Source organism: Punica granatum, chromosome 8 (genome assembly GCF_007655135.1).
Source record: "Punica granatum isolate Tunisia-2019 chromosome 8, ASM765513v2, whole genome shotgun sequence".
NCBI lineage: Eukaryota > Viridiplantae > Streptophyta > Magnoliopsida > Myrtales > Lythraceae > Punica > Punica granatum.
The window spans coordinates 23,427,252-23,547,168 of NC_045134.1; the positions used below are offsets into that span (position 1 = coordinate 23,427,252).

General features: G+C 37.6%; 10 protein-coding genes, 1 long non-coding RNA gene and 2 pseudogenes across 14 annotated transcripts; 10 read left to right on the top strand and 3 right to left on the bottom strand.

Annotated features, from left to right (window-relative positions):
- The first annotated feature begins 12,929 nt into the window (after positions 1-12,929).
- Positions 12,930-18,674, top strand: LOC116188262 (3-ketoacyl-CoA thiolase 2, peroxisomal-like). The gene is made up of 14 exons (XM_031517506.1): positions 12,930-13,236; positions 13,978-14,054; positions 14,146-14,230; positions 14,347-14,473; positions 14,671-14,769; positions 14,854-14,921; positions 15,006-15,113; positions 16,551-16,628; positions 16,753-16,885; positions 17,001-17,097; positions 17,295-17,418; positions 17,524-17,632; positions 18,076-18,159; positions 18,292-18,674. The coding sequence occupies exons 1-14, from the start codon at positions 13,135-13,137 to the stop codon at positions 18,330-18,332; spliced, it is 1,332 nt and encodes a 443-aa protein (XP_031373366.1). The 5' UTR covers positions 12,930-13,134; the 3' UTR covers positions 18,333-18,674.
- A 3,791-nt stretch (positions 18,675-22,465) lies between these two features.
- Positions 22,466-27,222, top strand: LOC116188261 (3-ketoacyl-CoA thiolase 2, peroxisomal-like). Of its 2 annotated transcripts, none has more exons than XM_031517504.1 (14): positions 22,466-22,809; positions 23,646-23,722; positions 23,814-23,898; positions 24,015-24,141; positions 24,340-24,438; positions 24,523-24,590; positions 24,675-24,782; positions 25,139-25,216; positions 25,333-25,465; positions 25,580-25,676; positions 25,871-25,994; positions 26,100-26,208; positions 26,652-26,735; positions 26,867-27,222. In XM_031517504.1, exons 1-14 carry the CDS (start codon positions 22,708-22,710, stop codon positions 26,974-26,976), a joined length of 1,401 nt encoding a protein of 466 aa, XP_031373364.1. In that variant the 5' UTR covers positions 22,466-22,707; the 3' UTR covers positions 26,977-27,222. The 2 variants fall into 2 exon arrangements, with proteins under 2 accessions (XP_031373364.1, XP_031373365.1); XM_031517505.1 differs by lacking the exon at positions 22,466-22,809 and adding an exon at positions 23,137-23,273.
- Positions 27,223-32,063: 4,841 nt separating this feature from the next.
- On the top strand, positions 32,064-36,000 carry LOC116188865 (annotated as a pseudogene).
- Positions 36,001-40,768: 4,768 nt separating this feature from the next.
- Positions 40,769-42,228, top strand: LOC116188265. Its single transcript, XR_004152226.1, has 2 exons — positions 40,769-41,063; positions 41,910-42,228. It is a non-coding gene; the product is annotated as an uncharacterized LOC116188265 (long non-coding RNA).
- Position 42,229: 1 nt separating this feature from the next.
- Positions 42,230-46,486, top strand: LOC116188264 (annotated as a pseudogene).
- Positions 46,487-46,777: 291 nt separating this feature from the next.
- Positions 46,778-49,849, bottom strand: LOC116188263 (sm-like protein LSM5). The gene is made up of 4 exons (XM_031517508.1): positions 49,691-49,849; positions 49,490-49,613; positions 47,857-47,929; positions 46,778-47,173 (listed from the first exon to the last, which is right to left on the bottom strand). Exons 1-4 carry the CDS (start codon positions 49,722-49,724, stop codon positions 47,141-47,143), a joined length of 264 nt encoding a protein of 87 aa, XP_031373368.1. The 5' UTR covers positions 49,725-49,849; the 3' UTR covers positions 46,778-47,140.
- A 7,601-nt stretch (positions 49,850-57,450) lies between these two features.
- Positions 57,451-59,730, top strand: LOC116188274 (F-box/kelch-repeat protein At3g24760). Its single transcript, XM_031517518.1, has 2 exons — positions 57,451-58,257; positions 58,882-59,730. Exons 1-2 carry the CDS (start codon positions 57,504-57,506, stop codon positions 59,424-59,426), a joined length of 1,299 nt encoding a protein of 432 aa, XP_031373378.1. The 5' UTR covers positions 57,451-57,503; the 3' UTR covers positions 59,427-59,730.
- Positions 59,731-68,919: 9,189 nt separating this feature from the next.
- Positions 68,920-72,207, top strand: LOC116188378 (protein SULFUR DEFICIENCY-INDUCED 1). The gene is made up of 4 exons (XM_031517687.1): positions 68,920-69,184; positions 70,660-70,872; positions 70,984-71,139; positions 71,579-72,207. Exons 1-4 carry the CDS (start codon positions 69,083-69,085, stop codon positions 71,990-71,992), a joined length of 885 nt encoding a protein of 294 aa, XP_031373547.1. The 5' UTR covers positions 68,920-69,082; the 3' UTR covers positions 71,993-72,207.
- Positions 72,208-72,427: 220 nt separating this feature from the next.
- LOC116188379 (vesicle-associated membrane protein 722) lies at positions 72,428-75,210 on the bottom strand. Its single transcript, XM_031517689.1, has 5 exons — positions 74,842-75,210; positions 73,665-73,806; positions 73,452-73,572; positions 73,224-73,286; positions 72,428-72,855 (listed from the first exon to the last, which is right to left on the bottom strand). Exons 1-5 carry the CDS (start codon positions 75,029-75,031, stop codon positions 72,706-72,708), a joined length of 666 nt encoding a protein of 221 aa, XP_031373549.1. The 5' UTR covers positions 75,032-75,210; the 3' UTR covers positions 72,428-72,705.
- Positions 75,211-76,477: 1,267 nt separating this feature from the next.
- On the top strand, positions 76,478-79,099 carry LOC116188064 (uncharacterized protein At4g13200, chloroplastic). Of its 2 annotated transcripts, XM_031517182.1 has the most exons (4): positions 76,478-76,747; positions 77,707-77,861; positions 78,235-78,445; positions 78,805-79,099. In XM_031517182.1, exons 1-4 carry the CDS (start codon positions 76,543-76,545, stop codon positions 78,828-78,830), a joined length of 597 nt encoding a protein of 198 aa, XP_031373042.1. In that variant the 5' UTR covers positions 76,478-76,542; the 3' UTR covers positions 78,831-79,099. The 2 variants fall into 2 exon arrangements, with proteins under 2 accessions (XP_031373042.1, XP_031373041.1); XM_031517181.1 differs by lacking the exon at positions 78,805-79,099 and having other exon boundaries at positions 78,235-78,731.
- Positions 79,039-83,106, bottom strand: LOC116188063 (guanine nucleotide-binding protein-like NSN1). Its single transcript, XM_031517180.1, has 10 exons — positions 82,954-83,106; positions 82,790-82,838; positions 82,426-82,667; positions 81,914-82,022; positions 81,651-81,824; positions 81,075-81,292; positions 80,730-80,994; positions 80,179-80,358; positions 79,818-80,029; positions 79,039-79,581 (listed from the first exon to the last, which is right to left on the bottom strand). Exons 2-10 carry the CDS (start codon positions 82,806-82,808, stop codon positions 79,234-79,236), a joined length of 1,767 nt encoding a protein of 588 aa, XP_031373040.1. The 5' UTR covers positions 82,809-82,838; positions 82,954-83,106; the 3' UTR covers positions 79,039-79,233.
- A 1,260-nt stretch (positions 83,107-84,366) lies between these two features.
- Positions 84,367-89,601, top strand: LOC116188660. Of its 2 annotated transcripts, none has more exons than XM_031518148.1 (8): positions 84,367-84,767; positions 85,307-85,627; positions 85,768-85,996; positions 86,786-86,929; positions 87,059-87,183; positions 87,578-87,782; positions 88,792-89,045; positions 89,166-89,601. In XM_031518148.1, exons 1-8 carry the CDS (start codon positions 84,670-84,672, stop codon positions 89,332-89,334), a joined length of 1,545 nt encoding a protein of 514 aa, XP_031374008.1. In that variant the 5' UTR covers positions 84,367-84,669; the 3' UTR covers positions 89,335-89,601. The 2 variants fall into 2 exon arrangements, with proteins under 2 accessions (XP_031374008.1, XP_031374009.1); XM_031518149.1 differs by having other exon boundaries at positions 85,768-85,987.
- A 17,916-nt stretch (positions 89,602-107,517) lies between these two features.
- LOC116215939 (CLAVATA3/ESR (CLE)-related protein TDIF-like) lies at positions 107,518-108,438 on the top strand. Its single transcript, XM_031551766.1, has one exon. The coding sequence runs from the start codon at positions 107,744-107,746 to the stop codon at positions 108,113-108,115; it is 372 nt and encodes a 123-aa protein (XP_031407626.1). The 5' UTR covers positions 107,518-107,743; the 3' UTR covers positions 108,116-108,438.
- The last annotated feature ends 11,479 nt before the right edge of the window (positions 108,439-119,917 follow it).

The following is a 119,917-nucleotide window of genomic DNA, read 5'->3' on the forward strand; positions in this document are numbered from 1 at the left end:
TATCCATCATTACACTCAATCTCCCTTGTCTCGAAGCATGAATGGGAGCCCAAAAGCAAAAAAGAACAAGACATAATAGATTTTGCAAGCAAATGCTTCAATTGTTTGCATCCATTGTTTGTGATCGGTTCCACTGAAATATCGATCGTGTGGCTCCGTAGAGCCGTGTTGTTACAGTTCGTGCATAGAAAATATTTTGTCTGAATCGGATATAAGTAAGGCCTGATAACGGCAAGTGTAATCAATAATTGATTGATGCACAACATATGAGATCCGCAACCATCAGAAAAAGGTATGAGGTCCGGTATCGTTCAAAAGTCAAAAATCATGAATTCAAATGTATTAAAAAGAAGCTTGAATGGCTTGTGCAAGTGGTTATTAATTGTGTTATTCCTTACGAGATCTCGTACAATATGAGAATTCATATACATCGAACTTGAAAATGCCCGTACAAGTTACAACAAGCTAGGACGACCAATAGCTTGCTCTATAAAGCACGCGACTCGTCCTATTTGGACGGTCCACTGACACGTCTAGCTAAGGTTGAATCGATGGTGAATGCAAGAGATGGCATCGCGACACCCTAGCGAAATTCGGAAAAGCCCCCGGTCGATGCAATCGGTTCAGTGTCAAAATAAAAAACTCTATAACTGTATCTCGAATATTTATCGTATTAATTTCCGTACTAATGGACAGCAATTTTCAGGTATACGGTGCTTGCGACCGACTTTTCGTAATGTGATTGAACTCTCAAAAGAATAATATAAATTATATCAATTCCAATCAAATAATAATTTGGAGGAATTTAGGAAATTGTTTAGGTGTGACTGCGACCATACCCTGTAGAAAATAAGTCGGGGGGCTACCCGCCAATCAAGGGGGAGGAGAGAATATTCATCGGTTGCTTAATTTCATATTTTCCTATTTTATTGACGACCAAAAAAGAAGGAAGAAAAAACAAAGAAAAGAAAATAATAATTCTTCCTATTATATAAATACTAATCTCCAGCTTAATTTACGGCATTCCCTTTGTGCCTATTTTTGCCTGCCTTCACACATCTGCCTTTGACTTTTAGGCAAACATTTCTTTTTCTTGTTTTGCCCCCTATGAGCATAGACCCTCGAAAATCTTAAACGACTATTCCTCTCGATGATACAGAATTCTCATACTTATTCGTATGACACACTGTCCATTTGCTAATTTATCCTATTATATGTTTACTGTATTTTTATCGGTGGATTTTCACATAATTTAATAAGATAAGATGAATGAGAATTCTTAAGAAAATCCAAGTAAATGAATTAAGATAAGTGAATACTTAGAATCGAGAGATAGCTGGGGGGACGCACATGTGCCTATACCATTGACTCATATCTATAAAGAAAATTAATTAGCGAAAGACGTTTTTTTTCTTTTTCTTTTCAGAAGACATGGAAAAAGAAAATCGTTCTTTTAGTCGTGGTACACGAGCCCCTTAAAGCACCTATCAAATTATTTCTTCACGTAAGTGTAATCTTCTCCCATACGCAGAAGTAGCAAAAATTTTATCGGAATAGCTCTAGGCTAGTAAATTGATTTTTTTTTCCCGGTTACACTAGGAAAGTAAATTTTAGTCAAAATTCACGTTCGAGTCAGGATATCTTAGCGTCACATAGTCCGTAATCTAGTGCTCTCACGAGGAAGATCACATGCACAAGCCTAAGACGAATCCAAAAGTAATGTTGGAAATGTAATTTGTGTCAAGACGATTTTATAACTCAATCGAATGATTTGAGGATAGAAATTTCATTTTATTTCCCACTGGAAATTTTTTAAAAAGAAAATCATTTTTCACGTTTGATCTGAGTGCATGCCTTGGCAAAATGGTCCACTATGGAGTAATTAGTGATTCATGTTAATGAGATGCCACTTCCAACATAGTTCCACTAAATTCAGAGAAGTATATTGGCCCCGATAAACTCAGTTGATGGCGTACTTTGTGACCGTTAAATTTGGCCAAATGGATTTCTAACATTCCAAGAATTTGTCCTGTCCACGAACCATTCCTCGCCCCTCTCAAAGCGTTGGATCAACATAAGGTCCGATACCGTGGGTTGATTCAATCGTCCTCAAGAGGTTCATGGCCTAGTAAAATATAGGAGCTAGAAAAGGAAATGAATGATTACGGAAAGTTTGATTAAAATTGAGTTCATAACTCTGGATTTAAGAATGAGGTAGATACCTAAGCCTGCTTTCTCAGTTCTTTTCTTCTTTTTCCTCTTTCCGGTGAGGTTATAAATCATCATCAGCCAATTAATTTAGACTAATTTTTGTTCGAGTGTCGGCTAATCCTGGTCACAAAATGTTTCTAGTCAATTTTAAAACTCGACACTGCTGGTGAAGCTCATCAACCGATTTATTTATCTAGTCAATCTAATTAGTAAAACTATGGTTCGAGATGGATTAGTAGTGCAAGTAATATATCGAACGTGGGACAGACAGATGATCACCCCTGTAAAGTCAAAGACTTGTTCTTTTCCTCCAACTCAAATCCAAAAAGATTTGAGACAATGACTTTTGCGGGCTGCACCACATTCACCCTCACCATTTGACAAAAATCGAGAAAGATTTTCCTAGTTTGGTTCAATCACCCCCAACCACACTGATTAATCCATCTCTTTCAAAGGCAACAAGCCAACGTCAACGAACACATCATCTATCTATGACTTAATTCTTAGCTTCTATCTTCATCATCATTTCCCAAGTATACTTAGTTTCTTAATTAGTCCTCCTCAAGAAATAAATTTTTTGGCTGATTAACCTAATGTGGGGTTGGCTCGATAGTCGAATGGCGCGACCCACTTGGTAAAAACTCAAATTAAATTCTCAGTGAGGTCATACGTAATAGTATTCTCTCTCTTGAACCATCTATACAGACTGCTCGTCGGACTTAATTTACCTGTCCCGTGGATTGATAGGATGTCCACCAGGATCGTGAGGGTCAATGAGTAAAATTCAAATAGCCATTGCTATAAAAGGAAAAACAAATGACGACTGATTGATCTTATAATTAATTTTCAAACCCAACCACCCCAAACTTAGTGGAAGTCTTGGTCTTGGCCTGCCCAACTTTCCACGCGCATTGTGGCCTCTTTGTGTCGGTTTCATTAGCTCTTCATTATTAAGATTTGTCAACTGGGTCAATCATGATTAAGTGCAACAAATATAGTTTCATTTCTTCATGGCAGACAAGGGTTTCGTTAGTGCAAGACCTAACCTATGTCTGCTCCAGTCGCCGGACCCTTGATACGAGGCTAACATCGAGGATGGTGTACATAGACGTTCCATCTCGGGTCGACATGTTACCAAAATTGGCCAGATATCGTGCAGTAGATGAGTTAAAAGGGCTGAAGCCCAGCAGCACGTGCGCATACGCAGTTGTTCTTTATACTTATGTGTGAATGTTATCATAGTTTAGACTAATATGTACGCCTGTTTGGTTTCAAGATAGTATTTTAGAATCACAATTCTAACTTTAACTCTACCCACTACAAAACAAAATAACTCAAGTCAAAGAGTAGGCCCCATTTATACCACTTTTTTCCACAACAAAACAACATAACACATACAAAGTCAAAGGTGGGCCCCATTTATACCACTTAAAATCAAAATCAAAATCTGATTTTAAAATCCTACTATGAAACCAAACGCAACCTAACCATCTCAAACGCGTTTCACGCATGCGAGATTACTTTCAAGTTATTGTGCAAAATTATTATTATTTTTGACTGAATGTGCAAAATTAGTAGTTATTCTATCGACGTTTTGGTTGAAATATAGAAGTAAAATTTAATATTATTTATTTATTTTTATTTAAATTAGTGATATTTTTAAGAGAGCAAATACTTTTTTTCTTTTTTTTTGTGCAATTAAAGTATAGGAAATGCGTCTTGCAATTTCAATGTGAGAAACTCCATTATGTAATAGTATAAAATAAAATATAAACTGTCTAAACGACATTCATGGTCCCATTGACCAGTTGGACTACTGATGCTTTATATGGCCATTATTGATCTAGTTCGACATCGATTGTACAACCGATATCATCACACGCAACTCATCACATTTGCACATCGAGACATATCGCATTATGTAAATTAACAAGAATGGCAAACTTCGTTAATTCTTTTTTGGGCCTTTGATTAATTTATTCAATCGACGAAATGGAGACATGGAGAAGTAGGGCAAAAAGCTTGCGTTTGGCAGATTTTGTTGGGTCAGTTCAGGGAAAGCTCTGTTATCATCATATATCAAAGGATATGTGCATATGGGGAGTGGAGTGGCGGGAAATGGATAGGCCTTAAATTGGAGTGTCCTCTTCCCTCTTGTCAAAAAACAATATAACGTAATGACGCACGCTCTCGCTTGTTGACCTAGAGGTTACAGATTCGATACAATAGGACTACCGTGCCCCCGTCGTGCTCATATTTAATGAAACTGCCCACTTGCTTGTACACAATCATCCCATGTTCTCTCTTGGTCTTCATTTCACGCTTCCAGTCTATTACGTACACCAATGCTACAGCTGTGATGTATGTATGGATTGATCAGGGGACTAATCACCGCTGGATGCGAAAACAACGTATACATAACCAAAGATCGATCGATCAATGAATAAACCCAATTGACGCATAACCAGAAAGGGGAATAGTTTGTATCCTGTCGCCCATAGATCATTCACATGTTAGTTCATCGAGCAGTGCAAATCTGTGTCTTTATACCATCCCACGATATAGGGCATACGTTACCCTTTAACTGATACCATTGAATTTGTTCACGAATCCTATGAGCTAATATCGACGTGCACTATGGTACCAAGGGAATATTATACTCATCCAAAGTCAAATAAGTATGACATAAATTGGTGTATGTATTTTCTAGTTAGTGTTGATGATATATATAATTATTATGATAAATGTCAATATTATAGGATGGGACTTATGGCCCGCACATACATATCATCTCATCTCTGCTGCCATGGACATGGGCATGCATGGGGATGGGAGCATGTGACCAGGAATCTGATGCCAATCTCACTGATGACATGAAGCCCAATCATTCCCACATGGGCTTGCTTTCAGCACAACTCGTCGGGTTTCAATTTATATATACATATTATTATAAAAAGAAAAATCTATACAAATTTTTAAGATATTTTTTTCGATTATAATAGAAGTCCATATGAAATATGAGATCGGGAAAGGATAAAATTTTAGGTTATGAAAGTCCCACAAAAAAGTAATGAACCGGATTTCTCTTGATTCCAAATTGATTGTATTATTGCACTAAATTTCCCTATAATTTTTTTAAAAAAAATGATTTCTCTTTTGTAATATATATATATATATATATATATATAGCAATCATTCAATCTCGAGAAGATCAATGGTCTGGATTATGATTATTTAGTTTAATTAAAGTTAATCCTACCGAGGATTCTAGATAAGATGCTGATTATCGCTGATCATATTTTACTACGTGCGCGAACCTCATTGGCCGATGAAAGAAAAAGAGGACCAATTAACTAATGGATAATGGTGACTTTGTCAGAACAGCGCATGAATAACAACAACACAGGTCTTATGATCATTGTTTTTCCTTCCTCCATGTTCCAATGCGACAATATTCTCCTCTCCTAAAGTTTAGGCACTTCATGGCTGGCCCTTAATTATTCGAATCAAGATACATACAATGAACCCACTCTAAGACAAACCACAGATTCGCATATATCTATTTATCTCCATTAAGTTCATGCTCCTTTAGTCCTTATTTAAATAGCAGGTTATGGAATATTATTATGTAAACTTGTATAGTAATTCTTCATAATTCACCCATTCATAATCTTTTCTAACCTGCAATCCAAATAAAACGGTAAAAAATATAACACTACAGAGTTAACACATGGTTTAATATCTGGTACATAACATACCCTCTCATGCATGAGTTAGAATAGTGAATTGATTTTGTAGGTCCAACTTTAAACATACATGACGTATCCGGAATTAGGACTTAGTGAGACGAGGTTATTGAGGGGGCGAATAAAAAGATACTTTGTCGAGTTAGAGGAAGTAGATGAAAAAAAAAATCAAAATTCAGAGGATAGTATGTAAATTCGCTTAGGATGTCAATATTTTAGGGACGGTCCCCCTTAGTTCCCCTTACTCCATCCCTGCTTGAGACCAAATAATATTCAAAGCTAGAAATGCACGAACCAACTGCTCTAAGGGGGCATTTGGTTCGCTGTCGGATTGTTACATCATAAGGAATGTTAAATGACTGGGAAAATAAGTTTAGGAACATCAGATCGCTTGGAATGTTACATTATCATGTTTGGTGAGTACATTGTATTTTTCGGAAAATTTCGCTTGGAATGTTAAATTATCATGTTTGGTGAGTACATTGTATTTTTTGGAAAATTTCGTTAATGCGGGTGTTCGGTACGAAAATGAATTGATTGGAAAGATATGTAAATTTACAATATTGTGCTTGATATGTAATATTTTTAGATGACTATAATAGTTAATCTCGCCCACTCCTCGTCAAGCCTTTGCTTGTGGGGTAGGCGTCCGTACTTATGCGCGTCGCGCGTCGACGCCTCCGCGCCTGCATGCCTTCGCGCGTCTACACCTCTATGCCTACGCGCCTCCGCACATCCATGCCTCTGCACCTACACGTGTCTACGCCTACGCTTCATTCTTAGGAGGGCTGGATGAGCCCTCCGCGGTCGGGAGGCCTGTTCGGTCTTCCTCATGAGGTAGGCTCGTTGAGGCCCCCCCGGCGGGGAAGGAATGGGGGAGATCAGCGTGCCGTTCCTTTTCATGTGGCAAGCAGAGGTCATGCCGAGTCCTCATGTGGTTGGAGCGTACAATAGGTGCAGAGTCGTGGTCCTTGTCGAGTGCTTCAGGTTCGGGTTGATGCGACTTGATCCAAGCCGACTACGCTATACCCTACCAGTTTTCTTTTTCGTAATTTGTTTTTGTTCCCCTCCCCTTTGTATAACAATTAATCCATGCAAATATGCATATAGATGCTACTTGTATGTAGGTGATAGCATATATCTCCGGTTGTGATTTTCAGTTTCAATTTGTATGAATCGATGGCCGTTTTCTCAGTAGGAGCGAAGAAGAAAACGTAAATTGAAGACATTGAGGATTCCGAATCTTAGCTTGCAATGAGAAAAGCGAGCGAAGATCATGTTGTAAAATTAAATTGGAGTCAGAGGGGCCTTGCCTATTCTATGATGTTTTCCTTATGAGATCAAGAATGTCTTACACGTAATGGGTATATCATGTGACAATGTCACAAGTCAATACAACCACAATTCATCTTGATTTTTAGTAATGTCACAAAAAAAAAGATTATTGTTGCCAAAACTGAATTTTTTTGTGTCTGGTGATACAATGCCACATGATATGCTCGTTACACGCGTTACCTTCTATGATTAAGAAAGCCTACTTGGGAAAGTTGTCTGAGGCAATTATTTAACTGGGCCGATTTGGGCCCAGTTCAATGTCTTATTGGGCTTGAGGGGCGGGCCTCTTAGATATGAGGCCCAATCTGAGCGATCTTTTTCAGTGACTCGTTGGGCTTGTCGGGCTCGCCAAGTTAACATTTCATCCAGCTTCGGGCCAGTTAAATAATCGCCATCTTTTTATGTCTCACTTTTCATGCGCAAATGGGCCTTTCATCCCTTTACTATAATTCTCGTGCTAAACGTTTCGTGTGTTTTCCAAACGACACAATCAGCGACAAACATTCATGGCGGGACACGCACGTAATTCTCATGCAGTTTGTCTCTGTCTATTGGTGCACACTGGCTTTCTCACTCCCAGAATTCATTTATTCCTTTGCGTTACGGCTCATCCAATCTATATATATATCTATATCTACATATAATACTAAAAGCCGGATGATCCGTCAAGAAGCACCACCTAGGACGAGAGAACATTCTCCTTACGTAACCTTTTCGCGTGACCGCTAATAATAATGCGATAAGTGGCACAATATATTGTGATGCCATATTGCTTCTCTAAACCGAAGTATCTTGCATCATGAAGACGAAAAGAATAATTCATAATGATCAATTAAATTTCCACGTCGAGTCTTCCAAGATGCAGAATCATTCTCCACAGTTTGCTTTTTTTCAAGATGAAATGAAAATCGAATTCATGTAATAGTAGAAAGGTTTCCCATTACTTAGCCGAAAAAATATCTAGCCATGAAATGGGATTAAGTGGAAGAGAATTAACCGAGTGGTAGCGTTGTGGAAACACATGTTTCTTCCCTGTTGTATTCACCGATTTTCACAATAATAGCTTGCTCCGCAACAAGATTAACCGCATTTACATGTTTTGGGTCTATTTACTTACTTTTGAGGGACAATGAAGGAATATTTTAGTCCTACCCACCTTGATCTTGTTGCCATGCTTCTTCGAAGTGGAGCCCCTTGCTTCTCATAATGTTTTTGCTTGAGACGCACATGTTTCACCGATGACTCTAATTAAGGGGTGGTGGCCGCAGTTGGAGCCCCCACAGTCGGAATTCGAGGCTCTCTCGATTCCGATGATGGGGTCCTCGATTGCGACATTACTATTAATCTTGCATAATTTAGGATGTATCTCAACATTCTTTTATCATTATTTAGAATACTTTTCCCATATTCTTAATGGTTTCTTGAAGTATTTTCCCTCCTTTTCATAGATAAATTTAGAGGAGAATAAACACGTACCGTGCATGGTAATATAAAAAACTATTAAAGAAGATTATATCATAATAATATTTTTTGACAAAAAATAACTATTGATTTAACGTTATAAAAAAATATTGTAACGATATGTAATACATCACTAAAATATGTAAAAATTGGGTAATACGTTTATAGAAAGAAAAATGGCTCAAGAAGGGGTAAGTTCAATTTTTTTTTCCTTAGCGAAATATGTGTTCTAGGCTAATGTGGGTGTTAAGAGAGGGAGTTTCTTATTTTTTTAGAAACTATATAAATTAAACTGATTATATATGCGGTTTCTTGAGAATTTTTTTGGTAGATGAGGTTTCTTAAGAGTTAATAAGGTTTTTAAAATATAATGAAGTTTTTTTTTGGTAATTCATTTAATGCTTTTGTTATAATAATAGATGTTTGAAAGTAATTTTGAGTACCATATATTTTTTGATGTGCACCCTGATTATATAATAAGTCACGATACATCATAATGATTTTATTCTTATTAAAAACATCAAATAAATTCTTTTCATATATTTCAATATCCTAACAAATATCGATTGAGAAAATTGCTTTATAAAATAGAACATAGCTTTACAACTATTAAAGATAAAATTTAAACAAAGAATAAACATAAATGAGCTTCCACATCATATATATTTCAATATCCTAATAAATATCGATTGAGAAAATTGTTTTATAAAGTAAAACATAGCTTTACAACTATTAAAAATAAAATTTAAACAAAGCATAAACATATATGAGCTTCCACATCGTATAACATATATTAATCAATATACCATATAAGAAATCTAAAATTTTTTTAGCAATTAAGACTATTACTATATGTCAAGATTATGTGTTACATTGAATATTATATAAATTACAATCACAGAATTATTGGTTAAATAAGTTTTTACCCGTGGCAATGTGCGGGCACATTGTGCTTATTTGATAATAATCTTAAACACAGAGACACCATCTGAAATAATCTCAAACTCACACATGTCAAGCAATTGCCCGTCAATGTCCGTCTTAAACTAAAACTACAAGGCTCGAGACTGGATTCGAACTTCGGAAGTTATTCGAGCTTTGTGCCTGTGGACAGAGCGCCCGTACTAGCAAGTATCCTTGATAAGATTGCCCTTGGTGAGAGTCTCCCTTGGGTCCGTCAAGCCACATGGCAATTTGAGAGATCTGTAGGACTCTCCCGCTGGCGAATCTCTCGAAGGAAAGACTCACTCAGCTGTTGCAGCTTGGCAAAAGCTGACTTTGACTCTTTTTTTTTTATAATTAATGATATATGGCATTTGGGCACCCAAAGGCTAGATTTTTATTATTTTTATAAATTTATATTTATAAAAAAAATACTATATAAATATCTATTTTCCTACTACAATTTCACTCCAAATTATCCTCTCTAACTTCAATTTCATCCTAAATTTCCTCCTGCTCGTTCTTGTTCTTCGATCAAAAAATTGTTGAATCCAAATCAATTTCATCCTTTCGAATTTTATAGTAATTATTCGTAATTTAATTATTTAATTAATATTACGATTTATTAATTAATAATTAATATTATTACTTATTAAATATTATTAATTAATTTTAATTATTTTGAGTTACATTCATTAAATGAATATAAATATATATGTGGGCCTCCATCAGAGATTTAAAATCAGATGCTGTGAATGGAGTGGTAAGTCTCTCATTTTGTTGAGTTGGTCTCTGTCTGACATAGCACTAATGTGACAGTATGAGGCTCAGATCAGAGATTCAAATGAAAAACCTAGGGTGGAGTTAGTCGAAGCCCTCGTATCATTTTTTTTTAGCTCACATCACTAACAATCAACGACCACCACCATTGGGTTGTCTGATCAACCACCCACCCACTACTTGTTTTTTCCTCTTCTTTTTTTATTTCTTTTAGCTTTTTATCCATTAAAAAAGGAATTCATTCTTTGCATTTTAGTCAATTTTTTTCAGCGTGCATCTTGGTATCAAGAAGTCTAATAGCTCCCGATTAATTCAGCCGAGCCGAATTGACCCATTAAAGGGTAAATATCTCCCAATGTAGATTTTCTCCAAACATTCCAAGTACTCGAAAATAAATTATATTTCCCTAATGGAAAAATAGCCTAAAAATTCAATTACTTTCCTTAAATTTCATAATCTGCCAACTTCTCAAATTTTGGCATGAAAAATCAAAACGATTATTTCCATTTCCCTCATTTACCAACCCGTTAACTTTGGGCGTAACGGCGCTGACATGACCGTTGACTCCGCCTATGTGGCAGATAGAAGTCCACATGAAAAATGGGATATCCTATTAACTTAAAAAATCAAATAGTTTGAAATTTTTTATCAGTCTACCAAAATATCAAAAATTCTCTCTCCTATCTTTGTTTCTCTCTCCTCTCTTTCTTCTCTCTCATCTCTCTCTCATCTCTCTCTCATCTCTTTTTCTATCTCATCTCTGTCTCATCTGTCTCATCTCTCTCTCATCACTCTCTCTCGACTCTCTCATCTCTTTCATCTCTCTCCTCTCCCTTTCTTTCAACTCTCACATCTCTCTCTTTACTCTCTCACAACTCTCTCTCATCTCTCTCTCTTCTCCCTCTCTCTCAACTCTTTCTCTCTCCTTTCTCTCATCTCTCTCGACTCTCTTTCCTTTCTCTCGACTTTATCCCATCTCTTTCCTTTCTCATGATTCTCTCTCTTCTCTCTCACTCTCTATTCTCTCTCTCGACTCTCTCTTCTCTCAATCTCTCCCCTTTTTCTCTCCTCTCTCCTCTCTCGACTCTTTCTCATCTCTCTCCCAACTCTCTCTCCTCTCTCTCTTATCTCTCTCGCCTCTCTCTCATATCTCTCCCCTCTCTCTCCCCTCTCTCATTTCTCTCCACTGTCTCTCGACTCTCTCCTCTCTCTCCTTTCTCTCATCTCTCTCGACTCTGTCTTGTCCCTTCTCTCATCTCTGAGAGAAAGGAGAGAAAGGAAAGAGTCGAGAGAGAAAGAGATGAGAGAGATATGAGATAAAGGAGATAGAAATGTGAGAGAAGAGAGAAAGGAGAAAGATGGGACAGAGTCAGGGGAGAGGGGAGAGAGTCGAGAGATAGAAGAGAGAGTTGAGAGGGATGAGATAGAGATGACAGAGTGTCGAGAGATAGGAGAGAGATAAGAGAGAGGACAAAGAGTGATGAGAGAGAGTTGAGAGAGATGATAGAGAGGAGACAGAAGGAGGAGAGAGTGTCGAGAGAGAGGAGAGAGGGTTGGGAGAGAGATGAGAGAGAGAGGAGAGTTGTCGAGAGAGAGAGAAAGAGAGGAGAGGAGATGCGAGAGCGCAAAAGCAGGAGAAAGTGGGGAGAGAGAGATGAGAGAGAGGAGAGAGAAGGGAGAATTTTTTATGTTGTGGTAGATTAGAGAAAAATTTCAAACGATTTAATTTTTAGGTTAAAAGAATATCATTTTTCATGTGGACTTCCATCTGCAACATAAACGGAGTTCACGGCCACGTCAATGTTGTTAAGCCTAAAGTTAATGGATACGTAGATGGGAAAAAGAAATGTTTTGATTTTTCGGGTTAAAATTTAAAATGTTGATAGATTGAAAAATTTAAGGAAATCTTGGCTTGTTTTTGCCCTTTCCTAAAAGCATCTAACCGATTTAGATGGTGAATGTTATAGAGGAGTGGATTATCCCGCGATCTAAACATGCTATTGAGGGACGCAAAAGATTCTCAAATAAACGTGGGGGTTTATTTTTGCGAATCTTTCAATAAACCAATCGATATGGACAAAGAGTGTGTTTGTTTTTTAAAAAATTTTCAACTCAATTTCACTCCACTCCACTTATCTTTAATTTAACATCACAATCATTACATTTTTCATTTTTAAAATTTTTTAACCATTCAATTCAATTTTTAATATTAAATTCTTTCAACTATTAATTATTTTTTAACAATTTAATAACATAATTATTACTTAATTATTACTTTCTCTCAATTATTTATTAATTGTTCACATTTTTTCTCATAATTCAATAATACAATTATTACAAACCAATTAAAACCAAACGGCGAGTCCCTTTTTTCTCACTCAGTCCCTTTCTCATTGACTCCTCCTCTTCTTTCTTCGCAGTTGAAGTTGACCTCTCTTCAACGCCATAGCTACTGAGAATATCACAAGAACTTGCCCACTTCCGCCTTTCCTCCGCACACACGTACACACATACATACATACATACATATATATATATATATATTATATCAGCCATTCAATTGGGTTTTTCCCCTGCTAACCAATTCGACCAATTGCATTGTGTGTTGGTCTCTGTCTCTGGGGGGGGGGGGGGGGGGAATTGGAAGAGAGTTTGGGACATGGAGAAAGCTCTCAACAGACAGAGAATCCTGCTTCAGCATCTCCAACCCACTTCCCATTCTGGGTCCTCTTCTCAGACCCAGGAGTCTGCTAACTTGTCTGTAAGCTCAAAATCTCACCTTTATGATCATATTGGCTGTTGTTCTTATGTGGTTTGTTGGGATCATGCGTGGTGTGATATTGATGGCTTCCCCTTTAAGGGAAGTCTCCTGCCTGAGAATCTTTGACCCAGGTTGCTCATAATTAGTGAAGTTGTGCTTATGCTGACTTACATGATAGAGAATTGCATGTATTGGTGGGTAATGGAGAGTATTGAATGGTGGGTAGCCCAGCACGCTAGAGTTAGGAAGCAGTATAGAATTGGGTAGAAGTTCATTAGAGAGTAGATAGCAGCTCGTCCAGTTGTAATCAATGCATGCCTACCAAAAAATTTTGTAATTTATGCATTTTACTACTGTATTGTATTATGGTATCAGAGCAGAGCACCTTTATGGCCATGATCTTGTTGTTCTTGATCTTTCCTAGGCGTTTGAACATTCCTCACTTCAGTTCCTGACTCTAGTATTACCGTCCCTTAGTGGGTATTATGCAAATGTAGGGAGAAATCAGATATACAGAGGTTTCAAAAATTTATCATATATAGGACAAACTGCTTTCAGATTGCTGTTTCGGCTTTAGCTTTAGTACTGCAAATTGTCTGTCCTGTACTTTGTACTTCTAGATGGATTGTGAGTAATGAATCGGTTGGTCAATGGTCATAACAGTAAAACTCTCTTTTTATCCTGGTCTTAATGAACAACACATGGTTTTTCTGAATACTTTTTCAGTATTTTTCGTGTTAGGCTTCAATATGTGCTGCAGGAGATAATGCAGCTTATCATAGAACTGCGGCTTTTGGGGATGACATTGTTATTGTGGCGTAAGTCCCTTGCTCTGTAGACCAAAAAATAGCAGTTTATTCTTAATGGTTTCCTCCTCTATGAATTCATTAATTTGAACTTGTCCAACAGAGCATATCGAACTGCAATTTGTAAGGCCAGGCGTGGGGGGTTCAAGGATACTCATCCCGATGATCTACTCGCTCCGGTCCTTAAGGTTGGAGTCTCCTGTTAGATTTTTGTGGAGGCCCATATCATCTTCTCTGGTTTCTCCTTGTGTATCAATTTTCTACGGGCGGCTTTCTCTTTCTGTTTGGTTTTTGTGATTCACAGGCAGTGTTAGAGAAAACAAATACGAACCCAGTGGAGGTGGGGGATATAGTTGTTGGTACAGTTTTGGCCCGGGGCTCACTGAGAGCGACCGAGTGTAGGATGGCTGCATTTTATGCTGGCATTCCTGGTATAATTTTCTCCCCTCAGATGCTACCTTTTACGATATTTTCTAGAGTATGCTTTGGGAAATTAACAGATATAATCGAAATTCCAAACTAGAACCATCTATCCTAGAAGCATAGACTAGTGGAAAGTTTTCTTCTTTGAACATCTGATTAGACAGCAAAAGGACATAGGTTAATGTTTGATTTGGTCATGAACCAGAGACGGTGCCTATTAGGACTGTCAACAGGCAATGCTCATCCGGCCTTCAAGCAGTTGTTGATGTTGCCGCCTCCATAAAAGCCGGATTTTATGACATTGGTAAATGGATTCTAGATATATATTATTGGCTTCTTGTGAAAAGCATCAACCCTTAACTTAATGATTCAACTGTCTGATAATCAGGAATTGCTGCTGGGCTGGAATCAATGACTGTAGATGCAATTGGCAGGGTTCCAAATTTTAATCCGAGAGTACGTTCATTTTCACTGGTACAATTAAAGTTGGATATTGACTTAGGAAATGATTTAGATTGCTGAACGTGATTTCAATTACAGGTGAAAATGTTTGCTCAAGCCCGGGATTGTCTTCTTCCTATGGGGATCATTTCTGAAAATGTGGCTCAGCGCTATGGTGTTACTCGCCAAGAGCAAGACCACGCTGCTGTGAGTTTTGAAAAGAATCCACTAATGTTTTTCTTTTTTTTCCCCCTAACTTATCGAAAAAAAGGGGTTAATCATGCCAAAAATCTTGAACTTTGACCGTTTTTCCAAATCTAACATCAACTCTCAATTTTCTCAAATCTAAGTAGCAATTTGCCACATTAGACCAAATATAGTATCCGTCTCAGATTCCGTCACGTTTTTTGACATGGCAAGTAACGGCAGCCGATGTGGCCTGACTATTTTTAAGCTCTAATCAAACAACGACACATCCTTAGCGCACATAGTTTTTTCTTCTTTCTTACTCTCTCTCGCACGCACAGCACATCTCCTTCTCCATCACCATCACCATCGCCATCGCCATCTCCTCCTATCACCATCTCCATCACCACACCAGCAACTTCATCATCTCCTTCTCCCTCTCCTCATCTCTGCTTTCATCCCTCTCCTCCTCCTCCTCTGCTCTTCACTCCATAGCCACCTTCACTCCCCGTCCCTCTTGGCTCCTTGGCATCAACAATCCACCACACATCTCAGCCTTCCCCTTTTTCTTCCTCTTCATCTGCCATTCATTATCCAGCTCCCTCATTATCATCCTCGTCTCCTCGCACCACTGTCTTAGCCACCTCCTTCCTCCATCACCATCTCCGTCACACTGCTTCCTACCTCACCTCAGGGGTTGACGGCCAACGGGGGGAGCCCCCAGCTGGGTTGGCCCCCTCCCCTCTCCCTCTGTTTTTCGATTCAAAAACAGAGGGAGAGGAGAGGCGAACGGCCTAGCTATGGGTTCCCCCGCCCCTCAGTCCCTCAACTGCACTGCTGACGTCATTTCCTTCTCCTTCCTCCTTCCACGACTTGATTCCTCGACTCGGCCCCCAAGAATATGGGGTCAAATTTGAAAAATGAGAAATATTAGGGTCTTCTTAAATAATCAAGTGGGATCGTTGGTCTAGGTGTCATTGTTTGATTGGAGCTTAAAAATAGTCAGGCCACATCGGCTATCATTACTTGCCACGTCCCAAAACGAGACGGAATCCGAGACGGATGCTATACTTGGTCTAACGTGGCAAGTTGCTGCTTAGATTTGAGAAAATTGAGAGTTGACGTTCGATTTGGGAAAACAGTCGAAGTTCATGATTTTTTGCGCGATTAACTCAAAAAAAAAAGGTTTTCATCTTCTCATATAGAACAAATGGATGGAAGTTCTTTCTGGTCTCAAAGTGAGAAATCTCACTACCACAATGGGCACAAAAACACAATGGATAAGAAAACAAGGAAAATTGGATTTTACAGTATGGTTTATGATTCCATGTTTCTGATGAAGTGTAATTGGGCACGTTTATTCCAGCTCCTGTAGAAGAAGAAAATGCAAAATTAGGATATTTTCTTAGTTTTCCACAGCAACATCGACCGCTCATGTTTATATCTTTTTGTCAATAGGTCGAGTCTCATAGACGAGCTGCTGCTGCAACTGCTTCTGGCAAATTCAAGGACGAGATAATTCCAGTCACAACCAAGGTACCATTGTGCATATATCTATATCTCTCTCCCGCTATATATATATATATATATACAAATAACAATCATTTTTCTGAGGTTGCTTTGATTATAAAATGATGTAACTGCTTGATTTTATTAGTAGCTCATGGACCCAAAATCTGGAGACGAGAAGCCTGTGACGATTTGTGTGGATGATGGTATCCGAGCAAACACGAACATGGCAGACCTAGCAAAGCTGAAGCCTGCATTTAAAAAGGATGGAGCCACAACTGCTGGTATATTATTTGCAAGCCACTTGAAATTTTGAAACTTCGGCTTTATCAGAATCGTTTCTTTGAATGTTGAAATCCTGCCATGATGTGATGCATTCCGATTCATTTGTTATGTCAGGGAATGCTAGTCAAGTGAGTGATGGAGCCGCTGCTGTGCTGCTCATGAAGAGAAGTATGGCTTTACAGAAGGGACTCCCGATTCTCGGTGTTTTCAGGTACCTCTTCTTTTACAAGAAAAATATTTCCTTGTTGCAAAATTATGTGCCAGAAAGGCGGATTTTTTAACACTTCAGGAATAGCTTGTGATGTTTATTAGACTAAAGAAAGAGTTAGGAGGAATGAAATTCAAAATCCATAGTGTGGAACTTTTTTTTCCGTTTGCGTTGAACGCTGTCTTGTGGATGTCCTCTAGGAGTTTTGCTGCAGTTGGTGTGGACCCTGCTGTCAATGGGATCGGTCCGGCAGTGGCTATTCCAGCTGCAGTGAAGTCAGCAGGGCTGGAGCTTGATGATATCAATCTCTTTGAAATCAATGAGGTAACCATCCTTTTCTCTTTCCTTTTTCTTTTTCCCTGCCAACATCAGCTTACAAGTGCCCTGTTTTGTTAGTACTTTTCACTCTCTCCTATTTTCTTGTCTCAGGCATTTGCATCTCAGTATGTTTACTGCTGTAAGAAGCTGGAGCTTGACTCTGAGAAGGTCAATGTCAACGGAGGCGCGATAGCTCTCGGGCATCCTTTGGGCACTACAGGTACTCGACTACTGTATATTGATTAAGTGTTCAAAAGTTAATGCAAGTTAGTCGAGAAAAATGAATGAATGGAGAAAGGAATGAAGAGAGTACATAGGGAGGGATTATAAGGGAGTCTAAAGCATTGATTAAGCTGGAAATTGCTTATTTGATTTAATTACTCTCGAGCTACTATTCAAAAAGTAGTTTCCTATTATCATTTTCCACGGTCATTTTTCCTGATGGCCAACTTCTAAGAAATTGATCCATTGAAATCTAAACAAACACGATTGAAAGTCTTATGGCCAGTGGTACGATGGATATGATGAGCGAGTTGAAGGGGTCGGATTCTTTTTCCCGTTCCTGTCATACCAGTTTAATGGTGTCCTGTGAGATCTCATGCTTGAGATGAAGCACTGACGACTTACTCAAACTTACATTTCATAATTCTATTTGTTGCTCAGGTGCTCGGTGTGTTGCAACTCTACTGAACGAGATGAAGCGTCAAGGAAGAGACTGCCGGTTCGGGGTTATTTCCATGTGCATAGGTCTCTCTCTATCTCTCTCTCTATATATTACATTATTTCAATTCCATCAATAGTCTATCTCATTCCAATTGGATCTGTCCTTTTCATTTCCCACGACGATAGAACCCCCCTTATTATGTTGGGACTCTGCAGGTACGGGAATGGGTGCAGCAGCTGTTTTTGGTATAGAATGAAAATCATCACAAGTTTAAAACTAGAGTAACGCGGTCAGGTTAGGAGCTTAGGATGATGTCACATGCTTAGTCTGGCCAGTGGCATCTGACTGGGAGGAAATAGCATGATTCTTAAGATGACATGCCATTTCCAATCGATTTAAGGACCATTTAAGATTTTCCATGACATAAAAGATAGGTTCTTGTCGGTCCAAATTTGTGATGTGATCCATGTCCATGAACACCAGCAAGTTTCCACACAGGCAGTGTATTGCATTAAATGACAGGCAACAGACTCAATACTGGAATTGCATGGGCAGCATGTATATCATCGCTCGTCAATATTCGTGATCAGAACACTAAGACCTCAAGTCCCAAGGGTTCATCCTCAAACAAGCAATTTCCTATTCCATACTTCGATTATAACGTAATCCAAATGGTACATCACGATCAACTCATCTTCAATTCTACGAACGATTTGAAGAAAAGGCACAAAGAAGAAACAGAAAAGGACGGAAGGAGCCACCAAAGGCTTCCCCTTGCCACCCCCCCGGGGCCCTTAGTTAGTTGATGCTTCAACTGTAAGGTATGCAGAACCCTGAGACCTGCAAGGCACCAAGCACAGGCCTCGAGGAATGCTACCGATAAGCCTTAAATCTGGCCATAAGGGATTCCTGGGGCATCTGGTGGCAGTCAAACCCTCAACCTCAGAGTAGACTCTGGAAAGGGAGGTGAGGTGAGTACTTGATTATTGCACCAAACATTTTGGGCAAATTTTAGCTCTTATAATTCTTACTTCATATCTTATCTTGGGCATAGTGTGCTCAAAAGCCAGGGCTTGAAAGTATAGCAACATATGCAACCACAGGACTTGCAGTGCAGTATAGTGAAATTGTACAATCAACACAATTTTTGAAGCAATTGGATTGAGAAAAGGCTCGCCTGGTTGGAAATACAAGGGCATCCAACATACCAACCAAAGCCTCGACAGACATTGGCCTTGTGCCACAAGTTTTGAGGATGATAAAGTTTCAAAACTAGGCGATTATTTTCAGATCAACATATACGCGGGATGCCCATAAACAGCACCAATAAAATGGCACAGGATGTACACTTCATATTTAAAGAGCGCGACAGTCTATTCAGCACATTCTCAACCACCCTTTTCTTATACTGAATGTTAAAAAGCTACATTTTGCAGCCTCTCCCTCTTCATTTATCTCTCGAATGGTGATCATCTATTTCTACTAACGAAATTAAAGGGCAGTCATTTTCCATGGGAACCCTTCAGTTTTTCCAAAGAAAAATCCCTCAGCTTCTTGTTAAAAATCATGACTAAAATGAAGAAGTTTCAAGAATGAATACAAACACACACAACTGATTATATTTAATTCTGCCCACTGAAATTCGATAAATCTCACCCAATCCACTCACAGACCTAAGATTTCACTCTGCCGACTCCAGACTCCCATTCCAATACGATATATCAAATGCAACATTAAACCCTAAAATCCTAAAACCCAATCCGTGCCTGACCTATCAAAGCTCAACCTTGATCGCTACTCCATATCCAACTTCAGAGACTTATGTTTTTCGTCCCCAAGATGTTGCAGATGCTAAGGCAGCTGGCGATTGAGCAGTCCGAACTAATTCCTCATTGGATTCTAACACTCCGTTTGGTTTCACAATTAAAATCACAAAAATTTTAACTCTTAACTTTAACTCAACACACTACACAATTATTTGTCCTTTTCCACAATCAAAATCAAAGTTACTTTAACTCTGAAATCAAACGCACCATAATTCTCTTCCAACTTCTTTGTAGGATTCTTTCCGGTTGAACCGAATAGAATTCGCCCTTGTGGGACCCGACCCAACTTGATACCTGAGATATTATGTCATGACCATGGTTATCTGGAGATATCTAGGTATATTTGTGGGATCCGATATCGTATCTATAACCACTGAATATAAATAGACAATTCCAGTGAACGTACGATTGATTTGACCGACAAAAAGAGAGTTATTGCTATCAAACCTCAACCTTGAACGCTACTCCATATCCAACTTTAGAGACTTATGTTTGTCGTCCCCAAGATGTTGCAGATGCTAAGGCAGCTAGCGATTGAGCAGCACGAACTAATTCCTCATTGGATTCTAATTCTCTTCCAACTTCTTTGTAGGATTTTTTCGGGTTGAACCGAATAGGATCCGCCCTTGTGAGATCCGATCCGACCCGACTTGATACTTGAGATATTATCTCATGACCATGGTTATCTGGAGATATCTAAGGATATTTGTGGGATTCAGTATCGTATTTATAACCACTGAATATAAATAGACAATTCTAGTGAACGTACGATTGAAAACTTTACCTTTTAATTGAATAGAAAAAAAATATGCGATTAGGAAAGTTTTATCTTTTAATGAGTCAATTTGACCAGAAATTGAACTAGTCAGGATCATTAAACTTCACGATGCTAAATGGTACTCACCGAGAAAAAAAATTCTTTTGAAATACTTTTATTCATACGAACGAAATTGAACTAGCTTAATGAATGATGATATGTTTATGGCACTAATAAATCCCATAATTCCATATATCAATATCTTGGGATCAAGTCACTCCCATTGTCACTCGACCTTCCTTCGCCATTGGAAATGTAGGGTGGTGCTTAATCTAACACAATAACCTGCAATCCCAACAAGCATTTTCTTTTAATAAATTGTCTTCCACACATGGCCGAACTTAAGATATTAGGATTTGAAACCCACAAAAATATCCGATAAATTAAGATCAAACCGACCTCCGAGCAGATGTTAATAGCCAACGGACAACACCAATCTTGTTGAAATATTTTCTTAACGTTCCTAAATATAAAATAATGATATTAAAATTTGAAAAAAAGCAGTCATATTTCCATTGTCCTTTCCCACCATAACACGTCTCACTTTTAACCACCACCCAGCTTTTTTCAACTACCCAAAAAATCTCCATACTCACTCACTCACTCTCTCCTCTCTAACTCCATCTCACTCACTCACTCTCCTCTCTCTCTCTCTCTCTCTCTTCAACTCCCTCAACTCTCTCTCCTCTCTCCTCTCTCTCATCTCTCTCTCTCATCTCTTTCTCTCTCTCTCGACTCTTTCTCATCTCTTTCCCAACTCTCACTCCTCTCTCTCTCATATCTTTTCCCTCTTTCTCAACTCTCTCTCCTCGCTTTCCTCTCTCATCTCTCTTGACTCTCTCTCATGTCTCTCTCCTTTCTCTCATCTGTCTCGACTCTATCTCTATCCACTCTCTCATCTCTGAGAGAAAGGAGAAGGAGAGAGAGAGGAGAGAGATAAGATAGAGAAAAAGAGATGAAAGAGCGAGAGAAATGAGATAAATATGAGAGAGAAGAGAGATGAGATAGAGTCGAGAGAAAGGGGAGAGAGTCAAGAGAGAGGGGAGAGTGTCTAGAGAGAGGAGAGAGAAAGGAAAGAGAAATGAGAGAGAGGACAAAGGGTGATGAGAGAGGGAGATGAAAAAGAGTCGAGAGAGATGAGAGAGAGGAGACGGAGAAAGGAGAGAGTGTCGAGAGAGAGGAGAGAGAGTCGAGAGCGGAGAGAGGAAAGAGGTGAGAGAAAGGAGAGAGAAAGAGAGGAGAGAATTTTTTTATTTTATGTTAAATTGAAGAAAAATTTCAAACTATTTTAATTTTTTAATTAAAAGGATATCTCCGTTCGATGTGAATTTTCGTCCGTCACATAGGCTAAATTATCAGGCTAAATTATCGGCCACGTCAACGCCGTTAAGCCTAGAGTTAATGGGTTGATATTTGGGGGAAACAGAAGGAAATATTTTGATTTTTCATGTTAAAATTTAAAATGTGAATAGATTAGGGAATTTAAGGAAATTAATTGGAATATATTTTTTTTTGGCTATTTTCCCTTTCCTAAAATCATTCTAACCGATTTGGATGGTGATCCAAACATGCTATTGAGGGACGCAAAAGATTCTCTAATAATTAAGGAAAGACGGTGCTGGTCCTTGGGAAAAACGTGGGAAAGACGGTGCTGGTCCTTAGGAAAAACGTGGGGGTTTTATTTCTGCGAAACTTTCAAGAGACCAATCGATGTCGATAATATAATTTGTCCCCTCCCACCATTTTCCCACCCACTCACTTTCTCATTGACGCCTCCTCTTCTTTATTCGTAGTTGAAGTTGACCACTCTTCAACGCCATAACTACTGAGAATATTACAAGAACTTGCCCCCTTCCCCCTTTCACACACATATATTATATATATCAGCCATTCAATTGGGTTTTCCCCTGCTAACCAATTCGATCAATTGCATCTATATTGTGTGTTGGTCTCTGTCTCTGGGTGGGAATTGGAAGAGAGATTGAGACATGGAGAAAGCTCTCAACAGACAGAGAATCCTGCTTCAGCATCTCCAACCCACTTCCCATTCTGGGTCCTCTTCTCAGACCCAGGAGTCTGCTAACTTGACTGTAAGCTCAAAATCTCATCTTTATGATCAGATTGGCTGTTTTTCTTATGTGGTTTGTTGGGATCATGCGTGCTGTGATATTGATGGCTTCCCCCTTAAGGGAAGTCTCCTGCCTGTGAAGCTTTGACCCAGTTTGCTCATAATTAGTGAAGTCGTTCTTTTCTTATTGATGATGCTGACTTACATGGTAGAGAATTGCATGTATTGGTGCGTAATGGAGAGTATTGAATGGTGGGTGGGTAGCCCAGCATGCTAGAGTTAGGAAGCAGTATAGAGGTAGGTAGAAGTTCATTAGAGAGTAGATAGCAGCTCGTGCAGTTGTAATCTATCCATGCCTACCAAAAAAATTTGTAATTTATGCATTTTACTACTGTATAGCATTATATTTATATATATATATAGATAATGGATATACCTCAGGAGGACAAGTGAAGATCATCTTTCTGAATTCCTATTCACGTTATGGTATCTGAGCAGAGCACCTTTTTGGCCATGATCTTGTTCTTCTTGATCTTTCCTAGTCGTTTGAACATTTCTTACTTCAGTTCCTGACTCTAGTATTACCGTCCTTTAGTGGGTATTATGCAAATATAGGGAGAAATCAGATATACAGAGGTTTCAAAAATTTATCATATATAGGACAAACTGCTTTCAGATTGCTGTTTTGGCTTTAACTTTAGTACTGCAAATTGTTTGTCCTGTACTTTGTACTTCTAGATGGGTTGTGAGTAATGAATCGGTTGGTCAATGGTCATAACATTAAAACTCTCTTTTTATCCTGGTCTTAATGAACAACACATGTTTTTCTGAATACTTTTTCGGTATTTTTCATGTTAGGCTTCAATATGTGCTGCTGGAGATAATGCAGCTTATCATAGAACTGCGGCTTTTGGGGATGACATTGTTATTGTGGGGTAAGTCCCTTGCTCTGCAGATCAAAAAATAGCAGTTTATTCTTAATGGTTTCCTCCTCTATGAAGTCATTAATTTGAACTTGTCCAACAGAGCATATCGAACTGCAATTTGCAAGGCCAGACGTGGGGGGTTCAAGGATACTCATCCCGATGATCTGCTCGCTCCGGTCCTTAAGGTTGGAGTCTCCTGTTAGAGTTTTTTGGAAGCTCATATCAATTTCTCTGGTTTCTCCTTGTGTATCAATTTTCTACGGGTAGCTTTCTCATTCTGTTTGGTTCTTGTGATTCACAGGCAGTGTTAGAGAAAACAAATACGAACCCAGCGGAGGTGGGGGATATAGTTGTTGGTACGGTTTTGGCCCCGGGCTCACTGAGAGCGACCGAGTGTAGGATGGCTGCATTTTATGCGGGCATTCCTGGTATAATTTTCCCCCCCTTGGACGCTACCTTTTATGATATTTTCTAGAGTATACTTTGGGAAATTAACAGATATAATCGAAATTCCAAACTAGAACCATCTATCCTAGAAGCATAGACTAGTGGAAAGTTTTCTTCATTGAACATCTGATTAGACAGCAAAAGGACATAGGCTAATGTTTGATTTGGTCATGAACCAGAGACGGTGCCCATTAGGACTGTCAACAGGCAATGCTCATCCGGCCTTCAAGCAGTTGCTGATGTTGCCGCCTCCATAAAAGCCGGATTTTATGACATTGGTAAATGGGTTCTAGATATATATTATTGGCTTCTTGTGACAAGCATCGACCCTTGACTAAATGACTCAACTGTACTATAATCAGGAATTGGTGCTGGACTGGAATCAATGACTGTAGATGCAATTGGCAGGGTTCCAAATGTTAATCCGAGAGTACGTTCATTTTCACTGGTATGATTAAAGTCGGATATGGACTTAGGAAATGATTTCGTTTGCTGAACGTGATTTCAATTACAGGTGGAAATGTTTGCTCAAGCCCAGGATTGTCTTCTTGCTATGGGGATCACTTCTGAAAATGTGGCTCAGCGCTATGGTGTTACTCGCCAAGAGCAAGACCACGCCGCTGTGAGTTTTGAAAAGAATCCACTAATAATACCCCCCCCCCCCCCCCCCCCCCCCCCCCCGGCCCAACTTATTGAAAAAAATTGTTTTTCATCTTCTCATATAGAACAAATGGATGGAAGTTCTTTCTGGTCTCAAAGTGAGAAATCTCACTACCACAATGGGCACACAAACACAATGGATAAGAAAATAAGGGAAATTGGATTTTACAGTATGGTTTATGGTTCCATATTTCTGATGAAGTGCAATTGGGCATGTTTATTCCGGCTCCTGTAGAAGAAGAAAATGCAAAATTAGGATATTTTCTTAGTTTTCCACAGCAACATCGACCGCTCATGTTTATATCTTTTTTTCAATAGGTCGAGTCTCATAGACGAGCTGCTGCTGCAACTGCTTCTGGCAAATTCAAGGACGAGATAATTCCAGTCACAACCAAGGTACCATTGTGTATATATCTATATCTCTCTCCCGCTATATATAGACACAAATAACAATCATTTTTCTGAGGTTGCTTTGATTATAAAATGATGTAACTGCTTGATTTTACATGTAGCTCGTGGACCCGAAATCTGGAGACGAGAAGCCTGTGACGATTTGTGTGGATGATGGTATCCGAGCAAACACGAACATGGCAGACCTAGCAAAGCTGAAGCCTGCATTTAAAAAGGATGGAGCCACAACTGCTGGTATATTATTTGCAAGCCACTTGAAATTTTGAAACTTTGGCTTTATCAGAATCGTTTCTTTGAATGTTGAAATTCTGCCATGAGGTGATACTACCGATTCATTTGTTATGTCAGGGAATGCTAGTCAAGTGAGTGATGGAGCTGCTGCTGTGCTGCTCATGAAGCGAAGTATGGCTTTACAAAAGGGACTTCCGATTCTCGGTGTTTTCAGGTACCTCTTCTTTTACAAAATATTACCTTGTTGCAAAATTATGTGTCGGAAAGGAGGAGTTTTGTAACACTTAACGAACAGCTTGTGATGTTTATTAGACTAAAGAAAGAGTTAGGAGGAATGAAATTCAAAATCCATAGTGTGGAACTTTTCTTTCCATTTGCTCTGAACGCCGTCCTCTGGATGTCCTCTAGGAGTTTCGCTGCAGTTGGTGTGGACCCCGCTGTCATGGGGATCGGTCCGGCAGTGGCTATTCCAGCTGCAGTGAAGTCAGCAGGGCTGGAGCTTGATGATATCAATCTCTTTGAAATCAATGAGGTAACCATCCTTTTCTCTTTCCCTTTTCTTTTTCCCTACCAACATCAGCTTACAAGTGCCCTGTTTTGTCTCTACTTTTCACTCTCTCCTATTTTCTTGTCTCAGGCATTTGCATCTCAGTATGTTTACTGCTGTAAGAAGCTGGAGCTTGACCCTGAGAAGGTCAATGTCAACGGAGGCGCGATAGCTCTCGGGCATCCTTTGGGCGCTACAGGTACTCGACTACTGTATATTGATTAAGTGCTCAAAAGTTAATGCAAGTTAGTCGAGAAAAATGAATGAATGGAGAAAGGAATGAAGAGAGTACATAGGGAGGGATTATAAGGGAGTCTAAAGCATTGATTAAGCTGGAAATTGCTTATTTGATTTAATTACTCTCGAGCTACTATTCAAAAAGTAGTTTCCTATTATCATTTTCCATGGTCATTTTTCCTGATGGCCAACTTCTAAGAAATTGATCCATTGAAATCTAAACAAACACGGTTGAAAGTCTTATGGCCAGTGGTACGATGGATATGATGAGTGAGTTGAAGGGATCAGATTCTTTTTCCCGTTCCTGTCATACCAGTTTAATGTTGTCCTGTGAGATCTCATGCTGGAGATAAAGCACTGACGACTTACTCAAACTTACATTTCATAATTCTATTTGTTGCTCAGGTGCTCGGTGTGTTGGAACTCTACTGAACGAGATGAAGCGTCGAGGAAGAGACTGCCGGTTCGGGGTTATTTCCATGTGCATAGGTCTCTCTCTATCTCTCTCTCTATATATTACATTATTTCAATTCCATCGATAGTCTATCTCATTCCAATTGGATCTGTCCTTTTCATTTCCCACGACATAGAACCCCCCTTATTCTGTTGGGACTCTGCAGGTACGGGAATGGGTGCAGCAGCTGTTTTTGAGAGAGGGGACTCTGTCGATGAGATACAAAATGCCCAAACCATTGGGCACAACAATCTCCTTTCCAAGGATGCTCGTTAGACACAGATTCCCAAGTTGCACGATGTTGTGGTGTCCAACCTAGGATTGTGGGGGCATATCGAATAGAGGAATAGGCAAACAGTTTATGCTGTAAAGTGAATAAACAGCCAGGGAGGCCTGCTCCCGAGGGTGATCTTCATTTCATCAGGACTTCAATTTTTCCAGCAACCGTGTAATGGCTTACCCATGTTGTTTAGTGTTGTTATATATGGAGTATTCTATCTATATACGCTTTATGCTAGCCAATTTGGTATAGAATGAAAATCATCACAAGTTTAAAACTAGAGTAATGTCACAAGCTTAGTCTGGCCAGTGGCATCTGACTGGGAGGAAATAGCATGATTCTTAAGATGACATGCCATTTCCAATCGATTTAAGGACCATTTAAGATTTTCCATGACATAAAAGATAGGTTCTTGTCGGTCCAAATTTGTGATATGATCCATGTCCATGAACACCAGCAAGTTTCCACACAGGCAGTGTATTGCATTAAATGACAGGCAACAGACTCAATACTGGAATTGCATGGGCAGCATGTATATGGTCGCTCGTCAATATTCGTGATCAGAACACTAAGACCTCAAGTCCCAAGGGTTCATCCTCAAACAAGCAATTTCCTATTCCATACTTCGATTATAACCTAATCCAAATGGTACATCACAATCAACTCATCTTCGATTCTACGAACGATTTGAAGAAAAGGCACAAAGAAGAAACAGAAAAGGACGGAAGGAGCCACCAAAGGCTTCCCCTTGCCACCCCCCCGGGGCCCTTAGTTAGTTGATGCTTCAACTGTAAGGTATGCAGAACCCTGAGACCTGCAAGGCACCAAGCACAGGCCTCGAGGAATGCTACCGATAAGCCTTAAATCTGGCCATAAGGGATTCCTGGGGCATCTGGTGGCAGTCAAACCCTCAACCTCAGAGTAGACTCTGGAAAGGGAGGTGAGGTGAGTACTTGATTATTGCACCAAACATTTTGGGCAAATTTTAGCTCTTATAATTCTTACTTCATATCTTATCTTGGGCATAGTGTGCTCAAAAGCCAGGGCTTGAAAGTATAGCAACATATGCAACCACAGGACTTGCAGTGCAGTATAGTGAAATTGTACAATCAACACAATTTTTGAAGCAATTGGATTGAGAAAAGGCTCGCCTGGTTGGAAATACAAGGGCATCCAACATACCAACCAAAGCCTCGACAGACATTGGCCTTGTGCCACAAGTTTTGAGGATGATAAAGTTTCAAAACTAGGCGATTATTTTCAGATCAACATATACGCGGGATGCCCATAAACAGCACCAATAAAATGGCACAGGATGTACACTTCATATTTAAAGAGCGCGACAGTCTATTCAGCACATTCTCAACCACCCTTTTCTTATACTGAATGTTAAAAAGCTACATTTTGCAGCCTCTCCCTCTTCATTTATCTCTCGAATGGTGATCATCTATTTCTACTAACGAAATTAAAGGGCAGTCATTTTCCATGGGAACCCTTCAGTTTTTCCAAAGAAAAATCCCTCAGCTTCTTGTTAAAAATCATGACTAAAATGAAGAAGTTTCAAGAATGAATACAAACACACACAACTGATTATATTTAATTCTGCCCACTGAAATTCGATAAATCTCACCCAATCCACTCACAGACCTAAGATTTCACTCTGCCGACTCCAGACTCCCATTCCAATACGATATATCAAATGCAACATTAAACCCTAAAATCCTAAAACCCAATCCGTGCCTGACCTATCAAAGCTCAACCTTGATCGCTACTCCATATCCAACTTCAGAGACTTATGTTTTTCGTCCCCAAGATGTTGCAGATGCTAAGGCAGCTGGCGATTGAGCAGTCCGAACTAATTCCTCATTGGATTCTAACACTCCGTTTGGTTTCACAATTAAAATCACAAAAATTTTAACTCTTAACTTTAACTCAACACACTACACAATTATTTGTCCTTTTCCACAATCAAAATCAAAGTTACTTTAACTCTGAAATCAAACGCACCATAATTCTCTTCCAACTTCTTTGTAGGATTCTTTCGGTTGAACCGAATAGAATTCGCCCTTGTGGGACCCGACCCAACTTGATACCTGAGATATTATGTCATGACCATGGTTATCTGGAGATATCTAGGTATATTGTGGGATCCGATATCGTATCTATAACCACTGAATATAAATAGACAATTCCAGTGAACGTACGATTGATTTGACCGACAAAAAGAGAGTTATTGCTATCAAACCTCAACCTTGAACGCTACTCCATATCCAACTTTAGAGACTTATGTTTGTCGTCCCCAAGATGTTGCAGATGCTAAGGCAGCTAGCGATTGAGCAGCACGAACTAATTCCTCATTGGATTCTAATTCTCTTCCAACTTCTTTGTAGGATTTTTTCGGGTTGAACCGAATAGGATCCGCCCTTGTGAGATCCGATCCGACCCGACTTGATACTTGAGATATATCTCATGACCATGGTTATCTGGAGATATCTAAGGATATTTGTGGGATTCAGTATCGTATTTATAACCACTGAATATAAATAGACAATTCTAGTGAACGTACGATTGAAAACTTTACCTTTTAATTGAATAGAAAAAAAAATGCGATTAGGAAAGTTTTATCTTTTAATGAGTCAATTTGACCAGAAATTGAACTAGTCAGGATCATTAAACTTCACGATGCTAAATGGTACTCACCGAGAAAAAAAATTCTTTTGAAATACTTTTATTCATACGAACGAAATTGAACTAGCTTAATGAATGATGATATGTTTATGGCACTAATAAATCCCATAATTCCATATATCAATATCTTGGGATCAAGTCACTCCCATTGTCACTCGACCTTCCTTCGCCATTGGAAATGTAGGGTGGTGCTTAATCTAACACAATAACCTGCAATCCCAACAAGCATTTTCTTTTAATAAATTGTCTTCCACACATGGCCGAACTTAAGATATTAGGATTTGAAACCCACAAAAATATCCGATAAATTAAGATCAAACCGACCTCCGAGCAGATGTTAATAGCCAACGGACAACACCAATCTTGTTGAAATATTTTCTTAACGTTCCTAAATATAAAATAATGATATTAAAATTTGAAAAAAAGCAGTCATATTTCCATTGTCCTTTCCCACCATAACACGTCTCACTTTTAACCACCACCCAGCTTTTTTCAACTACCCAAAAAATCTCCATACTCACTCACTCACTCTCTCCTCTCTTTCTCTCTCTTCTCTCTTTCAACTCCCTCAACTCTCTCTCCTCTCTCTCATCTCTCTCTCATCTCTTTCTCTCTCTCTCGACTCTTTCTCATCTCTTTCCCAACTCTCACTCCTCTCTCTCTCATATCTTTTCCCTCTTTCTCAACTCTCTCTCCTCGCTTTCCTCTCTCATCTCTCTTGACTCTCTCTCATGTCTCTCTCCTTTCTCTCATCTGTCTCGACTCTATCTCTATCCACTCTCTCATCTCTGAGAGAAAGGAGAAGGAGAGAGAGAGGAGAGAGATAAGATAGAGAAAAGAGATGAAAAAGAGCGAGAGAAATGAGATAAATATGAGAGAGAAGAGAGTGAGATAAGAGTCGAGAGAAAGGAGAGAGTCAAGAGAGAGGGAGAGGAGGTGTCTAGAGAGAGGAGAGAGAAGGAAAGAGAAATGAGAGAGAGGACAAAGCGGTGATGAGAGAGGGAGATGAAAAAGAGGCGAGAGAGATGAGAGAGAGGAGACGGAGAAAGGAGAGAGTGTCGAGAGAGAGGAGAGAGAGAGTCGAGAGGGAAGAGAGGGAAGAGGTTGTGAGCTTGAGAGAAGGAGGAGAAAGAGAGGAGAGAATTTTTTTATTTTATGTTAAATTGAAGAAAAATTTCAAACACTATTTTAATTTTTTAATTAAAAGGATATCTCCGTTCGATGTGAATTTTCGTCCGTCACATAGGTAAATTATCAGGCTAATTATCGGCCACGTCAACGCCGTTAAGCCTAGAGTTAATGGGTTGATATTTGGGGGAAACAGAAGGAAATATTTTGATTTTCATGTTAAAATTTAAAATGTGAATAGATTAGGGAATTTAAGGAAATTATTGGAATTATTTTTTTTGGCTATTTTCCCTTTCCTAAAATCATTCTAACGATTTGGATGGTGATCCAAACATGCTATTGAGGGACGCAAAAGATTCTCTAATAATTAAGGAAAGACGGTGCTGGTCCTTGGGAAAAAACGTGGGAAAGACGGTGCTGGTCCTTAGGAAAAACGTGGGGGTTTTATTTCTGCGAAACTTTCAAGAGACCAATCGATGTCGATAATATAATTGTCCCTTCCCACCATTTTCCCACCCACTCACTTTCTCATTGACGCCTCCTCTTCTTTATTCGTAGTTGAAGTTGACCACTCTTCAACGCATAACTACTGAGAATATTACAAGAAACTTGCCCCCTTCCCCCTTTCACACACATATATTATATATATCAGCCATTCAATGGGTTTCCCCTGCTAACCAATTCGATCAATTGCATCTATATTGTGTGTTGGTCTCTGTCTCTGGGTGGGATTGGAAGAGAGATTGAGACATGGAGAAAGCTCTCAACAGACAGAGAATCCTGCTTCAGCATCTCCAACCCACTTCCAATTCTGGGTCCTCTTCTCAGACCCAGGAGTCTGCAACTTGACTGTAAGCTCAAAATCTCATCTTTATGATCAGATTGGCTGTTTTTCTTATGTGGTTTGTTTGTTGGGATCATGCGTGCGTGATATTGATGGCTTCCCCCTTAAGGGAAAGTCTCCTGCCTGTGAAGCTTTGACCCAGTTTGCTCATAATTAGTGAATAAGTGTCTTCTTGTTCTTTTTTATTGATGATGCTGACTTACATGGTAGAGAATTGCATGTATTGGTGCGTAATGGAGAGTATTGAATGGTGGGGGGGTAGCCCAGCATGCTAGAGTTAGGAAGCAGTATAGAGGTAGGTAGAAGTTCATTAGAGAGTAGATAGCCGCTCGTGCAGTTTGTAATCTATCCATGCCTACCCAAAAATTTGTAATTTATGCATTTACTACTGTATAGCATTATATTTATATATATATATAGATAATGGATATACTCAGGAGGACAAGTGAAGATCATCTTTCTGAATTCCTATTCACGTTATGGTATCTGAGCAGAGCACCTTTTTGGCCATGATCTTGTTCTCTTGATCTTTCCTAGTCGTTTTGAACATTTCTTACTTCAGTTCTGACTCTAGTATTACCGTCCTTTAGGGGATATGCAAATATAGGGAAGAAATCAGATATACAGAGGTTTCAAAAATTTATCATATATAGGACAAACTGGCTTTCAGATTGTGTTTTGGCTTTAACTTTAGTACTGCAAATTGTTGTCCTGTACTTTGTACTTCTAGATGGGTTGTGAGTAATGAATCGGTTGGTCAATGGTCATAACATTAAAACTCTCTTTTTATCCTGGTCTTAATGAAAAAACACATGTTTTTCTGAATACTTTTTCGGTATTTTTTCATGTTAGGCTTCAATATGTGCTGCTGGAGATAATTGCAGCTTATCATAGAACTGCGGCTTTTGGGGATGACATTGTTATTGTGGGGTAAGTCCCTTGCTCTGCAGATCAAAAAATAGCAGTTTATTCTAATGTTTCCTCCTCTATGAAGTCATTAATTTGAACTTGTCCAACAGAGCATATCGAACTGCAATTTGCAAGGCAGACGTGGGGGGTTCAAGGATACTCATCCCGATGATCTGCTCGCTCCGGTCCTTAAGGTTGGAGTCTCCTGTTAGAGTTTTTTGGAAGCTCATATCAATCTCTGGTTTCTCCTTGTGTATCAATTTTCTACGGGTAGCTTTCTCATTCTGTTTGGTTCTTGTGATTCACAGGCAGTGTTAGAGAAAACAAATAAGAACCCAGCGGAGGTGGGGGATATTAGTTGTTGGTACGCGTTTTGGCCCCGGGCTCACTGAGAGCGACCGAGTGTAGGATGGCTGCATTTTATGCGGGCATTCCTGGTATAATTTTCCCCCCTTGGACGCTACCTTTTATGATATTTTCTAGAGTATACTTTGGGAAATTAACAGATATAATCGAAATCCCAAACTAGAACCATCTATCCTAGAAGCATAGACTAGTGGAAAGTTTTCTTCATTGAACATCTGATTAGACAGCAAAAGGACATAGGCTAATGTTTGATTTGGTCATGAACCAGAGACGGTGCCCATTAGGACTGTCAACAGGCAATGCTCATCGGCCTTCAAGCAGTTGCTGATGTTGCCGCCGCCATAAAAGCCGGATTTTATGACATTGGTAAATGGGTTCTAGATATATTATTGGCTTCTTGTGACAAGCATCGACCCTTGACTAAATGACTCAACTGTACTATAATCAGGAATTGGTGCTGGACTGGAATCAATGATGTAGATGCAATTGGCAGGGTTCCAAATGTTAATCCGAGAGTACGTTCATTTTCACTGGTATGATTAAAGTCGGATATGGACTTAGGAATGATTCTTGCTATGGGGATCACTTCTGAAAATGTGGCTCAGCGCTATGGTGTTACTCGCCAAGAGCAAGACCACGCCGCTGTAGTTTTTGAAAAGAATCCACTAATAATACCCCCCCCCCCCCCCCCCCCCCCCCCCCCCGGCCACTTATTGAAAAAAATTGTTTTTCATCTTCTCATATAGAACAAATGGATGGAAGTTCTTTCTGGTCTCAAAGTGAGAAATCTCACTACCACAATGGGCACCAAACACAATGGATAAGAAAATAAGGGAAATTGGATTTTACAGTATGGTTTATGGTTCCATATTTCTGATGAAGTGCAATTGGGCATGTTTATTCCGGCTCCTGTAGAAGAAGAAAATGCAAAATTAGGATTTTTCTTAGTTTTCCACAGCAACATCGACCGCTCATGTTTATATCTTTTTTTCAATAGGTCGAGTCTCATAGACGAGCTGCTGCTGCAACTGCTTCTGGCAAATTCAAGGACGAGATAATTCCAGTCAAACCAAGGTACCATTGTGTATATATCTATATCTCTCTCCCGCTATATATAGACACAAATAACAATCATTTTTCTGAGGTTGCTTTGATTATAAAATGATGTAACTGCTTGATTTTACATGTAGCTCGTGGACCCGAAATCTGGAGACGAGAAGCCTGTGACGATTTGTGTGGATGATGGTATCCGAGCAAACACGAACATGGCAGACCTAGCAAAGCTGAAGCCTGCATTTAAAAAGGATGGAGCCACAACTGCTGGTATATTATTTGCAAGCCACTTGAAATTTGAAACTTTGGCTTTATCAGAATCGTTTCTTTGAATGTTGAAATTCTGCCATGAGGTGATACTACCGATTCATTTGTTATGTCAGGGAATGCTAGTCAAGTGAGTGATGGAGCTGCTGCTGTGCTGCTCATGAAGCGAAGTATGGCTTTAACAAAAGGGACTTCCGATTCTCGGTGTTTTCAGGTACCTCTTCTTTTACAAAATATTACCTTGTTGCAAAATTATGTGTCGGAAAGGAGGAGTTTTTGTAACACTTAACGAACAGCTTGTGATGTTTATTAGACTAAAGAAAGAGTTAGGAGGAATGAAATTCAAAATCCATAGTGTGGAACTTTTCTTTCCATTTGCTCTGAACGCCGTCCTCTGGATGTCCTCTAGGAGTTTCGCTGCAGTTGGTGTGGACCCGCGCTGTCATGGGGATCGGTCCGGCAGTGGCTATTCCAGCTGCAGTGAAGTCAGCAGGGCTGGAGCTTGATGATATCAATCTCTTTGAAATCAATGAGGTAACCATCCTTTTCTCTTTCCCTTTTCTTTTTCCCTACCAACATCAGCTTACAAGTGCCCTGTTTTGTCTCTACTTTTCACTCTCTCCTATTTTCTTGTCTCAGGCATTTGCATCTCAGTATGTTTACTGCTGTAAGAAGCTGGAGCTTGACCCTGAGAAGGTCAATGTCAACGGAGGCGCGATAGCTCTCGGGCATCCTTTGGGCGCTACAGGTACTCGACTACTGTATATTGATTAAGTGCTCAAAAGTTAATGCAAGTTAGTCGAGAAAAATGAATGAATGGAGAAAGGAATGAAGAGAGTACATAGGGAGGGATTAGGGAGTCTAAAGCATTGATTAAGCTGGAAATTGCTTATTTGATTTAATTACTCTCGAGCTACTATTCAAAAAGTAGTTTCCTATTATCATTTTCCATGGTCATTTTTCCTGATGGCCAACTTCTAAGAATTGATCCATTGAAATCTAAACAAACACGGTTGAAAGTCTTATGGCCAGTGGTACGATGGATATGATGAGTGAGTTGAAGGGATCAGATTCTTTTTCCCGTTCCTGTCATACCAGTTTAATGTTGTCCTGTGAGATCTCATGCTGGAGATAAAGCACTGACGACTTACTCAAACTTACATTTCATAATTCTATTTGTTGCTCAGGTGCTCGGTGTGTTGGAACTCTACTGAACGAGATGAAGCGTCGAGGAAGAGACTGCCGGTTCGGGGTTATTTCCATGTGCATAGGTCTCTCTCTATCTCTCTCTCTATATATTACATTATTTCAATTCCATCGATAGTCTATCTCATTCCAATTGGATCTGTCCTTTTCATTTCCCACGACATAGAACCCCCCTTATTCTGTTGGGACTCTGCAGGTACGGGAATGGGTGCAGCAGCTGTTTTTTGAGAGAGGGGACTCTGTCGATGAGATACAAAATGCCCAAACCATTGGGCACAACAATCTCCTTTCCAAGATGCTCGTTAGACACAGATTCCCAAGTTGCACGATGTTGTGGTGTCCAACCTAGGATTGTGGGGGCATATCGAATAGAGGAATAGGCAAACAGTTTATGCTGTAAAGTGAATAAACAGCCAGGGAGGCCTGCTCCCGAGGGTGATCTTCATTTCATCAGGACTTCAATTTTTCCAGCAACCGTGTAATGGCTTACCCATGTTGTTTAGTGTTGTTATATATGGAGTATTCTATCTATATACGCTTTATGCTAGCCAATTTGGTATAGAATGAAAATCATCACAAGTTTAAAACTAGAGTAATGTCACAAGCTTAGTCTGGCCAGTGGCATCTGACTGGGAGGAAATAGCATGATTCTTAAGATGACATGCCATTTCCAATCGATTTAAGGACCATTTAAGATTTTCCATGACATAAAAGATAGGTTTCTTGTCGGTCCAAATTTGTGATATGATCCATGTCCATGAACACCAGCAAGTTTCCACACAGGCAGTGTATTGCATTAAATGACAGGCAACAGACTCAATACTGGAATTGCATGGGCAGCATGTATATGGTCGCTCGTCAATATTCGTGATCAGAACACTAAGACCTCAAGTCCCAAGGGTTCATCCTCAAACAAGCAATTTCCTATTCCATACTTCGATTATAACCTAATCCAAATGGTACATCACAATCAACTCATCTTCGATTCTACGAACGATTTGAAGAAAAGGCACAAAGAAGAAACAGAAAGGACGGAAGGAGCCACCAAAGGCTTCCCCTTGCCACCCCCCCGGGGCCCTTAGTTAGTTGATGCTTCAACTGTAAGGTATGCAGAACCCTGAGACCTGCAAGGCACCAAGCACAGGCCTCGAGGAATGCTACCGATAAGCCTTAAATCTGGCCATAAGGGATTCCTGGGGCATCTGGTGGCAGTCAAACCCTCAACCTCAGAGTAGACTCTGGAAAGGGAGGTGAGGTGAGTACTTGATTATTGCACCAAACATTTTGGGCAAATTTTAGCTCTTATAATTCTTACTTCATATCTTATCTTGGGCATAGTGTGCTCAAAGCCAGGGCTTGAAAGTATAGCAACATATGCAACCACAGGACTTGCAGTGCAGTATAGTGAAATTGTACAATCAACACAATTTTTGAAGCAATTGGATTGAGAAAAGGCTCGCCTGGTTGGAAATACAAGGGCATCCAACATACCAACCAAAGCCTCGACAGACATTGGCCTTGTGCCACAAGTTTTGAGGATGATAAAGTTTCAAAACTAGGCGATTATTTTCAGATCAACATATACGCGGGATGCCCATAAACAGCACCAATAAAATGGCACAGGATGTACACTTCATATTAAAGAGCGCGACAGTCTATTCAGCACATTCTCAACCACCCTTTTCTTATACTGAATGTTAAAAAGCTACATTTTGCAGCCTCTCCCTCTTCATTTATCTCTCGAATGGTGATCATCTATTTCTACTAACGAAATTAAAGGGCAGTCATTTTCCATGGGAACCCTTCAGTTTTTCCAAAGAAAAATCCCTCACTTCTTGTTAAAAATCATGACTAAAATGAAGAATTCAAGAATGAATACAAACACACACAACTGATTATATTTAATTCTGCCCACTGAAATTCGATAAATCTCACCCAATCCACTCACAGACCTAAGATTTCACTCTGCCGACTCCAGACTCCCATTCCAATACGATATATCAAATGCAACATTAAACCCTAAAATCCTAAAACCCAATCCGTGCCTGACCTATCAAAGCTCAACCTTGAACGCTACTCCATATCCAACTTCAGAGACTTATGTTTTTCGTCCCCAAGATGTTGCAGATGCTAAGGCAGCTGGCGATTGAGCAGTCCGAACTAATTCCTCATTGGATTCTAATTCTCTTCCAAATTCTTCAACAACGATTCATCCTAATGAGTCCAATAGCTAAACAGATAATCAACTCAATGCATTTACAATCAATTCTCTTCCAACTTCTTTGTAGGATTTTTTCGGGTTGAACCGAATAGGATTCGCCCTTGTGGGACCCGACCCAACTTGATACCTGAGATATTATGTCATGACCATGGTTATCTGGAGATATCTAGGTATATTTGTGGGATCCGATATCGTATCTATAACCACTGAATATAAATAGACAATTCCAGTGAACGTACGATTGATTTGACCGACAAAAAGAGAGTTATTGCTATCAAACCTCAACCTTGAACGCTACTCCATATCCAACTTCAGAGACTTATGTTTTTCGTCCCCAAGATGTTGCAGATGCTAAGGCAGCTGGCGATTGAGCAGCACGAACTAATTCCTCATTGGATTCTAATTCTCTTCCAACTTCTTTGTAGGATTTTTTCGGGTTGAACCGAATAAGATCCGCCCTTGTGGGACCCGACCCGACTTGATACTTGAGATATTATCTCATGACTATGGTTATCTGGAGATATCTAGGGATATTTGTGGGATCCGGTATCGTATCTATAACCACTGAATATAAATAGACAATTCTAGTGAACGTACGATTGAAAACTTTACCTTTTAATTGAATAGAAAAAATATGCGATTAGGAAAGTTTTATCTTTTAATGAGTCAATTTGACCAGAAAATTGAACTAGTCAGGATCATTAAACTTCATGATGCTAAATGGTACTCACCGAGAAAAAAAATTCTTTTGAAATACTTTTATTCATATGAACAAAATTGAACTAACTTAATGAATGATGATATGTTTATGGCACTAATAAATCCCATAATTCCATATATCAATATCTTGGGATCAAGTCACTCGCATTGTCACTCGACCTTCCTTCGCCATTGGAAATGTAGGGTGGTGCTTAATCTAACACAATAACCTGCGATCCCAACAAGCATTTTCTTTTAATAAATTGTCTTCCACACATGGCCGAACTTAAGATATTAGGATTTGAAAACCACAAAAATATCCGATAAATTAGGACCAAACCGACCTCCGAGCAGATGTTAATAGCCAAAAGACAACACCAATCTTGTTGAAATATTTTCTTAACGTTTCCTAAATATAAAATAATGATATTAAAATTTGAAAAAAAGCAATCATATCTCCATTGTCTTTTCCCACCATAACTCGTCTCACTTTTAACCAGTGTTATCAGAACCGGACCGGATGATGAACCGGAAGGGGTACGGGTTCATGGGTTTATGGGTCCAACCGGGGGTTCGATGGGTCGGACCGCACGTTTATTTAAAATAAAATAAATATTCATATTATTAAAAAAATTATGATAATTAAGATAAAAGTATGATGATTTTAAAGAAATATAACAATAGTATAAGAAGTATCTATATTTAATATTTCTTACTTCAAAATACATATTTATTTAATAAGTACTTAAAAGTAGAGTTAAAAGAACAAAAAAGTGGTGGTGGCTTGGTTGGTAGTATGCTAGTATGATAAGTAGGAGGCCATGAGTTCAAATCCTTACACAACCAACTAATTTTTACATTAAATAGGAAACCCATAAAACCCATAGAACCGGCCGGTTCAATGAAATTTTGCTTAAAATCGACCGGTTCAATGGGTCCGGCGGTTCAAAGTTGCGATTTCGATTTCAGGCGAACTGGACCGGACATGGTGCCGGTTCTCGGTCCGACCGATCGAACCGACCGGTCCGATCCGGTCTGATAACAATGCTTTTAACCACTACCCAGCTTTTTTTAACTACCCCAAAAAATCTCCACACTCACTCACTCAGTCTCTCCTCTCTTTCTCTCTCTTCTCTCTTTCAACTCCCTCAACTCTCTCTTCTCTCTCTCTCTCTCTCGACTCTTTCTCATCTCTTTCCCAATTCTCACTCCTCTCTCTCTTATCTCTCTCTCATATCTTTCCCCTCTTTCTCAACTCTCTCTCCTCGCTTTCCTCTCTCATCTCTCTTGACTCTCTCTCATGTCTCTCTCCTTTCTCTCATCTCTCTCGACTCTATCTCTGAGAGAAAGGAGAGAGAGAGGAGAGAGATAAGATAGAGAAAAAGAGATGAAAGAGTGAGAGAGATGAGATAAATATGAGAGAGAAGAGAGATGGGATAGAGTTGAGAGAGAGGGGAGAGAGTCCAGAGAGAGAGTCAAGAGAGAGGGGAGAGTGTCTAGAGAGAGGAGAAAGATAGGAAAGAGATATGAGAGAGAGGACAAAGGGTGATGAGAGAGGGAAATGAGAGAGATGACAAAGAGTCGAGAGAGATGAGAGAGAGGAGACAGAGAAAGGAGATAGTGTCGAGAGAGGAGAGAGAGTCAAGAGAGAGAGCGGAGAGAGGAAAGAGGTGAGAGAGAGGAGAGAGAAAGATAGAAGAGAATTTTTTATTTTATGCTAAATTGAAGAAAAATTTCAAACTATTTGATTTTTTAATTAAAAGGATATCTCCGTTCGATGTGAACTTTCGTCCGTCACATAGGCTAAATTATCGATCACGTTAGCGTCGTTAAGCCTAGAGTTAATGGGTTGATATTTGGGGGAAACAAAAGGAAACATTTTGATTTTTCATGTCAAAATTTAAAATGTGAATAGATTAGGGAATTTAAGGAAATTAATTGGAATATTTTTTTTTTGGCTATTTTCCCTTTCCTAAAATCATTTTAACCGATTTGGATGGCGATCCAAACATGCTATTGAGGGACGCAAAAGATTCTCTAATGATTTGGAGACATGAAAGGAGAAATTTTCTATCAATAAAATATTATAAAAATTGTTGTTAGAAGGAAAAATATAAAAAATTAAATAATGTAAAATTTCCTATTATAAAAATTTTGGTAATAAAAGGAAGAAAAAGCTCTACACTTTGATGATTAGTAACACCACAGAACATGATTGAGTCTTTGTCAGCTGGAGACGTGAGAGGTCAGGTGTAAGAGTTTGTTATTATTGCTATATTATAGATATAGAAATAATCTATTAATCAATGTGGCAACAAATATATATATATATATATTTATTTATTTATTTTGGGTGAATGAGAACCTTCACTGACTGATCACATTAAGATAAATTTTACTTTTATATAGTATGATCAGGAGACAAGCATACTCGATTTTGAGAAATTTCTCCACACTTTTGGCCTGGAAAAGAACTTGCCCCCTTCCCCCTTTCACACACATATATTATATATATCAGCCATTCAACCAATTCGATCAATTGCATCTATATTGTGTGTTGGTCTCTGTCTCTGGGTGGGAATTGGAAGAGAGACTGAGACATGGTGGAAGCTCTCAACGGACAGAGAATCCTGCTTCAGCATCTCCAACCCACTTCCCATTCTGGGTCCTCTTCTCAGACCCAGGAGTCTGCTAACTTGACTGTAAGCTCAAAATCTCATCTTTATGATCAGATTGGCTGTTTTTCTTATGTGGTTTGTTGGGATCATGCGTGCTGGTGATATTGATGGCTTCCCCCTTAAGGGAGTCTCCTGCCTGTGAAGCTTTTTGACCCAGTTTGCTCATAATTAGTGAAGTCGTTCTCTTCTTATTGATGATGCTGACTTACATGATAGAGAATTGCATGTATTGGTGCGTAATGGAGAGTATTGAATGGTGGGTGGGTAGCCCAGCAGCTAAGAGTTAGGAAGCAGTATAAAGAGGTTGGTAGAAGTTCATTAGAGAGTAATAGCAGCTCGTGCAGTTGTAATCTATCCATGCCTACCAAAAAAATTTGTAATTTATGCATTTTACTACTGTATAGCATTATATATATATTAAGATAATGGATATACCTCAGGAGGACAAGTGAAGATCATCTTTCTGAATTCCTATTCCCGTTATGGTATCTGAGCAGAGCACCTTTTTGGCCATGATCTTGTTCTTCTTGATCTTTCAAGATCGTTCATCAATTCATTTCTGACTTTCTTCTTTCTTATCTTCAGTTCCTGTTCCTGACTCTAGTATTACCGTCCCTTAGTGGGTATTATGCAAATATAGGGAGAAATCAGATATACAGAGGTTTCAAAAATTTATCATATATAGGACAAACTGCTTTCAGATTGCTGTTTTGGCTTTAACTTTAGTACTGCAAATTGTATAACTTTGCACGTCGTACCAAACCCACAAGCTGGTCTCTCCACGAGCCCCTGTGGATTATTTACAATTGACCTCGAGGCTTTTCTTGTCATTCCTCAACTTCTTACTATGAAATGCCAATTGAAAAACAGATGTTAAGACGGAACAAGACATGATGAGATGATGATGACGTCGTGCCTCATTCACCTGACGGCCGGTTTCGTCCTGATCTCAACCTGTTTCCCCTCAACAGTTCGGCCTTTTGTGCTCATTTGGTCCATCAAAGAATGATCATCACTGTCATCTCAATAACCTTTCACCATCTCCTCCATTTAGCTAGCTAAATCACGATATAGTCCCAATTTATCGATTGAGACTAATTCTAATTTAGATATTATTTTATTATGATTGTGAAGTATTTTCAATACGTTTTCAATTCCTACATTACATGTAAAGTCCATCCAATGATCAGTTATTTAACACATCAAGTTCAGAGAGTTTCTGTTCGTTCAGCTGTGACATTTGCTAGACCTGGAATGTTCCATTACTAAAGCAAGCAATCATACGCGATTTTGAGAAAAGAACTTGCCCCCTTCCCCCTTTCACACACATATATTATATATATCAGCCATTCAATCGGGTTTTCCCCTGCTAACCAATTCGATCAATTGCATCTATATTGTGTGTTGGTCTCTGTCTCTGGGTGGGAATTGGAAGAGAGATTGAGACATGGAGGAAGCTCTCAACGGACAGAGAATCCTGCTTCAGCATCTCCAACCCACTTCCCATTCTGGGTCCTCTTCTCAGACCCAGGAGTCTGCTAAATTGTCTGTAAGCTCAAAATCTCACCTTTATGATCATATTGGCTGTTGTTCTTATGTGGTCTGTTGGAATCATGCGTGGTGTGATATTGATGGCTTCCCCTTTAAGGGAAGTCTCCTGCCTGTGAATCTTTGACCCAGGTTGCTCATAATTAGTGAAGTTGTGCTTATGCTGACTTACATGATAGAGAATTGCATGTATTTGGTGGGTAATGGAGAGTATTGAATGGTGGGTAGCCCAGCATGTTTTTCTTACATGTTTTTCTGAATACTTTTTCGGTATTTTTCATGTTAGGCTTCAATATGTGCTGCTGGAGATAATGCAGCTTGTCATAGAACTGCGGCTTTTGGGGATGACATTGTTATTGTGGGGTAAGTCCCTTGCTCTGCGGACCAAAAAATAGCAGTTTATTCTTAATGGTTTCCTCCTCTATGAAGTCATTAATTTGAACTTGTCCAACAGAGCATATCGAACTGCAATTTGCAAGGCCAGGCGTGGGGGGTTCAAGGATACTCATCCCGATGATCTGCTCGCTCCGGTCCTTAAGGTTGGAGTCTCCTGTTAGATTTTTGTGGAGGTTCATATCATTTTCTCTGGTTTCTCCTTGTGTATCAATTTTCTACGGGCGGCTTTCTCTTTCTGTTTGGTTCTTGTGATTCACTGGCAGTGTTAGAGAAAACAAATATGAACCCAGCGGAGGTGGGGGATATAGTTGTTGGTACGGTTTTGGCCCCGGGCTCACTGAGAGCGACCGAGTGTAGGATGGCTGCATTTTATGCCGGCATTCCTGGTATAATTTTCCCCCCTTGGATGCTACCTTTTACGATATTTTCTAGAGTACACTTTGGGAAATTAACAGATATAATCGAAATTCCAAACTAGAACCATCTATCCTAGAAGCATAGACTAGTGGAAAGTTTTCTTCATTGAACATCTGATTAGACAGCAAAAGGACATAGGCTAATGTTTGATTTGGTCATGAACCAGAGACGGTGCCCATTAGGACTGTCAACAGGAAATGCTCATCCGGCCTTCAAGCAGTTGCTGATGTTGCCGCCCTCCATAAAAGCCGGATTTTATGACATTGGTAAATGGGTTCTAGATATATATTATTGGCTTCTTGTGACAAGCATCGACCCTTGACTAAATGACTCAACTGTACTATAATCAGGAATTGGGCTGGACTGGAATCAATGACTGTAGATGCAATTGGCAGGGTTCCAATGTTAATCCGAGAGTACGTTCATTTTCACTGGTATGATTAAAGTCGGATATGGACTTAGGAATGATTTCGTTTGCTGAACGTGATTTCAATTACAGGTGGAAATGTTTGCTCAAGCCCAGGATTGTCTTCTTGCTATGGGGATCACTTCTGAAAATGTGGCTCAGCGCTATGGTGTTACTCGCCAAGAGCAAGACCACGCCGCTGTGAGTTTTGAAAAGAATCCACTAATAATACCCCCCCCCCCCCCCCCCCCCCCCCCCCCCCCCCCCCCCCCCGGCCCAACTTATTGAAAAAAATTGTTTTTCATCTTCTCATATAGAACAAATGGATGGAAGTTCTTTCTGGTCTCAAAGTGAGAAATCTCACTACCACAATGGGCACACAAACACAATGGATAAGAAAATAAGGAAAATTGGATTTTACAGTACGGTTTATGGTTCCATATTTCTGATGAAGTGCAATTGGGCACGTTTATTCCAGCTCCTGTAGAAGAAGAAAATGCAAAATTAGGAAATTTTCTTAGTTTTCCACAGCAACATCAACCGCTCATATTTATATCTTTTTGTCAAAAGGTCGAGTCTCATAGGCGAGCTGCTTCTGCAACTGCGTCTGGCAAATTCAAGGACGAGATAATTCCAGTCACAACCAAGGTACCATTGTGCATATATCTATATCTCTCTCCCGCTATATATATACACAAATAACAATCATTTTTCTGAGGTTGCTTTGATTATAAAATGATGTAACTGCTTGATTTTACATGTAGCTCGTGGACCCGAAATCTGGAGACGAGAAGCCTGTGACGATTTGTGTGGATGATGGTATCCGAGCAAACACGAACATGGCAGACCTAGCAAAGCTGAAGCCTGCATTTAAAAAGGATGGAGCCACAACTGCTGGTATATTATTTGCAAGCCACTTGAAATTTTGAAACTTTGGCTTTATCAGAATCGTTTCTTTGAATGTTGAAATTCTGCCATGAGGTGATACATACCGATTCATTTGTTATGTCAGGGAATGCTAGTCAAGTGAGTGATGGAGCCGCTGCTGTGCTGCTCATGAAGAGAAGTATGGCTTTACAAAAGGGACTTCCGATTCTCGGTGTTTTCAGGTACCTCTTCTTTTACCAGAAAAATATTTCCTTGTTGCCAAATTATGTGTCGGAAAGAGGAGTTTTTAACACTAAAGGAACAGCTTCTGATGTTTATTAGACTAAAGAAAGAGTTAGGAGGAATGAAATTCAAAATCCATGGTGTGGAACTTTTCTTTCCATTTGCTCTGAACACCGTCCTCTGGATGTCCTCTAGGAGTTTCGCTGCAGTTGGTGTGGACCCCGCTGTCATGGGGATCGGTCCTGCAGTGGCTATTCCAGCTGCAGTGAAGTCAGCAGGGCTGGAGCTTGATGATATCAATCTCTTTGAAATCAATGAGGTAACCATCCTTTTCTCTTTCCCTTTTCTTTTTCCCTACCAACATCAGCTTACAAGTGCCCTGTTTTGTCAATACTTTTCACTCTCTCCTATTTTCTTGTCTCAGGCATTTGCATCTCAGTATGTTTACTGCTGTAAGAAGCTGGAGCTTGACCCTGAGAAGGTCAATGTCAACGGAGGCGCGATAGCTCTCGGGCATCCTTTGGGCGCTACAGGTACTCGACTACTGTATATTTGATTAAGTGCTCAAAAGTTAATGCAAGTTAGTCGAGAAAAATGAATGAATGGAGAAAGGAATGAAAAGAGTACATAGGGAGGGATTATAAGAGGGTCTAAAGCATTGATTAAGCTGGAAATTGCTTATTTGATTTAATTACTCTCGAGCTACTATTCAAAAAGTAGTTTCCCATTATCATTTTCCACGGTCATTTTTCCTGATGGCCAACTTCTAAGAACTTGATCCATTGAAATCTAATCAAACACAGTTGAAAGTCTTATGGCCAGTGGTACGATGGATATGATGAGCGAGTTGAAGGGATCGGATTCTTTTTCCCGTTCCTGTCATCCCAGTTTAATGGTGTCCTGTGAGATCTTATGCTTGAGATAAGCACTGACGACTTACTCAAACTTACATTTCATAATTCTATTTGTTGCTCAGGTGCTCGGTGTGTTGCAACTCTACTGAACGAGATGAAGCGTCAAGGAAGAGACTGCCGGTTCGGGGTTATTTCCATGTGCTTAGGTCTCTCTCTCTCTCTCTCTCTCTCTATATATATATATATATATATATATATATTACATCATTTCAATTCCATCGATAGTCTCTCTATCTCATTGCAATTGGATCTGTGCTTTTCATTTCCAACGACGATAGAACTCCCCTTATTATGTTGGGACTCTGCAGGTACGGGAATGGGTGCAGCAGCCGTTTTTGAGAGAGGGGACTGCGTCGATGAGATACAAAATGCCTGAACCATTGGGCACAACAATCTCCTTTCCAAGGATGCTCGTTAGACAGATTCCCGAGTTGCACGATTTTGTGGTGTCCAACCTAGGATTTTGGGGGCATATCGAATAGAGGAATAGACAAACAGTTTATGCTTTAAAGTGAATAAACAGCCTGGGAGACTTGCTCCCGAGCGTTATCTTCATTTCATCGGGACTTCAATTTTCCAGCAACTCTGTAATGGCTTACACATGTTGTTTAGTGTTGTTATAAGTGGAGTATTCTATCTATATATGCTTTGTGCTAGCCAATTTGGTATGGAATGAAAATCATCACGAGTTTAAAACTAGGGTAACGTGGTCAGGTTAGGAACTTAGGATGATGTCACATGCTTAGTCCGACCAGCGGCGTCTGACTCGGAGGAAATGGCATGATTCTTAAGATGACATGTCCAATCGATTTAAGGACCATTTAAGATTTTCCATGACATAAAAGATAGGTTCTTGTCTGTCCAAATTTGCGATATAATCCAAGTCCATGAACACCAGCAAGTTTCTACACAGGTAGCTATACTGCATTAAATGACAGGCAACAGACTACTGGAATTGAATGGGCAGCATGTATATCGTCACTCGTCAATATTCATGATCAGAACACTAACACATCCATATTCGTGATCAGAACACTAACACATCAATATTCATGATCAGAACACTAAGACCTCGAGTCCCAAGGGTCAATCCTCAAACAAGCAACTTCCTATTCCATACTTCCATTATAACCTAATCCAAATGGTACAATAACAATCAACTCATCTTCAATTCTACAAACGATTTGAAGAAAAGGCACAAAGAAGAAACAGGAAAGAGACGGAAGGAGCCACCAGAGGCTTCACTTGCTCCATTTGTCCATCTATTAAACACGGCAAGTGAAGTAGAGCTGCACATCTGCATAGTCCTCTCATTCCGAGTCAGGGGAGCCACCCGGAACTAGCTGCGATTCACAGACAATAAACCAGTTAACTGAAGTATAGAACTTGAATACTGTGGATAAGACGCAGCGCATTATGGATACCGGATCCAACCCCCCTTTAGCAAGTTGATGCTTCAACCATAAGGTATGCAAAACCCTGAGACCTGCAAGCCTCCAAGCACAGGCCTCGAGGAATGCTACCGAAAAGCCTTATCTTGGGCATCGTTTGCTCAAAAGCCAGGGGTCGAAAGTATAGCAACATATGCAACCACAGGACTTTCATATCATTATCAACACCAAAAACGGCTTGCAGTGCAGTATAGTGAAGTCTTGACAGACATGCCTTCTCCCACAAGTTTTGGGGATGATAAAGTTTCAAAACAAGGCGATTATTTTCAGATCAACATATATGTATATGTCGGATGCCCATAAACAGCACCAATAAAATGGCACAGGATGTACACTTCATATTTAAAGAGCAAGACAGTCTATTCAGCACATTCTCAACCACCCTTTTCTTATACTGAATGTTAAAAAGCTACATTTTGCAGCCTCACTCGAGACCAGAAGTTAATAGATACTGAAGGTACAGATTGGCAACTTGCATCAAATGACAAACAATGTCAACAACTGCATCGGAATATAGAAACTCAATGAACTCACAAGAAATACTCTAGAGAGAGAGAGAGAGAGAGAGAACTTACAATGGCTATGTTGTTCCCGTTGAGCAAGATTTGATCCAGCTTGGTAATCCTCCGACCTTCTGCAGTAATTTCACTGCAACATAAATATGATCGAACAGCATCAATTACTATAACAGGTTGCATTCTTTTCAACTAAGGAAAATTAAAAAGAAAAAGTGACAGTGATGACGAATGCCATTAGAATGGACAATTATTCCATGACTTACCTACAAAGGTGTGCAAGTCCATTAATGTTGTTTCAAAGAACCCCAGTATAATAAATCATAGTTACAATGTTTTTCTACTTTAAATTTCAAGTTATACCCTTGTAAGATGAGTTTTTATGCATATGAGTCATTCATTCAGCTATACTACTTGGACAATGATGTCCAAAAGGTCCAGACGTTATATAATAAAATGCTCCCAATCCCAAAAGCTGAAGATGATAGATACCTTCAACCACTTAAATAAAGGATGTGGACATTAATGATTAAACAAAAAAAGAAACCAAATATAACTCACACACAGTGTACACAATTGAAACAATGGATGTATTCTCTCTCAATATGATGATTATAGTGAACTATTTTCCAACTGACTATACATTCAACAAAGACAATCAAAAGCATATACTAAGTGGATTTACAATAATTTATCCCATTGGAATGTGATGTCATGGTACAATATCAATGTAAGCTTAACCCAGAAGAAACCTTTTGTCCCTCCCTTTTAGTAATCTAAGCTAAATGGGTTTTCAATCCCACACAAAATGGAAAATATTGAAGGGCATAACACCATGAGTGAATGAAAGTTGAGAATGCATTTCAGAGACTATACTTTCCTCATTGTTACTTCCCCCACATATTACACACTGAAGCCACTCTAACCAGTCAATGACTAACAAGAATTAATATCCCAAAAGTTGAGACAGGTAAATTTCTGCAATGACACTTCCCTCTTTCCGATATAGGAACCTATATAAAGGGTTATTGGGCAGCACTCAATGGTGATCATCTATTTCTACTAACGAAATTAAAGGGCAATCATTTTCCATGGGAACTCTTCAGTTTTTCCCAAGAAAAATCCCTCAGCTGTTTGTTAAAAATCATGAATAAAATGAAGAAGTTTCAAGAATGAATACAAACACTTACAACTGGTTATATTTAATTCTGCCAACTGAATTTCGATAAATCTCACCCAATCCACTCACGGACCTAAGATTTCACTCTCCCGACTCCAGACTCCCATTACAATACGATATATCAAACGCAACATTAAACCCTAAAATCCTAAAACCCATTCCGTGCCTGAACTGTCAAAGCTCAACCATGAACACTATTCCATATCCAACTTCAGAGACTATGTTTTTCGTCCGCAAGATGTTGCAGATGTTGAGGCAGCAGGCCATTGAGCAGCCCGAACTAATTCCTCATTGAATTCTAATTCTCTTCCAAATTCTTCAACAACGATTCATCCTAATGAGTCCAATAGCTAAACAGATAACCAACTCAATGCATTTACAACCAATCACCGCTGAATCGACATAATTTCATCGATTCAAGCCACACAAAACAGTGTCCATGTCAATGCGGCAGAAAAATCAAACTTTGAATAGATCGAGGAGGGGGAAACGATAGAGAGAAAAAGAGAGTACTATTCAGTGACGTCTTCGAGGACCATGTTCACGTAGACGTCGAAGCCCCTGAGGGTGCCAACGAGCTCCTTGTCGCCCTTCATTATCACCCAAATCTTCGAACCTATGCACCGGTCGATCAACTCTGCACCATCGCCAAGTCAGTCGCGTTTGCTCCCCGAGAAAGCAAAGCAAGAGGGAGGAACAAAAGAGAGAGCGAACCTGAAGGAAGGAGCTGCGAAGGATTGTTGGCCATGGATGGAAGCTTGGAGGACAGAGAGAGAGAGAGTAGCAGTGAAAGACTTGACGAGCTGACGAGCAGTCTTCTTCTTCAAGCGCTCAGCCCGCCGAAAGAAGACGGACAGTCCATTGAGGAAGCCAAGAGGGCAAGACTGTAATTTGTGGGTTCTCTGGGGGCATAATATCTGATACTTGCTAATTGACCAAAAATACCCTTCCCGAGAAACGAAACCGCGGCTGCATGTGGGCCTTACTTGGGCCAGGCTCGGCTTAGCCAGCCCAATCTGGACAGCTGGGCGGGCCCGAATATTTTGTCAAGCCTACCCACCCGACGGAACGGCTACCTCAATTAGGAAAGAGAGATTTCGGACTTTCGCCGCGACACGATAATTCACCAATTGTGTTCCAAATAGAACGCGACAAAAGCACGATTCGATTTGGAACTAGGATGATATGACACAACTATTGAATACGTAACGCATCTTGTAATCAACATCCATTGACTTTGTACTAACCACCGTCGATTAGGCGATACTATTTTGGGGAACTTATCCGGTCTCATCCCGTATTGTCCGGGGCCGAAATAAACACAGTCAATTGCTAAAGTACATATAGTTGACTGCACTAAAACTCTTAATTCAATCGACTATGTTATATTTTATAATCGACGGTGTTTATTTCGGGATGGTACAGGACTGGACCAGATAAATTTCCTACTATTATTTAAGGACTGTGTAGGGATACTGAGCAGACTCGGAACCTGTCGGAATCAACCAATTAGGTAGGGTCTAAATCGAACTAAAAATAAAGTATGATTCGGGTAATAATTCAAATAACTTATGAAAATGGATTCCGATTCGAATTCCACTGTACAGGTACCTAGAAATTGAACCGAAACTTATATCCGGACCTTGTTTCTTCTTCTTTTTTTGTCCCGGTAAAATTTTATTTTATTTATATGTTACAGTAATTTGTACTTCATATTTTATAAACATAATGAAATTATTGTATTTAAAGAAAACTTAAGATCAAGTCCAAATTCTAAACCATGAATCTCTAATCAGCGGCCTCGGTCTCTTCTTCCACTTCTTTTCCTCTTGCCCTTCCGCCTTTTTCCACCCGTCTGAGACTAGTTTTATTGTGGATATCCAATTTTATTTTGTTATTTTGGATGATGGGAAAGATATTTTTTTCGATTTTATTTATTTTAGTTATTGTCTTCGAAATATATATATATATAGAGAGGTTTCTACATTATACCCAAAACCTGTGATATAATACAAATTTCAAGTAGGTTCAATTTCAGGTCTCAACATGATAAGGTTCAATTTCAAAATCTTGAAACTGATTATTTATAGAGTAGGATTTATATACTATGAAAAATACAGGGTACTCGAAGTCGCGCATCCCTTGTATTTTAGGTTTAACAGATTACGATATGTATAATGTGCATATGGAACTTTTGTTCTCCCTTTTTCTTTCGTAAATGGCCTGCTGAATCTTATATTTTTTCATAGATTGAAAGTAACTATACAGTCGCTCATGGTAGATGGAAACCTTTTTAACAATCTGATCGAGGCTCGGCAATCAAACGGCAACCCTGAAAAGATAAGAGAATTATTAGAAACTGCAATCCCTCGCCATAAATGAAGACCGGCTCGACAAGCTCTACTGGCGAGAATCGACGTCGAGCTGCACCCCATGTCCCATGTCATAGTGATCACATGTTGATGTACGTACGAAAATATTCAATTTTCTCAGGTACACATTGATATAAATGGTAGGAGGAGGAACACATACTAACCAATTGGTGGATCCCTCAATTTTTCCAAGCGGATCAGCCAAATTCCACGGTGAAGTTTACTGCCGCAAGCAAATATAAACCGCATTTTCCTCAGACCATTTGACAGCGTTCAACTTGAGAAATTCATGGCGTGTTTGGTTTTAGAGTTGAGTTGAGTTTTGATTTTAATTGGGTATAATAATTATTTTGTTGAATTATGAGAAAAAGTGTTAAAAAATAATGAATAGTTGAGAGAATTTAGTATTAAAAATTGAATTGAATATAATGAATGTGTATGTGAATTTATGTATGGACCTCACCATTTTTACTTTAAAGAGTTAATTTTTATTGTGTAGTGAGTAGAGTTAAAGTTAGAATTAAAATTTTAAAATTCGATTGCGAAATCAAACGAAAACTCATGCATAACCACTTGGAATTAATAAATTATTTGGGATATAATCACAGTGGAAAGGTACACTTGGCAAATTGAACCGTCAATATTCGGCCTTTACTAAGGGTCTACATTGTGTAATTGGACAAGTCGATGCTCAAGAACGGATAAGTATCGGTCATTTTTAATGATGACTCCTCATGGTCTTGATTTTTTTTTTCCAGCCATGCTCTTCATGCTCTCATTGAAAAACATAAACCTATTAGATTTTTAACGAGCTTTTAATTTTTTTGGATGTGCATATTAGTAACCGAAAATTCAATAAGTCCCGACTAATTCAGTTTAAGTTAAATCGGTTCACTAAGTGATAAATCTCTCTCAATTATACATTTTTTCTATTTATAAAACTCAATCATGAGATCTTATTTAAAGGAAATAAGTGTCGAATCGCTTAAACCAATTCATATAAGTAATGGCTTTTAATTTTGAATGTTACCCCTTGTTTGGATTTGTGAGAGCTAACATTTTTATATCAAATAGCATACATATACTTACATACTCATATATATATATATATATATTATAATCAGGTTAGTGGGGCAAAAATAAAATAAAATAAAATAAAAGCAGGGGACCCCACGTGGCCCTCATCTCTCCCCCAAGCTTCTTCCACCACCTTAGTATCTATTTATTTATTTTTCCCATCCTTCTCTGTTCGGTTTTCACGGGAGAGGAACAAAGAAGAAAAAGAAACGGAGCAAGAGAGGAACAGAGAGAAAGAGAGAGAGCTCTGTCCGAGAGAAAACAAGAGAGTGAGATGAGAAAGGGTCGGAAGGGGGAGGTAAGAATCGAATAGTTTGATAGACCAATTTAGGTATCTTTTACTGATTTCATGTTGTTTGAGTTCTTTTCATCAATCCTGTTCTTTCTCTTTAAATTGGATAGCAACGTGTGGGTTTGTGGATTCAAAAATTCGAGTAGAGCAAGGATAGGGAACATTTATGAGTAGAAGGGCAGCTGATAGTGTTTATTTTGATTGTATGGGAACTTAATCGAGCTGGACAGTGGTAATACAAAGCTGAAACATGGGTGTGATTGCAGAGGTGAATTTCTGCAGAAAACAGACAAGTTAAGGGATGTTTCGGGAGTCGATCGAAAGGTGAGTTATTAACCGTTTTCTATGAAACTTCAGAGGGTGATTTCTAGTTGTATAAGCTTCGTCTTGATATGTTGAGCTCATCAACACGTGCTCATTTGGCTGCCTATGCGATAATTTTTTATCCATTCCTTTTAGTGAAATATTTTTCGGTTATCCACCAATTGTATTGGTGAAGAATTTCTGGGTTATCCAAGAATTATTTCTTGATGATTATTGGTGTTGTTTTGTTGGGAGATGGTTACGGTGGATGAATTGCTTTCTCATCCTTTTTGGTGGGAAATTTACTAAATCTGGAACTGAGAAACTTCAGATTATGTTTGTTTTCGAATCCTTTATTGTTAGTCACGCCTAAGACAAGAGTTGAGCTTAAATTCGGTTTAGTTATTGATAGGTCGAGTGCTTAGACATTACTGATCTTGCTTTTTAGAAGTTTAGGTAATTTCATTAAGTAGTTAGCTATTAGGATGAACTGGTGATTTATTTAGTGTTGAGGCCAAAAGGGTGTTGTTCGGTACCTTATTATTAGGAGGAACGAACTATTGGTAAATGAATATGATTACTTACACTATTCTTGTTCTTATAGTCTTATTAATATTCACGTATGGAAATTTAGAGGAACTTGTCTTATTAGTGGAAAAAAGAAGAAGAAGAAGAAGAAGAAGAAGAAAATATGTCAAGTAGAAGACCTATAATTAATTCTTTTCATTGATTTAAGTGCCGTCATCTGAACTAGTCTAGTTTTGATATTTATTTTTAAGTATGATGAGACTATTTTCTTCGGGTATTAGGATATGTGGGCTGATCTAGTTAGTTTGAATTGTATGTCAATATATATATACATTATGATGGATCAATAATCTTGATAAATTACCTAGCGTAAGAATATAGTAGTAAAGAATTTTGTTGCTGCCTTATATGGAGTGTTTGGTGGCTAGTGCTATTGTTGTATTTAAATCTTAGCTTCATTGATCCTCTAAGGCCATTGTAGGATGATTTTGTATGAGAATTAGTGAAGAAAATGATTGTTAGAAATAACTTGTTTTTCAGGCTATACTCGTGATTGATAGGAGTTGAGGACATCGATTGTGCACCCTGAAGGTTAAGTTTGGCGAATCATTTTTGGTGTTAGGGGAGTACTTCATTCCATTGTGAAATGATATATATATATATATATATTATGTGAGTACTCTATTTCCTTGTAAAATGATGTATTATAGTTATATAAATTATTTAGGAAGAATATTATGATAGTTAGAGATTAAGAAATCGGTCTTGTCATGTTGTGTGAAGTGATTTGAGAGATATTGCCCTTTTATGTGTAATTTTGATTTGAGATATGCAGTGTGATCGTGTATACTGATTGTGTGTGAGATATGTGATGATAACATGCTGCCATTGTAATGTGATTGAGATTGTGTTTGGGTATGATAATATATGAGATCAGATGGCATGGTTGCAGTTGATTGTACTTGTGATTGTTGTTTGAATATAGCCATGAGACCGCTGATCCTGCGAGATATAAATTGGACGCCTAGACCGCTGATCCGGCGGGATACAAAAATGGACGCCTACACCGCTGATCCGGCGGGATATAAAAATGGACGTCTAGACCGCTGATCCGGCGGGATACAAAAAGGGACACCTAGACCGCTGATCCGGTGGGATACAAAAATGGACCCTTAGACCGCTGATCCGGCGGGATACAAAAAGGGACGCCTAGACTCCTACTGCCGGAGGATAATGGGCAGCCCCCGCTTATGAGAAAGGAAATGAGGAATTTGTGGATATGAGTGCGGGGTCACGGTACCGTCACAACTCTGTTGCGAGGAAATGCAACCCTATGGCTATATTGATTGGTTTGTATGGTATATTGTTTGGCCGGTATGATTGTTGGAGATGTGTTGATTGTTGAGATTGTTGGAGGTGTGATAATTGTTGAGATTGTCTGAAGTTGTTCTATGAAAACCGTATTGTTGCTAGAGTTGGATCTGTCAATTGATTGTGTTGTGAGTTGCTATGGAATGCTAATGAATGGATATTCAATGTTTATGTGATATTGGGTGTTAGAGAAACGGTTGGGAGGGTTGTGTGAATTGGTTAATAGAACTTAAATTTAGTTATTATATTTGATATAATTATTATTACAGTTTGTGTATATAAATATTTATTTATTATGTGTGGGTGAGCTGATAGTTGCATTGCATGTGATTTTATTATTTATTTGAATATTTGGTTGTTTCCAATTAAATGAATTATTTGCATATATTTTTTGAGATTGTTGGAGGTGTGATAATTGTTGAGATTGTCTGAAGTTGTTCTATGAAAACCGTATTGTTGCTAGAGTTGGATCTGTCAATTGATTGTGTTGTGAGTTGCTATGGAATGCTAATGAATGGATATTCAATGTTTATGTGATATTGGGTGTTAGAGAAACGATTGGCAGGGTTGTGTGAATTGGTTAATAGAACTTAAATTTAGTTATTATATTTGATATAATTATTATTACAGTTTGTGTATATAAATATTTATATATTATGTGTGGGTGAGCCGATAGTTGCATTGCATGTGATTTTATTATTTATTTGAATATTTGGTTGTTTCCAATTAAATGAATTATTTGCATATATTTTTTGAGATTGTTGGAGGTGTGATAATTGTTGAGATTGTCTAAAGTTGTTCTATGAAAACCGTATTGTTGCTAGAGTTGGATCTGTCAATTTATTGTGTTGTGAGTTGCTATGGAATGCTAATGAATTGATATTCAATGTTTATGTGATATTGGGTGTTAGAGAAATGGTTGGAAGGGTTGTGTGAATTGGTTAATAGAACTTAAATTTAGTTATTATATTTGATATAATTATTATTACAGTTTGTGTATATAAATATTTATATATTATGTGTGGGTGAGCTGATAGTTGCATTGCATGTGATTTTATTATTTATTTGAATATTTGGTTGTTTCCAATTAAATATTTATTTGATAATAATTCATTTTTACTCTGAAATATAGTATTTGAGATGCAGCTCACACCCTGCATATATTTTTCCAGATAAGCTTCTAGCTGCGCGGAAGAAACACTTTTTGATATCGGGGATCAGCTCGGAGAACTCGGTAGGGACCTTAGTTATTTGATAGATATCCTTTTTGGTATAGGATGGATTTAAAAATGTTACGACCTGAAATTTTGTTTAGTTGTATTACTGATATGGGTGCGACGAAGAAAATTTCTCTCTTTTGAGATGTATATACATATTAGAGCTTACTAGGTTGGTTTTATATTTTTGGGAATTTTATGGAAAGCCAGTTTTAGGCGAATAGTTTGTGGTAATGGATATCGAGGAAAGATAGGGAAAATTCAGCTGAAATTTTGGGTCGTTACAGGATTGAAGGGAAATTTTGATTGAAAGAGCGTAAATTGTATGGAAATTTTGAATAACTTTATACAAAGTTGGAAAACTCACAAGGAATGAGATTTTGTATAGTAGCACAAGTGGTTATCCGGGAGCACGAGGTCACAATTTCAATTCTCGTCACTGAAATTTTCGTGCTCTTTTATTTTGCTTTACTATTTTTATTCTTATACCCTAAAGTCCTAATATAATCGAAAAAAAAAGAAAAAGAAAAAAAAAGGGAAGTCTCCCTTCCATTCCCAACGTTAGTTGGTGACGGTCGCCTATTGAGCTTTCGGATATTATGATTCACACAGAAAAAAAAATCTTCTATTAATCTTTGTTGATTTAAGTAGCTCAACGCATATTTCTTTTAAGTAAAATTTCGAATTTAAGTGGATAGGAAAAAATTCGCGATTAGAAAAACTTTACCTTTTAATTGAATAGAAAAAAAAAACTCGCGATTAGGAAATTTTTACTTTTTAATGAATCAATTTGATCCAAAATTGGATTAGTCAAGACATTGGACTTCATGATGCTAAGTGGCACTCACCGAAAGAATTTTTTTTTGAAATACTTTTATTCATATGAACGAAATTGAACTAGCCTAATGAATGATGATATGTTTATGACACGAATAAATCCCATAATTCCATATATCAATACCTTGGGGTCAAGTCACTCGCATTGTCACTCGACGTTTCCTTTGCCATGGAAAATGTAGGGTAGTGCTTAGTCTAACACAATAAATCGCGATCCCAACAAGCATTTTCTTTTAATAAATTGTCTTCCACACATGGCCGAACTTAAGATATTAGGATCCGAAACCTACTGAAAACATTACATAAACTAGGATCAAACCGACGTCCGAGCAGATATTAATAGCCAAAAGAGAACACCAATCTTGTTGAAATATTTTCTTAACGTTTCCAAAATACAAAACAATGATGTTAAAAAATTAAAAAAGCGTAAGAAAAAGAAAAAGAAGAAAACAGTCATATCTCCTTCGTCTTTTCCCACCACAACACGTCCCACTTTTAACCACCACCCAGCGTTCTTCAACTACCCATAAATGTCTCATCTCTCTCTCTCTCTGAACTCTGAGCTAACAATCAAACCAACCAACCGCACAGTGGCATCAGAACGACGAGGAACAGCGCTGACAACAATGCCGGAAGCCTCAGGGCCAGCAGCCGGAGGAGGGTCCACCTTCGACACCCTCTCCACGGACCTGACGGAGCTCATCCTCGGCCGCCTCCCCCTCCTCTCCCTCTTCCGCGCCTCCGCCGTATGCAAGCCCTGGCGCTCCCTCATCTCCGCCCAAACCTTCCCCTCCCCCTACACCGCCGGCGGAACAGCCTCCCCTCCCTGGTTCTTCCTCTTCGGCTTCCATAACACCTCCTCCCGCAACCACCAGTCCTTCGCCTTCGACCCCGTCTCCTACTCCTGGTTCTCCCTCCCCACCACCCTCCTCGCCGGCGGCGGCGGCGGTGCCCTCCAGGACCCTTCCTCCTCCTCCTCCTTGATCGCCTCGTCGGGGTTCCTCTTCACCACGACCCCCTGCTTCAGCTTCACCCGCCTTTTCTCCCCAACCTGGCGCGTAACTTCCCCGCTCCACTTCCCCCGCATCAACCCCCTACTCGCCGTCTTCGAAGACACCCCCTCCTCCCCCTCGCCGTCCGCCACGCCTCGCTTTGTCGTCGTCGGCGGGGTCCGCTTCATAGGGAACCTCGTGGACATCGAGGACCGGCTCGCCGTCGAGATCTACGACCCCCGCTCTGATTCCTGGAACCTCTGCCCACCTCTTCCAGCTGAGTTCCGTTCCGGTAATGATTCCCAATATTTTCATCTTCTGCCAGCCATCCCGTAAATGAACGTATAAATCTCGAATTCGCAGGCAGAAACTAGACAAAAGCTTCAATTTTGCTGCTTTAAGTAATAGAAATGGAATGTAAGGGTTCTCATCGGATCTTGATTAGTATGGAAAATTCGGAAGCATGTCGTCGGCTAATTCTCGAATGGATCCTCGATTTGGGATAAGATAGATCAATCGGGAGATGAAAAAGGTCGAACTAGGAGGCAGAATTGGAAGAGAAGCGCCGCGATTAGTAAAAAATCAAAACTGTGTATGTCAGTCTTAAGATGCATTCCGTTTTCTGTCGCTCGTAATGTAATTCTAGTTCGGGAGCAGTACTTTTAAAGGCGGAACTCTGGTTCTGATTAGCGTTCGTCGTGATTGTCATCGAATGTTTGATGATGAGACTTTGCATTTCTCTTGATACGGACATGTTTTGGTTTCATGGTACTACAGAACTTCTGAAGAAGCTCATTTGGCACCTTAGCACGCGCTGTTATTCTTCTGAAGTATTGGTTGGTTCGAAGAAGATTGACAATAGACTTCTGTCATTTGTTCGTTAATTGATTAATCCCGATTCAACTTTCTCCAACAGGCAACTCCTCGCAGTCCCTATCCTCTGCGCTCTTCAAGGACAGGCTCTATGTGTTCGGGATCTACTCCTCCTTCATCTCGGCCTTTGATCTGCGAAGTCGGATGTGGAGCGATGTCCAGACCCTCAGGCCACCAGGAGCGATCTTCTCCTTCCTGATCGCGTGCAGTGCAGGCCTCATGCTTGCTGGAATGTGCCTAGGCCCCGTTGGCCCTTCCTTCAACCTGTGGGAAGTGGACGAGGGGACGATGGAGTTCAGAGAGATCGCGATCATGCCACAGGAGCTGCTGTACGGACTAGTCGATAGCGAGGAAGCTGACGATAAGTTTGCGAGCTTGAAGTGCGTCGGCTCGGGCAACTTTATATATGTGTTCAACGAGGAGTACCACAAGAAATACCCTGCCTGTGTCTGCGAGATCGGGGGTGAGAACAAGAGGTGCACTTGGAGGAGGCTTCCCGATTTGCCCTCACCTGTCAACAAGTTCCACAAGGTGATCAGCTTCTGCTCCTCAGTCTCAATCAGAGATGTTCTTAATGCCGGAGATTAGTCGCTTCTCGGTACCCCAGACTACCCCATGGGCTTTACATTTCTCTTTCACAGTATACATAGATAGCATTTAAATTATTTGCTGTTTCATTTGATATTTTTTGGCAAATGCCACAGCTCAAGTTCTTATGTCTGGAGAAGATTATTCCTTTCTGTAAGTTCCCGATTATCCTCGGAAGAATCTAGAGATTCACGTAGTTCGTGACTGCTGCTAGTTGGTTTAGTGTCTAATGCTGTAACTCTGGGAATTGTACAAAAGATGCTATCTGATATTATATAGTAAACATTTTTTCCCGTTCTATGTTCATCTCCGATCTGCACATGGGCGTTTCATATTCGCTTCTGTGGTACTAATCGGTTGAGATATTACATCCCTTAATTTCTCTGATCGAAGAACTTGAACTAAGTTAATGAAATTTGATAAATAAATTTGGTTTCTGTTTTCAAACCCCATGCTTACTAGGGCTGATCGGTTCCAGGTACCCTGTATTTTTTATAATATCCGGATCCTACCCGGTAAGGGATAGGTTCCAAGATTTTGGAACCGGACCCTACCCTGTTGAATCATGGAACCGGAACCTACCCGGAACCTGTATTATACCACAGGTTCCGGGTACCCTGTTGGAACCTGTAAATGTTTTTTCTCTCGCTAAATAAAATCGAAAATGTCACATACATAATCAGTAATAACGCCAAATAGAATATCAACAAAATTTAAATTAATCCACAACAATGAAATAATAATATGTCTCATCAATCCATCGACAAAATTGAACATCCATAATACGATCTCACATAACAAAATGCCTCTGTTCTGATTCATTAGAGGAGATAGTAACTTTACTCTTTTCTCTTTTGTTTTTTTTAATAAATAACCGGTTCCGGATACCCTGTAGGCAGGAACCGGAACCGGAACCGATTTTCACAGGTTCCTAATTTTAATACCCGGAACCTACCCTATTTTCAATACGAGCTACCCGGACCCTACCCGTTAGGGTAGGTTCCAACCGGTTCCGGGTATACCCGGTACCCGTGCACACCCCTAATGCTTACACATCAGGTTTGCATAACAGGCTTGGTGAAAAGGATCTTCAAGGTATGCCATCGTCGTCCTTTACTAAGCCGTAAAGGGTTAAGCAATCCTCACTTACCCCCCCCCCCGGGTTTATTCTTTCTTGTTTACTCTAATTTCTCGACATTTCGGACCTTTGAGTATGTATTCAATCAGAATGATTCATCGTTGAATTTAATTCATACGACGAAAACATCATCACATGGAAAAAGTCTGTATGTGAACCCAGACAGGGATCATTAGCACGAATATTTGTCATTATTTCTTACCATGTACAGTTCATTTATTTTAGTCATATATAGATAGTTTACGTACTTAGAACTTTGAAAACCGCTATATATTTTAATGAATTTCACCTCACACAATATGTGAGGATTCAGTCATTCTACCAATTCTTTATGGTATCAGAGATCTCAACCGGGTAACTCCCAATTGATCGGCTTGCTTCCGCTTATCCTTTTAACTCTCCTATCTTCTTCTCGGCAGTAATGGCTAGCAATTCTTCTCCTTCAACCCTCACAGTTCTTCCTTCTTCTTCCTCAACTTCCACTGCTCTTCCTTCATCTTTTCCAACTATACATGTTAAGCTTAATGGCAGGAATTATCTTTATTGGAAAGGAGTAATGACTCCTCTGCTTACCACATACGGATTGCTCGACTATGTCGAAGGCAAAGTCACAGCTTCTTCGGCTCCGCTCTCTGGAATACTCGGTGCCCCTCCAATCGAAGTTAATTACGTTGATGGTCGGCACAACCAAAGCGGCCGCAACAAGGGTAAAAGCAAGGGAGGAAAAGGAAACGGGAAAGGAGGCGGCTCGGGTGCTTCTGGGGGTTCGTCTGATCATCAAAATGGGCGGAAAATCCCTAATCAGGGAGCGGGTGGAGAAGAAAGGCAAAACGGGTCGAGTTATGTTAGTTTGGGTCAGACCCACCCGCGTTTTGACCCGCGCATTGGCCCGATCAATCATGGGCCTTATTTCGGTCGGCCCAGTCTGATCAACTCCTCCGCCCGCGGGTCTCTTTCTTCTGGGCCTACCCAGCAGCTCGGCCCAATGCAACATTTTCGTCCCGGTTTATCAATTATATGTCAGATCTGCAACCGAGCTGGTCACACCGCTCCATTCTGTCAGTTCTCTGGGGCTCAGGCTCATCTGGCCTATGGATCCTCTCCGACACTTTCTGACCCAGACTGGTATATGGACTCGGGAGCCACACATCATGTGACTTCAGATTTTTTTAATCTCAGTGTTCGTGATGATAATCAGAGTTCTGATAATCTTTTTGTGGGTGATGGTAAATCTCTTCCAGTTTTAGCTTCCGGTTCTTCTACCATCAAACTCTCTTCACGACCTTTACATTTGAATCACATACTTTATGCTCCTAATATTTCCAAAATCTTATTTCCATATCCAAATTTGTCAAAGATAATATTTGCTTCTTTGAGTTTCACCCATATTGCTTTATTGTGAAGGATCGTCATACTCACCAGGAGCTTATGCGTGGCCCAATTAAGGATGGACTCTATTGTTTCCACTCGAGAGGCAGGCGCATTGACTGTCCTCAAGCTCAAGCTCATCTCTCTGTGTCCTGGTCCAGTGTCCTATGGCATCAACGTCTTGGTCACTCGTCTTTTCCCATTATTAGTCGTGCCTTATGTACTTCATATTCTCTGAATAATGATCATGTCGGTCATATCTGTCCTGCTTGTCAAGAAGGAAAGATAATAAATAATTCTTTTCCACCTACTCTTCATAAAAGCACCTCTTTATTCGAACTTGTTCATACCGACATTTGGGGTCCTGCACCAATCACTTCACATACCAGTCATCATTACGATATTCACTTTCTTGATGACTATAGTAAATATTCATGATTTTATGTTATCAAATCTCGGTCTGATGTACTTAGTGTCTTTCGAGCATTTCGTCTTCAAATCGAGAATCTCTACGGACATCGAATCAAGTATTTTCAATCAGATGGTGCAAAAGAGTTTCTCTCTGCAGATTTTCAATTTGAACTGCAGAACAATGGTATTTTTCACCGTATCTCATGTCCTCATGTTCCTCAACAAAACGGTTTAGCTTAACGCAAACACCGTCATATTGTTGACATGGGTCTCACATTACTTTCTCACTCTTTCATCCACCAAAATTTTGAGATTTTGCTTTCGAAACAGCGGTGTACCTTATAAATAGGTTACCTACAAAATCCCTTGCTTTCAAATCTCCTTATGAGATACTTCATGGTCATCAACCCGATTACTCTTCCTTACGGGTGTTTGGATGTCTCTGTTATCCGTACTTACGTCCTTACACACGTCATAAGCTAGAACCTCAATTTCAACCTTGTGTCTTTCTTGGATATCCTTATCACTATCAGGGTTATCGGTGTCTGAATCCCACCACTGGTCGCATTTTTTTTATCTATTCAAGTTGTTTTCGATGAGTATTATTTCCCTTTCAGGACAGGTGCGCCTATCTCGGTGGATACTGGTCGATCCTCTTCTAGCCCTGCATTCGCTACTGGTATGTCTAGTCCCTCTTCTTCCAGTATAACTTCCTCTTCTATTCCTATTCCATCATCTGTATTTATTCCATTTCATGAGTTTGGTGGATCTGCCACCTTACCTACCGAGTCACCCATTCCTGCTCCCGAGGTTCATGACCAGTCTACGGGTTTTAGAGTTTCGATTGAGGATACTATGGGTATTGATGCTGCACTTGTTACTCAGAACACTCACAGGATGATGACGCGGTCTAAGGATGGTACTCTACCTCCTCCTCGATTTTCTATATCTCGCCACCCTTTGGCTTTCTATGTTTCTGCTGCTCTGCAGGAACCTCAAACATTTGCTCAGGCTCGCAAACACTCCACTTGGTGAGCGGTGATGGAAGAAGAGTATCTGGCATTGCTCCAGAATCACACTTGGGAACTTGTCCCATCATCACCTACGCAAAACGTTGTTGGTTGCAAATGGGTCTACCGCATCAAACAGAAGGCCGATGGAACCATTGATCGCTATAAGGCTCGTCTGGTGGCGAAGGGCTTCAATCAGAGAGAAGGTGTCGATTATTCAGAGACCTTCAGTCCAGTGATCAAGCCGGTTACTATTCGGAATATTCTCTCTCTTGCTGTTTCCTCTCAATGGCCGATTCGACAACTAGATGTGAAGAATACATTTCTTCATGGGTATCTCAACGAGGAGGTTTATATGACTCAACCCCCTGGCTTTATTGATACTTCTCGCCCTGACTATGTCTGTCGTCTTCGCCGATCTCTCTATGGGCTCAAGCAAGCCCCTCGGGCCTGGTTCCAGCGTCTCAATACTTATCTTCAGCGGCTTGGCTTTTCGAATTCTAAGGCTGACCCCTCGCTATTTATTCTCCGAGGATTAGATTATCTTGTTTATCTCCTGGTCTATGTTGATGATATCATCTTGACCGGGACACCAGGTGCACCTTTTCGATTCATTATTACTGCCTTACAACAGGAATTTGCCATGAAGGACCTTGGTCCTCTCCACTTCTTTCTTGGGATGGAAGCTCGCACAGATAGTACTGGACTCTATCTGACACAGTCCAAGTACACTCATGACATTCTAGCTCGAACTTCTATGCTGGAGTGTAAGCCTATTAGCTCCCCGGTCACATCAGGCTCTCGACTTTCTCTTCATGATGGAGATCTTTTTGATGATCCTTCTCTCTATAGGAGTGTGGTGGGTAGTCTGCAATATCTCTTGATGACCAGACCTGACATCGCCTATGCTGTCAATCAGGTATGTCAATTCATGCACCGTCCCACTACCACTCACTGGTTAGCTGTGAAGCGTATCCTGAGATACCTCAAGGGTACAATTACCTATGGACTTCATATTCGTCCAAGTTCTACATCATCTATTCACGGCTTCTCCGATGCTGATTGGGCCGGTAATCCTGATAATCGTCGCTCTGTCAATGGATTCGTTGTTTTTCTTGGCTCCAACCCCGTCTCTTGGAGCTCTAAAAAGCAACAAACAGTTGCTCGATCGAATACCGAGTCCGAATACAAGAGTCTTGCAAATGCCACTGCTGAGATCTTATGGCTTAAGTCTCTCCTTTTGGAACTTGGGGTTTCACAGCGTCACCCTCCGACACTTTGGTGTGACAATATATCTGCGATATATCTTACGGCGAATCCTATTTTTCATGCTCGAACAAAGCACATTGAAATTGACTATCACTTTGTGCGAGAGCGTTTCATGCGCAAACAATTATCAATTCGCTTCATTAACTCAGATGATCAGCTAGCTGATGGATTCACAAAAGGATTACCTTCTTGACGCTTTGCTGACATCCGCTCCAAGCTGCACGTGGAAAACTCACCGTTCGGCTTGCGAGGGAGTAATAGAGAAGATTAGCACGAATATTTGTCATTATTTCTTACCATGTACAGTTCATTTATTTTAGTCATATATAGATAGTTTACATAGTTAGAACTCTGTAAACCGCTATATATTTTAATGAATTTCACCTCACACAATATGTGAGGATTCAGTCATTCTGCCAAGTCTTTAAATCTATTTGCCATGAAAATTATATGAAGTAAATTTCATTGAAGTATGCAAAGCTTTAGACATCATGGCTTCGGTATCATTTGTGAGTAGAAACTCAACTTTGATGGTCTCGATATGGACTATATTTATATGGATTAAAGTAGCATTCGATTGATAAAAGGTTACTTCTCGATAGCATTTGATTGATAAAAGTCAATTGTGGGCGAATCAAACCTTGGAACTTCCGTACCGACTGAGTTTCCCGTCACACAGACAGCCCGAGCCAGAGTCTCATTTATCAGTAGCAGCAACCAGACTAGCATGAATTCAGTGTAATGCTTTCATTGAAGATAATAGAGAAGAACTACATGCTCTTGCCTATTCCTTGAAATGCGGATACTGCAGTGACCAAGATACAGATTCGTGAATTCATTGGAAAATTGTTTTCTTTTTCCGTTTTCTTTGATTCTTTCCTCATATGTGAATGACAAGTTGATTGCTACTCTTGGTCTGCAATGTACTAGATGATGGTAAATACTCAAACCGGGGCCAATCGAGGTGGTGGACGAGGCTGGGCCGATGCTACGGTATTAGGCTGCGTGCACATGACTAATCATATGACGTTGGCATGTTTGGTGGGTCTCGACTCCGTGTGCTGACTTTCTTAGTTTAGCAGTTAAAACACTGGTCTAACGCATGATCAAGGTTTGTTTTATACTCTCTCTGAGTTATATCGTATCTGAGAATTTCCCGAAATTAATCTTGAGACTTGCTTCCAAACCAGAAACAGGGGGCATGAGGGGAAGATCGTTGGAGGCAGATCACCCGAATAGGGGCTTCGAAGACCGGATGCCTGATCGAGGGCCATTGGCAGCTGCAGCAAGCAACAAACAGAGCTTAAGCAGTAACCACTCCCTCTACTTTTGCTGAATGCTAGCTTGTCTTGGAATGACCTGCTCGATTTTTCAAGTCATAGCACTTAAATCATGAGCCGGGGTTCGGTATAAGACCCGGCTCGAGTAACTTTCCCATCCATCGGTCGCAATCTGATTCCAGTTCATTTGCCCCTCTTAAAAAAACACTAATTAATTTATCACCACCTCGGACGATCTCAATATCTATTAACAAGCGTCTCGGGCTGGGGTAGATAGCTCCAATATTAGTAAGTTCCACTCCTTCCTATCAAGCATATGTTACCCAAAAGATGGGCCGAAATTTTTGGTTTTAATGATCTATTCAGAATCATTGTAAAATTATTTGAAGTGATATGCATTCTTCGATTATTAGTAGTAAAGTATTATTATTATTAACATTCTTTCTTGTTTGGGTGTTGTACTTGCACTGAAATTTTATAAGAGACTAGAAAAAGAAATCACTGCGATGCTACAAAATATTCTATGAGAAGATATTTATTTTTTGAATTCACTGATCAGATAAATTTAAAAATTATTTTGACTTTGTTAAATTTTTTATATCTCATTTATAATATAATATTCAATAATATTTCTCAGTGTTCTAAATAAATATGAGAACCTTATCATATTATTAGAGGATAAAATAGTATAATTACATTAAATTAATTAAATATTTTTCTTCTAAAAATAGGCAGAAAGTTAAATAATAAAAAAGTAACATAAAATACGAACTTAACGAAAACATGTGCTTATGGAGCATTTACCTTAATGCTTATCATGCTCGGTTAAAATTGAGAACTTATTTAATTAAATGTTTTTATCTTTTGTCATATCAAATTTGAACCTTTATTTAAGTAACTTCAATTTAATTTATAAAGGCAAATATTTACTTTTTTTGGTGATTTTAATGAAGGCGAATCATTTTCATTTCAGAGTATTGTTTAAATTTTTGTAAATTTATATCCTCTTGATGATTATTTGAGTAAGAATCAAATAAAAGAGTTTGATAAAAAAATTAAACTAAATAATCATGTGCCTAAAATTGATTGGAGAAGAGTTATTTTTTTTATTGTAAAGAAAGGAAGAGAGTGGATATCATAAACATTTTTTCTTGAATCCTATCATTGAGTGACATTTGGCTAAAGGAGACTCTCTTTTAGTTTAATAATATAGATATAAATATAGATTATTGTAACCATAATATTTCAAGTATTTATATATATTTATTTAAAAGTGTATGATCCTCGAAGAGAGGCTGAATGATTACAATTGAATTTAACTGGTTTAAGTGGCTAGGTTCATCCATACACTGAGACGGTGAGTTTGTCCACTCCTTGTTGGCAAATTGGGCCCAGAAAATTAATTTTGCCCAGGAAATAGTCTTTGTGCGTTAATGAAAAATCTTCTCTTTTTTTTTCCATTTAAAACTTAAAACTCTTAATTCTCCAAATTTATGATAGAATCTCTGTAATTGTTAGCTAAATTCCGTTTTTCTTTTTTTTTTTGTGAGTATCCTAGTATCCAAAAGTCTAACGGATTGTAACTAGTCCAGTCGAGTCGGATCGGCCCACTAAATGGTAAAGTTCTTCAGGGTAAGTTTATTTAATATAGTCATATGATCTTATTTATCGCACACGCCACATGGTGTAGGGGTATTTGGTGAACTCGAACATAATCAAGAAGAGTAAATTGTAAAAAAAAACAAGGAGGCATAACCAAATCAGTTGTGATAAATAATGTAAATGTAGAAACTTCGCAAATGTATATAGCTGGTATCATTCACATAAATAACCATGCAGAATCAAATGTGAGGCACATGAAAAATAATTCCACTATTAAACAATTATAAGTTGAAATCCAGAAATTACATTAAACCGCATTTTTCATTATGATCCCCCAGCAAATCTTAATCCCCCAGCAAAACCCTAAAACCCTTAAAATATATATTACATGGATTGTAAAAGCACAATCTGTTAGCTTATCAATCATTTAGTATATATTGAATTAACAGTGACTGATAAGGTACTATATACCGTTTTCTTTTTCTTTTTTTTCCTTTTTTATACGATCATATCTCTTGGACTAAAATCTGATCTAATTCTTTTGGGGGTTAATCCAAATAAGTATCTATATCTATATATTACATAATTTAGACTCCTTTCACCAGAGCTCATGAAAGCTCTTTCGATTGATAAGGAGTTTTCATTTATAACCTTCAGTTCATGGACTATCGACCCTTCGCATCTCATGTACATCGGTATATACCTAGCAATATATTTATTTATAAGATATATTCGATAAGATTATTTATTTCAAATTTTTTTATTGTAAAATCCATAAATATAATAACATCAATATAAAATAGAAACTACAAAAAGGCCACTCAATGCGCGAGACAAATGACTAGTTTATATATAATATTCCGTCTCCATAAAATTACTTTCCACAACCTCGAAATAATACTAAAATGAATCTATTATCGACACGATTAGTTTTTTTTATCAATTGTTTATGTAAAAAGATTATAAAATAGAGACAATTAATGATGGGATACCGAATATTCTCGAAGTAAAATTGAGGGAAGAGATTCAGGTGTGTATATATATATATATATAAACAATATTCAAATGAGAGAGAAATTCTTAAATGATTGTATGATGTGATAAAAAAAATCAATAAGATTTTTATAATCAGTAATAATTATGACAGTTCTCAATGTGATTAACACCCCATTTACAGTTTGATGCATTTTTATTAGTTCTTTCTTAAGCTGTGTGGTGACATAGGATTAGAGAAAATTTTGTTCTAGAGAGAACACTAAGGATTATTGATGACTGTTGGTAGCAGACAAGATATCCATGAATGTACCCCTGAAAGCAGTCCATGTTCATTGATCCCCTCATCTTCCTATACACACATCACCTACTTGCAGATTGATTGATTGATTATAAATAGAGAACTCCTCTCTCTCCCCTATCTCATTTAATTTCTCCCTTAATCCCACACTATCTTACCCCAACAAGACACACATATATTATTATTATTATTATTATGTATATGTGTCTGTATATAAGTATAGTTGTCTGTGAGAAGGACAGAATAAATAGTTAGAGAGAGAGAGAGAGAGAGAGAGTGAGAAGATGGAAGGCCATGGGAGCTCAGGTGGGAGCAAAGACCCATTCCATGTCATTCACAAGGTTCCCTCCGGTGACAGTCCGTATGTTCGAGCCAAGCATGCCCAGGTATCGATTCTTCTTCCTCCTTAATTTTCGCGAATCGCTCCGGTTCTTCGGTCCTTTGATGATTTCCAGCTGACGACACGAAGACACGGAACTTCTGGTAGCTCGGTGTTGCGTAAATTTTTATGATTTCTTTAGAACCATATATACTAATCGACTATCTGTTCAGCTAATCATTCGATGCATACTTATCGGTTTATATACTCATTCAAAAACAAAAAAAAAAATCTTCTTCTCGCTTTTATTTTTCTTCTTTATCCTATTTATATGTGTGATCGATTTAGATTCATGGTATAATCAACATGCCATGTTGAGAATATGATTAACGAATAGTATAGTCTATAATAGACAATTTTTGCAAAAACATTATGGCTCCCCGTGCTGAAGAAGATCTCGACGCTTAATTTTCGCCGTGCCTTCTGAAAAGTATCATACATTAATGCTTTTCAAACTTACTGAAAATTCCGATGCTCGAATTTCCATTTGCCATAAACACTACGTACCTTGAGGCTTGATTGGAAGAAGTTTGTTTTCTCATAGGACTAGGTAGCTAGCTATCCTGTGGTCTGGCCCATGGTGGTCATTGTAGTCATTGGAACAATTTTAAGAATTTGATTTGTAAAATAAAATGATATTTTATTCAGAAAAATGAGAAAAATAAAGCAAAATGAGGTTTATTGGAGAAATTAAACTCTGTAAATTAGTGCAATAATTAACTGCCAAGTTTTTTTTTAAGTTAAAAAGATGCTCTAATATAATAGAATAGAAATTCTAATGACTAAGTAAGGAGGATATATAATTCCATAACGAGAATCAAATGTAAAATCTCTCGATTATCAAGCGAGTATATATGTCATTTTGCAATACTCTCTTAATAAAATTTTTTCGATGATCGAACAACATGTATCTGCTTTTCTTCTCATTTCTTTTTTCGATTATAAGGGAGGCTCGTGGACTAGTGCAATGCTTTTCTTCTCACTTCAATGTCTTCCGAGAAAAACAATAAGAATCGAACACTGAAAAAGGAAACCTAACTAACTGGGTAATGAAAAAGAGAAGTGAGCCCTAATTAATACCTGACTAATATTAGAAACTAATTAAAACCTATACATTTATCTTTGTTGCCACGATTAAAAGCTGTAATAATATTATCCATCGTACTATATGTTATACTATATGTTATCAACACTGACAGTGCATATGTCCGTCCATATATCGACATTGTTTAGGTGCAATTACAATAGAGCACATGGACGCAGTATCTCTAATTAATTTTCCATGATAACTACCGTCAACAACTATACTATATATTCTTGTATATATACATATATAGAGCGTCCATTTATATATATTATGCTAGAGTTGTAACATAAAAACCCACAGGTATATATATATATATATATATATATGGTGAATGGTCATTACTGTTTATATATTATTTATGTACTCAATAAGAATATATGAAATTGTGCATGCAGCTAGTGCAGAAGGATCCGGAGGCAGCGATAATTTGGTTCTGGAAGGCCATAAACGTAGGGGACAGAGTGGACAGCGCTTTGAAGGACATGGCCGTCATGATGAAGCAGGTCGACCGCTCTGAGGAGGCCATCGAGGTGATCAAGTCCTTCCGGGGCCGCTGCTCCAGGCAGTCCCAGGAGTCCCTCGATAATGTCCTCATCGACCTCTACAAGGTAACCTTAGTTAGGCCGACTATTTCCTACGACCGTGTGTTTGAATTGATATTTATCGAGTTCACGGGCGGTTAAGTGATTACACGGGGCTGGTCGGGGTTCGTCCGACAGAAATGCGGGAAAGTGGAGGAGCAGATAGAGCTGTTGAAGAGGAAGCTGAGGCAGATATACCAAGGAGAGATCTTCAATGGAAGACCCACGAAGACCGCTCGCTCCCATGGCAAGAAGTTTCAGGTCTCCGTCAAGCAAGAGACTTCCAGATTACTGGTATGCACCCGATTCTTATTTTCTTTTCAATTTGCACCCTGAAGTTTTGCATTCTCATTAATTCGCTCCCTAAGTAAGGCTCACTTCACTTCATTACACTGTCCCACGATACATTACGATTTTCATCGTATAGTAATTCTTTATTCTTCTCGATAATTTGGATTAGCAGCCGGTTCATTGTCAATCGATTCTTTCGGCTATGTGATCAATTCACCGAGGAAATATCAATATCCCTACTTTGAAGCTAAGCTTTTTGATGAGGAGGACCTGTTCAAGTACTTTAATATTTTAGGTCCCAGTCCTCCATTAGGGTACCAGAGAAGGAACAAATGAACCGACCGACGTGGACGGCAAAGTAAATTGAGTTTTAATCGATCGATCCAGGTTAGGTTAGCCGGTTAAGTCGTAGCGCTTGAGCTGACTGTTGGTACTGTTCTAGGGGAACTTGGGATGGGCCTACATGCAGAAGTTCAACTACATGGCGGCGGAGGCAGTGTACAAGAAGGCCCAGATGATCGACCCGGACGCGAACAAGGCCTGCAATCTCGCGCTCTGTCTGATCAGACAGGCTCGGTTCACTGAGGCCCAGAGAATCCTCGACGAAGTCCTCCAAGGGGGCGTCCCGGGCAGCGATGACCCAAAGCCGAAGAAAAGAGCAGAGGAGTTGCTGATTGACGTAAGGTCGAGGCAGGAGGCATCGCCTCCGCCACCCGAGCTCTCATACCTCCTGAGCCTGGACGAGGACTTTGTAAAGGGGCTAGAGCGGCTGATGGGTGAGTTGGCCCCACCTAGGTCCAGGAGACTACCGGTGTTCGAGGAGATATCTTCATTCAAGGACCAGTTGACATATTAGACGAACAAAATTCTACACAGCCTATTCTCCCTCGTCCACAGTTCAGGCCTCAGTTGATATATAGAAATTTAGTGATTGTACATAGATAGAGTGATAATGCTGGTTGTGTCCGCCATTTAATTGGAAAACCAATTAAACTACCGGTTACATAGATTTAATCAGTGTTCAAAGTGATTAATTCATAGCCGGTTTCCGAGATACAATCTTCAATTCAATTCTGATCTTCGAATTCCCATTTGACTGTAGAAGTCTGCCCTAAATCTGATATGCTCAATTCTTAGGGCAATCCAAACATAAGGCAACAGGACTGCAAATATCGGCAGACAATTTTGGGCAACTAAAAAATGACCGGCTTCGCGATTTGACCAGCCTCAAATATAAGAGGGCTAATTCAAATCTAATGTTGACAAAATTCCATAAGTGCACAAACCAGAATATTGACCAACAAGGATATGCATGAGATTCGACTTTCACAGTTGTTCACGTTCGAAACAGCACGAAATGGCAAAAGCTTAACAGAGGTTTGGGAAATTCACATAGTTCTTCGGAAGAATTAAAGGGAGCACAACCTCAACCTATACAATCGGTATCTTACATAATATACCTAATATCATAAGCAGGCCCCTGTGACAAAATGAGTATCGTTTGCAAGTAAACGGCATCTATAGAGCTTTCTGAATATCAGAGAAATAAGGCAAGCTCTCCTACAGTACCTACTTGCCGCAGTTGAAGCCACCGCACACCGATAGAACGATGATGAGAATCAATGCGATTATGATACCAAGAACTATAAGCTTTATCTTCATGTTCTGAAACCACATCTTTCTCCTGATCTGGGTTCCCTGCTGCCTAAAATCTTGAGCCTGCCAAAAGAAACATTGATGAGATCGCATCGTCACTAAAGGACTGAGGAAATGTTTAACATATAATGAGAAGAGACCAACAGCAATGATTGACATTAGATCGGCTATAAGAAGTGGTGAATTAAAGAAGTTATCAGTGCCATGAACATCTGATCTTATGGGAGAAGCTTCAAATATAATTAAATTCTTATATTCATTTCACAGGTCATGCAAGCAATAGTATTAGTACAACTAGAATAAGTAAAACTAGGAATGAAATACGAATAAGATGACATTGGGACCTCACTGCACGGAAGATTCATTATCAATAAAAGGTAAACTTTCGAGCAAGAACCACCTCTCTGTTGATAAAACATAATATTACCAACCTGAGAGCGAAGATTCTCTGTTTTATCCACCAAAAGCTCAATCTTCTCACCACGGTCAAGAACCTGCACAGATAGAGCACATTAAATCACAATTAGTGTTTCTCTTCATATGCATATCCATAATCTGTTATAAAAGACCATGTACCACAAGTTAATGTGAAAACACTCTGAAAAGGAGACGCAAGCAGAAAATGGTCTCTGAAGTAATATTTTACAAATTTGACTTACCTTCTCAATATTTTCCATCATGACTCCTTTCACTTCAGAAACCTGAGCTTTCACTTTGGAAATCTTGCTGATCTCCTCAGGATGATCAACACAGTATTGCATCTGCTCTTTCAACTTGGGCCTAACAGAAATCCATGAATCTTACTCTCAGCATCAGTGTGTGAAGAAGAATAAAGACGAGCATTTCATGGCTTATTTAGAGAAAAGGATTACCCAAACTCTTTGTTCAAGCTGTTAGCAGCCGCCGTTGCAGCTTTGCCTCCACCATATCTCTTGGTAAAATCCTCTTTCACACGCTCAAGGAAGGCCATTGGAAGCTGCCGACCAACAGACTCAACTGCGACCACACAATATGCTACAAGGAGATCACAGATATTAGTTCAGCTATAGAGAAAGCAGAACAAAGAGAGATAAAGCATCAAAAACATGCATCAAGCATCAAATAGACAAGAAAAGCATTCAGAGAGTCCAATATAGATGAAAGTATATGACAGAAAACCCCGTAGAGAAAAAATTCCACCCTTAAAACCAATTCCTAGATTTCTGGCAGTGACTACCCTCTGCAACACCAACTCAATAAAGAACAAACAGTCAAACATGGGCCCTCAAAGCAACTCAGTTGAATCAGCGATAATGGAAATGCAATTCATGGCAATCGACATTGGTAAACAAGTCAAAATCTAGCCATGGCACGATAAACATGCTGCTAACAGACAGATCCGTCCACGGAATTTCTGAAGTGCTAGGATTAAATCCCCAATGGATTTTATTCCTCTTCAAGCTAGTCAGTCATAAATAGAATCTAGCAATGAGATACATCCATTAAAGTTAAGCTTCACTATTAGTATTTTACTTCTCAAATTTCTATTCCGAGCACATAGTGAAGTCAGGGGTTGCGAGATCATTGCCCCCAAAGGGTTTGGACTTTAGAGCTTAAAGTTCAGCTACCAGGTAGCTGCCTCCTATCCCATTTATCGGTCAAACTCATTTTTAAAAACTCCTAGCAACACAACAAAGAGCAATCTGCTCTCATTCTATCCCCTTTATTATCCTTTCACATAGCAAATCACAGTTATAGTGCAAATCATTTAACGCACTCAATGAAGTGCACCACATCGGAAAATCCAAGACACTGATACTTCAGCTTCTCTTACGCTAGAGAAAATTTCAATCTCAATGATCACAAACAGTTCCAAATCTCACCGTCGAGACCTACTCTACAAGCATAAACAGGCGATCCATCGATCCCAGGGAAGATACATAGTGACAACAGGAGATCAAGCGGATCAGCAGACAGATCAAATCCAGACAAGCAAATGAAACAGAGCATAACAGCAGAGAGGCCGCCAGATTTGACTCAGGAGAGAGAGAAAGAGAGAGAGATGCTCACTGAAGCCGCTGTCGACGAGGTAATTGAAGGTGTGGCCATCGCAGTTGTAGGTGAACTTGTTGTTGGTGGCGGGGAGCTTCTGCAGGCACTGAGCGGCGATGCTGGTGAAGTTGCCGGAGAACTCCGTGTACTCGGCCAATATCACAGTGCCCCGGGCCACGAAGCTGTAGATCAGAGACTGCTGACCCATGCTTAACGAACTACTTCCCCTCACCGGAGCTCTCGACCGGAACCCTAACCGCAGCGGATCTGCAGCAGAGAGGAAATGGGGAGAGAGAGAGAGAGAGAGAGAGGTCGGAGCTCGCTTACAGGGAAAGCTAGAGAGAGAGAGAGAGAGAGAGAGAGGGAGGCGTGTTTTCTTTATGTTTACCAGTTTAGATGATGATGGCTGCGGGTCTCTAATATATCTGCCCCCCGTTTCCGGGTGAAATAACGAGAATGCCACGCTTTGATTTAATTGGAACTTTTGAATTTGCTTTGAGGGGCTTCTGCTTTGACCACGGCTTTTCTTTTTCTTTACTCTGTATTTATTATCACAGAAGACCGAGTTCTCTCTCTCTCTTTTTTTTCCCTCTTCCGGTAAGGACCGAGCTCTTCTTTTTGTTAGCGTACATTGTGGTATTCAAAAATCCAATTAGATTCAACAAGTCAATCGAGTTGGGGATAAAACTCTCACGGCGTATATTTTTTTCATTTATAAAACTCGAACTCGTCATCATACTTAAAGGGAACAAGTGTCGAACTGCGTAAATCATCCCATATTGATTAATCGAGTTTTTTTTTGTTTATTAGAATTCTAGAAAGGAAAATATCAACATTTGAGGAAAAAAGAAAGTTTCTATTTTCTTTATTTTTTTGGTAGGAAGTTTCTATTTTCTTAAAAAGTCAAAAACTATCTTCCAATTCCTTCCAACAGACTCGATGGCAGAGAGGTAATTTTAGAAGAGCATTGCTATTTGTGCCGACTGAGTATGCCAGCTACATATGCCGAAAACAAGAGTGAATGGCATAGACTGTAATAATTTCAAACGTCAATGACAATTTTCTAAGCACTCTCATTCGGCAGAAGTAGGCACAATGCAATTTGGCATAATTATCAATCCATTTTAGAAACTTTACGGGAAGAAGGAAGTTCATTGCACGATAAGAATGAACTAATTGGAAAAAAATTCGACACCTAATTTTCATATAGCCTCATTCTCATCTCATGATTTTCTTTTTAAATTTCACTATCCTTAATATTTCAGCTTTTTTAAGTTCGTGTTGACCATATTTCGCGGTTACGCACATTTCGCCAATACCATTATGATTATCCTTTATTACGAGACTCTTGCTGTACGTCGATTTCTCTATCACTATTGATTGTTTTGATTTAGTTGTCAATTCTCGAATTCTAGAACAATCGGTCTTATTAATTGCCTTGACCCAGGAAGTTCTCGTTGGACTTGGCGCAGGGAAGGATTTCTCGATGACGATGCGATCAACAACATTTTGACATCGTCATAATCCATGGATGGCAAACATTTCTTTAAATCACAGGGGCTAAATAGGAAAAATCCCACAACTTGGAGGAGTAAATTAAATTAGTTTATTCTTATTATTTTCTCTAATAATTAAGGAATAATTAATATTTATGACCACCGTTGAATTTTCTTGAACTCTCGCTCTCCATAGCAGCAGAGAGAGAGAGATAGATAGAGGATGAATACCGCAATGGCGGCGAGCTTCTCTCGGCTTCCGTTCAAGCCGGAAACCCGCCATGGGATCTCTGCTGCTTCTCCTTCTCCAGCATCCGCGAGCTCCACAGCTCTTGTTTCGTCTCCCAACCTCAAATTTCTCGGCCTCAGGTCGCTGAGGCCGGTCGTTATGTGCAATAGCAGCACTAGACCCGGTGGCCCCAGCTCAGGTAGCTAATACTTCTTTCTAGCGTCTTCATTTCCTTGGATTGAACCATTTTCTTTGCTCAATTCCATGAAAATAACGAAATGTCGAATTATTATTTGTTTAATCTTTGTGTCATTGCTTTAGGAAAGTATAGAAATTGATATCCTAATGGCGATACTAAACGTGATTTGTTGATGATGTCTGATTTTTCACATTGTTCTGAGCTAATCTTTGAGCTTGTTCAGATCGCTCGCTTGTTTTGGGTGAATTAGATTGGACATCATATGCACTGATTGTCATTCAATGCTTTTCTTCAGTCCTTGGGGTATTGAGTTATATTTCGAGGTGCATTTCCACTGTATAACAATGTGTTAGCTGTATGAATGATTAGAACTTACATGTCTGTCGAGATCAGGGTCGGGAATTTGGGTTGTCGCACCAAAGTTGTGTTTTTGTCAAGCCTATCGAATTGAGTCGGTTTCACTATCCGGAAAGGAGGAATCAGCAAATTTAAAGAACATATCAAAGCTGCTGTACTAGTGAAAGTAATAGTGTCAGAAATCGCCAGCAATACCGACAAATTGGATGGTTACAATGAAAACTTGAAGCATCTGTAACTGATAGTAGTCGACTTTGTAACTTTATTGCAATGAATACACAACCAAGTTGATGATGTCAATTTTATATAGTTTAGTTCTGTCGGAGGCGATGTCAACACGTGAAATGGTGGGGCGATAATGGTTCTGGGTTCGTCGTAAATACTGGATACCTGGCAGCAATCACACGTTTTTGTTATGACAATTGAAGCCTAATTATTTGTCTTCAATTCTCAATAGTTGAGCGATCATCAAACTTTTACTTTGTGCCTTTTATTCTCGCATCATAATTTGATCTATTTTCAGACTTCTCTTTGCCAAAGGTTGATGCTGCTTCATATTACTTCTCTTTAATCTTGGGACTATAACAACCACAAATCTGCAGGCGATAGTGAAAGCCGGAATATCTTGGATGCTTTTTTTCTGGGAAAGGCTGTTGCAGAAACACTTAACGAGCGTATAGAGTCCACCGTTGGGGAGTTTCTGAGTACAGTGGGAAGATTGCAGGCTGAGCAACAGAAGCAAGTACAGGAGTTTCAGGTAATTAACATGCCGTGTAACTCCAAAAGCACTATTGGTGTAGAATCGTAAGTTATTAGGAGATTCCTCCGTAGGAAGGTTCCCATTATCTATGAGCTTTTCATTTGTTTATTATTCTGTCCAATCTTTCTGAAGCATATAAACCAACTTTTCAGTTCCGTACTTTCTTGATAAAGGACCTGCAAATTATTCATGCATCATTCTCTCCTTTACACTGTTTTGAGAAATGCTGACATGAACAATATTCTTATTCCTGGTGACAGCCTCAAACTCTTGTCCCTTCTCCTCGGAATTCCGAAAGTCAATAAGCAGCAATCGTTCTAGTATTTCAGCTGCAGAGTCAATTAAATTGAAGTTATTCAATTTCGTGCAGGAAGAGGTGTTTGAAAGAGCCAAAAGGGCCAAAGAGAAAGCAGCTCGAGAATCGATGGAAGCACAAGGACTCCTTCCTAAATCTACTGCTGCAGATGTAACACCAGTCACTGATGGTGCTGCAGCTTCTTCACCATCTTTATCCTCAAGAAAAGCCCCGGAGTCAAACCCTTCTAGTAACGCCTCTGCTGGGTCTCCTGAGGTTTCAGATGGTAAGTCTGAGGACCCTGACTTTGAGGCGTCGACTGAGGCCTGAGCTACGTTTTTTGCTATTTATTAGGTTTGAATATGCAAATTTTACGGGGTACACATATGGAGATAGATTTGTATTTGGATTTAGATGATCTTAGATGGCGAATCAGGGGAAAGCTATAGTTGATCAGTCTTTGTACTGTACATGTTGACATTTCCGGACAAAGTATTCTACTGGTACCTAGGACTTAATGCGCAAAATCATCTTTATTCATTATATGTGAAATGCATGTTCTTCTGCGCAAAGTGATTGCAAAAGCAATACATTCCTTTTCCTTTTCGTATATTCAAAGGCATGGCTGAACTTAATGTTTTGCAGGGACAGAAGCTTTTCTTCCAATCTAAGCTCATGCTCATCGCTCAGCTACTATATATGGATCTTCGGCTCACTGGAATCTTCATGAATCCTGAACCAGAGATTAGCATGCTTGATATCTTGCTATTATGGGTTTAGGAGTACCCAATCGACTTTTAAACTAAAGCCATCATCACTGTAGATTTCTCGCACAAGCATTCCCATTGTTGAGATATGGAGTCCCCAGCAAAACGACCATAGTACAACCCCAACAAAACTTCTTCCTAATAAGGCACATAACTCGGTTTTTTTATCTTCACTACAATGAAAGCGTTAGCTGAAAATACATATATTGCAAAACTTGGCTATTGCAAAAGAATCAATAGTCCCCGAGCCAGATGAAGTCACGAGGAGCAAGCTCATCAGACAGCTAGTAGCAAAACCTGCCCTAGCTCACTCATCAAATTCAACTCCTGACATGGGCACCTTACCGATGATCTCATCATCATCCTCACTGTCATTTCCCATGGACTTTTTCCGAAAATCCACCTTGAAGTCGTAGTCCTCGTCCATGGCTTCACCAGAGGACTTGGCCTTCTTCCTCCTCTTCTTCTCCGCCTTCTTTGCCTTTGGGTTCAGTATCCCTTCTGCTGTATACAACTTCTCGTTTTGCCTGCTCGAAGTAGTAGACTGCCCTCTAGACATGTCTGTGTCATCATCCTCGTTGGTCATAGTCTGATCTCCTTCAGTCATGGGCTCGGGATCCCTATCGCCTTGAGTCGCTTGTGGTTGGGCATCTTCCTGAACAACAACAAATCAGAAGCACATATGCCATTAAAGTTTTGATAAAGAATTAGGAGCAAATCAATGCTAAATCTCTTGCAACTACCAAACTCATTTTAACGGGCCGAGAGTTTTACACCCGAACACATTCTTCCCATTCATAACAGCTGTGACTGAAATGCCAAAGGTCCCTTAAGTCGGAAAATACAAATTTTGGGTGATCCTAATGAACATGAATAAGTGAATTCACAAACCTCAAGCATTTTCTCGTCAAATTGGAGTGGGCAACTCGGAGGGACTTCCACAGGTTGGAAATCACTCATGGATTTGAGACTGCCGATAAAGGAAGACTCCCCATTGTAGACTTCATCAATTTTGAACTCCTTTCCGAACTCCGACACTATCTTTACTTCTGAGGCTGCTTCTTGATTCCTTGTCGGGGGCATAGTGTAGTACGGAATTTTACCTGTCATTTGCCATAATTTTAGTCTCATATCACATCACACCAGATATTATATAAATCATAATCATAATCATAATTATATGGAAAATTAAAGCCAAGATTTCCTTCAAATTCTGATGACAATACTTCTGGCTCATGATAACAATACATACCCTCGTTCCAATCATGAAGGATAATTCTAGCAGTGGCTTCCACATCCACAATGCCACCCTTTTTGAGCTTGCCTCGGACAGTGGCTACCTTTTGCAGAAAGTCATTGACAGAATCGAAGGTCGGGAGCTTGTATAGTGTTACCAACACTTTCGCTGGGCAAAGCTTGAGAATCTCCTTCACTGAATTCAAAGGGGAGACCAAAAAAAATATAACAGGAGTCTTAATCATACGGCATCGTTAAGCTAGTGATCAGATTTATTAGATCGGACTGGTCCGACTGTCAAGTTGGAGCTCGACCAACAATCTCTCTGACCAGGTTCTCACATGTGCATGGATTTATATCAATGATATGCTTAAGAGTCGGTAAAATCAGAACCACCTTGGTACTCATTCACAGAACCTACAACAAATGACCAGCTATAGGACTGAACCAACCTATCAGACCCGGCTGACCTTCCAAATTCATGCTTATACCAACTCTAATAACTTTCCTAGTGACGTTAAATAGCCGAAGCAAGCAGAATCTAAGAACTCCAATAAACTATTTTACCTGGAGCAATTGGATCCTCCAACTTCTCGATTCTTTTGCAGTTTCTAAGAGTGATAGCTGCATCATTCCCAGATGATTTCAGCATGACAACACCAGGGCAGTCCAATAGCTTGACATTTTTATCCAACTGGACTTCTTGCATCGACCTTGTCAATCCAGGAGTGGCACCCACATTCACGACATGACATCTCTTTAAGCTATTAATCAAACTACTCTTACCAACATTGGGCAAGCCAATAACACCAACTGTAATTGACTTCTTTATCTGTGCAAAACAAAATTATGAAAATGATTATGAGCTTGAGCTACTAGTGCCTCATAAAAGAAGAAATTCCATTTCCATACGTCGTGACTTCTCGAGTAATTCTTGAGCAATTTGATGAGAGTCTCTGCTCCGAGACAATCGCTTGTTTGAAGAAGATTGCTTGATTTTGCTGCCTTCGAGGAAGACTTCCAGCCTAGTTTGGATCTCTGCTCTTGGGTGCTGCATTTAAATGCAACGGCCGGCAACTCTTCCCTCAGGTACTTGAGCCACTTTTCAACAGCTTCCCTAGGGACAAGATCTAAGAGAGGACCAGTGGAGTCAATATCTCCTTTCCTAACCTTAGAATGAATTGCATGCTAATGTATACTCCATGAATGTTAGTTCATAAAGTATTAATTTGCACTCTAAATCACACTTCACAAGACACGTTCACAATCAAGACATGTCCTGTAAAGTTCACACTGCTACATTATTTCTTATCCATTTATCTTTGAAGATCAGAAAAAATGGAGCCAAGAAGACCTCTGCTCGGTTAAGCTTAAGAAGTGAAACTAGCCATGGATTTCTGCTGCCATAATATAGCAAATAGAGCAAACAACATGTTCTATTTGATTTGCAAGAAACATCAAGAAGCCAGAGAAAATATAAAGACATACCAATTTTATTCAGAAGCAGAACCAGATGCTTCTCAGGACCGGCTTTCATCACCATCTTCTCCATATCAGCACAGCGGGTACCGAGGGGATCACGAGCATCAAGAACTTCCAAAATTACATCCGAAGCTTCAATGACTTTGACCAACTCCTTGTAGAAAGCTCTGTCTGAATTATCTGCAGAGATACGGTATTTGTAACAATAGTAATTAGCATACAGGGAAGAGAAGAAGGAGTCCGGGACTGAAGAATCAACCTTTACTTACCTCTGTGTTTACCAGTAGTGGTACTTTCATCCTTGCTCTTTTCCTCAAACACTGCTTCTTTAGTGGAGTTATCATCTTCCTCCAACAACCCTAACTTCCTCTTTTGTGCCTGATCGTAAACCAATTGTCGATAAACATGAATGCATCCTTTAAGCATCTTCACTGAGAGACAGAACTCAATTTATACATTCCATACGCACTGGAGCTATAGCCTATTGATTTAACTCTTAAAAGACAAACTCAAAATGACAGACTGACATAAATACCAATGATCAAGTTTCATATTTGGTTTGGCTTAATTTTGTGCAATACATTAATTAGCATTATTCCCCCGAACATTGCATCATATTCTGCAAATGTTAAATTTCGATTCACTTCAGCTACATAACTGCCAGCAAAAGTCAGACTAGTACAAACCCGACAAGATAGCACATACTATAAGGACAGGAAACGAAAAGGGCAACCACCATACTCAGAGAAAAAAACAGCTAGAACGTGAATTGTCACAATACCCTCTCTTTGCGGGCAGCTTTCTTCTGCTCCAACTCCTCAATGGCACGGGCTCGACGCTCCTCGAGAGCCTTGAGCTCCTGTTCCTTGAAGGGCCATTCGTTCGGGATGCCGGGGTCCTTCTCGACCTTCCGCCTCTTCAGCCCGAGCTTCTTCGCCTCCTTGGCCTTCTTCTTGTGGTGCTCCTTCACCTTCTTCAGCACCTTGTACTTCTTCCTCAAGGGAATCCTCTTACTCTTGCTCTCTGATGCCAAAAATACCCAAATGGGAAAATTCATTAATCTTTGCCGCACGAAGCAAACGCTTTCTCAGCTGAGAACACATACATATGATTCCATGCATCATAGACCTGTAAAAACTGCTTACTTTTGCTCTTCTTCACCATCTTTGAACTGAAAAATGGAGACTTTTTCTCCTGCACACCGACATCAACGAAACAGTCAGTCGCGAATCAAACAACCCCTTCACCAATTAGCAGCAGCAGAGAAGCATACAAACTTTACAGAAAACCCTATTGGGAAATCATTCACCTCTTTCCCTTCGGCTGGGCAGTGACAGAGGTCGGCCGCAGAAACGGAAGAAGTTGCAGAGTGCCGGGGAAGCGGCGAAGGGCTCCAGAGGGTTTATCGAGCAGCAGTAGCAGCCGAGACAGGAAGAAGAAGAAGTTGAGGGTTTAGGGAGACGGAATGGGCCGGCCCATCGGTCCTTGAAAATGTTAAAGTAGGCCCAGTAATAATGTATATGGGCTTTTAACTCCGGTCTGATTTAGGGTGTGTTTGTATTTTAAATTTTTTTTAATTCAATTCAACTCAACTCAACCTATCTTCAATTTAACAACACAATTATTACTTAATCGTTACTTTATCACAACTATTCATTACTTTTTCACACTTTTTCTCATAATTCAACAACACAATCATTACTTAATCATTACTTTATCTCAACTATTCACTACTTTTTCACACTTTTCCTCATAATTCAACAATGCAATTATTACAAATTAATTAAAACCAAAACTTAACTCAACTCAACTCTAAATTCAAACACATTCTTAGTTATCCATTCTTTTATAAAGACCTCCCTAAACTATAGTCTTTTGATGATTGGTTACTAAGCTTTGCTTTGAAATGATTTGCTCAATTTTTTTCAGTGATAAGGGAAGATAAAGCTAAATAAAAGAGCACATAAATCCCACTGGTGATAATGAACCTTAAACCTTTTGATTTCGAGTTAACATCTTATACTACTACACTAAAACACCTTCATGAATTTGCTCATTTATTTTCAACCGTGGATGATGTCCCCCCTCAATTTTCCACTATCCTATTCGTTCTGCCAAATAATAGAGAGATTTCAAGAGGTTAGCTTTTCAAGGTTAAATTTGAGCAAGTAGGATGAAGTTCAATCTTTCCAATTACATTGCATATCGCGCTCTGACTTTATCAATACAAATTTAAAATAGGCGTCCCACCTCACTGAGCTATGTAGGGTAAGAGGTTATCTATTTATTGTCTCACATAGTTTTGATGATCCCCGATCTAACCTCGTTGAATTGGTGGAAATATTTTAAAAACTTACTAGAAGTTAATGTGAGTAATTTGATCGATATATAATTACAGCACAAATTACAAAATCCTTTTATAACTTCCTAAAAAGTATCCAATATTTTTTGTGACATCCAAGTTAGTAGAAAAAAAGGTTTCGACCTGGTTTCTTACCGGCATTTTTGTTATTTTCTCTTTTTTCTGTTCCCATCTCAACTAGGAAAATGTAGCAAAAATGAAGTTTAGGAAGTGAAATTATCAAGTTTTAACAGAGCAGGGGCCTTTTGGCAATTCCGGATAAATCTCAGCTTGGGCTGACGTGCACCGGGTGCAGGGAGTCGGCCCGGATCGAGTTCAATCGAATCGAGGGCAATGTCTCTTTCATATGGCGCTCGCCATCGAAGCTCCTCTCTCTCTCTCTCCCTCGGTGGAAGGAAGGAAGCAAGGAAACAAGGTTCGCACAAATCCAATCCTCTCATCTCCATCGCCTCCACCTCCCTCCCTTTCGCTCTCAGGCCTCCCAGCCTTCGCTAAGCTCATCTCAGCCGCTCCACCTCCGCATTGCTCCGCCGCGGCGGCGTAACTGCGTGTTCTAGTTCCGTCGCGGGAGGTCTGGTTCCCGCCAGCGTGACTCCTGATCGGTTTTTGGCTCGGAGGACCGGATAATGTGCTGAGTGGAGGAGGCGGTGGGAGTCCTCGCTGATGGCGCAATGCGCGGCTTCCGCTTCGTGCATCAAGCTGCATTTGTGCCACGGGACCGGGGAGAGAGGTCATCCTCCCTGGCGGAAGTCGCTCTTCAGGTAACGAGGGACATCGATCTTGTATAGCTGTGCCTCCAGTTTGCTTTCATCAAACGTAGTTATGGATTACTGCTTCTGCGCAAGTTCTCTATATGTCCGTCCCGATTGTCTCTGTGATTATCGAAAATGCATCTGAGATTCACGGCTAATGACGGGAAGTAATACGAGATATTTGGCTACTGCTATTTATATCTATACCAGCTTGCGTCATCATCTAGCTTGAAGAAGCTGCTGGAAGCTGCATTTCATCGCAAATTTGTAGCAGCTCATAATGCATTTCGTTCTGCAACTTCTGAGGTGGTTACTCTGTAGGATTGAGAGGACAAGACACGCTAGATGCTCGAGGGAGACAAAATGGAGATTTCTTTTACCATTTTTAAGTGTTATTATGAGAAGTGGCCATTGAGTACTGACCGAAACATGCGGGAATTTTGGCTTAGCCTGTGCCGCGTTTTCCTTTGACAGAAAAATTATGAATAAACTAGTGGCTGTTAAGATGATTCCGTTCATTGACTCGGAGTTTCAATTTCTTGTTGTAGGAAGGAATGCTATCACACCTGGGATGCTGTACCTCTCAAGGAGTGGAAGTTTCGGGAGTTAAGTGTCAGCGGTCCAAGAGTGAACGTAAATCTTCGCCAACAAGCAACTTCCTTTAGTTGTACTTGCCTGGGATCTTTGGCTAGCTTCGATGGCACAACAGCCTCTGAATGGGTGCCCATCATTGATCAAGTGCTTCTTTTGGCTAGCATGCTTCTCACATATATGGCTGGAGTGACCCCAACAGAGAAGCCTGGTTTTACTTCTCCACATATCGTCTCTGGGGATTATATGATCCCTGAAAGCTCAACCTTTTCTGGTAGGTAAGCTTATGCTATAAAAAATTCTTTGTCTCTTAGCATGCTTTAGAAATAGCATATAGTTAATTTTCAGTGGAAACCTAGCTTCGGAGGAATCTTTCTAGCTTATCTCTTGACAACATATGCAATGATTCTGCTTTCAGGGCCACAAAGACTGATGAAGAAGTTTCAAAGTGCATTTGGGACGTAATAAAAAGGAAACTTTTGGATTCTTTAGAAGTCACTCAACCAGCCAAGAATGTGGAAGATGAAGTTGTTGGACTTGAACAATACAGTGTAAAACGGCCTTTAAGCTTAAATGCGGTAGCTGAGGGTCCAAGATTGCGATTGCTTTTGGCTGTTGTTATGCATCTTGAGAAAGAGGCAGGCACTGTATTATCTCTTCTTCTGGTCATTATGCCATTACTATCCACATTTTTAGCATTTCATTTCTTCACAGTTGCAGTACCATACGAGCACTTGCTCCATGACTTTCTAGTTATGATTATTTTTACAGCAATGAAGAGGCTTTCTATGGATAGATTATGAGATAAAGTTGATAATTGTTTAAAAGCAATGCCATGATGGTATAGGGTTGTTGTCGGATCCGGGTCCATTTAATTTATATGGAAAACACTCATACCTTTCTATATAATCATCTTCTTATGCCTTAGTATTTGCAAACCCCATGTGGAAGGATAGGTCTCTTTTCTCAGTGAAGTGCTAGTTAAAACATTCTTCCAATCTTTTCTTATTATTGAATTGTTGAAATGAAGGACTTGGCACCTGATGTATGGCCATCTGATGCTTCTCAATGGCTTTTAAGCTATTTAATTTATACTTACAAAGTTTTGGGAACATTGTACAGAGCTGATTGCATTTGTTTTTTTGTTGATGTAATAAAAATAGGAAAAAAGCAAGTTGTGGTGATAATTTTTATGCAGAATAAGAAACCTGTTCCTTTTTAAAGCTATATGCGATCCACTTGGTTTGTACTTTTAATAGTCCATGTCTGGTCAGATGAGAATTGGGTAGCTTTCCTTTCTCTGCAATTTAGGAATTGATTAGTTAGATGATAAATTTTTTGAAGCTATTAATATTGTGCGTTGATTGTCACTTTCTAACTTTTCCAAGCTCCTAAAATTTCCCTGGATATTTCATAGAGTTTCACAATGTACGCAGGTGAGTAACATCCAAGGAAACTATGGAACTAGTAAGGATGATTGGTCAAAGGTACTTTTTGGAATCATACAAAATTCCTTGGAGCCCATTTGTATCTCTTGGCTAGGGAAGGAGCTACTAAAGGATAATCACGATGCTGACGTGGTATCTTTAAAATTCCCATCTTGCCAGTTGCATTTATATTGTTCAGTTTTCCTTATTAATATGATGATGCTTCTTCTTCTGTGAGCAAGTAAAATATGATGGTTGAATTACCTTTCTTTTTCACTCCAGGTTCTTCCTTCTTCGATTGTTGAGAAATTTAAGGGAGATGGTACTATTCTACTGAACATTAAGAAGTCAGGAAAGGAAGATCTCTATGCAGATTTATTCTGCTTCGTAAGGTTTGGTTCTGTAAGGTACAATACTCATTGATGCCTCTGCTATCTTGGTTTATTCTTGCGGTTTTGCTTGGGCTCATTCTTTAAGCTGAATTTATTCAGAATTTCTGGTTTCATGAAATTCTTGCATCTGTTGTCTTTGAACCAGAGTTCAACTCATATGACTTATGGAATTAGCTAGGCAGCTATTAGATCACAACAGTGGCTTAATACTGATTATCTAAAAACACCTCGTAGAAACCCTCTTGTACCTTTTTTTCGTTGAATAGAAACCCTCTTGTACCTGTTTTACCATTTTGTAATCCAATACAACCAGTAACATCAGCTTTCTACTTTCTAGACTGTGTTAATTTCAGTTTGTTAAGAATCTTGTTTTTTTTGTAAAGAATATTCCATTTTCTTTGCCTGGCAGGGATGGTAGCTATTACAACAGCAGCTTGTTTATTTCGGAAGGCATTTCCATATTAGAAGATTTAGTAATTGTATTAGCTGACGGTATTGCTAGTATATATTTGGAGCTCATCTCTGTAGATGGCAGCTTGTCAAACGAAATGAACACTCTGAGTTCGGGTTTATGTTCCTTGTCCACCCGATCACTTCAAAAGTTAAGGAATGAGGTAAAATGCTTCGTCTGTGTACTTGAGATAGTATGTATATCCTTTTAATTTTCGATACCAATGCTGTCCTTCTGTGCTAGTCAAGAACTAGCTACTCACAAGCAATTGAAGCCCAGCCTCCTGTTCCAGTTACTTTCTAAACAATCTAAATCTCAGTAGAAAGTATAGCAATGTGAAGCAGTAGCTAAACCTGCTAAACAGTTTTGAATCTCTTAGTAGAAAGTAGAGCTATGTCAACTTCAATGGCTGTATAGCAGCCTCAATTAGGAAAACCTGCTGATGCAGCTACTATTGGTAGAAATTTAGAAAAGACTGAGATGCCCCTTCTGGGGAATTAATGGGGACTTTCATCATTTTGTTGTTGGAAATGAGCTTCGGACTTATCATTGGGAGTGAATACTGCAGCTGAAACTTAAGGTGATTCATAGGCCTCTTAGGTTTAAAATTCGGCAATCAATAACTGAATACCCTATTCACGAAGATATCCCGTCCAGAAGATATTTTGTTGCTATTTGTCGCTATTCACACAATTTTCTTAGACTCTGTCATGGTTACTATCTTGATCTAAGCCTCAAAATCTGCATGACTTTTGCTAAGTTCAATTCTTAACTAATAAAATTATATCTTGAATTCAGTCCCATTTGATCGTTGACTCAATACTAATTAAAGGGACGGTGCCTTGTTTAACCCACCTGGTCGGTTTCGGCTTATTTTCAAAATTCATGATGTGGGCACATCTAGCCATTCCACCAAGAATTTTGTGAGCCTGAGCTGTAACTATTTTACATGCATGTGAGCCTAAGCTGTGATCATGCTCTAATAGTTTTAGATGTGTGCTTGGCATGAAAATGTGTATGTCGTGGAAAGGAGCAAAAGATTTGGAGAGCAGATTCTGAAAGCCAGAGAGGTTGCTTAAACAGTATTATGAAGAGCTTGTGAAATGATATTTTCTTATCATATCAAACACATTATGGAATGCTTGAACAGTTTTTTTACTTCCTACGGACAGATCGCTTTGAACCAGTGGTTGCATCAAAATATGGAGGCAGTTGCTTCAATGTATGAGGACCGTTTCGATCTAAATATACTCCAGAGTCAATTCATTGAGGAGCCAAATAGTCGCACTGCAGAAAATATTGGTTGGTGGAAGAACCCGTTCATGAAAAGATCTGCAGCAACAACATATCCCCTTCAATGTGTTGCCGTAAGCAATTTCTCAATGCCTGTGAAACGGACTACGGAATTAAGAGACCTAACGGGGTGGTAAGACTAAGATCTCCTCATGTCCATTTTGCTTTTCATCTGCTTTCTTTGTTTGCTATCATCCTTACATTTAGAGTTTAACGAGTTAAATACTTTTTGTTCTTGACTTCTGATACGTAGGAGGTACTACTACAGCCTATTTCTTGAGTTGTCGGACATAACAATGCCGTTGATCAGGACCGTCATCAATAAAATCAGTAACGCAATATCGTTCTTTCTCGTAAGCTTGATTGGGAGGTCACTGGGACTCATATACACTGGAATTAGGCAGTCCTTGCGGTGGAAGTAAGGCTTCATTTTCTGAGTTTAGCATTTGCAGTCGATTGTCTTTGTTGATTCAAATTGGTAGTAGTCCTTGTGAAGTTCATGTCTTCGTAGATCAGGATAGTTATGTCTGTATTAGTGCTTGGTGAACACACTACCATTTGATTTATGACAGGAAACCATTCGAAGCAATTTTGACACACAGATTGATTTATTTCTGTATTGCCTACCGAACACGTATTTCTCTGAACTGCAACATGAATCAGCACCAGAAATTGAGTGGGATGAGAAATTTGTTGCTGGTGAAATGGCTGTGTCATCAATTGGTCTTAACTCTTCTATAACTTTTCCTCTCTTTTCTTGTAAGTTGTCTGCAACTTTCCCCAGGTCAGTAAAGGCAAAGACATATGGTTGCATTTATTATGCCTTTTCAGGTTAGCTTTTGACCTTTTTCAATTATTACAAAGATATCTTCATCTCATTATGGCAATATTTCCGATGCTGATTAGGTTAGCATATATTATCCGGTAACTTTATACTGGCCTGAGTTCCTTACTATGCATTATTTAGACAAATCAGTGACGCGTGTTAAACATCACGATTACTTATTGGTTTTCGTCTTCTTGAGGAAAATAATGGAGAAGATAAATGTATCGCGGAATGCTTTTCCAAAAGATGACAAGAAACTAAAAGCATTGAAAAGATTATCCATGTGCCCTACCATCTTTACATGACAAATCTCATAGGGCAAGAAACTTCTTATTAATACACTAATAATCCATGCATGGCATGGTGTCCACAACTTTTCTGTAAAGTAAAAGCCTCTGATCTCCTTTTGTAGATTTCCCCCCACCTTCTGTCAACCCAATATATAGAAAAGCTAAGGAAACCACTCTGTTGTTCTCCCCCATTCCGGGCTGCTCTCTAGTTCGGTCGTCAAACACGATACCGATGATTTCCTCATTGCCTATGGCTTTTCTCCGTCGTTTGTATGAGAAATTCCTTGATTTGCCCTCTTTATGAACAGTCAGTTCCAATACACGATGGGCGAGTTTTTTTCTTCCTCTTGACAGCTACACACTCGATATTGTATCTGGGTAATGAACAGTCGTGCCTCGGGTACGCATACATATCTTCATTAGATTACAGCGCTGTGCCTGGTTCATTATTGAATTGTTATTGCCTTTCTATAATGCAATCATAGTACAATCATAGACAAGGTTGCTGTTGGGGCTGTCTTTAGTGGACCACATCGGTGTTTTGGCTGCTTTCAACCTCTCCCATTGCCAATTTTTTCTCTTCAGTGAAAGCAACGTTGCATGAGACTTGACAGGCAAAAGGAACTGCTGAAATCTGAATCATTTGTTCATGAATTTGGATACCAAACGCCGATTCTTCGCTTAAAATAATAAAACAACCAAATCCATGTCTCCCTCTGGATCTCATCTGATTTTATATCTCACGCTAGCCATTCGTGTTAATCTGGTAATTTGGCATCTTTCCTTTGTTATCATCTCCGATCCGTGTCGCTTTCCGGTTGATTCATCTCAGAGCGTATCTCAAATCCTTTTCCCTAGCACGTGAAACAGCTATGCCATATCATCTACAAATAAAGGGTCGGCTATGTTGATTTTGAGCTCGAACGTGTCTGTGTCCGAGTTCGACCGTTGTCGTGTCACTTTCAGCCGGTATGTTGGAGTCCGATATGTCTCGGCATTTTGGTTTGCCATCCTTTCCCTGTTGTCGGGCCTACCTGATGATGGGTCCTCCATACCGGCTTCTCGTGTTCATATGTAGGCTGGCGATGATTCCTCAGAATGAAAACCTGTAAAAGAAAAGCTCATTCAACTTCATTTAGGACTCTGGTGGCGTATCTAATATAAAAACTGAAAAACTAAAATAAAGTAATAAGATAATAATAATAATTATTAATTAAAATAAGTGAAGAAGAAAAAGGAGCACATGAGATAATTGACTACGATTTAAATCCATCCCAAAAGTTTAGGGCATTATACAATAATAATTAGAGCAATAGTTTGCTCCACCAAGAGAGATTAATTAAGTTTTTTGTCATTATTAAACCAAAAGGAGAACATCATTGGTCAATAGTCTTATGGAGGAAGGAAAACTTTCTTTATCGAAACACCATGACACCTGCAGAAATTTTCTTATTTTATTTATTATTTATTTGTTTATCTACTTATCCTTGAGCTGAAATTATTGACTATGCGTTATTCATATCATGCTCGCAACCACCCGAAATCATGTAGACTTCTTAATTTTCACCTTTTTTCGCGTAAGTGCCCTCTCTCTCTCTGTCTCTCTGATCTCTCCTTTTGCACGATCGGCTTTTTCTTTTTCTGGTAAATGTGAATTGGCTTGTATAGAGAAAGGACTACAATTTATATTGACAAAAGTAATTAAATTAGGAGGAGTGTTTGGGAATGAATGATGAATTGAGAAGATCTCCTTTTAGTTACCTGACAATCAATGTTGATAACCAAACACTTGACTTTCGTTTAGGAAGAAATCTTCGTACGGGTGCTAAAACAGACATTGACTTTATATGATTTATTACAAAATAAAAATATAAATATAAAAAATATGATCCCAAACATATATATATTATAGTTTTTTATATTATATATATTATAATTTTTTTATGAATTATACATGTTATATGTAGTTAACTGAGAATAAGTATACGTCCAAATTATAATATTATGTATAGCTTGTAATAGCATCATATAATAGTGATAATAGATATAATATATATAATGATAAGAATATAAAAGAAATATTATCCTAAATACATATATCTTTAATATAACTAAAACTATTCTTTATTCTGGACACTTGTCGAGCAATTAAAATTGCTTTTTTATATTATTATTAGTTATTTCATATTTATAGTAGTACTCTAGTATACGTCCATGGCAAGCACATCATGACACATGCTCTCCTTTCTTTTTTCTTCATGTTGCTATTCTCTTTCCTAATTTTATGGTTTGCCCACAAATTTCGATGGTTTTTTTGTCTCTTCAATTTTTTTTATTACAACGAAGACGCCCATCTTAATACTATAAGTAAAAAGTTGAACAAAAAGAAACAAAAAGTTCTATTACCGGGAACGAATTCATAACTTTTTGGTTCCAAACAAGAAAGTGTATACTGATCGTTTCTAATATTCTTCAAAGAATTTCAACATTACATGTTTTAACTATCTTCACAATTAACTAAAACATGTCATATATATATATATATATATATATATATATATATATATATATATAAAACGTTGTATCCCAACAATAAATAAGAGTAGAAAAGTAATTTTCTAAATACTATAAGGTCATAAATGTAAATATTTAAATAATATTCAAGATTAAAAAAATACTATTTTAAAGAAAATAAGTACTATCTTAATGATATATGTGCATAGATTAAATGCAAATAAATAGCAATGCCATTAGAAATATATATATATATATATATAATAATTCATTTTAATTGAATAATTATCACAAAATAAATTATCATATAGAGATCTACATATTTATAAATACTATATATATATATATATATATATTTCATTCTCACTGCATTAAATTAGAATTAAATGACAAATTTATATTGATTAAGAGTTTATTTCTCAAAATATTTAATAATTTTAATTGATATACACATAGATATATTGTATTAAAGAAAATAATATTTGATATTATAACTGTCACTTTAAATTGTCTTTAATTGGTTTTTATTAGCATTTGAATAATTTTATTTTAGAAAGGTATTTCTTATTAAACATTTTTATTGGGATGTCAAATTTTTATAATTATCATTAAAAATAAACAATCTAGCTAAAACCCATGCATTGCACGGGCATAAAAGCTAGTACCTTGTAAAAGTGAAGTGACTATAATTTTAATACTCACGTGCAAAATTACACTAAACTATTATTCTCTCTAAAAATACTCCTTTTTTATTACAAAAAGGACATGTTATTTGAAAATGCACAGAAAATTCTTACTAAGAACATAGGAAAGGTTACTTAATTGTAATTATGGAACAAGATCAATATTATGATATGAATAGATCAAAATCATACAAAAATAATAATAATAAGCACAATTTTGGATCAAACCAATTATTTTTTACTGTAATCTATGTATAAATTTCTAATATCATATTAGAAACACAATATTGTTAGAAAAAGGAAGCTTATATAGATGAGTGTGAATTGATCATGAAAGAAAAATGCAATTAAAAAGTCAACCTAAAACAATATAATTAACACGATTGAATTAAGTTGGAGAATTCAACATGATTTTAAAATTCAATGTGTGCATTATTTTAGTTCTTTTAAATTTATCCATTGTTTACGTTGGATTGGTTCAATATCTCAATTATATTATTTGAAAATACATTTTAATTGGCTATCTCAATTTATATAATCAAAAGAATGATAATAATATTATTTATATTTAATATTCTCACAATAAAATGAGAAAAATACTAAGATATTTTGGTAAAAAAGAGTATAAAGGTAATCATATATTCATAATCATATAGTGAATTTATCGATTAATTTTTTGACCTCGCAGTAAAACGCGGAGCATCATGCCCTAATATATATTATAGTTCTTTTTATGAATTTTATATATTTATAGTTTAAGAATATGTATACGTCCAGATTAGAATATCATATATAGAATAACAATGATAATAGTTATAATATATATGTGTATATATATATATATATATCTATAAAAACAAATAAAACTCTTGTTTAGAGTGCACAAGTGTTAAGCTTTTGAATTTTTTTCTTCTTTTATTTTGATTTTTCCTTATTTTATATATGTTGTGCTAAAACTTACAAGATAGGAGAGAATGGCTTGGCTGTAAGGTGATTGTCACTTCCCCCTTTTCTTATTTTTTTGTTTTATTTTCACATTCTCTCTTCCTTTTTCTTTCCTTTCTTAAACAAATAGCATGCCAACACTTTCTCTATTTTACAAATATTACCTCTCTCCTTTTTCTATTAAAAAACCATATAATGGAAATTAATTATATATATGCATATTCATGTTCTCTCCCCTTTTTATCTTTCGTTAATTTCTCAAGCAAATATTATTAATTATACCCGTACTATTTCTTTATAAATATAACATTTTTTTCCTTTTATACATACAAGAATTGCAAATAATTAAAATTAATGTCATCGTTAACGTATTATCCACAATATCGTATAATATGATGGGTGTTCATTTTCTTGATGCTAAATTACATCATCTCTGCTCAATCGTATAAGGGGAATTTCAATATTAGCGCCACTTTTTTGTTTAGAAAAAATTGTAATTATAATTTCTACATATGGCTACCCATTTATGTCATATAGAGAGCATATATACTCAACTTCACAGAAATAGTAATATCCATCAACAAATACATAAAGAAGTCCCAAAAAAAGAAAAAAAAAAAAAGAGAAACAAAAGAATAATATTATTCGTTTGTTCTGTGAATTTTGATTTAATTTACATCCCGAGCTATCTCCTAAGGGAGTCACATGGTAATATAAGGTCCTTTTACATTTTTTATGTATCCTAAAAGTTAAAAGAATGACATTTTTCACTCTCTTTACAAATCGATCGATGATCGTATTAATATTCAATCGTTCCTTTGACCCACGCCATGTTACCTTCTACTGCCTTACCAATTACCATTGATAATTATTTTCTCCTAGTTTTTCTTAAATAAGTTGCCTCAAAATTTTATCACTCTCTTCAACATATTGTTCAGTTTCAATGTTTGAAATAATTCCATTATTAGACTAACACTATTTCTAATATATAATAATCCCCATTATCCCAACGAAGTGGGGCCATGCACTAGTACGTATTAAGATACGGGATTACGTTTTGTAATGAAATTAAGTTTGATTTAATTTGATTTGAGAAGAAAAAGACAGAAGTAGTTGGGAAAAATATATAAAAGAATTTAAAGAAAAAAATAAAAAAAATAATGATCACGTCGTTGAATTAAGGAAAAAGTATTGAATAGTTGATGAAATTTAATATTAAAATATTAATTATAATAATAAATAAGAAAAAGTATGAGAAGAAATATGGAGAAATAAATTAAAAAGTAACGATTATATTATTGAATTGAGAGAGAAATAAAATTAAGATAAGTTAAGTTATAAATCAGCAAGACTCACGGGACACGTGTTATCCTTGAATAAAATTCAAGCTATTCCGTACAATGGTAGCGTCAAATTCAAGCTTTTTGGGGAGAGATGGATGCCCGCATTTGTTTGTGTATGAAAAGGATTTCAAAGATAAAAAAGGAGAAAAAAGCCGAGCAAATGTGAGAATAATTTGCTTTTTTCGAAGTGATTTATATTTCTTAAGTCCTCCTTTAGTCCGGTAGGATAAAGGCTGTTTGGCTGGAAGAATCTAAAAGTAAATATTGACGGAATATAGCATGTTTGAAATGGAAGAATACGAAAGTAAATAAAGAGCGTTATTTTTATTTATCTCTCTGTATATATTTAAAACTTATTAGTCTGAACTAAATTCTATTACTATTATTTTATTAATTCTAGCATAAAAAAAAATTATTCATTTCTATTGGAGAAATTTGAAAGATTATATAATGTTTTTATCCTCTAAAATTTAGATCCTCCCCTTCCTATCTCACTAGATCCCTCCATCTAATTGATTAATTTAATTTCCTAATTTGCATAAAAAAATAATTAGTTTCTTATCACATCATGAAGGAAATACAATATCTACTCGTATTTTGATCATATCAAAAAAAAGTTATTCTTGCCCTTTAGGTTTATAAGGGAGGCCTATTGGTCTAGTACAATGAAATAAAAATTTTAATAATTAATAAAGGAGCACAGGTAGTCTCACTGAGTATCGAAACTGTAACATCTTAATTGTCAGGCGGGGCGTACATTACTGTGCTACACCATTTATATTGATTATTTACGCATGCTCCTTCTGACCATGCATATATATTAAGTGTTTATTTATTTTTATATTCGTAAAATTTTGTGAGCCATTATATTATATACATATAATAGTCTATGTCACGACTCACGACGAGTACTAGCTGCTAAATAATTTATAAGCATGTCAATTGCCCTAGTAAGGAAGGGTATGTCATTGCTCAAATCAACTCTATAATATCTATATCTAATAATTAAAATATTCGTACAAAAAGGAAAAAGGAAAAAGGAAATAATAGACCTCACTTTTTTTTGAATGAATTAAACCTTTATTATTATATAATTATTGTAAGAGACAAATAAATAATGCAAGGGAGGATTAGATGGAGCTGACCACATAATTCATACAAGTATGTTGACTTTATGTGGGTCAGGACAGTGTCATCGGATTTGCTGCCCAATGCTGAGAGAATAAAGATCTCACCTAACATTTGAAAGAGAATTTAAAAAAAAAAGTTAAGGGGAAAAAAAACATCGACTTTGATTTTTTTAAAAAATTATAGTACAAACTTTTTTTAAAAAAATTACGAATTTTAATTTTCTTATCAAGTTAGGCATTCGTATAATTTCCACCAATATTGCTAACATGATGAAAAATGATAACTATATGACAAACGGTATCACGTCATGTTAGCAAAAATAATAAAAATTTAAAAAAAAAATTAGAAAAAGAGAGAAATGCTTTGATCGAAAAAAGGATGAGGATCTCGGCTAACCACCATAACCCCAATTGGGGTCGTCAGTCATCTCGGAAGGCGTCAGCTACCCCAATCAGGGAGTAGTGATTGGGATCCAAGCCCTATCCATCGAAATCGAAAGAATTCCCTAGGGTGGTGGCCGAGATCGAGACCTCACCTGCTGAAATAGGGAGAATCCCTAATTTGAGGATTCTTCATATTCCGCATGTCCACCACTCCCTAATAAGGTTTATCAGTGCTCTCTGGCGTCACCGACGACTCCAATCGGGGGGCGGTGGCTCACCTTTTCTTCGTTCAATACCTTTCTCACTTTTTTTACTTTATTTTTTAAAATTTTTGCTAAAGTGACATGACACTATTTATCGCGTAGACACTGTTTTTCACTAAGTCAACAAAATGGATGGAAAATGACACAAATACCTAGTGTAAAAAGAAAATCAAAATTTGTGCATTTTTTTTCCAAAATAAAATTCATGCCAAAATTGAAAAAAAAATGTTAAAAGCTTTTTCGGTTCATTAACCCTTAAATAACTATTTAAGCAAACACAATTTTATTCATGTAATGAAACAACACGTTTTCCTCAATAAAAATTCAAGTTTAAATAACTGCCAAATCAGGTACGTGGACCATTCACGATATGTGAGTGATCAGGCTACATCTGTCTTGTAAGTCTTGTGAAATTAGTCGGTGGAGACCCGAGTACACTTCCATATAAACAAAGAAAGAAAACTACTTTTAACAAATTAATTAGGACAAATCAGTGGTAGAGGGATGTCTTGTCCCCTCGATGTTCGGGAGAAAATTCCGGATTTATTGGGTTCTCGATAAGCAAATTGGGGAGATCATGTGGTGATGCCTTGATTCCAAGGTCCACCTATTTGACTTTTTTGGCACCTGAACAAACATTTCATATGGAAGGTTGCAAGAAATGTAAATGACAATATTACATGGTGGATGCTACAAATCTTTCAATGGATTAATATATTGATTGATTCCATGGAGGCAAAAAAATTCAGCCATTTCTAGCTAGCTAATTCATGATTTCTCTATGTATAAATGATCTTTATCAACTATATGTTCGAGATGAACGAGCTAATTGGATAAATAATGGTGAGAAAATTTTTACTAAAAATTACTACCACAAAAATATGATGCAAGGGAAAACGATTACTTGTACATTTATATGTGATCTTGAGTTTGAATGATTTACACGAATGCAGATAACTTGCTCGGATGACTTGAGAAAGTAGTAGTTTTATTTGAAAAAAGTTCATGACGCTCCAGAAGAAAATATTACACAGTAAAAGATTCACAAGAGGAAGGAGAAAAATAAATAAAAAAAAAATATATATATATATATATACACATCATTTCGTTGCTTTGCTTTTTGGCAACTATTTTGCACTTTACATGATGCGCAAGGTCTTTTGCAAATGTATTTGTACTAATTTATACGTCAGCGATTTTATTTCGTGACAAGGCCCGTTTGTCTTTCTTTTTTTTTTTTCCAGTGGTTTAACGGGACGAAAGCCTAAGAACCATTTGTATTTGTTTTGACAGTGTCAGCTGAATTCGTTATATATAGCTGTAGTCTATGTTGGATTGTCGAATTAGGGATAAGATTAAGGGTGAGATGGAATGGGATTTAAAATATCAAGGATATTCAATACTTGTATATATACTTATAAAAGTATGATAAGCATATCTAATTTTTAATATTTCAAAAAATTTCATATACTCTCATGACTTTTTCTCGTAACTTTTCGGCTAGAGACATTTGGTCATAAATTTTTATTATTTATATATATATATCCATATTTTTTATATTCATTGCTCATTTTGGACGTTTTATTACCTCGCATCTCTCTCAACCGAGTTAACCATTCATCACATGTATGTTTGTTCTATTGTTATTTTATAACGATTTATAGTTTCAAAATTTTGTGCACCATATGTTTATTTTCAACATCTATTGTCGCAACCGATTCATACATTTTTTGTTTCATTATTATGAACCACGTAGTTGCTTTCAAAACTTCTTGTTTCCTCAATTTTTATTCCAAAAAATATCTATATCCTTAGTGAATTCTTACCTTTCTTTTCATACTTTTTACTCGCACACTTTTAATATGTTCTGTTAGTATGATTTTTTCTCATACACTTTCGACTATCGATTCTTTGCTCATTCCAACATTCGTTGCCTTACATATTCTATTATATATTGCCTCAGCGGATTTAAACTTTGCACATCTTTTCTAAAGTATGATCATTCCCAAAGTATTTCTTCAACTTTTTTCCTTTTTGCCCTTGAAAAATTAATAATATTATTATTTTATCATTTACTCAAATAATACGAATGCTACTAAACACCACATTTTTTCAATAGCATGGCTACTTTTCATTCATTTCTAATAGAAAAAAATAACTTATACGTATTATTTCTCACGACCTTTTTATTTCAAGGTATCTCTTTATACTTCTTCACTATAAAAACTACCTATCATGCTCTTTCTCATAATTATTCACTCTGAAAAACGCATCAAATATGAAATAACTTCATCAATAAACGCTTAAGGTTCCCCTCTCCCCTTTCCCATTTACATTTATATCTTTTATATTTTATATTTTGATTTTTAATTACTTCTCCTTTTGATTATTCTTATTCTTTGACTTTGTTAATCGTTGAAAAAAAAATTGCATTCTCTTTCTTTTATCATAATCCTTCTATTTTTTTCAAGTATCAAAAACTAATTTATAGTTATTTTTTCTCATGACCTTTCAATTTCAAAGCACAATTTCATACTTTTTCACTATAAAAACTACATAGCATATTTTTTCCCATAATTATTCACTCTGACAAACATATTAAATATGAAATAACTTATCCATTCAACACTCCCGGTTCCTCTCTCCCCTTTCCTATTTAAATATCAATGGATTTTCAAAAGATATATTAAGAATTATTAAGAATTATTTTATAGATGGATATTTTATGATGAGTTACTTACATATATCCTGTGATTATTTCCTTTAAAAAATGCCGAAGAAATTCAAATAATTTTTCAATGAATTTTTCAAAATTTATATTAATTTATTTCAAAAACTATTTAGGACATTATGGCATTGATAATTTGTTTTCAAAGTCTCAATCAAATTTTTTATGGGATTTTATATATACAAAAGTACGCATTTTGGAGAATAAAAAAGAAAGATAGAGAAAAGGAATTTCAAAAAAAATATATACCATATCAATAATTTCTTTTTTATCTTATTTTGTTTTCTTTATCTCAGATTTCTTCTTCTCTCCATATTTTTATTCTCTTCTTCTCTTCTGCCCACATACATCGGCTGTCGTTCCATCCATTGCCCCCGTAATGCTTGCCACCAGCACCAGTTAACAATAGTTGCACAAGTTTAGAGTCCTCAGGCTATCAATGTCCTCACTCCATGAGCTCTAAGAACATTTTTGTTCTTACTACTCAAGGTTACGTGCGTAAAAAGGGAGAGATATGTTGCTTCCAATATAAATCTAATAATGATTATCAATAAATTTATCATTTTGCAACTGAAATTTAATTTACTCTTGTATCTTAGGTGGGATCTCAACTCTATTGTTTCTTTTTTATTTTATTTATTAAGTCTAAATTATAATATTATAATTTGAATTACTAAAAATAATTTATATATACATAAAATCGGGTCCGATCTACTTCCTTTCGATTTTCTTTCTTTAAAACTCAAACCTGTCCTTAAGATCTTTTCAGAATTTTTTGATAGATTTAGGTAGGGTGTTTCTAAATTTTCGAGTTATGAGTGTTATTGCAAAATTATTCGTGAAAATAATATTTCTATTAATTATTTTGTAAACTTTTATTAAAAATTTAAATTCATTTCTCTGTTTTTTCTTTAGGATATTCTATTGAAATGAAAGGTCAAGTCAGAAAAACATATCAATTGGAAATATTTTATTTAAATAAATTATAAGTTTTAATTGCATTAATTTCTTTTTTTAAAATCATTTTTATCATTTTAATTGTACTTATCAAATTTTTATTATTCATACACTAGATTTTGCACCAACGCTACGCACAATGTGAAAAAAAAACATAGTTTAAAATGTTGCCTTTGTATTTCTTCATTATATGTCATTTGCAATTCTAAATAGTTGTGCTATTATTAAAAAATTGAAAAAATTGTGATGAAAATTGAAAAAAAATAATTTTTTTAGTGAAAGAAAAGAAAAATAACTTAGACTGAGATAGAGATAGAGTGGGGTTGAAGAGAAATAAGTAAAAAGTATAGTGGAAGATGATGTATGAGTTGATGGAGGAGCAAGATAAGAGATGTGAGTTTAAATATTTGAGTAGTTTTATAATTTTATTCTTGTCTTTATTTTTACTTTTCTTCAATAGAGTAAAAAATAATGGAGATAATTTCGTAAATTTATACAAAAACTGATACATATACTTAAATATAGTGATTTGTAATTAGTATGCTAATTTTGTTTATACTTTTTATCAATGTATATACTTATATATGTTTTCATTGAAATTAATATTATTTATTTATTAAATTAAATTAAATTAAATTAAATATTTTCATTATTAGATACTTTTAATAACTTTTATTTTTAATTTAATATTTAAAGACCCATGGGGTCCACTTGATAGATTTTCGTGTGCCTTGTCTACAATATAAGGGCCATGTTAGAACAGTCCATTAAAATTGATAGGAAAATGATGCAATTTGTAATTTTTGATGCAATTAAAAGGTTTCGTGCTAGAAACATTGAAAAGGGTAAAAATTTACATTTTTTGAGTAATCAACCCTCATAAATATTAGGAATTTTTACTTCATATATCTCATGGTTCACATTTTTTTCAAATCTATCCTATGTTTTTAAAATTATCAAAAATATCTTATGGTTTATATATTTTTTTTCCAAATCTATCTGGCGTTATATTTTCCTTTAATGAAATGTAAGTAGGTTCCAAATTTATCTTATGGTTTTAATTTTTTTCTCAAATCTACCATATGATTTTAATTTTTTTTCAAATCTATCCCATGATTTTAATTTTTTTTCAAATTTATCCCAGGTAAAGGGCCACAGTGGCAAGACCGTTAAATGTTGACAGAAGATATAACGGCATGATAGATTTGGAAAAAAATGTAAACAATGAGATATTTTTGATAATTTTAAAAGTATATGATAGATTTGAAAAAAAAGGTGAAACCATAGGATATATGACATAATTTGCCACAAATATTATTAACTATTTTATATTTTATTTATTTATAAATTAAAGGAAGAATATATTTTTAACTAAAAATTGTCACAAATCCTCTAGGAGATATTATATCAATTTACTTATAATTTATATGTTTCTTTTTAAAAAAATGTTTGCTTGATTTTGAACTCATGGACATCTTGTGGTCCATTAATTCGTGTATCTTTTACAAGAATATATTTTTTCGTTCGATTATTATAAATTTTAATCTTATCAAAGAAAGTTTCATGAGAAATGCACGTGTAAGTTCACTAGTATATTCTGAACATACTTGAACATACTAAAGTTTGGGATTGGAAAATGAAAGAGAACATATATATACTCTTAAATAACTATTTATTAAATTTCTTAAAACAAAAATAATTTCTCAAATTTAATTAAAAAAGGGATTTTTACCTAAAATGGCCAATGGTTTACCTATTTTGTCAAATCTATCCTATGTTTTTTTGTCAAATCTATCATATGTTTTTTTTTCTCAAATCTATAACATGGTTTACTTTTTACATCAAATCTATCCCGACATTGTCTATTCCATCAACATCTAACGGCTGTGCTGACATGGCACGTGGAGAGATAGTGAGCCACACTTGCCACGCGGGCATCATGTCAGCACAGCCGTTAGATGCCGACGAAAAAGATAACGCCGGGATAGACTTGATGTAAAAACTAAACCATGTGATAGATTTGATAAAAAAAAATATACGATAAATTTGATAAAATGGATAAATTATGAGCCATTTTAAGTAAATTTCCTTAAAAAAAAAAAAGAAGGGAAAACACAACTGAACAACACTGGGAGGGTCCTTGTTGTCAAATGCCAATAACCATCACCCCTAACGAGATCACTGGTAATCTTGACTATGGCAATAGTGGCCTGCATCGAGCCACCACGACCCTTTCTTCCTCCTCCTCTCTCTCCCCTCATTTTCTCTCTTCGAGGAGAGAGATGGAAAGGCGGTGAATTCATGGCAATGGGGGCCCAACAAGGATGGAGACGGGATTTTTCATCAGTGAGGCGAATATCTATGTACGCATATTGTATTACTGTACTATATAATAGGATTAAAGATCACTTGAAAATATTTTATCAATTAAAATTTATTTATTTTTATCTTTATCATATAAATCTTAAATATTTTTCGATTGAACTCTTATATACATATATATATACTTCTACCAAGAAATTATATTTTACAATAAACGACAATATAATTAAAAGGAGATGATGACTGATACATGAATATATAAATGCACTCTCCATGCCTCGTCTAAAAAAGATCATTTAATTTACTATTTTTTTACTAAAATTAAGATTGTACTCTATCATACCTTTTAGTAAAAATTAATAGTTATATTTAGTTCTATAAGTCTCAAGATATAAGAAATGATTCTTACTGTCTTTATAATAGTCGTTTAAGGATATATTGGTCTATATTTATGTGCACTTAGGCGAGCAAACTCCTAATTTTTTAAAAATAATAAATAAAGTTATTATATACAAGAATGGATTTTGGGGAGTGTTACCTCCCGATGGGGGTGAGGTGGAGTGGGCGGAGGTCGGGCGGAGGATGAAACTGCCTCCCAAAAGCACACCTTCCTCCATCCCTAGAGCTCGAAGCTGGCCATGATTTCCCCAATCAAGGTCTCAATAGGGCGGTGGTAGCCGGTATTAACCAATGCCACGCACTTCCATTCTAAAAGATAAACGTTTGAAAATTCAAGACTAGAAGAGAGGTATTTCTTGTCATTACACATGAAAATTACCCTAATCCAATTTAATCCCACCCTTACATGGAATCAATTGCTTAATAGTTTTATACCAACTTATGCCAATCCCTATTCCTGTACTATTGTCACCAAATATAAGATAAAAATTTCAAATCCTTATCCCGATTTAAAGCTAGCCAACTAAACACGGCCTATACTTGTCAAATATGTCAGTCCCATTTTATCATTATTACTTTTGTGAGTCGACATCTAATGGGAGCCAGTCTTTAGCCAGTCATTCAAGTTATTACAATGTCTGTATTATATATACATTTAGATGCATAAATAAATAAATAAATAAATAATATATATATGGGGCAGTATGAAATGACCAAAAGGGGCTGCACGTAGCATCCTATTCATGAACATGTTATCGAGGCACAGCATTGTTTGTGGGGCCCACTCTTCACCCACCATGGAGACAAACTTCTCTCTTTTGTTTTGGCCCCTCTTTCTCTCTCTCTCTCTCTCTCTCTCTCTGACGAGGCAAAGAGAGAAACCAGAGAGGGAGAGAGAGAATACGATGCTTTGCTTTCAGTGTGTGGCTTTTTTTTTTTTTTCCCTCTTTCACCATTTCTTTTTTCCTTTTCATATGGAAGAAAACAACACATAAATTTCTGCTGTCATGCAAACAGAAAAATGGCTAGATCGACTATGATAAACATAAATATATGTATATATAGTATGGACCAACTCTCTTCCGAAGCACTTTACATCCCAAGGGCTAATAATTTCATAAAAGGAAGAAATAATTAAGAAAACAATGACAATTATATAGGATATTTCAAAGTACTTTTATTGCCTTGTTGTTATTTTGTCATTAATCCTATTGACTGATGATTGTGATGATGATGATGATGATGATAGAGGTAAAGGTTTAACTTCAATTAGGGCCCGTACGCGTTAAACGATTGCTTTTCCGGAGCTGAATCAACAAATGATATATAGCATACACTAGCTAAGGATAGTTGGCGGTAAGATCGATGATTCATTAGATAAAAATGGAATAAAACTCTCCAAACATGAATTTTCTCTATTAATGAGATTTGAACTTAAAACTTTGTTTAAGAAGAACAATTGTTGAACTGCTTAAACTAACTCATGTTAGTTGTTTCCTTGATATTTTGTTTAATGGGATCAATGATCTATGTTATCATTCATTAATTATCTACATCAATGATATTTCTTATGAGTTAAAAAAAAAAAGAGATATGGTATGGCATTATTCTTATGGCCTCCTGAAAATCATTTTTTTTTAATAAGGGAAAAAAATAATCTTAGAACCATTCACTCTTACAATAATACGTAATGAAAAATATCCAATAAAGTTCTTCTGTTTTAAAAATTTAGAGGCCTCTATACCCATATTAATCCGTCTATTCAAGATGCTTTCTTAGCCACATAGTAGAGTAGGATCAATGAAAACTTCCTCAATAGAGAATATACATACAAGCAAGCATGATTTCTAAGGTTGTTATTGTTGTAAAGCCGGATGAATAAATCACACTAAACAGTTTTGCACTCTCAAATGTGTGAAGGGTTTTAGCTTTTCCGACGAAAAAGGAAATTAGGTTTGATTTTCATTGCCATAACATTTTTCTGACCCACAGACATAAACCCTAGCTTTCTGTATAAATTGGATCTAATTATGTTTAGGGTTTTCCAAGGGCAGGCTCCAAACAGGTAGAAGATCATCTCCAGGTCAATTAATGAAAGTACCTTGTCATTTAATTATACTTTTTTTTATGCATATATCATTTAATTATACTATGAATTTGTTAATTGAGTGTTTTTTTTGCCTGAATTTTCTTCTTGGATAAAGGAAGGGAAACATATAAAATGATACATAAAGTCTCATTAGCGAAAAATAAATTTGAAACCTCTTCATTTCAAGTAATGACGCGTAATACTGCACTAACAATCAACATTTCTTTAGGGTAATTTAGTTAATCGATAAAGTTAAATTTTCTAATTAATTATATATAAAATTGTTGTTTTGCAAGTCAAAGAGAGAGAGATATATGAAATCTCGAATAAGGGAATCGTCCAAGAAAGAAAAAGCCACTTCTTCTGTATCTCTCCTTCCCACCTTCCTTTCCTTTCTTTTCTTCCCATTTGGTGCCACTGTCTTTATCTTTTCAGGTACTTTCTTTTTTCCCTCCCTTTAATATTTTTATTTTTAATTACCTATAATTTTATTCACCTATGGTCCATTTGACCGATATTTCTCTCTCTCTCTCTCTCTCTCTCTCTCTCTCTCTCTCTCTCTCTCTCTCTCTCTCTCTCTCTCTCTCTCTCTCTTTTACCTTTAGAAACCGACTTATTTGCCCTTTGTTAATATTGTCATTCTCACATCTTTCAACTGCATTGAATATACATACACAAACGCACTTCTTCTTTTTTTCGGTGATACACAAATACACCTTTAAAAGTATATTTCTATGTCTTTTGTTGAAAAAAAATATGATTATATATATATATATGTAAAGTGTGAGTATATGAAAACATACTTTCTCTAGTTTTGTATATAACATTTTTGCTCTTAATTATACATTTTATCATGCATGTATATTAATATTATTGAAGCGGGATACAAGAGAATATTCTTAAATATATTTCTATAGCTTTACGAGAAAGATTTGTTTCACTATATAAGGTAAAATCACCGAAAAATTTCTCCATTATAATACATGTATTCATAAATATATTTTTGTCTCATATCACATAACAAGATAAAATTATCTAAGAATTTCTCCCTTTTTGGGTCACAAAAGATTCCTCCCTATATATATACAGGAGATATATCATATATGTATTGTTCTCTCTATAATGTGGTAATGGTGCGATTAGCATATGATTAATTGAGTATAAAAAAATTATTTCTTTTAGCTGAAAGCAACATTGAATTTCTTTTAGGAACGACAAAACATTAAACAAGATCTACGGCGCATTTCAAGATAAGTATTCCTTTTATATTGGTTCAGCAATAGTGCATTAACTTGCCCTTATACATGATAATATGCCCATTCCTACTCTGCAAAGAATATATTCCAAAGACTGAAAAAAAAGAAGAAAAACTCAATAATATTTCTTCCAAATTATATTCTCCTCCAATAAAAGCCAACTGAGATGCGGTGTCACGTTGTTCTCTTCTGCAATTAAGAAATTTCGAATTCGATTCTTGAGAGTGGGATTTTCCCTATGTATTTATTTTCCCTTCTTTTGTCCCTCATTAGTTTTATGGGTCTCTTCTATAACTGAAAAACAATATTCTCTTCCAAGCTTTCCGAAGGGCATTTCAGCCAGTTCAAATCTTCAAACCCCAATTTTTCCACCCGAAACCTTATGCTATCCCTCAAAACACCATGGCAAGCAAGAGGGCCTTTGAGTAAATTCACTGCGCTCTCCCCGACAGCCTTTCACATATACTTCCATGTTAAGTTGGCCCTTCAGGGGTATTCCCTCTTCTCTTCTTCTGAACACACAAATGTGTAAAGAATTTCAAAACTTGCTTTCCTTTCTCCACTTTTGCTTCTGAAATCATCATATCTTTTCTCTCCAATTCCATACTCTCTCTGTACTCTCTCTCTCTCTCTCTCTCTCTCTCTCTTTCCCTCCCTCTCTCTCTCTCTCACACACACACAATTTAGCATTGGAGCTGGTTCATGGATATTGATCTTTTGTGGGCTATTGGGGGGTGGTTTCTATTTTTTGATTGCATGGCAACAATTACAACAACTACTAGAACCTCGCCAATCCCGAAGACCCGCAACATCATTGCCGTCCTCGCGCTCCTCCTCTTTGTGTTCCTTGTTTCGACCCGACACGTAGATCAACACCCTGCGGTCCTGCTAATGGCCTCATCCTCGGTGTCCATCACCTCCCGAAGGCTCCTCTCTGAAAACTCCGTGAATTTCCACCCAAAACCGTCAACGGCCAACAAACGTCACCGTTCTTCTTCATCGACTCCCAGGAGAGAGTTTGAAGCCGGCGCTCACGAGGTTCCAAGTGGGCCAAACCCTATATCGAATCGGTGAATAAACAGGAGGCAGGCACCTTAATTAGTTGGGGTTACGTAATTATAAACGACTTGAAGGGATGAAGAAGAGGAAGAGCTAGAGAGGCATTTGCTAGTGGGGGTAATTTCATCGACATACTTTGTTACTTGTCATCCTATGAGAGAGGGTTTGTTTGATTACAGTCCATATATATATATATATATATATATGTATGTATGTTTATCATGGTTATATATTGCTCTCTCCTTATTTCTTTTCTTTGCTCTTCCTATATGTTTTTGTATAGCAAAAATATACTCTTTATTCCTCTATAAATTTGTATGTCTCATGCCATTATAATCCGTTCTTTTCTTTTTCTATGTAGATGAAACTTTGAGTTTGGTACATCTAAATTTTTCAGTTTTTATACTTTGAGAAGTGACCGAACTACTGTCGAAGCCAACATACCTAGACCAGCTTCTTGAATCTCTATGCTTGAAATAATCTTAGTAATTGCTCGCTTCCCTAACATAGCATTCCTCAAATGTCGTCTGCAAATTTCTCAAACTGTCATTTGCACTATTCAGACTATTTTGTTAATTAATCTTCATGTTCTAAAGTCTGTGGAATTAATTCCTTTCTTTTAGATCCAATACGCGTACGACTATTTCCTCACTGTAGCGTGAAGAACTTTTTGTAGCAGAGAGAAGTTTTAAAAGTAATATATAGGTGATATCTTGACGAGGAGATCCGTAGTGTTTCTTGCAAGCTACAAGCTGCAACCTGAAACTGGAGATCTAATCAAGTCGAGAAAGTTCTATTAATCGCGTAGCTAGGACTAATGCCTTTGATCATCACTTCTAACTTCTTAGCAATCTCTCTTTCTGGAAAGATTCAGCTTCAATCTAACCCTTGTGCATTCGTTTTTCAAGTAACCCTAGCATATTATATGGAAACTGAAGGACAACTTAATTATTAGTTAATTAGTGCGGTTAAATCCAACCCGGATCCAATTGAGATCCCGAGAGAGATATATGTTCTATCGCTAATTAAATTATAGTCTTCTTCGAAATGATAGCAGCCTGGATTTGAGAGTTGCTCGAGGGTTCTCTCTGCTGGTTCTTCATTTGATCATTCTTCCCTGAGAAATTTATCATCTTCTCACCGTGGATAGATGATTTCACAATTGGTCAGGAGGGGAAGGGGACATGGATAGAACTGGAATCATCATCAGAGTCACAAGGCCTGCAGTTTTTGCAGGGTCAAGTGAATGGTGTCAGATAACGGTGTAAACCAGTGAGAGGGGCTTCTCTCCCCCACCTTATTTTTTTTAATTAAAATTCATGTCTTTTCCTTTTCTTTCTTTCTTTTTTTTTTTAAAAAAAATTTTGGTCGGGAGAGGGAGAGAAATTATTGGGATTGAGCCTTTTGGAACTTTGCTTTTGTCTTGTCAAAATTTGCACATCTTCCCATGAAAGAAAAGAAAGCAGCCTCTCACCCCTGGCCCCTATGATTTGATCATAATTTCACTGTGGAATTTTTATCATTTAATCGTAGTTATATTAATCCTCCATGGGTAGATTTTCTGAATGAAATTAATGCCTCCAATTATTGGACCCCTGAGGTGGCTCTTGGAAAATTTTACGGCAGATGATTCACCCTACTAAACAAGGGAGGCCTTACTCGATAGCGGTGAGGTCTTGGCTACCGTATTTTTCAGATACAATAGAAATTCTTGTTCTAAACAGCCAAGCAAAAGAATCGAACTGCAAATGACATTTTATCTCTCACTCCTTGGATTTTCTCTAAATTTGAATCCCTACAGTTATTTTGTATCGATAATACTTATGATCAGAAATATGCCTAAATGAAAAATTAGTTATAAATTTCTCAATTGAGAGAGTTCGAGCAGAGCAGTATTTAACCATACAAGTTATGTATTGCGCATGTAAAGTTAGTATAACATGCATATCCTTCATCCTCTACATATGTGAAGTGTACATAAACATCAAGTGACTTATTAATGATGTGTGGAATTATCTAATTTAATTATATCAATATTATCACATTATTTTTTTTATCTTTGTACTAGATCCACGGATTTCGTTACGACCGAAAAGAAAAGATATATCAATATTATAGTTGGAAGTGTTGTTCAAGATAAGACATAATTCTCATATATCATGTCCACAACTGGCACGACCTTTAGTGTTTTTCGCCAATAGTTTCAACATGTTTAGTGAGAAGCATATTTGCCAATATTATAAATCGCGGAAAACCCATAAATCTTGAGTTTGGGAAGACTTCATCAACTTCAAGAACAAAAGTGAGTTTACTAATTGCACCCAAACCTTTTTATCTTTTTATTTCAAGTCAGGCCTCATTGTCAATTCAAATTTAACCCATTAAAGGCATATGCACATATGTTTGTTAAAACAGCAACATATATTGCAAGCATAATGATGAGGGTTGATCAAATAATGTGGGGGGCCACACACACACACACACGCATATGTATACGTAATTATGAGAGGATTGCTCAATAATGTGAGTATTGATCGAATAACACTTGTGTACAGGAGCGTACCCAAAATCTGGATCAAAGGGGAAGCGGGGTCTTCAGAGGTCGAATGGAAGACAAACTGTCTAATACATTAGAGAAGACAAATATATGTTATTTCATCAAAATTTAAGAGTAATGCATATAGATTTCATCAGAATATAAAAACTTTAGGGATCGACCGCTGCCTCGGTCAATATATACTTCTGTGTGTGTAAATTTAGCATGGTAGCTCTATTATTATTATCATTATCATTATTATTATTATTATTGTTATTATTTTGTATCAATTGGTAGCTCTAATTATTAGCTTGGGAGACAAGACAGAGAGAGGAGGAAAAGGTCCCAATATTAGAGAGCTAGCTAGAGAGGCTTTAATGATTTTTGATATGTCTCGGTAAATCATTTGATTAACTTTATAATGTATAACAAAGCCACTTTCTAGCTGGTTTTATACAGCCTTAGTGTTGTCAGATCCCAAAAGGTCGGGAGACAATTTTAATCTGATAGGAAGTAAAGCAAAGTCAACAAGATCACATATATCTGCATAAATATGATCTGCAAAAAAGAATGTCACTTGATCGATAAGTTTGCAATTATTAACTTAAATTATGTGGTAATACCCTTAGATTTAATGAACTCATTTTATCGAGACAATGTCGGTATGGCAGAAAGCAATTTGCTTCGACGAAGACTCCCATTCCTGTTTGCAGTGCGGCTTTCTCCATCCATATAGCCAGACGAATAAGGAGAGACTTTCACAAGAATGGTGTTCAGTGTCATTAATTGGTTCATCGGTTATATTAAGTGGAAGACCCGACTAATATTCGAGCTAGTGAGAGTCTTGTTCTTAGGCTAAGGAGGTGGTCAGTCGCTGTGCTTGCGGAAGTAGATCTGGTACATGTTTCCACTTTAGAGTATGGTTGATTAGCTAGGTACACAATATTGCGGTTCAAGTATATTCTATGTATCTTTGTAATTATGTACATCGCTTTATCTTAGGATAGCTTATATTCATTCCTAATGAGTTACCCGATTTTATGGGATCTTTCCTCATTGTATCATTGTACTCTTGCCCATATATTGGCACACATAAATGAGATTGATGACTTGTCCAGTAAATCATCTCTCCTATACCTTAACATGGTATCACTCAAGACAGGGCTATTAACTGGGCCAACTGGATCAAACTCCCCCTGTCTACCATGCTCATATGGTTCTTCAGACTTCTTAGGTACGTTCTATCCAATCTAGCATTACATATCTTATTCAAATGCCAATGATAAGTACTTGCATTTCTTGGCTGCTCTGGACTCTGATACTGAATTCGCTAGTTATCTAGAGGCTATCCGATACCCTAGGTGGCAAAAGGCTATGGATGAGGAATTACAGGCTCTGGATCTCAATGGCCCCTAGTCGCTTTTTTAATTATCTCCTCGCAAGAAACCCATTGGCTACAAATGGGTATACAAAATTAAACGACATGTTGATGGCACCATAGAGCGTTTCAACACCCTCCTAGTTGCCAGGGGATTCACACAAGTTGAAGGTATTCATTTCAATGAAACCTTTGCACTAGTTGCTAAACTGGTCACAGTGCGCTATTTTCTTGCCGTTGCGATTGCCAGAAAATGGGAGATTCATTAGATGAATGCACATAATGCCTTCTTACATGGGCATTGGCACGAGGAGGTCTACATGTCCCTATAGCCTGGCTTTCGGGGTGGTCTTCCCGGCCAAGTTTTATCGACTGCATAAGTCATTATATGGTCTTCGTTAGGCTTCTAGGAACTGGTTTTCCAAACTAACCGACTCACTACTTCAGTACGGATTCTAAAAGTGTAGAGCTGATCATTCCCTATTTACTTATTCATGAGGTGAGATATTTCTTGCAATTCTCATTTACGTGGATGATCTCACGGTTATGGGAAACTCCTCTCGCCATTGTGAGTCATTCAAGCAGTACTTGAGTTCCTACTTTCGCATAAAGGATCTCGGCCAGCTACGCTATTTCCTTGGAATCAAAGTCTCTTGCATGGACTCTGGCCTCTATCTTTGTCAGCACAAGTATACCATTGATATTCTTTCAAAATGCGAGATGATTGGCTCATGCCCCTCAGATTTCCCTATGGAGCAGCATTAACATCTCACCACTGATTCGGGCAGTTATATTGCTGATCCACGGTGATATCGTCAATTTGTTGTTCGACTTATTTACCTCAGCATCACGAGGCCCGAACTCAATTATTAAGTTTAGCTTCTATCTCAATTCATGCAGGACCCCAGGCAGGATCATTAGGACGCTCCGTTACTTACGTGTGCTTCATTATATCAAGCAACACTACAAGAATTTCGCCAAATAGGGACGGTCAAATCCGTCTCTATTCCATCTTTATACCACCCATAAAGACAGAATCGAGACGATCTTGGCACCATTTCTAATTTTAGCGTTGCTATGGGTTGAGACAGAAACATCCGTCTCAAAGCTTAGCGACGGAAACTTCTGTGTGAATTTCGTCTATAGGAAACGGACTAGAGATAGACAGTTTTGTCCATACAAGACGGACACTATCCGTCCCTATTCCATCTCTATGGACATATCAATGGAACATAGACGGAATTTTTCGTCTATAAGTGACAAAATTTCACATTTTCAAAACCGTCTCAAGTATGATACAGAGTCGAAATTTTCCATCTCTAAGGGATGGAAAAATCCATCCGTAAATCTGTTCATAGGATAGAGACGAAAATATAAACAGTTTTTCCCGTCTTTTAGGGACGAAACAATAGACGGATCATATCTATCCATATTCAATCCCTATTTAGATAGAGACGAAATATGGATGAAATTTTCTATCTCTAAAATATAAACAAAAATCCCTCGAAATTAAAATAATTTTTTTATAGTTTTCTATTGGAAACAGAAAAATATGTTCGTAAATCTATCCATAAGATAGATTCGAAAATACAGACAGTTTTTCCCGTCTCTTAGGGACGAAACAGTAGACGGATCATATTCATCCATATTCTATCCCTATTTAAATAGAGACAGAATTGGACGAAATTTTTTATCTCTAAAATATAAACAAAAATCCCTCAAATTCGATTTTGTATTGTTTTCTATTTTAAAAAAATATTAATAACTGGGACAACTACCAAGAGACCAGGGGCGGCCTAACTGAGCAAGCCCCCAACACGCCGAAGCATCGTGTGCTCACACCAGTAACTGAGCAAGCCCCCAACATGCCGAAGCACCGTGTGCTCACACCAGCACTTTGTATTGGATGAGACTCAATCTTGGGCCTCCACGATGGCACACGCGCATCTTACCAATATGCCATGCTCTAACATCTATCTTTGATGTACTTAAATATAATTATAATATAAATTAGAGTATTATATTTTTAGATTAATATCCAATTTTTCTTTACATTTTTTTGTATAATAATGTTTGACGGACAGGTCCCATTGTACATCCACGATCGATGCGGAGGAATATTCTTTATCTACATATTCACAATAAATAAAATGGATCACTATCTAATATTAGTAAAAGCTTCATCAATTTCAATGTTCTTATCTCTAAGTTGGGGTTTGACGATGAAACATTCAATTGAATTGAGAATATTCTTACTAGTAAGACTTACTTGATAAAGAACAATAGATGGACAATGTAGAATCGATGGATGCTTTAAATTTGTCGAAGATGTTGATATACGGGGCGCTAGTGGGGGTAAAGGAGGGTTGGATCGAAGGGAGGAGAAGAAAAATGGTAGAAGCTATGTTTTTTACTCAATGATCTGTGAAATAAATTAAGATAGCGTGCGGAAAAAGTTTACTTATTATAGACGGAATAGGGATATAATTTTTTTTCTTTACGATATGGACGGATATTTCTATCTCAATTCCGTCTCTACAATAGTGATAGACATCTCCATCTCAATTTCTTCTATATAGTAGGTACGGAAATTTTCATCTCAATTTCGTCTCTATGATATGGATGAAATATACGTCTGTAATCCGTCCAAATATTTAGATGGATTGCATCGTCTAAAAATTTCCTTCTCTATTTGTATAGTCGATACTTTTGTCTGTAAGTTTGTCTCTATGCATATAGACGATTCGTTTGAATGGAATAATTCGTTCCAATATTGGGACAAAGTTTTCCGTTCAAATATTCTTTATATAAAATGTTAAGATGGAAAATTCGTCTCAAATTCCATCCCAACTACTTCCGTCTTTGTACTGTCCCCTTTTCGTCTCCAATTTTATACGGAATTTATTCCGTCCTTATTAGCCTACCCTATTTGGCAAAATTCTCGTAGTGCAAACTTCCGATCATGGTATCTTTCTTCATTCGAATTCCTCGGAATTATCAACATTTTGTGATTCTGATTGGGCCAGCTGTCCTATGACGTGGTGTTCTGCCATTGGCTACTTCATTACTCTTGGAGGTAGTCGTATCTCCTGGAAGACAAAGAAATAGACTATCGTTTCTCAATCTTCCCGCTGAGGCTAAGTATAGGGCTATAGCTGCAACGATTAGTGTGATTATTTGGTTACGCAATCTACTGGCCTCGCTCGGCGTTTGCTCTATTCGTCCTACACGCCTGTTTTGCGATAATCAGGCAGCTCTCTATATGCTACCAATCCCGTCTTTCATGAACGAACTAAGCATGAGATCGATTCTACTTCATACGGGATCACATCAAGGCCAACGTCATCGCCACCTCTCATGTCTCCATGAAGCATCAGCTAACGGATCTTTCCATTAAGGTGTTAGGACGCAACATGTTCCATTTTCTCCTCAGCAAGTTGGACGGTCGCAATCCTCACGCTCCAACTTGAGAGGAAGTATTGTGATTCTAGTAATTTCTATTTATCTTTGTAATTATGTACATAGCTTTATCTAAGGATAGCTTATATTCATTCCTAGTTAATTACCCGATTTTGTGGGATCTTCCCTTATTTTATCATTGTACTCTTGGCCATATATTGGCAAACATACAGATTAATGAGATTGACGACTTATCCAGTAAATCATCTCTCGTATACCTTAACACACAAAGTGTGCAAAATGTCGAAGAATGTATAGAAATTTTGGTTAGAAGCCTAGGCGAAAAGGAATGAGTCGTCGATGAAGGGATAAGCAGCGAAGAGGCTCGCCGGCTCTCTATTGGACAAGTTAGGAGCAAGCTGTCAAAATTGAGTTTTTAAGTAGAAACTATAGAGGGTCTATAAAATCGAAGCATAGAATCGTAATCTACAATCACAAGTTCTAAGAAAAATAAATATCGTGTTTCGATATACATATATCTATGAATAATAGCCTTATTTTTAGTAAAATCAAGGATCAACATACATTTTTACAACATCATACAAAAAAAATTAAAGTTTTTTCCTTGTTACAGACAAAACAAGTTAAATATTTTTCCTTGTTATAGTTTCCAAACGTCGCTTTTGCTGGAGATTACAGGAACTACAAATTAATACTCCATTTGTTCTATATTGCACGAGCTTCCCTTGAATAAGGAAAAAAAACTATAAAATTAGTCTAATTTTTGACTTGATATGCTTGAACTTTTTCCCTATTTTATAGAATAAACTCGCATTTATACGAGTTTATCAAATTTAAATTTCTGTGACAAATTGGCTAATTGACTAGGCGTGAAAAGTAAAAATATAATATCATAACTTTTCAAGACTCGGAATTATGTTTCTGATAACATTAATTAGGTGTATCAGATTTACTTTTTTATCATAGAGATATATGGATATAAATATATTGATATTCTTAAATTTGGACGTGTCTCTTATAACTTAATGAATTTGGGCTAAGATAATAAGAAATTGGGCTTTTGCGATGAATTTGGATCTGAAATGGGCCGGATTTCAAATGTTCATTTCGAGAGGACGAAGCTCGTTCTGTTCTATCTACAAAGGACTGTGCATTTATGTTCATCTTGTGTTATTTGACAAGTCAAGTTGTGGCATTTCTTGTCAAAATTGATGTGGCTTATTCAATCATAATGTTGTGTTTTCTGGTATTAATTTGACCAGAAGTTCGTAAAGCCAAATCTCTTTCAACTAGTTTATAATAAACTTGCCGTTTTCATATCACGTATAAAATCACACGATGCGAGAAGAAATCGTATGATTTAGGAGAATGTAAGTGAATTGAAAACCTTTTTCAACATAAACACAAGGCTGAAGCCAATTGAAAAGCTTTGATTTCGAGGAAGAAATGCAAACATTTGACCAAGAAATTAGAAAACGACTAAAACAAATTTAATCAAAGCCTAAGAGTGCTGATGTTGCATATTTAACACGGGAGTGGGGTTAGGCCGGAGGTGCAGAAAGGGAGTAGCGGAACACGGAGGATGCAGTGCTCGCTCCGGGGCAGGGTTCGCGCTGGACAGAGCTGCAGGATGAAGTTGGGGTCGTCGAGGAGCTGCTCCGGCGGCAGTGGAGGACTGTGGCACGGGCCACACGGGGACTTTCGGTCCCAAGGGGTGGGTGGCAGCGGCAGCGACAGCTCAGGCCACTCCCGCAGCAGCGGTAGCGAGTACACTGTAGGGGGCAGGGGTGCCTGATGGCCCAATCCGCCCATGAAACCGACTAGCGCTTCGATATTGTTTAGCCTTTGTATAGTGCTTAATTCCGTGATGGCCGTCACTTCCTCCAGAATGGCCGTGATGGCGCTCAATGTGGAGATGAATGATATTTTTCATATACTTAATGAGTAGAATTATAAACAAATATTGGTAAAATTTTATTACAAATATAATAAGAGGTGAAAGTTAGAATAGTTTTGAATCTAATAATATATATATATATATATATATATAAAGTTGAATATAGTGTAAATATATAATTTCTACACTTGATTTTATTTATGTATTATACCGATGGGCCTCCTTTATAACCGAAAAAAGATACAATTTTCTATACTTGATTATATATCTTATGATTCTACTTACACATTTTTAGCATCACTTTCATTATATATTAGCAATGAAGCAAATGTTTTGCACAAGATTTTAATGGGATTAGTATCCTCATGAGTCTTCTCAAATTTTTTGAACATGTTTTAATTTCTATCTCAGCTTTTTTTAACATCCCAGCGTATAATAAACTTGTCTTCATTTATAACTATAACTATAATAAAATAGAGAAAAGTTTTAGTCTTAATTATTACAAAGTTTTTTCTTTTTATTTTTGGATAATTACTTTAGTAATATTTTTTAACTATAAGTATAATAAAATAGAGAAAGATTTTGGTCTCAATTACTGCAAATTTTTTTTTTGGATAATTACCTTAGTAATATTTTTTAAACATATCATAAAAGAAACTCTTCCAACTTGGTTCACTTGATATAAATATAACATAAACATATATTTATATATTGTATACCATTTTCCTAGACCGCCCACTTTATAAATACGATTGATATATATATATATATATACATGCATATAATAAATCATAAAAATTATTAAATTAGCATATTGAATATTTTCAGTGTCAAGTGCTTGAGTATTTCTATTTTAAGTTAGTTAGCAACAATATTTTATTTTGTTCTAATAAATTAGCTTGTCAAATTTATACTTTTGAGGCCATAAATTGTAATTTTTATGATTCATCGATAGTTATTTAAATATAACCCATTATAAATATTGCGTGCATTTTTCAATCAAATACTTTGGATATTTCAAATTTTAATCATATAAGTGACTATATTAAATTTTTTAGTTAATCAAATTATAAAGAATATATTGTAAGGGCCATAAATTCTTTTATTTTTTTCGTGATTTATGGAATGTAAATACTTAAAATACTATATGCATATAGGGTTTTTACCCCATATATTTGTTCAAATCTATCGTATGCTTTAAAAGTATCAAAAATATCCCATGATTTACATTTTTTTCAAATCTATCACGTCATTATATCTTTCGTCAATATTTAACGGTCTTGCCACTGTGGCCATTTTATCAGGGATAGATTTGAAAAAAAAATTAAAATCATGGGATAGATTTGAGAAAAAGATTAAAATTATAGGATAGATTTGAGAAAAAATTAAAACCATGAGATAGATTTGGAGCCCACTTAAGTTTCATAACATAAAATATAACGGCGGGATAGATTTGGAAAAAAAATATAAATCATGAGATTTTTGACACATTTAAAAGCATAGGATAGATTTGAAGAAACCATATGATATATGGTGTAATTTTTCCTATGCACATTTTATATTTTTACTTTTATTTGATTTAATAATAAAATAAAGGTTAATATTAACGCCATTTAATGTGCAAATTCTACTTTATTATATATTTTTTGATTAGTACACGCATATAATTTAAGAGTTTATAATTAAAGATTTTTAATTATTTTAATAAATATACATAAATATATATTGACGTGAAATATTTTAATTTTAATATATTCTCGAAACTTATGTAATTACAAAATTATCCTCAAAACTTATGGCATACTTATTTTTGGCCATTTGTATTTACACATATATGTACATGCTCATTAATCCTACTGTGTCATGTCACCATCAATAGTTTGTAAACTTTTATATCCTCAATTTTTATTCCCACAAAACTCGTAAAGTAATTAGTTATTTTAAATAGGATTTAGTCTTATCTGCATATAACTTAATATGAAGTCACATAATGAAGTATATATGTAGACACTATATGCATATATGTATCTACATATATAACCCAAAATAGACGACAGGACAGTCATACACACGAAGTTCATCTTCATGCCCATCTATAACTCAACTCACCCTATCTAACAACCCAATAGCTATATATACAGTTAATGGTTTCATATATGAAGTTCATCTTTACTACATTTTTTTATGATAGCGTACAGACTAAATTCCCGTAAATCACTTGAGGAAAAATCATGGAGATTGTTATAGTATATGCATTTGGATTCATTTGAAGGATCGAGGTCGAGGTCGTAATCTGCATATTGGTCCATTCAATAATGCATCTCTTCGTTGGTGAAAATGCCTTCTTTTTAATATTTTTTCTTTTACTTAAAGAGAGAGAGAGAGCTGAACAAGGCTGCTAGGCCACAACATGTGGGGGGAATTCACAAGGAATTTTTTGAATAGGCCAGCCCATTCATATCCCATCTTCTAACATATATTTGCTTATTTATTTCAAATAATTACCATAATTTCATTTAAAAAAGGATGATAATAATAATATAACACCTTATGCTGTTAATTAATATTACTTGAGTTGTCAGAGAC

Bases quoted from the DNA above. Each gene is read 5' to 3' on its own strand.
- LOC116188378 (XM_031517687.1), top strand. From the start codon at position 69,083: ATGGAAGGCCATGGGAGCTCAGGTGGGAGCAAAGACCCATTCCATGTC. The intron at 69,185-70,659 runs GTATCGATTCTT...TTGTGCATGCAG, and splicing joins TTCGAGCCAAGCATGCCCAG to CTAGTGCAGAAGGATCCGGA. The intron at 70,873-70,983 runs GTAACCTTAGTT...TTCGTCCGACAG, and splicing joins TCCTCATCGACCTCTACAAG to AAATGCGGGAAAGTGGAGGA.
- LOC116188274 (XM_031517518.1), top strand. From the start codon at position 57,504: ATGTCTCATCTCTCTCTCTCTCTGAACTCTGAGCTAACAATCAAACCA. The intron at 58,258-58,881 runs GTAATGATTCCC...TTTCTCCAACAG, and splicing joins TCCAGCTGAGTTCCGTTCCG to GCAACTCCTCGCAGTCCCTA.
- LOC116188262 (XM_031517506.1), top strand. From the start codon at position 13,135: ATGGAGAAAGCTCTCAACAGACAGAGAATCCTGCTTCAGCATCTCCAA. The intron at 17,098-17,294 runs GTACCTCTTCTT...GATGTCCTCTAG, and splicing joins CCGATTCTCGGTGTTTTCAG to GAGTTTTGCTGCAGTTGGTG. The intron at 17,633-18,075 runs GTACTCGACTAC...TTTGTTGCTCAG, and splicing joins GCATCCTTTGGGCACTACAG to GTGCTCGGTGTGTTGCAACT.
- LOC116188379 (XM_031517689.1), bottom strand. From the start codon at position 75,031: ATGGGTCAGCAGTCTCTGATCTACAGCTTCGTGGCCCGGGGCACTGTG. The intron at 73,807-74,841 runs GTGAGCATCTCT...ATCTCCTTGTAG, and splicing joins CCTCGTCGACAGCGGCTTCA to CATATTGTGTGGTCGCAGTT. The intron at 73,287-73,451 runs GTAAGTCAAATT...CTATCTGTGCAG, and splicing joins TGATGGAAAATATTGAGAAG to GTTCTTGACCGTGGTGAGAA.
- LOC116215939 (XM_031551766.1), top strand. From the start codon at position 107,744: ATGGATATTGATCTTTTGTGGGCTATTGGGGGGTGGTTTCTATTTTTT.
- LOC116188263 (XM_031517508.1), bottom strand. From the start codon at position 49,724: ATGGCCAACAATCCTTCGCAGCTCCTTCCTTCAG. The intron at 47,930-49,489 runs GTACTCTCTTTT...TTTATGTTGCAG, and splicing joins CTCGAAGACGTCACTGAATA to TGAAATTACTGCAGAAGGTC. The intron at 47,174-47,856 runs GTAAGTTCTCTC...TGTGAATCGCAG, and splicing joins ACGGGAACAACATAGCCATT to CTAGTTCCGGGTGGCTCCCC.
- LOC116188261 (XM_031517504.1), top strand. From the start codon at position 22,708: ATGGAGAAAGCTCTCAACAGACAGAGAATCCTGCTTCAGCATCTCCAA. The intron at 24,591-24,674 runs GTACGTTCATTT...TTTCAATTACAG, and splicing joins TTCCAAATGTTAATCCGAGA to GTGGAAATGTTTGCTCAAGC. The intron at 25,466-25,579 runs GTATATTATTTG...TTGTTATGTCAG, and splicing joins GGATGGAGCCACAACTGCTG to GGAATGCTAGTCAAGTGAGT.
- LOC116188660 (XM_031518148.1), top strand. From the start codon at position 84,670: ATGGCGCAATGCGCGGCTTCCGCTTCGTGCATCAAGCTGCATTTGTGC. The intron at 84,768-85,306 runs GTAACGAGGGAC...TTCTTGTTGTAG, and splicing joins TGGCGGAAGTCGCTCTTCAG to GAAGGAATGCTATCACACCT. The intron at 87,783-88,791 runs GTAAAATGCTTC...TCCTACGGACAG, and splicing joins TTCAAAAGTTAAGGAATGAG to ATCGCTTTGAACCAGTGGTT.
- LOC116188063 (XM_031517180.1), bottom strand. The intron at 82,023-82,425 runs GTATTGTGACAA...GTTTACGATCAG, and splicing joins AAGCTGCCCGCAAAGAGAGG to GCACAAAAGAGGAAGTTAGG. The intron at 80,030-80,178 runs GTATGTATTGTT...GGCAAATGACAG, and splicing joins CCTTCATGATTGGAACGAGG to GTAAAATTCCGTACTACACT.
- LOC116188064 (XM_031517181.1), top strand. From the start codon at position 76,543: ATGAATACCGCAATGGCGGCGAGCTTCTCTCGGCTTCCGTTCAAGCCG. The intron at 76,748-77,706 runs GTAGCTAATACT...ACAAATCTGCAG, and splicing joins ACCCGGTGGCCCCAGCTCAG to GCGATAGTGAAAGCCGGAAT. The intron at 77,862-78,234 runs GTAATTAACATG...AATTTCGTGCAG, and splicing joins AGCAAGTACAGGAGTTTCAG to GAAGAGGTGTTTGAAAGAGC.